Genomic DNA, 116,267 nt, shown 5'->3' with positions numbered 1-116,267 from the left:
ATTTAGATATCTAAATATTACATCGTTCATCTATCAACTACCAACATTTTCACTCTGATAGCAGGGTAGATACGAACATTTCATTATCATGAAGCAACCTCTCCTAAATGAGTTCGCCAACTTTGTAATATAAACGACAGATCTGTGAAATTGGAATTGTTTAGATAGGAAACATGCATGTCATAAAATACATGTACTGCAGCATGTGGATTATGAAAAATATACTGTAATGAATTGATTTTCAAATGTATATATTGAAAGCCTGCATGTTTGACTTGCTACTAATTCAATTTTTACGGGGAAAATATAACCGAATTTTGCATTCGAACTTTCGCACTATTATGCTCTGATGTAAAGGTACGGATTAAGTCATTGGGCTTTCATTATCGATATTTGTAATATGATTTTTTTTATTTTATAAACAAAGATTGCATTCGGTTGCAGACGTGCATTTAAAAATAACCCAGACCAAAGCCATAATAAAATTCTAACTTGATAACATACATATCATGTATCATAAGTGGGTTTTTTTTTCAGATGGACAATCATTAGATGTGTCTGACATATAGCTTAATACAATATTAAAATATCATTTTAAATTGAAAACTTTTATAATACAACTGTTTATATACACGAATTGTTTGTTTTGTAACCTGTTTATATATTTATAATTTTTATGTCCGTCGAATGGGACGTTAAAGGGTGTCCCGTGTCAAGGATCACAACCCCCTTGGCACGCAAAAGATCATTTCCCTGATGTTCGAAAAAGAGTAGGCTCACTGGGGGCTGTCAGGGAAACCAAAAAAACTCACAACCAAACATCATTCAATTAGTTAACCGCCGTAAAATGGCTGAAATATTGCCAAAACGGCGTAAACCTCAATCAATCAATAATTTTAAATTATATATGCAACATTCCCATTAAGTTAGCTTGCATGTACCTTAGAATATTATGACTGGCAAGGCGTATTTAGACATGTGTTTAGATACGCATTGTAGCCGCCACGGTATATGAACACCAGTTTAGAGGGATAGGTCATATCATAATCTATCGATGATAAAAAAGAATTTGTGATTGAACTTTGCCATGTGTTACATTAATTGCGTTGATACCATTGCGTATCCGTATCAAACATAAAACGAGTAAAATTGGAATCGGAAATAGCTGTGTCGAAGATGTTGTATATATGGATATTATTTATTCATTAAACTTGTATATTGAACAGCATCAACGTTGAAATTTGTATTACAGATGAACGCGGGAAACGGTTTACGTTAAATTTGATAGTCTGCGCGTTTATCAACCACGTCGAAATTTTGTTCATTACTGACTTTCAACATGATTAAAGTGCACACAAAACATCTTTATGGTTGATGCACGTGCTCTATTTTAAAAATGGGTATAAAGGCATAAAAAACCGCCAATTTCGATAATGCATTCTTGTCAATCGCAGATGACGAAAATGATGTCACAGAAGATATTACGTCACTAATTTCCACATGTATCATCAGGGCGAATGCCCTGGTGCATAATCATAATGATTAAACCAAGTGAAACCTCATTTTAGGTTTATTCTAATGTTGAGGCGAAAATTGGGGCTTAATGTGCCTTGCTCTTTCGAAACGAGTAATAATTTACTATTCTAATAATTACAGTAATATCATACCGGAATAGGACAATCTGCGACCGGTTCATTGTAAAGGTCAAACTGTAGTCATTAACAATTCCCAGTACAGATATAATGAATGTTAATTAATTTAACAATAGAGATGTATTGATTGTACATTAGTTCCAGGGTCATTGATGTGAATGGTATACATGTATAAAACGGACAGGACTGGACACTCGCGGTGCGATAGCTCTAACAGTAACATAATCAGCATAATGAAGTGTCTCTGCAGTCTATTCACTGTTGTAATGGTGGCGATGTTTAGAATTTCTCAAGGATCAGCAGAGGTATGAGTGATTTTAATTATAAGCCCGACTATCGTTAATCGAGATTAACTGAAATTTAGTTTTACATTCAGGCATGGTACATGTGTAAAAAAAAATTCTATTTACGTTTTGTATAAAGAATCTGATTGTGAATGCGTTACAAGACATATTGGGGTTTTTTTTTTTACAATATACATTTATTGCATGATAGTGAGGGAGATATGAAGATTTATTCACCCAAGAAAAATCATATTCCCCGAGGGCAACGCCCGAGGGGAATATGATTTTTCTTGGGTGAATAAATCTTCATATCTCCCTCACTATCATGCAATAAATTGTTTATTATACCGAAACAAAGCAAGACTACAAAAGTACGTTTGAAATTGGAGTCCGCTCATCTACATTGTATGTAGCTGGGATCGTCCTAACGGTAACACCGCGCCGTCAACGTATTATGACAGAAGGTACAAACAACGAAATACAATGATATGATAACCAGTTTTTGTATTTCCATTCTCCTTGAGTGCTGATTTACTTGCTTGTTTTTGTATCAACCAAAACCAAAACCATGCGATTCAACTGTGTATCAGAGACCCGCATATTTTGTGCCTTACGAACTATGAAAGTAGAATGACTCGGACTTATTGTGACGTCACAATAAACTTTGTCTACCTTGACGTTAAATTTATGGAAAATGCACGAGGCTGCCCAAGGGGTAAATATGATAGGGAAATATGATGTCTGAGAGGGAGATATGAAGTTTTGTCCTCCCTGGCACGTGACCGTCTAGACCAATCAGATTACGCGTTGCATGGCATTCTCATACTGAGGTATAATAATAGTTAATTACCCCTTATGATGAGTTATGATTGTTTACAATGATTTTTACATTACAAGCAATGCGTTCTTTGTAGACTATTCATCAATATTTGTGAGTATGTCTTAACTTAAGTAATGTTTTACTGAAAGGTCGCTCCTGCAGTATTGTCTCACTAAGTAATTTAGAGCCGTTCTCTGTAAGAATCAACATTTTCAATGTAGGGGTGGAAAGGTACCCTCACCGATTTTGCTGAAATTTGGCATGTACTGATTATTTGATACCCTCTCATAGAATGTGGTACCAAAATTCGTAATTGAGGTACCGTTGCGATGGTAACAAGAGCACCTTGAAAATAGCTCCCAAAATGCGTAGAAATGCTCGATATTGGCCTGTTTTTGATTAAACTTAAATAAATTAATTTTACTTGCGTACTAATTTCTTTATTGCTTGCTTAAAGATTCGGTTAAGCAGAACAAATACATAACACATCAACCAATCAATATTGGATTACCAATTGTTCCAAAGCTGAAAAATCAATGTTTTGGCAGTTTTACTATTTTGAAGGGGGAAATAAATTTTAAGCCATTTTATGACATCAACTACAGGTAAACACAACAACATACATCAATGAAAGTTATAAATGATTTAATTCATCCCATTATGTGTAAAATATTAAAAACCAATCCATGTCTTTTTTTGATAATTAAAATGATATAGCTTTAGAAATTGGTTGCCATGGTAATATGAAAACTCTCACGATCTAAATATATGAATCAAATTTCAATATTTTATTAATATAATATCCTTAATCCATTAAATTTGACATAAACAATAATACCTTTTATGTATTCTCATGTTATAAATTATTTAAATTGCCATAGCAACCATATTTTAGCATTTTTAACAAAGTTTTAATAAGTAAACTAGTATGATAATTTGTATCAGAAAGCATTACAGGTCTGCTTATTACCATGTGATAGTGTAAACTCATTGTCGTATCATATTTGAACATATAAATTGATGTACAAATGACTGTTTAAATTAGCAATACCAATGATTAATTATTTTGTTACTATATCAACCATTATATAAGATATATTATTCCATTTTAGCTCTGAAGAAAAATACTTACTATAGAACTGATTTGTGTCACGAAGCTGAAACATGTGTGCCTATTGTTTATGTGAAAGTGTTCTGTCATAGTCTTAATAATTGTTATAGAGTACAAATTTCATAATTTCCATGGATCAGTCATAAGTTGATGTAGCAAACATTTATGAAATCTTGAAATCAAAAGGCATTGGTAGAAGATCTAAATAACCAGTATCATGTTTCCATGGAAGTAGGTTTCTATAGCAACTAATCTACTAATTGAATTTTTAACTGAAAATGAAATTTTATGAATGTGTTTGAATTACTTTGCATCGAATGTAATTTTGACGTTTTACAAGATAAGATTAGATATTTATCTATAGGTACATCTATTTCGGAATCCTGCAAAAGCATTACATGTATATGACTCTGTTTAATGAACTAAATTAAATTATTACAAAGGGGAAAATATGAAGAAGAACAAACACGATAGGGCCAGCAACCACAACCATTGAAAACAAACAGTAGATTGATTCTATGATATCATGACTGAAGCTTTGTATTCATAGACTGGCTAAAATTTACTAATCAAGAAAGAATTCAATTTGAAGTTTAATTACTATAGAAACCTGGTTTAGATCTCTTTTCATTTACATTAACTACAGGTATTTTACCTACTTATACTTAGTTAAGTCAGTTTTGACAAGAGATAGTCCAAAAGTCCTTTCATAAATACGTTTGTAATCTGACTGTTTTGTCTCCATGGAAACATTAAATAGGAACTGTAGCAACTACATGTAACTTCAGTAGATTAATGGTAGGCTATGTATGCTTTTCCCAACATTTTCTTGACACTTCTTTTCATCACCTACCCACATTCTGAACAGTGCTACCTATGAAAGGTGAAGAAAACAAACAGTGATCAATCTCATCACCCCCATAAGCAATGCAAAATAGATAGTTGGGCAAACACCGACCCTGGACACACCAGGCGTGGGATCAGGTGCCTAGGAGGAGTAGACATCCCCTGTCCACTGGTCACATCTTGATCAGGTAAACGGAGTTATCCGTAGTCAAAATCAGTGTGCCACGAACAACCTAACAATCGGTATGAAACACGTCAGACAGCATCCACCAGTGGTTGTGTTTCTGCACAATATTGAAACAATTTTCACTTATTTTTCAGTGGAAGTTTTGGGTATTTGACGGCATACATTTCGTGTTAAGGCGTTCCAGCAAATAAATTTTATTTTTAAAAACTACACACAACATAACGGGAAGTTTAATGAAAAATGAACAGACACGTTTTTAGAAGGAAAATTCAACATTTAATGAGACTCACGTCTTTGCACAATATCGGAAGTCTTGTAGCCATGGAAACACGAGTCAAAGGACATTTATAAAGGTGTTATGATTAAAGAACTGAAGTATGTATACTTTGTAAAATTTCGTCAAAATCCGTGTCGTTTTCTACATGTTTTGATGCTTACAGAAAATGGTTCTTAAAAGCATTTGCAAGAATGGGAGTCACGCATCTATATACCCACTTCCGTCACACATGTCCTCGTTTTACACAGATGCTGGAAAACCAATTCTTGATGGTGGTTAACGGTACAAAGTGAAGGGAATCCGACAGTAATTTTCCGTGCAAACAAAATGCAAAAATATATCTGGTCAGAAATAGATTCATCTAAATATCTAAAAAAAAAAAAAAAAAAAAAAAAAAAAAAAAAAAAAATGATATAGAAATACCCAAAATCTTTAGACTTTGAAACTAATACTTTTTGGTTTAAAATGATTTTAATTTCTCGATTATAACAGTTGAATTTACAATACGACAAATAGTGTTGTTGTTTGTTTGGTGTTTATGAAATTTATCCAATACTGTACAATAAATACTTGTACATGTATAGTTGCGAGTGAAAATCCTTTGCAATTCTTTTTATTATAAACTCTTCATTGTCATTGGATTTTGAAATTGATCAATGAGGTATTAGATTTTAATATGCCAGACACTCGGTCATATAATATCTGATTATATTTAGATTAAGTGAACGAATTCTGTATTAGTGGCAAACAGCAAAGATAATCAGTAAATTAACAAAATACTCTTTTGACTTTTTCTGAAAAACAAAACACTTATCGATTTGAAAATCATGGGGTAAATACTCTTTGTCGTAATTGTTTTTTATCTGGAACTCTGTTGCAACCACAAGTTGTTCCCCATGCAAAATATCACAATGATTGGTGACATGTGCCTGTGGACTGTTTTTATCTGAGAAAAGCGCTTAAATGGGTTGAAATTAGGCATGTAGCGAGGTGAAGCTGTCCCGAGTAAAATAACAAGTAATAATAGCATATTCAAATTAAAGTAAAATCGCGTGTCAATACATAAACAGACATTGTATGACGTGGGGAAATCCCTCGTTTAATTGTCTCGTCGTCATACAAAGTAATATTTATCATATAAACATATACAGATTGAACACTGGACAACGGTAGTAAATAGCAAGGAAATATCATGACATTTTCCCCGCGACACAACTATTGACCTGTACCTCGTGACGTACTTTTATATTATATATCATGAGATTTTCCCCGCGACACAACTATTGACCTGTATGTCGTGACGTACATTTATATTGTGTCGTCATATAGTGTGAAGTACACTGAGGTACATTTTATGATTTTTTTTTAAAACTTTACTCGGGACGCCATTAAAATTAACCAGTTGTATGATATTTTCAAACAGGCCGAATGGGAAGTTGTGCGTCCGCTCGGCAAGAGCATTTTCCAAATAAACTCCGCGGGGAAATCCTCGATTGGAGAATGCTTCAGTTTTAACGCTACAATTGAAGCTCCCAGAAACACGACCAGGGTAAACAAAGACTCACAATGGACGCTTAGTAAGTAAATCAATGTTAAAAATGTAATCCTGGAAGTGGAACTTTTAAATTATGTAACGAAACCAGAAATATGTCTAGTAGTTATATCTCAAAGCAATTCTGCTGCAGGTGGGTTTTATTTTATTTTTTTGTTTTATCAAATATCAATTTATTTTCACAAATTATTTCAGTGGACATTTTATGTCATGTTTGTTATGTATCAAAGAAAGATGAAGGTGTGATGTGGCTATCACAAATTCCCCTGCAATATAATCATCACTATGCCCGATGACGTAGAAAGTTGAAATAATAAAAAAGGATTGCAACATAGCTGTTCATAAAGGGGAATCTGTAGAATGTTATACTGTCTAACACAATAACGTCGAATGCGTCAGATATACGTTCCGTGTATGGTCAGTTTTTAAAATCGATGCAAGCTACTCGTTTAAAGTCAGCATTTTGCAAATTATATGGTCGTTATAACGATCTAGTTTGTCAATACAACCTATCATTGGGTCAAATGCTGTCCAACTTGTTTCATACCGATTGTTAGACCGGTCTTGACACACTGATTTTGACTCCGGATAATTTCGTATACCTGATCAAGATATAGGGCTCACAGCGGGTGTGACCGGTCAACAGGGGATGCTTACTCCTCCTAGGCACATGATTCCACCTCTGCTATATCCAGGGGTCCGTGTTTGCCCAAACTCTCTATTTTGTATTTCTTACACGTGTTATGAGATTGTAGACTGTTCTTTATCTTCACCTTTCATATGGTCTTTTCATTTAATGCTATATGGTACAGTTTCAGGCGAAAGTACGCAAACTCCAACCTATGAACTCGTCATTGACAACACCTCTAGACACTGCCTAGCAGCACAAGACACATTAGCATCAGGCTCAGAATCCATCAACATGGTTTGGACTTACGCTATTGATGGGTTCTTACAAAAGGAAGAAAACTTACAAACTGTCTTTCCGTTCAATAATTGCAAAGTCAAAATCCTTAGACAAGAATCCGACACAGAGGTATCCTTTAAAGCTTTCATAAAGTCTTGTAGTGGCAATTATCTGTTTTGGCCCAGAATCGGCATCTTTAGCCGCCAGGAATGGTACATGGTTTTCGATCGAAAATATGTCACATATGAGAAAAGGGAGATTGTTTCAACCGCTGGGGAACTACACGGCACCACGTCGATGGCCATTCATTTTGATAAGGTGGCCCTACGTAGAGACAACATGAGCCTAAAAGCGTTCACATTCCGCCTTGAGCTGGATCAGGCTGGTTGGGAAGTCGTGGACGTGCTGTGGGTGATTGATCTTCTTCCTGTGTTTTGATTGTTCAGATCACACTCGTATGTCGTTGATTAAATTAAATACATGTGCAAACTTACATCTTTTTACAATATTTCTGCGGTAATTGCACCAATATTATTTCAAAATTACGTCCAGAAAATGTTGACATTGATGAGTAAAACAGTGAAAATTGTATAAAAATCGAACCTGAATTGACTCCAGTCGAATTTTTGTAAAATATATTTATGTTTTGTTACATATGTTTTGTTTGAATAATTATTTTATCTAACCTTAAGTCAAATATACGCAACTGTACATGTTTAATCTATTTTCACTCAATTTTTATTCCCATGAAAAATCCAAAGGGTCACGACATAACTGAATATGACAGTAAGTAGATGCTGCCATAAGACAGTATATTATACCCGAACGCATTTATTTACCTTTAAATAAACTCTCCGTCATACTTGTGTAAACTAAAGAAGTTACCGTGTCACATACTCTACACCAAATATATTCCTGCTGCATATGACAAGACATATTGAGTATTCTTTTTTGGCAAGTGCCCTGGGGCCTACCTCATACTTGTTGAAATATTTAAAACAACCGAGGTTCTGACCCCTAACTCCCTGCTGTACACACTAGGATGCAGTGAGTAGTATGATGAAGAAGAGTCCCAGAGTCATCCCAAACTCCATCATTGTTTGACTATTCAGATATATTTAAAATGGTTGAGTGTTAAAGCAAATAGGAACTGCACTTTAAATGAAATGGAAATATCACGTGTTCAGATATATTTAAAATGGTTGAGATTCCAAGTCTTGAAGCAAATAGGAACTGCACTTTACCAGTATCTGCAAATGAAATGAAAATATCACATGTTCTTCCTATATTATGTAGTAACGCGTCAGCGTGACAAATGCGCTAAAATTGCAATAAAATGCAAAAATAACCTAATTTTTTTTATTCCTCGTCAACTTCCTATGTTAATTAACTAAAACTGAAAGCATTTTCAAAACACATTCTCGCTTTCATTCTATCAGACACATTCCAAAGGCATGACGTTGTTACCTTCGTAACTTATTCTTCCGTTGTGATTGGTCAAAAGATAAGTGACGTAAAATTGAAGTTTGACAGCTGCGGAAAATGTAAACAGTGAACCAGCTGACCTAGAGGAATCATGAAAAGTGAATAGAACAATTTCTTACGTTTACGACGCGTTTGATTGGTGGCAAAATTGTGGACTTCTGGGAAATTTTAGCGGTATATGTGACACTTGCAATGGTTGAAATATTAAAGTAGTGGAGGACAATCTTACAGACTGTAAAATGTATGAGTTCTGAGAACCAGTTTTTTGTAACCCCATTTGCCCCCCCCCCCCCCCCCCCCCCCTCTGGAAGAAGATGATTAATTTATTACAGTTTTACGCCGTGTTGGCCATATCTGCTGAATATAAAAATTTACCTTAGATATTCAGAACTGGATTTTTGTGTAGTTGACATAGCCCTTGGAACAAGTGATACTTTTTACAACTACTAAGGTGACCAGTATGGTCTGTGGACCTATTGCTAATTTCTGCTGGCTGGATCCAGACACGGTTAGTAACTTTCTGTTTACCTTTCCTGTGTTTTCATATCTATTTGATAGCTTTCCACAAGGCAGTTTTTTCCTAGTTAAATCAATTATGTTTAAGGAAATTTGAAGATAACGAACAGTGATCAATCTCATAACTCCTATAAGAAATACAAAATAGATAGTTGGGCAAACACGGACCCATGGATGTACCAAGTCCCACTTCTGGTACATGTATATCCAAATGTCTGTGTCTGCCCAACTATCTATTTTGTATTGCTTATAGGAGTTACGAGATTGATCACTGTTCGTTATCTTCACTTTTCATCGGGATCGACAATCCAACCGGAACTTCCTTGTTGCGACTCATTCAACTGACCAAAATCATCTCCAGGTGATGGAATTGAAAGGTCATCATCTCAAATTTCCATTACTCAAAATGATCCAATGAATTCACGAGTCAGGTGAAAACTTTTTTTTTAAATGCAGTCTTCTTTTCCCGTTTTATGTGTGGGGGGGTATTTAGTTTTGTGTCCTTTCAAAAATCTTTAACTCGTTTTGAGTCATCATCACCAGCTGTAGATTAAGTGTCACATACTTTGACCTTTATATGACAAGCAGGACTGTGGTTGGTAAAAATAAATCATAAATTCCAATTCCATTCACAATATATTTTATTGAAATTTACGATATTTAAAATGAAATATATTTCCATATTTCAGTTTACATTTCATTGCAATAATGATTAAATAAAATCAAGATTAATGTCATTATAATACTGGCGATTTGCATGTGATAATGGTTATATAGTAAAACACAGTTACAGCGAACACAATTATATGAATGCACTCTTACATCGAAGTGAATTTAATTTGTAAATTTTAAAACATTATCAACCTTTATCCAATTGATATTGGATGAAACAAATTACGTTTATAACGAATTGAAATTGCTTATCTTCAGCACTTCGCTACAAGACTATATCCTACACACGTGTTTGTTATTTAATATGGTTATGATTGCCATGGTAGTAATTGTATGTATATATGTCAACCCGTGATCGTGAGTTTTTCTAATTGTGTTAAAAGTATTTGTAAAATCCCATTAATTAATCAGCACGATTAAGATACTACAATCGTGTACAGTATTTAAACCTTTATTATCCTTGGACGAATTTGGCTCCACTTTTTTGGCACGCTGTTTTTGGCTATATTTAGCTCCAAAACTTCATAGTTATTTTGGATTTCAAACATTTCGGTTGAGCATCACTGAAGAGACATTATTTGTCGAAATGCGCATCTGGTGCATCAAAATTGGTACCGTATAAGTTTTACATTAAAAGTATATAGTAAGCACATGCTTGTAATATATGGTAAACTTCAATGACACATGCCTCATATCGGTCATTAGCACAATGAAATGCTATGTGCGTACACATGTTGTCTTTATATCGTTAGTAATATACTATGTCTGTGTACGATTCAGAGTACACGTGTAAATGTACATTCTAATGCAATTGTTTTGTAATCTGCATTTTGATTCGTCAATGTCCTGATGTTTGATGAAGTTAAATGAGTACATGTGTATTAACAAGACGGAATGCTTTTATGGTGACGTAATAATAGTGGCGCAAAACATAACGTCGAGCGTATATATTGCGAGTATAATTCACGATAAAATGTTAAACAAAATATACAAAATATTGAACAAAGTCTTTGTTCCGTTGTATGCATCTAATAAATGTTTGATATTCAGAATAATAAAACAATATGGAGCACGCAGTTTAGGGTAATTGAAAAAAAATTCCCCTCTATAACCTTTCTCAACAGTTGGTGGCAAAACTTTTTTCCAGTGGTACATTGATAAATTCTAAATAAAGTTTCCATAAGGCCAAGTAAAGTTAATTAGTAGATTATCATTCAAACTTCACAAAAAAATGGGGCGGGTGGGAGGATTTTATTTTCTATTTTTCGCCATGGTATTCTTGACCTCGAAAATGCTTTCTCTCATTGAGAAAAGGCTTTATAAATCATAATTACATGTGTACATGTATTTGGGTTTCTAAAAGGCAAAGTGAAACAAAGTACGTTTACGATACCGGACCGGACATAAAAATATTCGGAAATCGTAATTTTGAAAAATAAAAAAAATCGGGGCGGGGCGATTTTCGAGGGGCGGGCGGGAATGATAATCTACTAATTAATCTACTACTTAATTTTACTTGGTCTAACAATGAATATATGAGTTTATTTTCATTGAAACGACCAATTATATAAATAATCTTTGGGATCTGAATGCATTAGATTCGTATTCGATTCACATTCATCTTCAGAAACAACTCTAATAGTGAGAAACGTGGTCACCATGTCACGCCCCTCCACTGACACGTGTTCACCGTGCCACACCCCCTCCACTGACACGTGGTCATCATGTCACATCCCTTCACTGATACGTGTTCATCGTGCCCCCCCCCCCCCCCCCCCACTGACACGCGGTCACCATCTCACGCCCCACCACCATCGTCTGGCCTCCCAAACTTGTTCCTGTCGTAACCGTGATTCTTTATTCCTAATAAACACACAACATTTATCAATTAGTCCAAACTCGAGCGAGGGTATTTCTCAAGTTACATTTGACTTTATCTATTTTGTATTTTCAAGATTAAGATGAGTATACTGAATAATTGATTAGTCAACATTTGTATCTCCCACACTTTGATGTATACTTACGATTTTCTACAAGATCTGACAACCGCCACTACAAGAAGCAAGACAGCCACAAGTCCAGTGAAAGAGACGGAGGCTGCGACAATAAAAGGGACATCTGAGGACTGCAAGTCTTTTTCCTTTGTCGCTATAGTTGATTGCTCAAACGTAGTGTATCCACAATCTGTACAGTAAAGGTGGTATGATGGGATATTGTTTTATAACCTTTTTTGAAAACAAGTATTCTGAGAGTATTGCATGACAATAAATATTCCCCTACCAGTCGCAAATATTACTATACCACAACAATATTGTAATAAAGTAATAATTGGCGAACCAGGATAGGAATTATTGGAAATCAACTACTATTCAGATACAAAGCCTAGACCAGGAAAAAAGACAGATTTATTATAAAGTTTAAGTCTTTAACCAAGTCAATGAACAGGGAAATGTTGGTGATCATGAATACTTTTCCTACATTGTTGTATTACTATGTTAGAAGGTTTAACAAGTGTATCATATATATCAACAGAGATAAGAAACTTGGATGTAAACTAATATGTCATGCTAATTTTCTAAGTTCAAGGACCATAACCTAGTGAAAATTCAATGAACCAAGACGAAATTCAAACTTGATCTGTAACTTGTTATGGCGAAGCAATGTTCCAAATATCAAATGAATACCTGCAAGTACAACAACAAAAATCCGGAAAACTGATAGCTCACGCTATTGTTTTTTAAGTTTAAGGGAAAACGTAGTGAAAAATCAACGAACCGAGACGAATGTCGAACTTGAATCTTTAACTTGTTACGGCAAAACAATGTTAAATATCAAATGAATATCTGCTAACACAACCAAAACAAAAGTCTGGGAAACTGATAATGCATGTTATTTTTCTAAGTCCAAGGGCCATAACTAAGTGAAAAATCAACGGACCGAAACGAAAATCGAATTTGATCTGTAACTTCTTAAAGAAAAGCATTATTCCAAACACCAAATGAATATCTGCAAGAACAAGAAAAAATGCGGAAAACTGATCTGACGGACAGACGGACTGAGCGCAAACCTAAATTCACCTTCGACGTCATCGGTAGGGGAGTAATAAAATCTGTTTTGTCTGTATTCTGATGCACATTTTCTAAAATACAAACTAAATACTCAGGAACATTAATGTATCTAATAGAAGGACATTTATGACATCAAGAAAGTAACATTTCATATACTTATCTCTATTTACTGATACAAATCACGACCCATTGCTGAACAAGTGAAGATAACGAAAAGTGATCAATCGCAAAACATTCTAATAAATCTGATCATTATTGAGGAAAATATTTGAGAAATAAGAGGCCCACAGGCCTTATCGGTCACCTGAGTACTAGTGAAAAAGTATCACTGCTGCCAAGGGCTATGAAATCTAGATAAAATATCCTGTTATCAATATCTAAGCTAAATTATAATGTTCAGCAACAGTATAAAACAAGATGCGTTCTTATAACTTCAATGTCTTCAAAAAAGGCATATACCGATGAAAGGCTTTACATAATATAATAGGTATATTAACATTGAAACATTAAAAGATATGACTAATCTCGACCCATCCTAGAATCAAAACACTGGGTTGTGAAACACACCATTTTTGTACATTCTTTTTCTACTATTTCAAAGTATGCATTTAAATTTTATGCAGTATCAGCAATCATTCACATGAATACTATATACTATGTTTGGTCCCACCCTAATACCAAAACCCCTATTCCTGGAATCATCAAATTTACAATTTTGATAAAGGACTTCCTACTCTTTCTAAATATCCATTTATTTCAATTTAATATCAATAGCACTAATGAAAATTTTCATTATTCGTTAATTAAGCGTTTAATACTATATAGAAAGTTTGGCCCCGCCCTTGAGTCAGAACCCATACCTCCGTGGTCGAGTGGTTAGAGCATCGCGCTCAATATCACACGGCCTCTCTCTTCTGTCGGCGCGGGTTCGAATCCTGCTCGCGCCGGTAAGTGAGAAAGTTTCCCAGTTTACTTTCGGAAGGTCGGTGGTCTTTTCCCAGGTACATTGTATCTGGATTATCTCTTCCACCAATAAAAACTGGGCGCCACCAGATAACTGAAAAATTGTTGAGTGTACCGGAAAACGTCAATAAATCAGAACCCATACCCGGGGATCATGAAATCTACAACTGTGATACAAGAGACTTTCCTGCTCTACAGCACTATGCATTTGTTTTTTCTTAAACGTACAGTTGTAGATAATAAGATGTTTGAAAATTGGTGCAGGAATCTTGAAATTTACAATTGATATCCTCCTTGTTCAAAAGATTTTTAATACCAATTTTGAATTGAATGATACTGTAGTTACCATTTGAATGATAGTTACCAAGAAGTTAAAAATGTATATCTAATAACTGACCATTTTGGCCCCACTCTAATACCAAACCCCTACCCCTGGGGTCATCAAATTTACAATTTCGGTAAAGGACTGCCTGCTCTTTTTGAATATCCATTTAGTTTCAATTTAGTATCAATATCACACAAAACAAATTATTTAAGTGTTTTAAAAATAAACACTATATAGTAAGTTTGGCGCATCCCTGGGGTCAGAACCCCTACCCCGATGATCATGAAATTTACAATTTCAGTAGAGGCTTTCCTGTTCTACATCACTATGCATTTGAAAAGTGGTCAAGTTTGGGCAGTTTTTACCCCGTTTCCAGGGCCCCAGGGATGTAGGAGTCCTGCAATTTACAATTGATGTCCCCCTTGTTCCAAAGAAGTGTCATGCCAATTTTGAAAAGAATTGGAATGATAGTTATCAAGAAGTTAAACATTTCTATTGTTCACATATTTAATAATTGATCATTTTGGACCCACCTTGATACCACAACCCTTACCCCTGGGATCATCAAATTTAAAATTTCGTAAAGGACTAATTGCTCTTTTTAAATATCCATTAAGTTTCAATAGCACTGAAGGATATGTTATGTAAGTGTTTTACACATATAAATTATATATTAAGTTTGGCTCCACCCAGGAGTCAGAACCCAATTTACAATTTTGGTAGAAGCGTCCTAGCTTATCATGACTATATACTCATTTTCTCTGCTAGATGCCCAGGAATAAAGAGGATTTTAAAAGAAATATTTCAATTTTACAGTTCCTACCAAATTAAGGCCCCTTAGGGTGGGGGTCAAGAAATTTAAAATTTCCGGTCTCCTTCAACTATAAATGCTACATACCAAATTTGGTCAAAATTGGCCCAGTAGTTTCTGGGAAGAAGTTGTTAACGGACGACGCACGACGCAGACCAATTGCAATAGGTCACCTGAGTATTGATATTATTTTAGTGTTGTGTTATGCTTACATTCATCTACTGTCCATTGGTATCTATCTGCTTTAGCGTTACAGATTAAACACTCGTTTTTGGGTCTACTTTCCATCGGACTAACGCATGCGCTGTCGATAAAGCAAAAGTCATTCTGCAAGTAAAATTGAGAAAGCCAAGGTTATACTCAATTTGCAATTTTGCAATACAAATTCTTATTGAATTAGTTAATTATATGATAACAAACGGAGAGAGAGAGAGAGAGAGAGAGAGAGAGAGAGAGAGAGAGAGAGAGAGAGAGAGAGAGAGAGAGAGAGTAGTGTTGGTGAATCATATTCAATTAAAAAAGCACATTTCGATATACATGAATCATATCTATGAAACTGAATCCCCAAGAAACTGTAAATGATGGACAATCGATAAAAGTACAACCCCCACGGAAATACATGTACTCATTAGTGGGTTGTTTCATCTTCGCTTACCACGGGTGAACATTCTCGGTATTTCTCTTTTCCGTTGGCAGATTTAGTCAATCGACCAAATATTGGTTAAAGAGACTTTTGTCAATTAACATTATTTAATTTTCATCCAATGAAAGACCGTCTTACTCTGGTACTCAATATTTAGCAAGACGATTTACATGGAAAGTCATCAACAATGAAGCTGAAATTTATAACCGGCTCCATCTAAATTATTTGACAGAAAACCAGAATAATAGTATACAATCACTCTGTCTAATTTTTGGGGTGGGGTGGGTGTAGATTGATTGTATATTGGTTAATGTCCCTCTCGAAAAATTTTTCACTCATACGGAGTCATTACCATTATCGATTAAGGGCTGTAAAATCTACTCCTATGCTCAGCGTCTACGACTTTTCGGTAGGGAGGGATCTTTATCGTACCACACCTGCTATGACATGGGACCTCGGTTTTTGCGGTCTCGTCCGAAGGACCGCCCCATTTAATCGCATTTTACGACAAGCAAGGAAGATACTGAGAATCTATTCTAACCCGGATCCCCGGGGTGGGGTACTGAGGACCTATTCTAACCGGATCTCCACGGGATAACTGTTGGTGTATGATGCTGTCACAAATACTTTATAGCAATTCAACCATGACGTCCATCATTGCTGTTTACACATTATCTGTAAGACACGAATTCATTGGATGCCCTGGGCTCGTTCTTTTGCAAACTATTAAATCTGCATATGGTGAATAGAGAAACGACCTTCGATTGTCATCCTTGCTTATCGAAGTTTGTTTTTGGGTTTTACGTCTCCTTTCAGAGATATTGAATGCATATGGAGACATCGTCAAGTTTATGTCAAGGACCACAATTTTCTACTTATATGTAGCGCATATACAGCAGTGAAGCGTTTTCGGTCCTTTTTATCATAGTATTAAAACTGAGGTATCCAGTCAAAGCAGGTGTGGAACGATAAAGATCCCTACCTGCTGAAAGGCCTAAATTTTACATGCCTTTCACCGGCAATAGTGACGTCTCCATAAAAGTGAAATATATTTTCGAGATGAATGTTAAACAGTATACAATCAACCAATCATTTTAATACCCACTTGATCTTGCCAAATGCTTCAATGAACATTCGCTATTTATTTTGCTACCATGGTGGTATTCCTAGTGCATCACACAGCACTGATTGTCCGAGACAATGTTATGATAAATATATTCATATATTCTAACTACAAGGCGAACAGAAGCCTAGGTCTACCATGGTAACGAATGTTTTATTTTTGCAAGACTTGTGCACAAGGGAAGATAAATAACAGTAATACCATAATGCATACATGATTCGGAGAAAGACAATCACTGATTTATGGAACATACTAGAGCCTAGGAGGAGTAAGCATCCCCTGTTGACCGGTCACACCCGCCGTGAGCCCTATATCTTTATCAGATAAATGGAATGGTCAGTAGACAAAAGTCAGTTTGCAAAGAATAAAGAACGGCGAAACAATATGTATGAAACTTTACCTTTAAGGTAAAAAACACCTTTCCAGACTCACTATGGTACTCCTGACATTTGGACTGGTAAATGAAGACGTTGTACGTGTCTGTGAAGCGAACTCCGTCGTTAGAGATGTTGAATTTGATCTCGGTGGTCCAGGTACCAGAAGTGTTGATATGAAGGGGACAGTAGCCTTCAAACAACGTCCTCTCCTCCAGATGAAGCTGCATTTGTTCTTCTTGTACCGTTGCTTGGTTTACATCAACCTAAAATTACATACAAGTTAAAGGACTTCAGATATTCTCTCGTGGTTGATTGATTGTTTGGCTGTTTCCACCACACTCAACACTTTTTCAGCTATCTGGTGGCGCCCAGTTTTTTATTAGTGAAAGAGAGAACCCATATACAATGTACCTGGGAACACACCACCGACTTCCCGCAAGTAAACTGGGACACTTTCGCACTTAACGACGCGAGCGTGATTCAAACCCGCGCCGACCAGAGGTGAGAGGCCGTGTGATGTTGAGCGCGATGCTCTAACCACTCGGCCACGGAGCAAGTGAATCAATCTCATAAATCATATAAAGAATACAAAAATAAGAAGACAAGCACGGAGGTGACATCGGGTGCCTTGGAAGACTAAGCATCCCCTGTCGATCGGTCACCCTGCAAACGGAATCAAAATCAGTACGTGGAGTAAAATTGGTATATATACGTCAGACATCATTCGGTACAGTGATAGCTTGTATTTGCAATGATTACAAAACCGTTTTAAAAACCTATCCCATACAACTCGATCCCTATTTTGTTGATCCCATTGGGATCCGGGTTAGAATAAATCCTTAGTATCCCTAGCTTGTCGTAAGATACGACAAAATAGGACGGTCCTTCGGGTGAACACAAAAACCAAGGCCCAGTGTCACAGCAGGTATGGCAAGATAATGATCCCTCCCTACTCGAAAGCCGTAAGCGCCGAGGAAAGGCCAAAAATTTGCATTCATCCACAGGCATATGGTCCCTATTGTGTTCCCATCCCATCCCTAGGTGCTATGATTTGAGGATAAACTCTCTTTGTCAGCAGGTATTCATGTAAATGTTAAAATGTTTGGACTAGTGATTCTTCAAAGATTTTCCCTACCTGTAAACTTCCATCCCATGTTGTGTTCTCTTACTACTTCTTAGGGTCATTATTTGAACAAACATGGATTTACTCTGTCACGAAACCTTCATGTACATTTCAACTTTTATAGTCCAGATTTTAAAAAAAATATTTCATATATATCTAAATGCATAACTTTGATCCCTTATTGTTGCCCCACCGTACCCCGGATACCATGATTTAAGCAATCCCCTATTGTTGCCCCACTTTACATCAGGGACCATGATTTGAGCAATCCCCTATTGTGGCCATACTTTACATCGGGGACCATGGTTTAAGCAACCCCCTATTGTGGCCCCACTTTACCCCGGGAACCATGATTTAAGCAATCCCCTATTGTGGCCCCACTTTACCCCGGATACCATGATTTAAGCAATCCCCTATTGTGGCCCCACTTTACCCCGGATACCATGATTTAAGCAATACCCTATTGTGGCCCCACTTTACCCTGGATACCATGATTTAAGCAACCCCCTATTGTGGCCCCACTTTACCCCGGGAACCATGATTTAAGCAATCCCCTATTGTGGCCCCACTTTACCCCGGATACCATGATTTAAGCAACCCCCTATTGTGGCCCCACTTTACCCCGGATACCATGATTTAAGCAATACCCTATTGTGGCCCCACTTTACCCCGGATACCATGATTTAAGCAACCCCCTATTGTGGCCCCACTTTACCCCGGATACCATGATTTAAGCAACCCCCTATTGTGGCCCCACTTTACCCCGGGAACCATGATTTGAACAATTCTCCATTGCGACTCTTTATTATGTAAACAAGGCTCGTGCCATGTTTTTGTTTACATATATATTGATTAATAGAACATAGCATGTCTAAAACAGAATGATATGTGATAAACACTAGAAACAATTTAATTTTGTTGCGAATTAACTAGAAAATTGATAAAAAGTGTTTGTGAAACATAAATTCCCCTGTTAATGGGCAATTCCAAAAAATGGCCACAATCACAAGGACAAATATCTTGTAATCTGTAGAAAGATCTTGTCACAAGAAATTCTCATATGCAAGATCAAATATCTAATATTTATCATTTAGAAGTTATGAACAATGTAATTTCTTTAAACAAGATGTGTTTGTGAAACACAAATGCCCCCAATAATGGCCAGTTCCGAAGCTGGCCAAGGTCACAAGGACAAATATCTTGGTACCAGTAGAATGATCTTGTCACAAGAAATGCTCGTGTACAATATGAAAGCTCTATTATTTACCATTTAAAAGTTATGACTAATGTCATTTTTTGAAAAGTAAGTCAAATGTCAAGGTCTAAAGGTTTAGTACCAACGGAAAGGTCTTGTCACAAGGAATACTCATGTGAAATATCAAAACTCTATCACTTACTGTTCAAAAGTTATTAGCAAGGATAAAGTTTCTAAGAGAATGGCAGAATTAGAATGGCAGACAAGACAAAAACAATACCCCCCCCCCCCCCGATCTTTGATCTCGGGGGCATAAAAAAAGTAAGTCAAATGCCAAGGTCAAACGGGTTAGTTCCCACGGAAAGGTCTTGTCATAAGGAATGCTCATGTAAAATATCAAAGCTCTAGCTCTTACTGTTCAAACGTTATTAACAAGGTTAAAAGTTTCAGACAGAATGGCAGACAGGACAAAAACAATATGCCCCCGATCTTCGATCTCGCGGGCATAAAAATCTGCTTCAAACGAAACTTTCTAGTATACCAATTAAACAAAAAACATGGCAGGAACCTTGTTTACATAACAAAGAATTGTGAGCTCTTAATCTCCTTTGCACCTCCACAAATGACATTCGAATTTTTTTCAGACTATTAGAAATACCTTAGTTAAGCATTCTAAACATTAAACATGAAAACGAATAGAATGTTTTCAGCTCAAATCGTGTCCATGCCCTTTTAAGGACTAGGATTTGGTCAGGATTTCAACTTTTCTGTCCCAATGGTTGTAGATCCTGAGAAGCCTTTAAATTGCCCGATTCTTCTTTTACCTTTTATAGATCATCTCCCCTTTTTAGGAGACATGGTCCTTTATTTGAACATACTACACTTCAATTAAGGGTGATTTATACCAAGTTTGACTGAAATTAGCCATGTGTCTGGAGGAAAAGATGAAACTGTGACAAGTTTACAACAATTACAGACACAATACAATTTTTTAACAGAAAAGCTTTCTGCTAAGATAAGTACAAATTATACTGTCACAATAGAGGATGTTGTCTTGGTTTAATTAAAATTGATAGATCTTCACAACTACATGATGAAATGTGAAGAATAGTGATCAATTTCATAACTCCTATAAGCAATATAAAATAGAGAGTTGGGAAAATACAGACCCATGGACACACGAGAGACCTTAGTAGTGATGTAGATGCCGATGTTTACAGGTATATTTCATAACAACCGGCAAATCCGGTCAAAGCTGTCGAGATTGTTTGAGACTGAGAATTTCTCAAATAGATTGTAAAACAACAAATAAAACTTAGTTACAAATGAGTATAGGTAAATTGGACTTTAGTCTTTACGTGTATATATTGCCTATTTAAGAGTCCTTAAAATATACCTGATTCACACTAAGGTAACAGTTGGAGTTCATGTTCTCAAAGAAATATTTTCCAATGATAGTGGCCTCACTACAGGATGCAGTGGACAGATCACAGAGGCGGGGTACGTCTGTTATTGTGGGGGGTCTCAGCAAATCGAATGAACAGTCACTTCCGCCGTACCCACTGTAACACGTGCAGTTTCCTTTAACAGTAAAGCGTTAAAGTAGGTTACGTGTATCTTATGTTTTTCTTCAGTATTATGGCGTATACAACGAGTATAGTGAAGATGAACATGTCCCAAAAATAAGTGTTCTTTTTCAAGGAATTATATTTCAGACTTTTAAAAACAAAATTAGCCAATTAACAAGAGCTGGTATGTACCGCCTTCACAAATCCCGAGACTGCTGCAGTTGTTGGGACAGAGGTTTTCTATGGTGTGGGTGACCTCGGGTTCGGCTTCCTGAAGCGTTGCGTTAAGAAGAACGAACGCTGAACACTGCTGGAGAACGGCCTCCACGTGGATCTGGGTAAGGTTATCATCGCCTGTCATCTGACAATATTATTGTTTGGCATATAACTATCTTAATGTATGTGCTCTTGAGCTTAGATATAGTAAAAGGGTGGCTTCAGAAATCGATGTAATCGGCAATACATGTACGTATACCTTGATATCTTCAATACAATTGGAGATGGTGACATTGCTGAGGTCTGTTACGTGCTGCTGACATAATTTGTACTCTACCGATTCCTGGAAAGCCTGCAGACACACCGATTCTGCGTACTCCGTCGTTTTAACGAAGGTTATGTCTCTTGTCTAAAATATAGGCAAATATATTTAACAAATGATGGTGTTTTCGTGTATGTTGCAGGATTGCCTCAAAGGTCAAGAAATGTTGTTCTGAAATATAAAAGCGAATGTTTCAAGACCAATGAGGATGCAACATGCATGAAAACACTTTATTTCTATTCTACTACGGCTTAGACATATAAAGGCGATCGTTTTCCTATATAGCTACGAATTAGGTCACCGTGACGTCATGGTAGTTTCTGATACGGCCTACAATGTTTTTGCTGACGAAAAAGGTGAGATGGTAGGGATACTTTAAATCTATTTTGAAAAAAAAATATTTCCAGTATTTCGTTTGATGTAAATGGGTTGTATCTATTCCTTTGAATACAGTTCAAGAAAAACTTGGCTGTATATGGTCATATCTACGCGTATGCTCTCAGAATGCAGACGGTTGAGTTTTACTAAATGACAAATGTTCTTCAGTCATTTATGATATTTTGTTTTCCAACATTTACTGATTGATTTTTATGATTATAAAATTCAACCATTAGTCATTAGTTATTGTTGCATTAGCAAAACCTGAAGTACAGGCGAGATGTGTATCAATTGTCTTATGACCGCGGCATTCCTTTGATGTTTGTAATATCCGTGGTATAACTATAATTACAGTATTGTAAAACCAAATTAAGGAAAGTGATTGTATGTAATAATCTCTACAGCCCAGTAGCTTAGTACCTGGATACTAGCTTGAAACTGTGGATGTTTTTTAATTGCTGTGATAAAATTTAGAAATTTATTTATCTCCCTCATGCATAACTCTGATCGGCACTCTGTTTTTTCTTTTTAGTTCTTACAAGTTTATTGTTATTTCGGATTTCCAATATTTCGGCTTGAGCATCACTGACGAGACATTAATATTCTATGTGCATCTGGTGCATTAAAATTGGTACCGCATAAGTTTTACATCTATACTGTTTCTATGATTATGGATGAGGATAGGTACCTCTGAAGGATCCGCTCCTGAAACGTCCCTTTTCCGCCTCCTGTTTTTCAAGAGTTGACTGTTACATGTGTACTGTTTTCCTCGGTTGGAGCTACATGGTGTAAATGTACTGTAAGAACACTCGGTTTTACCGTCGTCGGTACATGTACAATGAGGGACCAGAATGGTAGATACAGACTTCAAACTCCTGAAGACCGAACTGTCCCCTGTGAAGAGGTTCTCGCTGTCCTGTATCCTGTTCAAATAGTAAAAACGTCTCTAACTTGCATAGAATTGTATTTAATTAAACTGAATAGGAAAAACAAATTGCTCTTATTTCTTATAAGGGGGAAAAGTTGTCCAATTAGATTGGTCCTCACTTCACCACTTGATAGTCGGTGAAACCTGTCACAGGAGCCCGGCTTCACAGGACAGCAGTGTTCTTGACAGTGAGTATTTTATTTTTATGAAATTGTTACATATTTGAAGCTCACGAATGTTGTAAACTCGGTATTAAAAAGGAATCTACATATAAGATATATACACGCTCCAGTGATCACACCCGATATATACACGCCCCAATGATCACACCCGATAATCACCTCCTCTGATCGATTGCCTCACCCTTCACGAAGACTGCGTAAATTCCACGACATCACGATTAATACCCAGACGTGATAACCCACAGCGTAAATAAACACTTTTCATTGACGTCACTAGGGTGTCACTTGAAATGGCGTCTGTAATTATGGTATGAAAGGTGAAGATAACGAACAGTGATCAATCTCATAACTCCTATAAGCAATACAAAATAGAGCAAACATGGACTCCTGGATATACCAGAGGTGGGATCAGGTGCCTAGGAGGAGTAAACATCCCGTGTCCAAATGACCTCATGCATAGGATAGTCATGTTCTACATCAAATTCCAATATCTAATAAAGTTATATAGTGCAACAGACAGATGAAGGATAAACTATATAAATCCCAGTCAACATACTTTGACATTTATATTTGAAGATAAAACTAACCTCCACGATCTTGAGAAATCATTGGGATATCTTAATCGTATGCTGTCAGAGAAGGTGCTGTTTCTTCTTCTGAAGTCATTGTTCACTTCTCCGTCAAAATATCCACACAAACCCTCAGCATTTCCAACATCCGGGGCAGACGGGAGAATTTCTAGGTCGATATTGTAATACCCTCTCCAATCCAATATATATATTGACAGAGTTGTACCAGAGGGGAAGTATACCTTAAAAAGAAATTTCAGCAACCAATTGTCAAGTAAATTGGTTTCCGATATGCACGCTGGATTACCTTACGGAATTGTTTTACAGCTTCTGACGTCTGGATATGATGGGACTATTATACGAGGTTGGTTATACACATATATCGTTCAACATCCCGCTCGAGAATTTTTCACTCATACATGTATGCAGATGAAACCATTGCCGGTGAATGTCTGCAAAATTTAGGCTTATGCTTGACAACTTGCAACCAACTATATCAAATATATATGGTCCTTTACAAACGAACAGCTTTAAACATGTAATTGTAAGATATTTCGGACGATATCGATCTAAATAATCGCTTCCATATCATAGTAAGCGTTGTCGGGATAAAGCACGTCATCTACAACTAGCGATCATACTTTCTCGAAAGGGGGGGGGGGTGTAAAGCAAGAAACACACTTTAGACCAATGATCATCTGAGGAGTAGCTTTCCTATGCAAAACATACAATACCAATGATGGACAAACTCCGATTATGAGAGACATGTCTTGAACAAACATATAAGGAACCTTGTATTTTGATAATGCATAATGTGTACGCATTTAGTTGGCCTGCAAATATCCCAGGCCTCATGTATGTACTAACTATATGAGGATCTTTTTATATCATTTTAAGGCGTTATGGTGTGTAATTATAACTACATTTTGCACGATCATGCATTCATAGAGATTTGTCATCTAACTAGGTAGATAGAGCATTCGCATCCGGAAGCTCGTGAGTCTCACTCTGAACATCATAAGCCTAATAGGGAAACAATGTCTTTGTGAAATACTCTGCATCTAGATTTATGAGAGTCACTGGACTCTCAGATATGACCTGAAATTGGGGGTACAATCTCACAGTAGGAGAATGCCCTGTATATACAAAGTGTTTGTATTCCTTCTCAACGTGGGTAGGTTCTCACTAATTTCCATGGATCAAAAAGCATAAAATGGGACGTAAAACAATATACAGACAAAATATATTACGTTCACCGTGCGATAAACATTCACAAGACAACAAACAGTTTATTTAATCTAAAGAAATGCAAGTCCTAACAAGCTGGGTAACAAGGAAAACAACACAAAACATCGCTTTTCAAACAGAACGCAACCTCTACAGCTTGTTTACAGCCGCGGTGATCTAGAGGTTAGAGCGTTCGCCCAGCATGCGGAAGGTCGGGGTTCAAATCCCGGCCGCGACGGACCTAAGTCGTTAAAACAGGTAGTGACAGTTCCATCGCCAAATGCTCGGCATCAGGCGTGAATGTCGCGGGTCCTCGGAGATTACCTTAAAAACGGATGTCCCGTGTCACAGTAGGTGTGGCTCCTTAAAAAAACTCTCACTGTCCAATGGCTGTAAGCGCCGAGCATATGTTTGAAGCACTTCACCGGTCTTAGTGACGTCACCATAAGAGTGACAAATTCTTGAGAGGGACGTTAAACAAGCTAACATCAATTCATCAATCTACAGCTATTTTTTATGAGTATTGTTTGATCGGTTTTCTTATAGTTACATCATCCATGTTCTCTAAGGCAGTCTTTCATTTTGGCGTTGGGAAAAATTCAAAGTATTACCTTGTAGTGTTTATCATTGACTTTAGTCACTTTTAGAACGTTGTCCTCACAGAATTCAAAGTTGATGACGTCATTTCCTCCACACAGATCGATGACAAACACATCTCTGCCGGCTCTTGCCGCGACTGCGCAGACGCACCAGGGACCGGTTCTTGACGGGAAACATGGGTGATGTTTGGACTGAATCTATGGGAGAGGTACAATGTACCTTAGAGAATTCAGATAAATTTACATCATAATACAAAGGAACTGCTGTGAAGAAATATAACAGAAACTTTTTACATTGTTTCCACTAAGGTCAATATTTATCCATCGTGAATTCAATATAAATCTTAAAGTTATATGTATACTGATAAAGAAAAGAAGAAATAAAATAAGAAAGAAACGCATAATGCAGTTTCCTATTCTTTATCAGATGCGGCGAACATTTAATAATGAATTTTCTGAATCAATTTAAATGCAGGGTTTATAATCAAAGTATCACAACCACTGATAATGATAACGTTAAATGTAATAAGGAGTAACCAGGTGATTCGCCCTAGAGAAACTCTAGGGGGAATCATTAAAAAAAATATTCAGCAAAAAATTACTCATGGGTTTCTTTCTTTATTTTCTTTTTGAACTGTATAAGTATCGTGAAATGTATTTCTATCTAGTTTGAAGCCAATATTTATCCATTGCAAAATCAGCATGTATCCATCTCGAAGGCAATACTTATTAAGCAGGTATGCTAAATGGTGCGTATGCATCTCAGTGTGTATATAACTAGATGAAAGGCTAATATAACGAAAAGTGATCAATCTCATAACTCCCAGAAAGATCAACTTTCTTATACCCGACTTCAAATAACTACTGCTTACACGGTAAATATTACCAACATTTTAGTGTCGCCTATGTCATTATTATCTGCAATAAGACAATTGCAAACTGGACGAATATTAATAATTCACTAAATCCCTTTTTTTAATTAAAAACAAACCTAGTGAAAACCATTTTGTTTTTGGTCAAAATAAACGCGTGGCGCAATCTCCATGTATACAGTGTTTTGTATTAGAGCAGTAATTTACCCATTGTAATTGACGCTGATTTCTGTAGTTGATGAATTGACCTGGAATCTGGCATTCATACCGTCTGCAGAAAAATGTTACACATTACTTTTTATTTGATTGTTGTACCCATGATATATTTCAGCACTATATTGTGTCTTTCACACCCCCTCACTGAGTCGTCAAAAACGGAAATATAATTCAAAATATGGTACATCGTTGGCAGTTAAAGAGGTGTTTCAAAAATTGATCAGAAATTAATTGAAAACCATCTTTCGTAAGCAAAATGTAATCGAAATAAATCTGATTCATCGCAATGATACCAAAATGAACATTTTATAAATCAGGGGGGAAAGACACATTTCGTAAGAAACATATACTTAGAAGTAATAATAAAAAAACAGTTAGATCGATAAAACCACCACCATAAGGCACTTTTCACCTGAGCGATGAAGATAGCCAACAGTGATCAATCTCTTAAGTAACACACCGTTTAGAGCAAACATGGGACTCCTGGAAACAACAGAAAAGGAATCCTTTACATGTACCTAGGGGAAGTAATCATCCCTGTTGGCAGGTCAGTCCCGCCGAGAATCGACTGTGTTGAGGAGGTAAACGGAGCAATTCTTAATCAAAAGACATTAAATGAAACCATGACATTCTGGTCACAGGAGCTAAATACTATATCAGGTTGATTTAATACATCGACAGGTATAAAGGTCTAATTACTTTCGTGTTTATCATAAAGGCTATCTTACTCTTTTAAATATTTTTTTCATTAAATTCATGGGAAATATATTATTATGTGTTGTATGCCTTTGTTGAATAAGTAGACTAGCGCCACGAAAAAGCGGGGAAATTATACATTCCAGAATTACAAAAGAAGGACACCGCATTTTGAGGTTGCAGTGTGGATAAATGCTATTGAATCTGGAAAGAAGTCATTGGTGTATGGTCACCATACGTTTTCTTTAAAACATTTGTGTAGCTAGTTCATGAACAATAGTACGGTGACCAAAATTTAGCTTAGATTGATCTACCGTAGTAAATAATTTTCTGGAGATTAAAATTCAATAAGAAATTAGTCCTTGTTTGGATTGTTACTGTGCACATTGGAGCCTGTATACATACTACACGAGGTGATTAAGTAAATCAGATCGCGATCGGTCCGTGTAGTTTCCTTATATCCTCTGCCAATTTTGAAAGGCAATGTCTTCCTCATTCTCCAGGAAGGTTTTCATGAATTCTTATTCATTCTGATATTATCATACCAAATATCGTTAAAGTTGGTTAAATGGAAGTTGAATAGGAGTTGGGGATCAGAGAGACAGACCGACAAGCTTCAATCCCGAAGTTTTCTAACATTGGCTGTAGCTTGTTCCGTTTGCCCGATGAAGATATGGGGCTCACGTCGGGTGTAGCCGATTGAAAGATAACAATTGCTCTTCCTTGGGATCTGATCCCACTTATAATATGTCAAGAGGTTCGTGTTTTCCCTACATTTAATTTTGTATTCTTTATAAGAGTTATAAGATTGACCACTGTTCGCTATCTTTACATTTTGAAATGTTCTTACTTTCCATCAAATGTATACATGTGGGGATCAGTTCTAACACCACAGGACCTTCCTTTCCATACATTGTTTGTTTCTCGAACACGGATCTGAAATACGTACAGCTATCGTTAACAAATTCATGCAACTTTTTAGCAACACAACGAGATTCCAAAAAGCTTGATATCATATTCTGATGAATTTTGTATCTCGCATAATCATATCGACATCACATGGATTATCATGACTTACACCAGAAGTTTTGCACCATTTATCTGTTAGGCGTCTTCATCTAAAATATCCCTACATACCTTTAGATTTAAATAAAACAGCCTCCACTTATGCCACATCAAGGAAAATGTAATCGTTTTGTTTGATCATGTTTTCTTTAAATGAATATTACATATGAATGTTGATAACTGTGCTTCATATGCACATACGATGCACCGACAACAATATACATTCCTTAGTTTGAACATTAGTTTGATAACTTTTATTAATGCTTCTTGTCGGCTTGGATATTCGGGTGAAGGGGGTCATCATGGTAGGCTATACGGTGTTGTCCTCACAAACCAAATAAAATGTTGTCAAGTCTGTATCTTCACTCAGATCCTGTTCATAAAATTTAATCGGATTATATTAAAATAAAAGTCAATAGACAGAACTCACCGATATATCAGGGAGAGGAACGTGTTGAAATATTTCACTTCCGACTCCGTTAGTTCCTCCCGTCTTTAGTGCTAGAGTCATGTGACTATTGATGACGTAAGCGTCAGTATCCTGGCTGTACACCGGAAATGATATATTCTGCCTCCATTCATCATTCTGATATTTATGTCTGTCGCTGTAGCTGTACCCTTTCACTTTGACCTCACACTGGTTTGACGATCCTCCCCCACCACATTTAGACGAATCGTCCGTTTTGAAAGTCATTTCTATATTCAGGTCGCTAACTGGTTGTGAAACACCGTTGATATAAAGAGATTCAGAGGCGAACGGGATCGTCATCTCTAGCTCGACATTACTAGATCCCTTCCTTTCAAGCTCAACATTAGTGTTCGTTATCTGAAACAGACAAGTTATTGCCCATGTTATGTCTATGATTACTTTAAAGTACAAGTACACATTAACACAGAGCAGAATATGAGGGTTTAAATTGCGCATGCGTTTTTTTTTTCAAATTAAGGTCTACAAAACGCTTTTAGCAATATACTTTATCATTTCGGAGTAACAAGTACTACACATATCTAATTCCTTTACGTCATTGGGTGGCCTATTGCTATTGCTCGTCGTCCGTCAACAATTGCAACATTTTAACTTCTAGATAACTACCATTCCAATTTCTTTCCAAATTTGATATGAAGCATCTTTCAGACAAGAAGGTTCGTACATTGTGAACTCCTGCATCCCCAGGGTCTTAGGAACGGAGCAAAAACTGCCAAAATTGCCCAATCTTCAAACTATGAAAAAAATTAGTCATGAAGAGCAGAACGGTCAATACTTGAACAGTATAATTGCACGATCCCTGGGGGTTGTAACCGCGGGCCGGGATCAAACGTATCATACACCAGTAGTGTTTTTGCGTAACACATCTTGAATGCTGGTGATACTAAACTACAGCTACATGAATAGCCCTTTGCCTTTTTTTTCACTTCCTTTATATTGGTACCAGGGTGGGGCTAAATTGCCATGGTGATTAAGTATATATGTTAACAATCGAGCATTTTAATACTTTAATAACAGCCTTTCCAATTTCGTATGAAACATATATGGGGAAACGGGGGATTTATATTCTCAGTTTTAGAAAAAAATGTTTTTCTTTTCTTTCCTTTTTGCGTCGTCGGAAACCCACGGTCGGTTGCACTTCTTTTACCTCCCGTGGGACACAACACTGATAATTTCGCTGGAAGGTGTGTCTCGGGGTGTTTATGCGATTGTTCGCATTGCCATTCCTTATTGCGATATTCAATCAATCAAAAAGCCCCCTATTTCCAGTGTTCGGGAGCATAGACAAACTTAGCTTTTGGGGCGAAGATTTTGACAACGTTAAGTTAGACAAATTACAAAGCTTACAGCGGTATGCTTTACTATATCTTTGTCATTTTGTTTTGAAATTCATTTTAGTTATAATTTTTTTTTTATTTTATTCTATCTATAAACATACCTAACAACTGATCTCTTTCCTCTTGGCCTTTTTCGTGACCATTCTCTCGTTGAGTTTGCATTTTATTTGTACAAAGGCTGCATACAAATGATGCGTCTGTTGGGTAAATTTAAGGCACTCTAAAGCATAGATGTACTGTTCAAGTGAAGTCACTGACGTCAGAGCCCTGTAACCTCAATTTTTGATAGTGACACAACAATACACCCACATTTTCATGGGCGCCGCCATTACTACTGACGTGTAGAGTTCCGGAAATACTTACGACGATTCCCACTTGCCCTCGATAGGTCGCGTAAGGTCATGCATTTTGATGAATTATACAAAAATATCAGCATTGTGTCCCACGGGAGCTAAAAGAAGTGCGACTGACCGTGGGTTCCCGACGATGTCCTTTTTTCGAACATTTGATTAGCATCTTTAATCGTATTATTAATGCTAAATTCAAATTAAATGAATATTTAGAAAAGCAAGTAACTAGGCTATACTAAATTTTGGAATTTCGTGATCCTACGGATAGGGACGTAGGTACCAGGGTGTGCCAAAACGGCCAAATTGATTGAATGTCTTCATCACTTGCAAGACTTCTTTATTTTGCTGAGTCTTTATAAAACTAAAGGAGTGCCTGTATTAACGGGGTATGGTCATGATTTTAGGTGAAACTTTTTCAATTTTATTTTTAATGTATAAAATGCTTATCTAAAGTATGTGTAATGGTCAGCAATATTTGAATGTCGGTTTTCGAGCTACAAGAGATACACAGCTCACAATTTTTTTATTTAATTAAAGCACGTGTCATGTTTTTGTTTACGTAGGTTAGATATACTGGTAAAAGTTTCGTTTAAAGCAGATTTTCAAATTACGAGTTCATTCTGAATAATTAAACGGGCTCTAGTGTTTTATCATCATGTTTTAAACATGATCAAAACATGACGCTAGCTTTCTTTACGTAACGAAAAGTGTTTATTAACTGTATGTATATATGATTATAATTTTACGACAGTTAATGCCGTTAACTTTGAAAATTTATAATTATTTGCCGGTCAATGGGGGGGGGGGGGGGGGCTTACTCCTCCTAAGCATAATTTTATAGTGTGGAATAAACTCCGCGGGAGAGAGAGATTATTGCAACTTGTTTACGAATTGCCGGGATTCGCCTAAGTAACCATCATTGTATGGCGCAATCTGACTGGTTGAGATTCTCATGAATATTAAAAGCGAAAGGTCATGCGGACATGACCCTCCATGGAGCTATGTTAGATCCTCCTAGGCACCTGATCCCGCCTCTTGTGTGCCTAGGGAGTTTGATCACTGTTCGTTATCTTCACCTTTCATTGTAGTGATTGTGAACGTATCTTAGGATCTGGTTTAAATTAGATTGCACATTTAAAGCGACCTCGGTGTAGAAAATTGAAAGCGGATCATCCGAGCGCCAATATCATTACGAGAAAACTGTGTTCAATACCTTTATTCCGGCAAAAAATGGATCCGCCACTTTGATGAGACACGCAACATTCTCTTCCCTGCGCTTTGCTCCAACTTTACAATGTACCTTAAATGAACAAAATGGATTATTTCAGATAATGTATTATCTATTAATAGTGACTTTGTTAAGCCAGTTTAACGTAATGAGTAGATTATCATCCAGGATCACCAAAACCGTTAGGGTAGGTGTGAGGATTTTATCTTTTTGAATTTTTATTTTCTTAGAAAAATATTGTCACAAAGGAGTTTTTGTCAAAAGAGGTGCATTATTTAATGCGAGATGGATATCCTTCTATGCTTATTTCACAGACAAATTCCAGGTTAAGCTTTGATTTCAAATACAAAAAGATACACAACTTCTTCGAAATACGAAGAACAATAATTCTTTCCTTTCATTTACGCCCGTAAGTACGAAAGCCGGATAGGCTCATTTTTGAAAAGTAAAAAAAATAATCTAACTCGTTATAACGACTTAATTATCTCGTTATAACGAGTTATTATCTCGTTATAACGACTTAAATATCTCGCTATAACGAGTTAGTATCTCGTTATAACGAGTTAATTAACTCGTTATAAGGAGATAATGAACTTGCAATAACAAGATATATTATGGAATCTTTGTAGCTCCTTCTCAAGATTGTTCCTGAAATCTAAGATTAGTTTTTAAACAAGCCGTTGCAATAATACAATTACATGTACTTAAAGAAATAAAAAAGAACCATTAAAAGAATCTGAAATTGTGTTCTTAATCTAGATTTTTCAGAGTAAAAAACACATATCAACTTTGTAAATGTTGGTAAAAATGCGTGTATGCTGTAAAAGTAAATCACCACAGTACCCTGTATATTAATTTACCGATGTTTGTAAGTAAATATATTACTTATCGGTTATACCTTTTTTATGGTGATATAACATAAATAAATCCAAGCTGCTGTTGGCTTGGGTCTATTAAAAGCATGAATTTAAAGTACATGTAGTATTAATTTTCTTTGCAAGACAGATGCAGGTAGCATGTCCTGCTACCTATTCTATCTTCATGAAAAGGTGAAGATAGCGAACAGTGATCAATCTCATAACTCCTATAAGGAATACAAATTTTCAAAATGGGCAAACGGACCCTTGCATATACCAGAGTTGGGATCAGGTGCCTAGGAGGAGTAAGCACCCCCTGCCGACCGGTCACATCCGCCAAGAGCACTATATCTTGATCAGGTAAACGGAGTAATCCGTAGTCAGAATCCGCGCGTCAAGAATAACCTAACAATTGGTATGAAACACATCAGACAGCATTTGACCCATGAATGATTCTATTATTTATTGGTGGATTGATAATTCAAGCACGTAGAACTGTTTTCAAAGTGAGAAAAGTGGTAGGGGTAATCTTCTGAGAAGTTGACGTCACAATTGTCTATACATGTAATTCTTGACAAGCAAAATCAAATAAAAAAGAATGAAAATCCAAACTATAAAATCCGGGATGGGATGGGGGCAAGTGAAAGCACACCCCCAATATTGTAATCAGAGGGGGTGGGGACGGGGTTTAGCGAGTATTCGTCCTTTTCTACATGAGTTCAATTCATTATATCAAATGTTAGGACATTCTTTACAGAGTAATTTTAACGAATGTGCTACACGGGCAGATGAAAACAAGCGGTATTCTCGCGAGATTATACGTACTTGGGTGAAACGTCACCAATAGATAATATATTTCCGGAATAATTATTAACGTATTCGGATAAAAAAAAAAAAATAATAATAAAGTAATTTCTATTAAATCTAAAATACCTTTCATATCTAATTACACATGAATTAAAAAAATTAATAATGATAAAGTTAATTTGGTAGGCTATATTTTTTTCTTTAATCATAGATATATCAGAATATTTTTTTTGGTTGCACAATAGAATTACAAAGGGTATCAGGCACATAGCGGTTGGGGTGGGGGGTGGGGGGTGGGGGCAAAGGTGAATTCATGTAAAATTCTTGACAATCAAACCAAAAAAAAAAGGGAGGGGGGGGGCTTTAAAAAGGAAGGGGGGGGGTGCTTAGTCCTTTAATTCAGCCGGAAAAGGGGGGGGAGGCAATATTTATCTTAATTTGCATGTGAAAAAAAAAACTTTGAATGCAAAAATAACGGAAAATCAACCTCAAAATTCAGTGTTCCCTCTCTGGTTTATAATGCTTGAATAAAGATGGACAGAATGGGAGTGCTTACCCAGTAGAACAACTGGGATACCATCAACATATTCTTTTAGGTCCATGCAATATGTATGTAAAATATATGTACCAGTCTCTCACCAGAGCTTACAGAAAGCAGGGTCTTTGTGCATTGAAAAAAAATATTTTTATCTCCCACAAAATCTTTAAAGAGGAAAACTTTAACAGAGATGGGATATCCCTCATTATTCATGGAAACCAGTTTCTACCACAGCATTCTTTCAGCTGGCCCTGTGAAGTGCAGAACCACATGTCCTATATCCTTGCCCATTAATGACTCATTACATAGATTTTTTAAGAGTTGACCTTTGATATTCACTATAACAGCTAGCCTTTTTCAAGACACTGAGATTCTTTTTTCTACAGCATACAAGAAATGTAATAAACTGAGAAGATGTAATAGATTGATACACATAAAGAGTAATGTAAAGTGTATAAGGAACTCCTTGGCAGAAATAAATTTCAAAACATTTGTAATAGTTAACCAAGATTTTTCATTGCATTGAATTTTGTTATTCTTATATCATAATCAACTTGCTGTTAATGACAGCTATAACGGGAACCAGTGTGACTATGGCCTCATTTGAAGTGTACCAAGTGTGCCCAAAGTATGAATGAATGGTAAAATTACTTTAAACTTTATGAAGTAATACCAAGGAACAGACCCAGCTCACTAAATATGTAAATGTACAATGACTGGTCCTGTTTTATTCAACCCAGGTTCTGAGATTCCCAGGTAGGAATAAGAGGTATAAAAATAAGTTAATAATTGAATAAATAATAACAAGTAAATGATTTGATAACAAAAATATAAGGGAGCAAAATTGAGAGTGTGATAACCTATGCAAAATATATCAAAATAGATGGGAGTGAGCTTCCATATACAACCTATGAGATTCCATACAACACCTTAAAAATCATAGTGAACCTCTATGTCAGTAGACTGAAAATTTCCTAAAGCACCACCACACAGCCATAACTCATGAATTAGGTTTGCAGAGTCTAATACCCCAGTGCAGAATATTGCAATGTGAAATGTACACATGCACAGCCTTGAAATGTATTAAATATAACAATAATAAATTAATTACTTTTCTTAAAGACAACTTTCTTCTAAGGTCAAAAAGTTTATTATGATATGTTATGAAGTTCAATATTGATATACATGTACCACATTGCGAAATATCTCATTGAGTACCTTTCCCCTTGTGTCAAAAATAATATTGATAATTTTTTTTTTTTTTAAATCTAAAAAGATTAATATTTCCCATTCCATATATATACAATTCCCTTTATTACCAATATGCAATTTGCTGCAACACATTCAAGGAAGACAACTCTTGATGCTATGTTATAAAATATCCCATTTTGATGCATGAAAGAAATCAATCCTTGAAGTGGTTACTTCTTTATTAAGAAATACATTTAAGAGTAATCATCAGTCACAAATATAAAACAAAATAAATTTATCAACCCAAAATCACACTAGTGCACATAACAATGTATTCTTTTTAAATATTATACATGTATCAGTTTTTAATTAGTAAACTGCAGTATGAGTATATGTTCCACAGTGCAAAATCTTGTTCAAATATTTATAATAGTAGTGAGTTCCAAACATAGGATAGTCTCGATACAGTTTCTCTAATGCAGATTCCAGCACATCCATTTATGGGTCAAGTCCTATTTCCGTCAAAGGGCATGCAAATTTTCTGAAAAATCAATGCAATTGTAAGTAAACCCAGATCAAATGAAATTAAATGATACATGCATTTTACAGTGTAAATACTATTTCAAAGGAATAGCAAATTTCATACAAGTCAATACTAGAAAATTGAAAAAGATCAGTACCATGATACCACTTTAAGGACAATTTCTACAAATGCAAGAAATGATTTATGCCAAAACAATAAATATCATAATGTCATTAATTCAAACAATTCCCCAAGACCCGCATGACACGGCAGACATTGTTTTTTCTTTAAATATTTAATAAATGTAAAAGCTAGGTTTTTAATCAATGGTCAGTGCAGTACTTTTCATAATATAAGTTGAATTTCCTCATAGATCTAGTTTGTCATGAGAGTTTCTGCCCTTACTATTGGTATGATTGCACCAATATCCAAAAATGACAATATACAGATAAAGATTACAATATGAAATGTTAAAAGTTTTAAAGTACATGTATTATTTTGAAAACACATATACATAATTCCAGGTGCAATTATACCAATTTACATGTACATCAGGTAAGTCATGTTCCATGCATAATATTTTTATTACTACAGAAGATTTATTGTATTTGAAATGTTAATTGTTGTATTTACAGAGGAAGCAGTGTCAATACAAGGTTTCTAAGACTTATTGTCATTGGTACTGAGTATGCATGTGTTTTAGAGTTACCTAATGTATTTTGTTTACCCTGCATATTTGAATAAATTTTAAAATAAAAAGAGAAGTAATTTCCTTTTGGTAGTCCTGCAGGTTATACTGTGAAAAGCTGACTAAATGTGTAAAGGCTTTATTGACACCCCCCCCCCCAAATAATAATGTCAATATACTGAATATGTTATTAAAATTTAAAAGCTTCATACACTTTGACAACTAGTGACTTTAACTGTCCGGGCATCATCAGTTGGGAAACAGTTAAAGTCAAAAGATGCCCAATGGCCACAATGCTCACCTGATCAAATAATGATTCATGAAATTTCCAACTGATTCTACACCCACCCCATAAGAAAGTAATATGATGTATCATAGGAAATGAAGAAGACAAAATTTGATCAAAATCTTCATTTGAAATTTCTTGTAAACAAACCATATTTAGTCTCTTACCTCTACTTTTATGTCTTTATTTCAACATTATACCTTGCATGATGTGTTGTACCAAAATAATCCATCCAAAATCACCAAAAACAGTATGCAATTAGTAAGCTCCTAAACTTTGGTTTCATGGAAGAGGATAAATGAATCTAATGACACTGGCCTAAGGCTTGAATGTTAAAGCCTATATATGCCATTGTCTTGTCAGTCTAATACTGGACTGACATGATGTCAAAGCTCCAAAATCCATCTACCATTACTCAGGATCAGGATCTCCATTGCCATCTGTTCAATGAAATGTAAATATTCATGAAATATGTGATGACTGGGCCTAATACTCCATCTGGGATCATTGATATAGGGGCATATCTGAAATATTGTATACCTCAGGACCACAAAGACATGATTTTCAACATTGTTCATGTTTCATTGGAATAAAAGTTACTCAACACACTAAATCACTATTAGGAGGAGAAGAGATCACAAGATTTTGTGACAGATGGACAGAAAGTACATAAACAATATGTCTCCCCATAGAAGAGGAGAGACATAATTAAAATATTGATAACTTCGTTGAATGTTAAGTTAATGAATTTCAATAAAAATGAAAGGTGCTCAAATCATTATACATATGATATATAAAGAAAGTTTGAATCTGATGTGAACATTAGTTTTTAAGATATACTCTGGATGAATTATGTCTACTAACAGAAGGACATGGTGGTTTAAGTATATCCCTCTTGACTTTATTTTGGGGAGGGTGGTATAAAATATGAAATAATTACTTCCTGAAAACTGTTCACTGTATGTAATACAACAGAAAGAAACATACCACGTGCAGAAAATATAATTTGTTGTGGTTTTCCATTCTGGATAACTGTAATTCTTTTCCCCAGCATTGAAGGTGGAATCCTCATCCAAGATGGCTGACCCAGTCCACCCTGACCGACACTGATGTTAATTTTGTTTTTTAGATATTAGTTGTGTTTTGCAAATTTGTTCATTTTACAAAATATAAAAGAAAATCAGATTTCTATATTCTAAATAACTTTCATGTATATGGATATATATAAATCATAAAATCAGTATCATTAGATTATCGTGAACTACAGATTGGTGAACTATTAAGAATTACAAAATGCTTACGCAAACAAATTCTGTTCTTCATTGGTGGGCAGTTGTATTGGTTGTTGTTGCGGAGGGACTAATCGCAATGGTGGATATGGTGCCACAGAGCCATGAGATGTTTCAGCTGTGGCCACTTCCGCAGATGGTGGATTTGTGTGTCCCTCTTGTCTGCAATTTCCAAAGAAAATAAATAGTATATAATATATACAGGAAATCACAATGAATTAAAAAAAACTAGTTTACATTGTGGTTCTGAAAACATTACATACAGACAGCAGTGTTATGCAGATACAATTTAAAATGGTATATGAAGGTATGTTACATATATATACAGATGGCTATCTACATACATAAAATTGAAAACAAAAGAAATCTGAGTGCATTAAGAATAATTCTTAAAACTCGACAGAGATATCTCTTCCAACTGGAGAGATATCTTTGTTACACTTGGAAAGAGATATCATTTTTGGTTTAAGAGATATCTCTCATTCAAAATCTTATAAAAATATCTTTTAAAATGAAAGATATCTTATTAACTTTAAGAGAGATCTCTTTATCTTAAAGAGAGATCTCTCTAAGTGAAAGAGATCTCTCTCAAATTCAAAGAGATATCTTTCTAAGTGAAAGGGGCATCTATGGCAAGCACTTTTACTATTTATTTGAAAAATGAGATATCTCTTTGAATCAAAGAGATATCTCTTATTCTAAAGAGATATCTCTCTAAAATGAGATATCTCTTTCACTTAGAGATATATCTCTTTTACTTAGAAAGATATATCTTACTTTTAGAGATATCTCTTACACTTAGATATCTCTTTCACTTAGAGAGATACCTCATTCACTTTGAGAGATATCTATTTCACTTAATGATATATCTTATTTACTCTGAAAGATATCTCTTTTACTTTAAGAGATATCTCCTTCACTTAAAGATATATCTCTTTTACTCTGAAAGATATCTTTCTCTTTGAGAGATATCTCTCTAGCTTCAAAAGAGATATCTCTCAAAGAAAAAAAGATATCTCCCTAGCATAAAGAGATATATCTTTTCTTTAAAGAGATATATTTTTAGTTAAAGAGATATCTCTTTTGTTTAAAGAGGTATCTCTTTCAAGTAAGATATATCTCTTGAAATCAGAGAGATATCTCTCATAGTTATAGAGATATCTCTTCTTCAAATGAATCATTGCACATAAGTAACAATAAACTTCTGTCTTCTGCACATCATTTTTAAAATGACTATGAATATTTCTAACCCAAGACCTTTGAATATTCCAGATACATAAGAAGTGCTGAAGATTACCGCCATATACTGATTGTGCAGCATTCCATCCTGCATTGTCATCGTCAGTCATAATAACATTGACTTTGGTTTCAGGAGAGAGAGCCTTAACTGAAGACAAAAATAGATTCATTACTGTTTCATCCTCTCTATTTGATATACAAAATGCTACAGGATAACCTTTCCGAAATTCATCAGCTACCATAAGTGTCACAAGCTTAAAGGAATAGCTGTTTGTTTTGTGGGTGGAATCCATGCATAAAATTCTGCTTGCAAATTTCTTATACATTTCCAGTTGTTGCTTTGTCATGATGGCCAAAATGAAATCTTCTTTGTTGAGTCTTTTGGAAGGATCTTCATGTCCCTGTTGTTTAAATAATAAAACTGAATTAAATGATTCCTGACTCAAAGCCTCTACCTTTAAAGCTGTGGACAAAGCATCATTGCTGTCTTGAATAACAGTTGGATCAGCTAGTTTTCTTTTTAACCCATGGAGAGTTTTTCTGTCTATAAGATGATAATATTTTAAATCATCTAAATTATCCCTGCTATTCCTGTCACTAAAGTGTTCTCGAACTTTGTCCATGATATTTGTAATCGGAATTTTGAGCGCAAGCATATTAAGAATTTCTGACTTTAAACTATCAGGAATAGGTAAGTACTTACATTGTTCAAATGACAAGGAATGAGTATGGGATTTTACATACTTAGCTGTAACTTTCCCATCGCGTCTTTCACAGATAGATAGCCGTGCAGGACACAATCTGCTAATTTGGCAATGACCTTTTTTGTTTTTTCGTGATGTCTTGACCTGCACTCCCTTTGGTTGGTGAGATCTTACCGGTCCATTACGATGACATACTAATGAATACGTCTTTTCTCCTTTCTTGTTAACTTGGGGACGAGACCTCCGCACAAACCTTGTATTAGATGACAGTTCCTCCTTACTGCGAAAATCTGAAAACTGATCTAAATTGTCAAAACTATGATGATCTATTTTTATATCAGCATTATGTTCATTGATTGCATGTTCCAGAAGTTGGTCTACTGATTGGAACTTCATTTGACATGTAGATATCATGCATGCCTGAAGCTTATTCTTGGATTTGCTTGTATGAGAAACACACTTATCTGAATGGAATTTATTCATATGTTTCTTTAAATTAGCTCTTGATTTAAGAGATATTTTACATTTTGGGCACAGCAATGTATTGCTTCCCTCAGTCTGAATATTGATGTTGTCCTCAGACTTTACATATGAGTGCAGTGTAGATATTGCCGTAGGTGATTTCTTCATAAATTTTTCCATATCCACAGGCCTTGAAAAGTTTGTATGCAATGGCCTTGTATTACCACCATGACATTGACCTTCAATTCTTACAGAATCTGATCTGAGTAGGTCTACAGATCCTTTCTCTGTCACAGATTCATAATGACCTCCACCTGCTCGCCGCCACACAATATGGATGGTTTGTTAAGGTTGCTCACCATCAGAAAATGTATTTTCATAAGTAGTGACTGGGTTGTCAAGTGTGTCACTGCCAAACGTTACCAGTATATTTATATTCAAAGCCATTGACAAAGCTAAAATAGACTCCTGGCCTGCATAAGTATTAGGCTGACTTAACACATTAATTTGCTCCTCAGGGGTACCTCTGCCTTCAAGAAAATAATTTTGAAATAAACCTCTAAGTGTATCCACAGCCAGATTTCGGAGTTGAAGATGGTTATTTTGATGACTATAAAGGGAAACACTAATTGCCCGGAAAAGACAGTTACCATCTCCTATTGTGGGATTTCTCTGTACACCAAACGATGTAAAATACCTACTTTGTTGTTCAACTTCGAAGTCAACATTGATGCTTTCCTTTAACACTGCATTAAAATCATCAGCCTACATATAAAAAGATGAATGCCAGTAAAATAAAACAGATGCATTGTAATATATAATAGTTAAGACATGCAATAAATGGTTCGAATCATTAAAATTGCATGTGATACACAAGTTGCTATACCCACATCTCCGTTGGAAAGCAACTAAGTAAACTGCAATTATTAGAAAAAGAAGTGGGTCAATAGGCCACATTGCTCACATGAGTCAACTTGGCCTTGCTGTACGTTGTTCAGTTACTGTTATGAATGCATATATAAAATATGAGAGTCTGATCAATCAACAGTTATGAGCAAGGTTCAAGTTTCCATTACAGTTTTGAAATTTTGGTAAAACTCCAAAGTCAAGGTCACAAACATGCAGCTCATGTTAGCTAATGATATGGTTGACACATGATAATGTCTTTGAAATAACTTACCTCCTTCATGTTCAAGGAAACTTCTTCCAACACAATACTATCAAGCTGTAATTTTACAGATATTTATTTATAGAGCTTCATATAATCTTTATCGACAAAAGAAACATCCTGCAAATTTATTCTTTAGGTTTATATTTAGTAGGTATTAATTTTTATTTGGGTATCCCATCTTCTTAATAGAGGTTATTGATTTTTTCCAGAAATATCACATGTATTAAAACATTATCAACAGTAATACATGTACATTAATAAATGTTATTATTTTTAGATAATCCATAACGTAAACATTGCTTACATTAATTTCTTGTGTGACATTCGATTCTGTTGTCGTGAAGTTGTCATTTAAATGTAAAACCTCTTCACTACCAGGGATTGGAATTTGTGGCCTATTTTCCTGTGAATAGGAATACATCATTAATTTAATAATATTCAAGAATGATGGTGGTTAAATTGAATTCAAATAGTGTCTGTCAATATCAATGATATAATTCTAACATTACTGAAATCCCTTCCAAGTAATTATAATTACACTTACTGAAAAAATAAAGTAGTCATGATCTATCCCTGAATACATACTGCAACTCGGCATGGCCAAGCTCAGTATGTACACCTGAAAAATAAAACAAAACATACAGCTCCCAATATTTAATCCCATATAAGTGCATTATCATTATTAGCACTCGTTATCTACAATTATTTATTCATTTTTACATTTGTTACATAGATCGAATCATGTTTACATTCCTTTATACCCCAGGGTTTTATCCAGCATTTAGATGTTACTACCCATTTTATATTTATGGGGAATTTTTGAGAATGCAGTCATGATCTTCCATAGGATGGGGGACATCCATGGAATATAATATCCACAGATTATTACAGCCATATAAATTGATTGATTGTACTCATTTTATCTAAATTGTAAGAGTCTGACAATTACAGAAAATGACTTATAATATATAAAAATGATTTTTGTTGAAAATTCTCATACAATTATGTGAAGTTTTTATAAATGAAGGGGATTTTTTATCCGTGGAAGGGGAAATATCCATTTGTTGCCAAAGGGGAAAGGTACCTTTTACATGTAGTAAAAATAATCTAGATAAATTCCTGCACCCTGTCTGATAGAATATACAGAATATGATAGGATATAATAAATAATACAATAAATATATATAATTATATATACAACATATATTCAGTCACGCCTTGTTTGGTAAACTTTGCCAGCCATATTTTTTGGTCCTGAAAAAAGTAGAGACCTTTTTTTTATTATATACACTGTAGTATAGCTTTCAAAGTTTAATATGAAACAAGCACCTGTGAATAGAGTATCATAGAAGAGAGAGAGAGAGAGAGAGAGAGAGAGAGAGAGAGAGAGAGAGAGAGAGAGAGAGAGAGAGAGAGAGAGAGAGAGCATTACATATATATTACAGAATAGAATCAAATCGAGGTAGATTTTATTCCATATTACATTATTATATATTTTTTTCAACATACATGTATCTAATTCAACGGCGCATCCCTCCCACTTCCAACATAACACTACCCTACCCACCCCCTTCTGTATGTCTAACTACGTTGTACATGTCAAATGAATAAATATTATGTTGCTAAATAGTTTGGGGTTGGACAAGAAGGAGTAACACATACACTGCCCTGATTTATAGATTATAGAAAGCTTACTGGTATACTTACAAGGACCTTGAAAATAAGAGTGCAGCTCATCGCCATATTCATGTTTTGTAGCATTGACAATAACCCGATGACGTCATGAGTCAAACCCAAATATAACGATAATTTCAGTATAATGGGGTTGTGATACAAGTAAGAGATTAAATTTCGTATATTTTATTCTTTAAAGTAAATACAAATCTTTTTGATATAAAATTATGGAAGAAAAAATTCTTTTCATTCATCTGCTCCGTTTCGTTTGTTTTTGCCGCCATTGTGCACTTAGCATTCCGGATAAATGCTATTTACGGATACGTTTCTTTCATTTTCTCCACTTCCGCGCGAGATCATGGGTTGTTTTCATCTGCCCGTGTAGCACATTCAATTTTAACCACGGATTACTTGTTTACCTGATCATTAAAACATTGTTGTGACGTTAGTTCTTTGTGTAGCCAGTACTTTATTTTTCATACTGTACTGAACATAGTCCAGTATTATTAAGAGCAGGCCAATATTATGAGAAGTACTGTTTTAGACAGAACAATATTTTAAGTAAGATACAAGAATCCGATGGTCTATTATGTCAGATACGGGACTGATCACTCGCCGCTGCGCGGATCGTGCCAGTCCCGTATCTGACATGATAGACCATCGGAGTCTTGTATCTCTTACAGATATAGGGTTCACGGCTGTGTGACCGTCAACGTTCGTTACCTCTACTTGTTCAAGTCTACATCCTTAACACTCGATATACTTTGAAAAAAAAAGAAATAAAAGGGAGAATAACCCAAACTATCTTACTTTGGATTGCAAAGAAAGTTTTTAATGTAGTAAATAACGGTAAATCAACGCTGTTAAAAAGGGGAAAGGGGACTTTAGTTCCTGTACTAACAAACTTGCATAAGATGTATAAATATATCTATATTCTCAAAAGAATCATCAGCATCTAGGCTGGCTGATTTTTGCTCAAATATGAAATTAGCTCAAACATTTTGCCAAAGCATTGTTGTATTTACTCGACGTGTTATCAAAACGACACAATTTACATTTATTTTTGACAAGGGAAAGTAGGTATTTTTGTTGAGTAGAAAAAAAATGAATCATCACATGTTAATTTGTTTGAAGCAATAACTAACATTTTCTTGTCATCTTTACGACAAATAAAATCTTGCATAATAGTCATTATGAAATAATCATATGCAATTCAAATAATTTCTAATCAGTTTGTCGAAATTTTGGAAAGTACAGGCCCTCCATAAATACTAATTCGTTATAACGAGATACTTAACTCGTTATAACGAGATAACTAACTCGTTATAACGAAATAACTAACTCGTTATAACGAGATAATTAATTCGTTATAACGAGATACTAACTCGTTATAACGAGATAATTAACTCGTTATAACGAGATAATTAACTCGTTATTACGAGATACTAACTCGTCATAACGAGATACTTAACTCATTATAACGAGATATTAACTCGTTATAACGAGATATCTAACTCGTTATAACGAGATATCTAACTCGTTATAACGAGATAATTAACTGGTTATAACGAGATATTAAATCGTTATTACGAGATACTAACTCGTTATTACGAGTTAATTTTTTTTTTACTTTTTCAAATATGAGACTATCCGGCTTTCGTACGTAAGAACGTGATAAATTAAGAAAACTATATTTCCTTCACTTTGCTATACCGGAAATGTAAACAAGAAGTATAAATACCAGAGTCGGACAAGAAAAGTTTTCGGAAATCGCAAGTTTCGCAAAATAAATTTAAAAAATTCGGGGCGGGCCTATTTTTTTAGGGGCGAGTGGGGATGATAATTTATCAATTAAGTTGAATTGGTCTCATGATTTTAAACATATCAGATATCCATTTGAAACAACAGCAAAAAAAAACAACAACAAAAACGAACAGGAAACATACGATCACCTTAGTCGCCCTGCACATGCTGTTGTTCAGATGTGATATTTGATTTTTAATCGATTTTCTTTCTTTCAATGAAAGGTGAAGATAATGAACAGTGATCAGATAACAAACAGTGATCAATCTCATAACTCCTATAAGTAATACAAAATAGATAGTTGGGCAAACACGGACCCCTGGACACACCAGAGGTGGGATCTTGTGTCTTGACCTTGATTCCCATGAAAATGTTGACACATATTTTCAAAGGTTAAATTCTAAAGTTTAAAAACTTTGATACAAAAGAAAAAGTATTCGTGCAAGGAATGTGCATATGATATACGAGAGACATATCACTCACTATTGAAAAGTTATGAGGAAGTTTGAATTATCTGATAAAAAATACAAAACAATTTGTCTCGAATAGGCTATAGGCTTCCATAACCCTAACCCGGGGAGTGGGTAATTAGTATGAATCCAAATAATGTGGAAACAATTGCATTTCGATATAATTTAGTGTGATCCTAATACTTTTGAAATTAATTTGATCATATTTGAATTGTGCAGGCACGTAGGTGTTAAAGGGGAGTCAACATTCTCGTTTAAAATCAGCATTTCGTGAATTTTATGGACGTTAAACCGATCTAGTTTGCCATAACAACCTATCATTAGGTCAAATGCTGTCAGACGTATTACATACTTATTCTTAGGTCGTAAACTTTACACGCTAATATTTACGGTGCACTGCACGGTTTACCTGATCTATGTCTCACGGTGGGTGTGACCCGTCGACAAGGGATACTCACTCCTCCTAGTTCCACATCTTAATTGTGTATTCCGTATGTGAGTTATGAGATATATCACCGTTTCTTATCTTCGCCTTTTCATTTAAAATAATCCCCTGTATATTTCACCATAAATCTTCGATGCTCTATCGAAGCCTCAACCTCCAGCCCTTTGTTTGAATAAACTAGAATGATTTTAACAAGTCTTAAAAAGTTTATCCATATATCGAACATTGAAAATGATCACCTATTGTAGCTCCACTCCACCACTGGATGTTAACAAACCTGTATCAACTCTATCAGGAAGCTTTAATGTAAATTTCAACTTTTCTGGCCCAGTGGTTCTTGATAAGAAGAGTTGTAAATGACTTGACACTCGGTTTTGCTTTCATTATATTTCCCTTGAAAGAGCATTACCTTTTATTTGAACAAACTTTAATACCTTTCCCCCAAGCATAGTTTATATCAAATTTATTTTGATTGAATTTTATCCAGTGATTCTGGAGAAGATGGTGTATTACACAATGGGAACATTTTACATACAGATAAACAGACAGACGAAGGAATACACAGACGACACACAGGTGATCAGGAAATCCAAGATGTGTTAAAACTGAAGAGGCCCATGGGCCACATCGCTCACCTAAGTCACCTTGGCCCATATCTGAAGACTTTCCATATATATTTGCATGTAAAACTTAGTCCCTATTATGGCCCCAACCTACTACCCCTGGAGGCCATGTTTTTGCAACCTTGAATCTACACTATGTCAGAAAGCTTTCATGTAAATGTCAACTTCTTTGGGCTAATGGTTCTTGAGAAGAAAATTTTCAAAGATTTTCCCTATATATTTGTATGAAAAACGTTGATTCCCCCTTGTGACGCCATCTTACACCCGGAGGCCATGATTTGAACAAACTTAAATTTGCACTATGTCAGAAAGCATTCATGTCAATGTCAGTTTTTCTATCTCGGTGGTTCTTAAGGAGCTTTTTAAAACATTTCCCTTTATATTTGTATATAAAACTTTGATCCCCTGTTGTGGCCCCATCCTACCCCCGGGGGTCATGGCTTGAACAAACTTGAATCTGTACTACGTCAGAAAGCTTTCATGTAAATATTAGCGTTTCTGCCTCAGTGATTCTTAAGAAGATTTAAAAGAAAAAATTTCCTATATATTTGTATGTAAAACTTTGATCCCCTATTGTGGCCCCATCCTACTCCGGGGGGACCATGGTTTGAACAAACTTAAATTTGCACTATGTTAGGAAGCTTTCATGTAAATATCAGCTTTTCTGGCTCAGTGGTTTGTGAGAAGAAGATTTTTAAAGATGTTCCCTATATATTGATATGCAATACTTTGATCCCCCTTGTGGCCCCATCCTACCCCGAGGCCATGATTTGAACAAACTTGAATCTACATTGTCAGAAAGCTGTCATGTAAATATCAGCTTTTCTGCCTCAGTAGTTCTTAATATTTTTAAAGATTTTCCCTATATATCTGTATGTAAAACTTTGATCCTCTATTGTGGCCCCATCATACCCCCAGGGACCATAGTTTGTACAAACTTAAATTTGCACTATGTTAGGAGGCTTTCATGTAAATATCAGCTTTTCTGGCTCGGTGGTTTCTTTGTAAATACGATTTTTAAATGACCCCACCCTATTTTTGCATTTTTGTGATTATCTCCCCTTTGAAAGGGACATGGCCCTTCATTTGAACAAACTTGAAAGTCCTTCACCCAAGGATGCTTTTGGCCAAGTTTGGTTGAAATTAGCACTGTGGTTCTGGAGAATAAGTTGAAAATGTAAACGTTTACAGACAGACGACGGACAAAGCTCATTTGAGCTTTCAGCTCAGGTGAGCTAAAACAAAGCGTACACGTTTGCTGAATGTTAATATTGCATGACGTAATAAAAAGTACGATACATTTAAAGGCATAACACTTTACATTTGATCCCATTTTCTTTCGAGCTGTCAGGAAGTCATGCGCCGTTATCACAGCAGTGTAGTTGCTGGACGAGTCCACAGTCTGATTAAATACTTCCAGTCCATCAATGAACCAAGTGACGTCATATAACAAATCTTCGTCGGACTTCACGCTGAAGTTGCATACAAGGGTAACAGCAGGATCGTATCTGACCACAAACCCGACATCCTCTTCTCTCCATGTTATATTATGATAGTTTACGGACACATCCGGTGGCACCCAGTCAACGCCTGAGACCCACAAAGAAACCAGAACACATACATGACCATAAAACGTTCACATAATAGAGATTCAACTTACTACCGTTTTATTCTGAATGTATTCACTGCAGTCTCGTGATTTGGCCGTTTTATTTGTCGGCGATACTTCAAACGTGTACATATTCAAGTATTTATAGTATGATTTCTAAAACGTTAAATAAAAATCTGGAAAACTGTTTGACGTACTTCTATTCCTAAAGTAGGTCATAGTGCACCAATCCTGTTGAAATGCTATTTTCACTGGTATTCCTACGCGAGAAAGCCTTTCAATATATATCTGGGCAGTATCTGTATCCGTGACGAAAAAAGAAATACCTGGAAAACTGTTTGACTTATTTTTAGCCCAAAAGTAGGTAAATAATGGACCAATCCAGCTGAACTGCTATTCCTCTGAGAGGAAACCTTTGACTAAAAAGCAGGGCAATATATGTATCCGTAAGGAAAAAAGTGGAAAACTGTTTGAACTATTCTTAGCTCAAAAGTATGTCAAGGACGGATTCATCCAGCTGAAATACAGACTAAACCAGTATTCCAGCAAGAGGAAACCTGCGACTAAATTTCAAGGAAACATCTGTATCCGTTATGAAAAAAGCCTGGAAAACTTTCACGTATTTTTAGCCCAACAGTGGGTCAATGATGGGTCAATCCAGATGAAATGCAACCTGAACTTGTATTCCTCCAAGAGGAAGCCAGTGACTGAATTTCAGAGCAATATATGTACTTATAAAAAAAGCTCGGAAAACTATTTGACCTACATTTAACCCTATAAAAAGGCTCGGAAAACTATTTGACCTACATTTAACCCTAATGTAGGTCATGGATGGATGGACCAATCCAGCTTAAATGCAAACTGAATTTGTATTCCTCTTTGAGGAATTTTATGAGTAAATGTCAAGGCAATATCTGTATCTGTAACGAAAAAAGTTTGACTTACTTATAGCCCTAAAGTAGATCAAGGACGGACCAATTCAGCTGAAATGAAAACCCACTCTTACATTTTCTGAGGGAAAATTGTGACTAAATTTCAATGTCGTACATGCGTCTGTTACTGAAAAAAAATTAAAACACTTTACCTCGAACGGACGGACAGCCAAGCAGACGCACGGAGAGCGCCGAAACATAATACGTCCCAAATGACGGGCGTATAAAAAAAATCAGCTGACAAAGGATGGGATTTCCAACAGACGATTAATAGACCTGATCACCAAAGTATACATAGAGATGGTCAATGTGGATACCCAGTATCTTTTAATATCACTTCAGGGTACTAGTCATATAAAATCCGCTTTGGGAAATATTGTTTGAGTTCTGTTACATCTAAAGTGTCATGGAAATCTATCATGTCTTCGGATTTTTTATGTTTAGTATTACGTAGCAAAAACTGGAAATAATGCTTAAACATATCAAAAGGCGTGTAGTAAAACCCGTATCCCTTAGTAACTCGAAACTCTGCCATTAAAAAAATGGTTTCATCTTAAAAGTGGACATCATTTATACTCACAGTATTCCGTGTCTACTGTAAGAAAAAGTCAACAAAATCTTTACTCATCGAAATCAACGAAATACAAAACGCAAACGTTACGTATCGATAGAAAATGAATGAAGTGCAAAATAACTGTTAGATTCATATATCTTTTAAAACAACGTACACGAATCGCAAGTATCATTTATCCATCCTATGGCGCATCCTTCAAGACAGGTTCCGTTCACGTGATCACATAAGTGGGGTGTTAAACAGTGACTACTGCATCTCATTGCACATTTCTCTCCATACCAGCCACTGCTACACGCTAAATTAAGAAACAATCATTAAACGGGTATGGTTTATCTAAGCTATATGTCTTATACAAAAGAGTTGATTAGTTAGATACAGTAAAACTCGAATATAACGAACACGAATATAGCGAAATTACGGCTATAGCGAAGTGAAATCAATTTCCCCGGCAAATTCTTTATCTATTCTATATAAAAGTATGCGTCTATAACGAACATGGATATAACGAATTTATGGATACAACGAAGTAAATTCATATTCCCCTTGAATTAAAAATGAACGTATAAATCACGTTTTATAACGAATTTGGTTTTTTAATTTTTTTTCCTCCATTTTAAACTCCTTGTGATGTTTAACAATCGCTTTCTATTGTCATAAAGGATCCACACTTATTACGAAATTTCTGTTAGTATTTTTTTCAAAAGAGGTTGTTAACGCAAAACAATACCAACACACAAGTGTCGATATTGTTTACTATTCTCGTTAATTAAATTTAAAGTTTGATTTATTTTATCGTACACTCCTTTATTTAGGTAAAGGAACAAGTAAATGACAACTGTAATAGACTGTTTGCATGTACATGTATTACACATAATTTTGATGCAGTATTTCTTTCGACATGTTGTTGCGTAACTTAATAATCCATCAAGATAAATTATCATATATAAATCAGTGTGTAAATTTCTTGTATAAAATATTTCTTCTCGAAAATATACAGGCTTAATTTCTCTTAGAGAATGTATTATCAAGATGTTGCTTCTACTGACATAACTTGAATTATTTCATTATCGATAGAAAATAAATGAAATACAAGAAATAATCGTTAGCTATCAATAATAAACAAATAAAATGCACCAAATGCTAATAGATTAAGGTCCAACACAAACCAGAATCGCATGCATGACTTTTCCACCCGGCGGCGCATCCTCCGGTACAATATCCGGTCACGTGATCACACAAGTGGGGTGTTACACAGTGACTACTACATGTCCTTTCACAGTTCGGTCCATAAGAGCCGCTGATGCAAACTAGTTTCGAAAAATAAACATTACACAAGTATGGCCAATCAAACCTGTATGTATCTGTCTTAGATTTCAATATCTGAAAGGTAAATAACGAACAGTGATCAATCTCATAACTCCTATAAGCAATACAAAGTAGATAGTTGGGCAAACCCGGATCCCTGGACACACCAGAGGTGGGATCAGGTGCGTAGGAGGAGTAAGCATCCTCCGTCGACCAAACAAACCCGCCGTGAGTTCCATATCATGATCAGGTAAACGGAGTTATCCGTAGTCAAAATCAGTGTGTCAAGAACGGCTTAACGATCGGAATGCAACATGTCAGACAGCATTTGACACCATGATAGGTTGTATTGATGAACTAGATCGTTATAAAGAATATATAATTTGCGAAATGCTGACTTCAATCGAGACTGTTGAAACCCCTGTACCATCAACTTGTTTGTCAGTAGCTTGCCTCTATTTAAAAACTGACTATGCGCAGAACAAGCTCTTGTGGATCGAATCCGTTGGGATATATAAACACCATATGCAGGTGACAATGGAATATTGCTACAAAAATATGAAAAGGTGACGATGGAGAAGCTGAAATCATCCCGTTTGTCATACAGTTGAGTTGTCAGTTTGCCGTTAATGTCTACTTTCAATAAAATATCTAAGTATGAAGCAGAAGTGGACTACTCTGGTGTCTTTTATTTCGACCTCACAAATATATATTATATTAACACAGTATAACTATTTGGAACCCACCTTAGAGTTCGAACCCAGAGGTTTCGAAACTCACGAAATTGGTGAATTCCGTTCTGTTATTCATAAACATGTATTTTGCTTTAATACGGAATCAACAAAAATAAAGAACACAATGTTCCCTTAGAATATTTTGACCCCATTCCAAAACCCTGGAATCATGGAATTTACAATACCGGGAAAGGATTGACTACTTCTTATAATTATTTCTCTCAATTTAGTATATGTATTTAAATGTTTTACACATAAACACTTTACAACAAGCTTGCCCTTTCTGTGGAGTTAGAACTGCTACCTCAAAATTCACAAAATTTACAATTATGGTAGAGGCGTTATTGTTCTACATGACAGTGCATTTGACTTCTCTTATATATGTGCAGTTGTATAGAAATATTTTGCAAACTGGTCAAACTTTGGCAGTTTTTGTCCCTCCCCATAGATCCCGTGGAAGAAGGAATACTGAAATTTACAATTCATGGCCCCCACAAGATATTCCATACCGAATTTGAAAAGAATTGGAATGGTAGTTATCACGAAGTCATTTAAACAGTATGGCTTTTTTTTGTCCTACCCTGGTATGAAAGCTCCTATCCCTGGGATCATGAAATTTACTATTTTGGTAATTTAGTTTCAAGTATATAAAGTGATTTTATTCGAATTGTTTTATACATAAAACACAATATAACTTCACCCTGGATTTGAACTTCTATTATGGAGTTCCAGAAATTTACTATTTTGGCAGGGACCTTTCTGCTCTACATGACTTATATAGAGAGGATTTCTGAAAATCGGAATGGTGGTTATCAAGAAGGTACACCAATGTTTAGTTGTTAACGAACGATGTACACCAATTGTAATAGATCACAAGAGTGATTCAGGTGACTTAAAATACCCCAAAAATAATTATGATCAAACACAAACCAGAATTGCATGTATCATTTGTCCATCCGGCGGCGCATCCTCCATGACAAGTTCCGGTAACGTGATCACACTGGTAAGATGTCATACAGTGTCTGCTACATCTCATTCCACAGTTCTGTCCATACCAACCATTGTAACAAGCTAAATTCAACAAATGTATTAAATGTCTATGGTAAATGAAAAACATCTGTTTGACAATACAATTCATTTGTCTAGTTATATATTATCAAGGCGTTACTTCTAATGCGAAATTATACAATATGTCCTTATTGATAGGAAATAAGCATTCTGATGGGTATTACATGACAATACATAGTCCCCTACCGGTTGCAAAAATTACTGTACCACAACATTATTCAAAGTTCATTATGTAGATTATGGTAAAATGGAAAATTGGGGAACCACGATAGGAAATTAACTACTATTCGAATAGAGATTAGACCAGGGGAAAAAAGAGAAATTTACAATTAGGTTTAATTAGGTCTTTAACCAAGTCAACAAACTGTGAAATATAGGTGATCGTGAATAATTTAGCTATTTTGTTGTATTACTATGCTAGAAGTTATAATGAGTGTTCTATTTACAGAGATAAGAAACTTGGATGTAACCTAACAATTCATGCTATTTTTCTAAGTCCAAGGGTCATTACTTAATGAAAAATCAATGGACCGAGATGAATTTCGAACTTGATCGGTAACTTGTTATGCCAATGCAATGTACCAAATATCAATTGAATATCTGCAAGCACAACCAAAAAAAGTCTAGAAAACTTATAATCCATGCTATTTTTTAAGTCCAAGGGCCATAAATTAATGAAAAATCAACGAACCACGACGAAATTTGAACTGGTTCTATAACTTGTTATGACAAAGCAATGTACCAAATATCAAATGAATATCTGCAAGAACAACCAAAAAGTCTGGAAAACTGATAATTCACACTATTTTTCTAAGTCCAATTTAAGTTAAAAAAACAAGCAACGGACCGGGATCAAATTCGAACTTGATCAGTAACTTGTAATGGCAAAGCAATATACCAAATATAAAATAAATATCTGCAAGAACAGAGACAAAAGTGCGAAAAACTGGACTGACGGACAGACAGACAGACGGACGGAGCGCAAACCTAAAGTCCCCTTCGACTTCGTCGGTAGGGGACTAATAAATACAATGCAAAAAGGTTATGAATTAAGATTAAACACGAACGTTGATTGCATTCATTATTCATCCATCCGGCGGTGCATCCTCCATGACAAGTCCCGATCACATGATCACACACGTGAGGTGTTAAACAATGATCGCTACATATCATTGCACAGTTAGGTCCATACGTGCCAGTGAAACAAGCTAAATTCCAAAATAATACATTAAACGGGCATGGTAAATCAAAATCATCTATGCTGTATTTCAATGTAAATAGCAATAGTACAGTTGATTTTTCTAGATAAATATTAGCTTGAAATCTTGCATATTTTAATCTACGTTTTAATCATAACGGTGTTATTTTCGAGGAACCTTATTTACAATTACTTGCAGTTCAACCTATGTCACAACCGTATAAACAATCTCTAGTTAGGTGAATATTTTGGAAATATTTCCAAATAGGTAACATTTTATTGATTACCTTGTCGGCAGTTCCAGCCCATGTATCCAGCATAACATGAAAAACAGGACCCGTCAAAAGAATGACACTCCGCGCAATTCACATAGCATGGTGTGCATGGGCTACCATAATGATTACGAGGACATCCTGAGTGGAACACAAAAAATACACACGAAAGAATGAAAATTCTTGTTTATGGATATGCTGGATTACTCTTAGTTTTCATTTTATATTACATTGTTTTTCCCTATAATAGTTCTAAAACCTCATTGTTATTTCGGATTTCAAACATTTCGGTTGAGCATCACTGAAGAGACATTATTTGTCGAAATGCGCATCTAGTGCATCAAAATTGATACCGTATAAGTTTTACATACAGTAACATTTATTATATCCAATATGCACCTGGGTTTCGAACAGGTGCCAAGTACCTCTTGTTTGTCGTAAATGGTGGCTTACAAGGGTGGGCCTTCGGATGAGACCGCAAAAGGTGAGGTCCCTTATTAATCAAATATAGACCTGTAACGCTGTACATCGATATGACTGGAGGATGACAGAAGTCAAAACGCCGTAACTATACACAGCAAATAAACTAAAACCTTAATGTTAACGCGAGTGCCCTGGATCACTTTAATGTGTTGACATTTTCTGAATTTAAGGACGTCTCGTCCGCCGCCATTCTTACAAGAAATGTCTTATTCTGATTCACATAATGTATTACATAATGTTATTATATATATATGTGTTATTGTGTATAACATAATGTATAGAACAAAATGCCATTCTTGTCGTTTGTCCTGAAGAAGGGACAGGTCGTCCCGAAAAGTTGACAATCATGTTGTTCGTGTCGTTGGTCATTTTAGTGCTGTGTAAAGATAGACAGATACATATACAGGTCTTTTGAGTTATATATATATAGTGTTTTATATATATATATATATATATATATATATATATATATATATGGTTGCTTACCATTAACTTTCAGTTCACATAGCAAAACTGAGGTATTGCCCATTTCTTCGAGTTCGTCAACTGAAAGCTTGAAAGTAATATTGATGGAGTTTACAGGATATGGAAATGACATTTTTACTTCTGAGATATTCGGGGATATCTTCTCTACTCCAGTTTGATAGAACGGCACCCGAGATTGGTACCGATTTGAATTTGAAATCATCGTAAAATCGACTCGAATATCAGCAGCATCTGTCAAAATATGAAATGAAGATGTAGGAAAGTCAATGATAAAAAAGCAATTGGGATATAAATAAATGGTTGTCATAGAAATGGGCGAACATCATATAGAATTTCACTGTAGAGGACGTGGAAAATTATAAGAGGCATGGGGTCTGGGTACTAAATTTAAACCCCGAATAGATTCACCTATACTATATTTTGATTTTTTTTAAGCTGTCGCGGTAGTTTAGTTCACACCCTAATAAGTAGAAATTGCTGTGTTTTAAACTCATCTAGTGATATAGTCATATGTAGGGTTATATCGGAAACAAAGCATTATCGAATGCATGAAAGGTGAAGATAACGAACAGTGATCAATATCATAACTCATATAAGCAATACAAAATAGATAGTTGGGCAAACACGGACTCCCGGATACATCAGAGATGGCATAAGGTGTCTACGATGAGTAAGCATCCCCTGTCGACCGGTCACACCTGCTGTGAGCCCTATATCTTGATCAGGTAAAACGGGGTTATCCACAGTTAAGAACGGTATAACAATCGGTATGAAACACATCAGACAGCAATTGAGACCCAATGGTAGGTTGTGTTGAAAACTAGATCGTTATAAGGACCATAGAATTTGCGAAATGCTAACTTTAATCGAGACTGTTGAAACCCCTGCACCATCAACTTGTTTGTCAGTAGCTTGCCTTTATTTAAAAACTGACCCTATGCAGAACAAGCTCTTGCGTATCGAATGATTTGTGAGATATAAACACCGTATGCAGGTGATAATGGAATATTGCTACATACACATGGGAATTTCACGACGAAGAAGCTGTCATATAGTTGACTTGTTAGTTTGCTGTTAATGTGTACTTTCAATAAAATATCTAAGTATGAAGCAGAAGTGGACGACTCTGTGGTGTCACACCGGAGTATGCATCTTTATTAGATAATTACTTTCAGCCATATTCCTATAATGAATACAAAATTCATAAATCTCAATTTAACATGAAACTGTTGTAAACGGCATGGAAGAAACTTTATCGGTCATCATCAGTAATTTATCCCGTCATCAAATCATATACATTGTACCAAGATTTAATTCCTTCGTCATAACATAAATTCATAACATCAGTCGTCATGAAAATGTATCTAAGGTATTAAATAGCCATACGTCTTATTAGTTTCAAAGATTTACTAGCCTAATCTCATTATTTAGAAAATTACAAGTCCGTAAATAAAACAAACATTCAAGGCATTCCTCAGGAAAGTATTGAACACATCTTCTGTGTATGCTGTCAATGTATCCTGTCTCATTCGTATAATGAATTTTTAAATCAAACCAGGCTATTGACAAACAAGAGACTCACAGACCTTAACGGGCACCTGAGTATCATATCACGTACAGGGAGTCTCATATTTGCATTGAAGCCTCAATATGGAGTCCTTTGTGCCCACATTTATGATCTTTCATAATCTGCACACAAATTCCTATTCATTTACAGAAGAAAAAACAATGGAAGTTTGAAGCTTTATAAATCATTTTGACAATATTCGCCTTTCAACTCCCATCCCTGACCCAGGAATAGCACAATTGAAGAAGAGGACATTACAGACATTATAATCACTTAGATGTTCCCCGTGACTGTAAAAGTAGAATAAAAATATAAATTTGTTTATACATTTTTAATTGTGTGGCTATAAAGGTTTTTTTTTCCTCCCACATGTGAAGGAGAAGAGAAGAGTTTTGAAAATACTGCCACTTTTAGTATATTTTGTCCCATTCTTCAATCAGAGATGATGCATCCCGCTAATAATAATGATTGGTTTTATATAGCGCTTTTTCCAGCGTATGCTGCTCAAAGCCCTTTACAACACATTATTACCCCGGCTGACCTTTTATCAATCTAGAACTTCCTCAGCTTCCTGGGAAGCATACAGTGCAAGCTGCCGTTACAGGCGCTAGAACACTATCACTCTAACAATATCTTTCAATGTCTATAGCTAAGTACCCCTTTTACACTTGGGTGAAGTGAGGGAATTCATGTAAAGTGCCTTTCCCAAGGACACAACGCCAGTCCTGCCACGGCCAGGACTCGAACCCACGACCTTTCGGTCGAGAGTCCGACAGCCTAACCACTAGGCCATCGACGCCATAATGAATAGACATTTTAGCACACGCTTTTTTTGGCTCATCTGAATGAAAGAAAGGTGAAAATAACTAACAATGACCGTCTATAACAATATTTTCTACAACTGCACATCGGTTATGAAAATTGTGAATTTCATGATATCAAGGGTAAGGGGTTTGCTACCAGGGTGAGAACAATTTGTCATAGTGATTAAATGTCTTTATCAGTTGAACCACCTCTTTAATTTTGCTATTAAATATAATATTAAAACTAAATGCATATTTCGGAAATATGGAAAGGTATGCACCAACACGGTGTATTTCGTAACCCCAGTGTAGAGGGTTTAATTCAAGGGCGGATTATTATAAATTTTGTAGCGCTTGGAGCTAGTGATGCCTGTGATAAATAATCAGGTGACTGGTAAGACCTGTGGGCCTCTTGTTTCGATCTCTTTGGTTGAGGAGTTGAAAACGTAACACTGAACCTTTGTAATCAAAATAAAGCTGCACATCTTTGACGTTAGGCGTATTCATGACCTCTAATCTCATAGCACATGCTCTATTTAGGCAAGATCTGAGATCGATACAGCTTGGCTGTGTGGTGTCTCCATCTACCAGTAGATAGGAAGGCAGGTGAACATCAAAATTTCCATCGTTGTAATACAGGTGTGTGTCTGTCATCTGAACTTTATCATCGGTACCTGTACCTACAAAATGATAATTTCAAATACCGATGCATTTCTGTCCAATTTGAAATTTGAATTCAAAAATTTATAGATTACAAGGAATTCAGTTTTGTGTTATTTCAAACTTTACGATAGTTTATATACTTGTGCTACAGTTAGGCCCCTTGTAACCAGTGTTGCAGACGTAGCATTCTCCGTTGTTTACGTCACATACTTTACAGTTGTCGTCCTTGATACATGGCTGACAGTCACATCCAAAATAATCTGACTCACAACCTAAAAGGATTTACAAATCACATTTGTCTTTTTATGTGTGTTATTCTTCGTACCCAAAGCAAATCAAATGTTCAACATTCATTTTGGATATTTCAGTGTTATACGAGATAAGCTGTAAAAACAACAAGTTTCAAACCTATTACTATATAGAATTACCCGTTTAGGTATCGTGTATCATTTCTATAAAATTCACTTTAAATCAGAAACTTCTACGTGAGAAGAAAAATCTCTCGATGTGGCCTTCAATTCGACATTTCGATGACGTTTTGTCTATTAACAATAATAACTTTCATTCATATGTCGATTGTATATATTCCTGTGAGCTCGAAATAAAGAACACCACAGAGTCGTTCACTTCTGCTTCATACTTAGATATTTTATTGAAAGTAGACATTAACGGCAAACTGACAACTCAACTGTATGACAAACGGGATGATTTCAGCTTCTCCATCGTCAACTTCCCATATTTATATAGTAATATTCCATTATCACCTGCATATAGTGTTTATATATCTCAACTGATTTGATATGATAGAGCTTGTTCTGCATATAGTCAGTTTTTAAATCGAGGTAAGCTACTGACAAACAAGTTGATGGTACAGGGGTTTCAACAGTCTCGATTGAAGTCAGCATTTCGCAAATTCTATGGTCGTTATAACGATCTAGTTCGTCAATACAACCTATCATTGGGTCAAATGTTGTCTGACGTGTTTCATACCGATTGTTAAGACGTTATTGGCACACTGAATTTGACTACGGATATCTCCGTTTACCTGAACAGGATATAGGGCTCATGGCGGGTGTGACCAGTCGACAGGGGATGCTTACTCCTCCTAGGCACCTGATCCCACCTCTGGTGTGTCCAGGGGTCCGTGTTTGCCCAACTATCTATTTTGTATTGCTTGTAGGAGTTATGAGATTGATCACTGTTCGTTATTTTCGCCTTTCATATACCCTGATTGAAGACCAAGATTCCTGGAACATTGCTGGAAGACATTTTCCTCTGGTATAGGTTAATTAAAATGTGGTTTTATTCTTGCTGACGTAAAATTTAGATGTTGCCAACCAGCCTGGAAATTCTGTAAGTTACTTGTCATCTATTTACCCCATGCTAAAACTCACCAAACATTTCCAATCACATCTAACCGATGCTAAAACTCACCAAACATTTCCAATCACATCTAACCGATGCTAAAACTCACCAAACATTTCCAATCACATCTAACCGATGCTAAAACTCACCAAATATTTCCAATCACATCTAACCGATGCTAAAACTCACCAAACATTTCCAATCACATCTAACCGATGCTAAAACTCACCAAACATTTCCAATCACATCTAACCGATGCTAAAACTCATCAAACATTTCCAATCACATCTAACCGATGTTAAAACTCACCAAACATTTCCAATCACATCTAACCGATGCTAAAATTCACCAAACATTTCCAATCACATCTAACCGATGCTAAAACTCACCAAACATTTCCAATCACATCTAACCGATGCTAAAACTCACCAAACATTTCCAATCACATCTAACCGATGCTAAAACTCACCAAGCGTTTCCAATCACATCTAACCGATGCTAAAACTCACCAAACATTTCCAATCACATCTAACCGATGCTAAAACTCACCAAACATTTCCAATCACATCTAACCGATGCTAAAACTCACCAAACATTTCCAATCACATCTAACCGATGCTAAAACTCACCAAACATTTCCAATAACATCTAACCGATGCTAAATTTTACGAAACGTTTCCAATTACATCTAACTTATGCTAAAACTCGCCAAATATTTCACATCATTACTAACCCGTGTTCAAACTCACCAAGCCTTTCCAATAACATCTAACCGATGCTAAAACTCACCAAACGTTTCCAATCACATCTAACCCATACTAAAGCTTAACAAACATCATTTTCGCATCATATCTAACCCATGCTAATACTCGCCTAATATTTCCAATCATATGTATCCCATGATAAAACTTACCCAACATTTCCAATCACATCTAACTTATGCTAAAACTCGCCAAATATTTCACATCATTACTAACCCGTGTTAAAACTCACCAAGCGTTTCCAATCATATCTAATCCATGTTAAAAGTCACCAAACATTTCCTATTACATCTAACTAGTGCTTAAGCTCATTAAACGTTTCCAATCACATGTAACCCATGTTAAAATTCACCAAACATGTCACATAATATCTAACCCATGCTAAAGCTCACCAAACATTTCCAATCACATATAACCCAGGCTAAAACTCACCAAACAGTTCACATCCTATCTAATCCATGCTAAAACTCACCAAGCGTTTCCAATCACATCTAACCCATGCTAAAACTCACCAAACATGTCACATAATATCTAACCCATGCTAAAGCTCACCAAGCGTTTCCAATCACATATAACCCATGCTAAAACTCACGAAACATTTCACATCCTATCTAATCCATGCTAAAACTCACCAAGCGTTTCCAATCACATATAACCCATGTTAAAAGACACCTAACGTTTCCTCTGACATTTAACCCATTTAAAAACTCGCCAAACGTTTCCAATCACATCTAACTCGTGCTAAAACTCCCCAAATGTTTCCAAACATATCCACGTCGCAGTTGCACAACTCAATTCGAAAGTACATCAAGAGAATACACTTTAAATGTGTATGGTTTATCAAAAAATTATATAATCTCGTAGGGAACCGGGTTAGAATACTTCCTTGGTACACCTTGGTTGTCGTAAGAGGCGATAAAGTGTCGCGGGCCTTAGGATGATACCGCAAAACTCGAGGTCCCATGTCACAGCAGATGTGCCACAATAACGACCTATCCCTGCTCAAAGACCTTAAGTGCCGAGCACAGGTCTAAATTTTGCAGTCCTTCACCGGCAATGGAGACGTCTCCATATGAGTGTAATATTTTCGAGAGGGACGTTAAGCAAGATACAATCAGTCAATAAATTAATATTCAGTAGAAGTATTTCTTAAAATACGGATGTATATTTAATTGCTGTTATAAAATTTAGAAATTCATTTCAAAATTAAGGATTATCTCTCTCACGCATAGCTCTTATCCTTAGGCGAATTTGACTCCACTTTTTTGGCATACTGGTTTTTTTTTTTTTTTTTTTCTATAACAGCTCTAAAACTTCATTGTTCTTTTGGATTTCAAACATTTCGGTTGAGCATCACTGAAGAGACATTATTTATCAAAATGCGCATCTGGTGCATCAAAATTGGTACCGTATAAGTTTTACACTCAGTAGTAGCATCTAATTAATTAGAGGAAGAGGGTGTTACCTTATCAAGGGTAACCAAGTTCCTCAAATGCGATTGAAATCATTCTTTTATTTTTTCACATTTGCAGCGTGTTTTAATGCATTGATGAAAAGTCATGCAGATGGTCATTACATCCATGAAATAGTTTTCCTTTGGTTAATTAAAACTGTGTAGTAATTAAAGTTGAAATGGGTTTAAACTGCAAAAGTTTGCAGTAGACCACAACAGATTTTCATTTCAGCAATTCAAAACGAGAACTTGTTAGATATATAAATTCAGATGTAAGAACTCACCATATATTTCTATTTCGCACAACTCAAATTCAAAGTCGTTAGTGGTCCAGAAAGAAAGGTCGACTCGGCGTCCAGTCCGTTGAAGATGAAATTCTACTTTTTGAGTAATGTTCGAGACGTATGTTTCGTAAACACTAAATGGCCAAGTGTTTGAGTCGTCGCTATAACGGAATGTTGCCATCCCCGAAATATTTCCTACAGTAGAGGTGAAACAAAGACATTAAACTTGTGAATTTCTATACCAAAGCGGAAGTAATCTCTACTAAGTTATTAAAGCTGGCAACAATACCCATTTCTCAGATTACCCGCCATATTTATGTCAGTTTTACCCTCAACATAGCTAAACAACATGCGATTGTGATACCTCGATCTGACCATTTCTCTGGTGTGTCCAGTGTTTGCCGAGCTCTCTGTTTTGTATTGGTTATAGGAGTTATGCAATTGATCGCTGTTCGTTATCTTCAACTTGCATTAATGTGTAGAGAATGAGATCGTATATTAAAGCATTATACATTACTCAAAATTACAACAAACTTACCTTACATTACTAAAACCATTCTGAAACTTTTAAAAGAATTAGACGAAAATACGACAAAAAAGATTTACTTGTAAGTGTATACAGGTATTAGTAGTGTAAATAACATGCAAGTACCATGTAAGTAACATATAAGTATCATGTAAGTAACATATAAGTACCATGTAAGTAACATATAAGTATCATGTAAGTAACATGTGAGTAGCATGTAATTAATATTTAAGCAACCTGCTCTAAAAAGAATGTTTTCACAAGGGAGTCTTGACATTAGGATCCGCATATTTGTTTAATAATTATTTACTGGAATAAGCAAAGGACACAAAATCTATATCATTCACATCTTGCAAAATACAGTGCATTGGCATAAAAGAAAAATGAAGATAACATACAATGATCTATCTTATAGATCACATACATGTCGATAATACAAAATTGAGAATATTACAAGAATAGATCCCTGGATACACTAGAGGTGGTATTAGATACCTAAGAGGACTAAGCATCCCCTGTTGACCGGTCACACCGGCTGGGAGCCTTATATCGTGTTATAGAGATGTTTCTGAACATGAATCGAATATGAAGATTAACATAAATATGAAAATGATGCATCCCGATCCTGATTGGAAAGAAAATTCCGAATATGACCATGAAACACAGTAAATTGGAGATAGTTAATTCATATGGCGGCCGCCACTTAATTCAACTTGCAACCACCACTTATTATCTGTCACAGTCTGGAGGACGCCACCTAATTTGTTTGGCAATGGCCACTTCATTTATCTGGCGGCCGCCACTTCATTTATGTGATAGTCGCTTAGTCCCCTCAGCAGTACGAAGTAAATTGTTTTTGAAATATACAGCTGTCATGAATATAAATATAAATTTTTCAACACAAGTTATTTGATCATTTATAAAGTAATTTGTAAACGGCGGAAAATGTACAGTTAACGTTACTACAATATTTTTACATACCCGGAGTCTGAATTTACTGGGTCAGGGAATTTCATGGTTTTATATGATAAAAACTAAATTTGTTTAAATATTATATTTTACTAATAGATTTAAATATTTGTGAGATACAAAATATGCTTAACACTGCATGGATATTGGGAGGGGTCCCCCCACATCATCCTTTTTAAAAAAAAAATGCGTACATAACTGAAAGTTGTTTAAAACCAGTAAGTCTTTTAGTGTGACATTCAGGATGAGAATTCCATGTTTATATACATTCAGTTGTGTAATAATGGAGTTTGGAGAAGAACGGAGAAAGTGTGTTCGATTCTCCAAACCAGAAGTTTTACCCCAATATCTCACCACGCACCCATGCTCTGTTTCTTTCTCTACGCACACATCCTCTCTCCTTCACAGACACGCACATCATCTCTCTCTCACACACAACACCAACACAACCTTTCTCTCTCACACAAATAAATCCTCTGTCACACACATCCATTATCTCACACTCCTCTCTCTCACATACACACAAACACATCCTCTTTCATACACACAAACACATCCTCTCTCACACACACAAACACATCCTCTCTCATACACACAAACATATCCTCTCTCATACACACAAACACATCCTCTCTCTCACACACAAACACATCATCTCTCACACACAAACACATCCTCTCTCATACACATAAACACATCCTCTCTCATACACACAAACACATCCTCTCTCATACACACAAACACATCATCTCTCATACACACAAACACTTAATATCTCACACACAAACATCCTCTCTCACACACACAAACACATCCTCTCTCATACACACAAACACTTCCTCTCTCACACACACAAACACATCCTCTCTCATACACACAAACACATCCTCTCTCATACACACAAACACATCCTATCTCATACACACAAACATATCCTCTCTCATACACACAAACACATCCTCTCTCTCACACACAAACACATCCTCTCTCACACACAAACACATCCTCTCTCATACACATAAACACATCCTCTCTCATACACACAAACACATCCTCTCTCATACACACAAACACTTAATCTCTCACACACAAACATCCTCTCTCACACACACAAACACATCCTCTCTCATACACACAAACACATCTTCTCTCATACACACAAACACTTCCTCTCTCACACACACAAACACATCCTCTCTCACACACACAAGCACATCCTCTCTCACATACACAAACACATCCTCTCTCACACACACAAACACATCCTCTCACATACACACAAACACATCCTTTCTCACACACACACAAACACATCCTCTCTCTCACACACAAACACATCCTCTCTCATACACACAAACACTTCCTCTCTCACACACACAAACACATCCTCTCTCACACACACAAGCACATCCTCTCTCACACACACAAACACATCATCTCTCACACACACAAACACATCCTCTCTCATACACACAAACACATCCTCTCACACACACACACAAACACATTCTCTCTCATACACACAAACACATCCTCTCTCATACACACAAACACATCCTCTCTCATACACACAAACACATCCTCTCTCATACACACAAACACATCCTCTCACACACACACAAACACATCCTTTCTCATACACACAAACACTTCCTCTCTCACATACACAAACACTTCCTCTCTCACACACACAAACACATCCTCTCTCATACACACAAACACATCCTCTCACACACACACAAACACATCCTCTCTCACACACACAAACACATCCTTTCTCATACACACAAACACTTCCTCTCACACACAAACACATCCTCTCTCACACATACAAACACATCCTCTCACATACACACAAACACATCCTCTCTCACACACACAAACACATCCTCTCTCATACACACAAACACATCCTCTCTCATACACACAAACACATCCTCTCACACACACACAAACACATCCTCTCACACACACACAAACATATCCTCTCACATACACACAAACACATCCTTTCTCATACACACAAACACTTTCTCTCTCATACACACAAACACTTCCTCTCTCATATACACAAACACATCCTCTCACACACACACAAACACATCCTCTCTCATACACACAAACACATCCTCTCACACACACACAAACACATCCTCTCATACACACAAACACATCCTCTCACACACATAAACACATCCTCTCTCACACACACAAACACATCCTCTCTCACACACACAAACACATCCTCTCATACACACAAACACATCCTCTCTCACACACACAAACACATCCTCTCTCATACACACAAACACATCCTCTCTCACACACACACAAACACATCCTCTCTCACACACACACAAACACATCCTCTCATACACACAAACACATCCTCTCTCATACACATAAACACATCCTCTCTCATACACATAAACACATCCTCTCTCACACACATAAACACATCCTCTCTCACACACAAACACATCCTCTCTCATACACACAAACACATCCTCTCACACACATAAACACATCCTCTCTCACACACACAAACACATCCTCTCTCACACACATAAACACATCCTCTCTCACACATAAACACTTCCTCTCTCATACACACAAACGCATCCTCTCTCTCACACACACCCATTCTCTCACACTCCCCCTCTCTCTCTCACACACACACACACACCACATATATTTATACCCACTCTTATACAACACGTACACATCCTCTCTCTCTCTCTCTCTCTCAGACACCACGCACACATCCTCTCTTCCACACACCACGCACACATCCTCTCTCTCTCGAACACCACGCACCCATTCTCCTTTCACCACACACACATATATATTTCTCCTTTTCATATCGTCTGTTGATGATTTTAAATATTTTCATACAATGCCTTGAAGAAACACGGGTCATGAAGACACGACATGTTTTTTCAAGAGCGTCTGTCCCATGTAGCACTAGGTCAAGGTCGACTGAAAATCCTTACCCTGTCTAATCATGTCTGCCTTTGTGCAGTTCGAAGAACAAAGTTATTTTTGAATAGCGTTCCAGTGGCGGATTTAGAGGGTAGGATTTGGAACCCCCTTTCCGCTCTTTTTTTAACACAGCCGAACCTATAAAGGAGGTGGTGAGTATTAATGAAAGGAAGAAGGAACAAAAATTTCAGTCGAAAATGCACCAATTTGAATCAATCTTTTTAAAAGTTTCAAGTGGGGGGGGGGGGGGCGTTCATTTAGGACAACGATCATTCATAAGACTTATATCAGTGATTTAGATACTACTCTATTAGCTAACAAAATCTAAAAGGCAGATCACTAAATAAGGAAATGGAATAAAATTCATCTATTTGCGATTTTAAGGAATTAAACAATTTTATGTTTTAAGCATCGAGATCGGGATGCATTATTGTAGTTTTATATTCGTTTCAGATTCATGTTCATCTTCATATTCGATTCATGTTCAGAGACATTTCTAATTCAGATGAAATGTTCACCAAAATAATGCATCGAATGCTGACAACCATTTGCTTTGACCTGTGATGATCAATTTCTAAATGCCGAGCGTTTGGCGATGGAGCGATCACTACCCATGTTTACGTCTTAGGTTTGACGCGGCCATGGCATGAGTGGGTTCGAAACCATGGTTAATTATGCTATTGTGATGTTACGTTTTGATAATAAATGTGTCTACCCACCTTTAAATGTTATCACTGAAGACCGTATGTTGCAAGTCTTTCCAAGATCGGTCGTGAATCTAAAGTTTCTCCCTTTAAAAGTATGACATGTATCCTTTTTTCCATCATTTATCCTCCACGTGTAAATTTGTCTAGCACCTTGTTCATTGTATTTGTAGGCAGTGAAGCTCTTTCCGCGTGCTACATTGTCTTTAGTAATAGAATTAAAAATACATGCATTAACATTCTTCTAAAGAATTGAAAAAGTGGCAGTTTGTATGTTCTTTTACTCCCCATTCCAAAATCATTTGGCCCCTACTCGTTTGTTAAAGCGAAGGAGACTATAGGTTTATATTATCTCCATCCGTCCCTCTGTCCCATTAGTGTTCTAGAACTGTTCCCGTTACGCTTGTGAGAATTCATTACAAACGTGCAGTGTAGCTTCAGAGTGGCTAACTACAGATCATCGTAAAAATCAATCGACAGGTGTCAAAAATGAAATTTTGATATCGTTACGGTTTTTTTTTTATATTCCTCTGGATTGTGTTGCGATGGAAAGACTGTAAAAGTAGGGCATCTGAATAGATGCTGACTAAAGAAATAATCTCGTCATTAATTTCCCATTTCAAAACATTAGTTTGAAAAGGAACATACCAATGAAAATATATATTTTTGTTAATTAATAACGCGGGTATTTTTCTGCAGTCGGTGAGCGAAGTCTGCACATGTTCGTTATCTATACAAGGCAATGAAATAGAGATATGAATGTTATATCGATGTGTATTTTCTGCAGAACCAGTCACCCATATTTAATGCTTATTGATCTGCATCGAAACTATGGAAACGGTACGTCGTACGATGACGGAGTGCTGGGTTTTCTTGATTACATTTACAATCATGGTTATCAAATGTACTACGTGGCATGCAGGATATTACATGTTTATGAATTGAATTAAAGAATTAACTAAGACTATTTCAACTCCGATAAGAACTACGAGGCAACTGTATGAACAACAAAACATCGAACCAACTCAATGCTGATAAACATGGTGAATTAGTACTAATATTTATAGCTCACAGTTCAAGGTCAAACAAGACAAAATTTAAATTCTCTCGAGTTGCACCCATCAATGCCGAATGGATAGGGGCATCGGAGGCGTATTACTTATTCTCAGAATATTTGTTCATGTTAAAACGTCATCATTTTCAGGGGAAACATCACTTAAAGGTGCTTAAAGGGACATGATTCTGACGTTTTGGAAGTCATTGCGCGACTCGAACTAACGCACGTAAAGGACACACTTTTCAAGATTTATTGTAGTGATTTTAATGTGAGTTATTGGTAGTGAGTTTCATGCGTGTTTACAAAAAGTGTGATTATGTGATTGTTATGACATACATCGATTATGACTTTGACTAAAGCTATAGTTTTCGACCTTATTAACATTAAATATTTTGTGCAAATGCCGTTAGGACGTGTTTTTTAGCGTACATGAGGTGTAACAACTAAGCACGTGATTTCCAACGCGCTTTGTGCGTTGACAGTAGACAGATACATGGATTTCATTCGGAGAAAATGTTATACGTTTGTTGACCTGTTTAAGGACGAACGACGGAGATTGTGATCGCTGATCAGATTTTCTCCGCATTTCTAAATGTAGCCAAATTGCACAAAAGTTAGTTAATTTTAACTGACAATTAACGTCTAGTTAAAACCTATATAAATGTAAGAGTTAATGACAAGTTAACTGTGTAAATGTTAATTAACCTTCGTGCAACTGGGTCCAGGATATTAAGAGCTAAACCTTTCCTGCACAATGTTGACCATGTTAGAGTATCAATAAAAACTGTGTAGTATATTCCAAGATTACGTAAACAATTATCATGACTGAAATTGAAAGGTCAGGAGAGAGAGAGAGAGAGAGAGAGAGAGAGAGAGAGAGAGAGAGAGAGAGAGAGAGAGAGAGAACACTGTGGGTATATACGTGTAGCTAGTTCCGTTCACATATAAACCGCTATATAGTTACTGTCTGCGTCTTGTAAGTTACTGCAACGCAGTGGTTCATATATGAGAAAACAATACATGTAATCTCAATTATTATGATAACTGGAGAAATACTGTGGCAGGCTACAATTGATCTAGCAATGTTCACTGAGAATATATCTGTATATGCAAGGGATTTATCAAAATGCAGTTGAGATATTTCCATGTATTGTTTCGCTAAAATAATTAAAAATGTAAGTTTAAATGCTTATTTAAATCATAATTCTGTGTTGTGAAATGTTTAGATTTGAAATAAGATATGCCAATGGTATCAAAACATCTATATCATAGAGTGGATAAAATGCGGAATAAGCAAAATAATATTTGTATGAATGCAGCTCTTGATTTGTATGTCACTGAACATAGATATATTCAACAGGTTACTATGCAATGTACCCCCTCCCCAGATTGCATAGAAAGAAAACCAAACAATTGATTATAATTAATATGTAAATCAACCAACAAATCTAAATTGGTAAAAAGTGAGCGTAAATAATATCATATTTCGATTTAAAGTTCATCTATTTAGTTGTATTACTGATAAAATCTGTAACAATAACGCAGTATTAAGTCTTCCCCGGAAGACATGTGTCGCCTGCTAGTTCATTCTATATGTAATATATCACGTATAATGTTGAAAAAGTAAATTATTGAAATGGTTTTTGTCACTAAACAGGAAGTTGATAAGCGACAGATTCGAAAATGTCTTACACAATACAGTTGGCCACAGTGATGCTCTGTGCCAAATATCAGGAAGTTGCCCCATGTGGTTCTTGAGAAAACTGTGACAGAAATTTTTTTTTGCTGTAAAAAATTCTAAGTCCCGGCAAACAGGAAGTTGATAAGCGACAGATTCGAAAATGTCTTACACAATACAGTTGGCCACACTGATGCTCTGTGCCAAATATCAGGGAGTTGCCCCATGTGGTTCTTGAGAAAACTGTGACAGAAATTTTTTTGCTGTAAAAAATTCTAAGTCCCGGCAAATAGGAAGTTGATAAGCGACAGATTCGAAAATGTCTTACACAATACAGTTGGCCACACTGATGCTCTGTGCCAAATATCAGGGAGTTGCCCCATGTGGTTCTTGAGAAAACTGTGACAGAAATTTTTTTGCTGTAAAAAATTCTAAGTCCCGGCAAATAGGAAGTTGATAAGCGACAGATTCGAAAATGTCTTACACAATACAGTTGGCCACACTGATGCTCTGTGCCAAATATCAGGGAGTTGCCCCATGTGGTTCTTGAGAAAACTGTGACAGAAATGTTTTTGCTGTAAAAAATTCTAAGTCCCGGCAAACAGGAAGTTGATAAGCGACAGATTCGAAAATGTCTTACACAATACAGTTGGCCACACTGATGCTCTGTGCCAAATATCAGGGAGTTGCCCCATGTGGTTCTTGAGAAAACTGTGACAAAAAATTTTTTGCTGTAAAAAATTCTAAGTCCCGGCAAATAGGAAGTTGATAAGCGACAGATTCGAAAATGTCTTACACAATACAGTTGGCCACACTGATGCTCTGTGCCAAATATCAGGGAGTTGCCCCATGTGGTTCTTGAGAAAACTGTGACAGAAATGTTTTTGCTGTAAAAAATTCTAAGTCCCGGCAAACAGGAAGTTGATAAGCGACAGATTCGAAAATGTCTTACACAATACAGTTGGCCACACTGATGCTCTGTGCCAAATATCAGGGAGTTGCCCCATGTGGTTCTTGAGAAAACTGTGACAAAAAATTTTTTGCTGTAAAAAATTCTAAGTCCCGGCAAATAGGAAGTTGATAAGCGACAGATTCGAAAATGTCTTGCACAATACAGTTGGCCACACTGATGCTCTGTGCCAAATATCAGGGAGTTGCCCCATGTGGTTCTTGAGAAAACTGTGACAGAATTTTTTTTTTGCTGTAAAAAATTCTAAGTCCCGGCAAACAGGAAGTTGATAAGCGACAGATTCGAAAATGTCTTACACAATACAGTTGGCCACACTGATGCTCTGTGCCAAATATCAGGGAGTTGCCCCATGTGGTTCTTGAGAAAACTGTGACAGAAATTTTTTTGTTGTAAAAAATTCTAAGTCCCGGCAAATAGGAAGTTGATAAGCGACAGATTCGAAAATGTCTTACACAATACAGTTGGCCACACTGATGCTCTGTGCCAAATATCAGGGAGTTGCCCCATGTGGTTCTTGAGAAAACTGTGACAGAAATGTTTTTGCTGTAAAAAATTCTAAGTCCCGGCAAACAGGAAGTTGATAAGCGACAGATTCGAAAATGTCTTACACAATACAGTTGGCCACACTGATGCTCTGTGCCAAATATCAGGGAGTTGCCCCATGTGGTTCTTGAGAAAATTGTGACAGAAATGTTTTGTGACGACGACGACGCCAGACGACGACGCAGGACGACGGATAGTGATCCCTATATGTCGCCACTGCGTAACGCAGGCGACACAATAATCATACCTTCATCTTTCACCTGTGGACAAGTGCAAATTAATTATTTTTTATATCAATTTCCAACTTTGTCAGAACGTGATTGTCTTGATATTTTTCGGATGTAGTTAATAGTGCAGACGAGGGCAGACGTCATTCTTACCTCACGCTGCAGCATAGACCACACCGCTACTCTGCCTTTTTCTTTATACTATTAAGAACCTTTGCTGTTATACAGGTGTGTATATTATGTACATTTGCTACGTGTTACTTTGTCTGCAATAATGTAAATTATATTAATTGTGCATTTAATTGAATTCCATGATTGCTTCCCGAGTTGTGTATTCGGTGAACTAATTTCCCGCCATATGCAGCATGTGCGTTGTTCTGTTAGATTATTTAGGTTGACGGAATTGATAGGACAATGAAGTAGGCAATTATATAATTTACCTTTCAACTATAGTTATGCATAACGGTATGAATGTCAATGTCCCAACTTTATTTTGAGTTGTAATGTACTCGTGGAATTCATATGTAGTATTCCGAAACTATTGTTTCCTCAGTTCGGAACTTGGTCGAGGTTCTGATTTTAGTGGGCGATATCAGTTACCTGTTTCTTTCTTTGTTTACCGATTAGTTGTTTTTATTTGAACACCATAAAAGGTAATTGAACGCATAAAATGCATGAATAAGACTTCACAATATGTAAATACTTATGATCTTCTTTACATTTTTATGCCCCCGAGATCGAAGATCGGGGGACATATTGTTTTTGTCCTGTCTGTCATTTTGTCTGAAACTTTAACCTTGCTAACAACTTTTGAACAGTAATTGATAGAGCTTTGATATTTCACATGAGTATTCCTTGTGATAAGACCTTTCCATGGGTACCAACATGTTTTACCCGTGACCTTGGAGTTTGACCTACTTTTTGAAAACTTTAACCTTGCTAATAACTTTTGAACAATAAGTGATAGAGCTTTGATGTTTCACATGAGTATTCCTTGTGACAAGACCTTTCCGTGGGTACCAACATTTTTGACCCCGTGACCTTGGAGTTTGACCTACTTTTTGAAAACTTTAACCTTGCTAATAACTTTTGAACAATAAGTGATAGAGCTTTGATGTTTCACATGAGTATTCCTTGTGACAAGACCTTTCCGTGGGTACCAACATTTTTGACCCCGTGACCTTGGAGTTTGACCTACTTTTTGAAAACTTTAACCTTGCTAATAACTTTTGAACAATAAGAGATAGAGCTTTGATATTTCACATGAGTATTCCTTGTTACAAGACCTTTCCGTTGCCTTTTGACCTTCACATTTGACCTACTTTTATTTATTTATTTTTTTACATTGGTCATAACTTCTAAATGGTAAATATTAGAGCTTTAATATTGTTCATGATCATTTCTTTTGACAAGATCTTTCTACTGGTACCAAGATATTTGCCCTTGTGACATTGGCCATCTTCGGAATTGGCCATTATCGGGGGCATTTGTGTTTCACAAACACATCTTGTTCATGTAATCTTTGTTCTTAATAATAAGGGAGTAGCTTGTCTTGTAAACTTTGACTTGTGACCCCCATATGGTATATCAGTTTGATGATGATTGTGTTGATGGATAAGTATATTACTTTTCTTGGCTGTATACATGTAGATGTCTGCTTGTTGGTAGCGACTATGTATATTATTGATTTGAAGTTAGGTCTTAGGACGATTGTATATCATAAGAGTCAGTATCTATGTCATGTTAAGTTGACTAGTTTGAGTGTATTAGTGTTTACACTTTATCATGAGTACATAATAGTATCATGTGTTATATTTAGTGTTACTCTCACACTATATATACTTGCATATGACTTTAGTGTTGAGTGGTTTGACCAAAGGTTGTGTGCACACATTACATAAATAAACTACATGTATTAGGTTACTTTATGACATCACCAACCATCATTCGATATACCTTTGTACATAATTCATAAATGTTGTTTACTGATTTGTACTTTGTTCTTTTTAGATCACTGCTGCCCTTTGGCATAATAAATTAAAGAAACGGACAAAAGTCTTGTCACTTGACTACACACCATTCATAAAAAAAATTAGTTTTTCAATTACAAACTGCACGTCAGAGTCTTGCACTTTTGGAATTCAAAATAAAAAAAAAAATGGCAGCGCCCATTTGGATCACAACAATTTCAGTGAAATTATGTAGATAGTATCTGTATTCTTTGCCGGATTTTGTCATTATTTTTTCTTTGTATTCACACAAGTGTTAGCTTTAAAGCTTTGCTTCCGAGGGTGGACCAAAGGTCCCGTCTGAGCTTCTCTCGGTACAAGAGACAGAAAAATAAGACTTGTATTGCAAAAACAAAAGGGGCCCGCCATTTGGAACGGTACCAAAAGTATTAGCAAGCTAAAATCGTTACGTAGTTATTCTATATTTCGTTGCTTTATTCACCTTTTTATAAATTAAAACAATCATTGTTTTGCAATATCTAATTTTTGAAATACATGTATTACATAAGTAACATAACCAACTTACAGAAAGCTGTAACTTCAGAGGCGAGGAACAACAAAAGGCAGCAATATACCGCAGACTTCATAGCTAAAGAACTGGGTATGTGCGACCAGGAACAAGAAATGACAAGTTGGTTTACTAAATCGACAGAGGCTAAGCAGGAAGAAAGAACTAGAATCCACCAATCAGGATTAAGATATTAGAATTTAAATTGCAAGATGTTTCGCATTACGGTGTGATTATGCTTGGTACTTAAATGTAACTTTACCCCTGAGATGTGTGATGATACGGGAAAATGAAACAACCCTCCGGATCAACACATCAGTTTCAAAAACGTTGAAACCTTACAGTGACCCGACATTAAAAAAGACATCAATATGTCGTGTAGCATATCCACGGTATGTAAATTATGATATACTCGTAGTTTTGTAATTGTCAGTGTGCAGGGACTGTATACTGCGATTCCTAATGGTTACTGCAGTGCAAAACGTAAATTAAAATGAACTTATGTTCAGTGTGTTTAAAAGAGAAGGATATGGTTGGGGAAGTTGCGAGTGGGTGAAAAAATATATTTAAGTGAGAAAACAATGTTAATTACAGTACTTTCATATTATAAAAATGGTGAAGCAAAGAGACGATGAAAGACTGTATTTTTCAGGTGGCGTCCACGCGTACGAAGCGTGAGTGCCAGGGATTTCCAGGAGAGGGCTAGAATACCCGTATGTTCCAGAAATTCCTTTCTTATTTTCATTAATAAAGTTGGTTTTACGATTTTATCTATTTTTTACAAAGAAACACTATTGTCGGGATATCCCTAATTGAAAGGCATGATTTTACACCACTATTAAATTCATCAGTATGTATTACGCAGAAAAAGAAACAGTTTTCAGCTTTCTGTATTTTTTTTTACAGCACTGAAAGGAGTTTACGAAGGATACAAACTATATATATATATTCTGTTTGATTCCTATGCTGTTAGGGAAGAATTGGTGCATTGAAGGTGAACAAGAAAAGCAATATGTAGCAGGTGGAAAGGTGACGATAACAAACATAGATAAAAGGAAATGTGAGGATAAGGAACAGTAATGAATCTCATAACTTTAATAATGAATACAAAATAGAGAGTTGGGCAAACACGGACCACTAACTACTCCAGAGGTGAGATCAGGCGCCTAAGAGGAGCAAGCATTTCCTGTCGACCGGTCATATCCGCCGTTAATCCTATATCTCGGTCGGGTAAACGGAGTAATCTGTAGTCGATGTCAGTGTGTAAAAACCGACCGCAATTAGTACGATGCCTTAAAGTATTTTATACAATGACAGGTTGTGATAGCATATTAGATCGTTGTAACGACGATTAAAATGTTTGACAAATCTCCTTCTTGGAGCAAAAAGTCCACGCTCTTAATAATTTTTCATAAATCCACTTATGAGCTACATAACGCTAATGAACAGGCTACATATTTTCTCCATCTCCTTCCTTCAGTGAAACAATATGGGATCCCCTGTGAGCATATACATATCATTTGTTCTTATTCTCCTCTAGGATTATTGTTGTCCTTTTGACCCGATTATTTTTAGCACAATAAAATTATCCTTTCACACCATTCTGAGAGCTTTCTCGTAAAGACTTCCATACACATGTACCACGTGAACTGTCATAGCCAACAGAAAACTGGAGCTCGCATCACCACCATATTCAGTTTAGAATATAAAGATTCTGAAGGCATTAAATGCGTTCGTAATTGAATTTGTCTGTACTCATCAGGGCTTTTAGGTGGGATTTTAAAATTTCCTGTGATTTTGTGTGAAATGTTGTCCATGCATGTTCTAAAAAAATAATTATATCGCATCATCTAAAATATCTCAAAAATTAAATGTATAATCTTTTTAAAGCGTTGTACTGTTGCAACCCAATGAACTGTCATTTCGTGGATTATTCATCCGTTAATTGTAAATCAGAGACGGATTGAACTCGTGCATTGAGTTTTCATCTCTTGCAAATCATTAAATATATCAATTCTTAAATTATCCATCTTCTGCAAATCATGTTAATTACTATTTCATACCTTGAATTGTTCATCTCTGGCAACTGGTATCAACGTTTCGTCAACTTTTGCGAATAATATGACATTTCTTTCTTTATTTAATTCACATATTTTCTGGACACTTGATACAAACAATAAAATATGGATTCATGGGTTGGTATACATTTTTGGCTTAGTTAAGTAGTAATAAGTAGAAATATATTGATTGATCGTATATTGTTTGGTGACCTCTCCATATGAGTGAAATATTCTCGAGCGGGACGCTCGAGAATATTTCACTCATATGGAGAGGTCACCAAACATTATGGTCTATGCTTGGCGCGTAAGGCCTTTTAGCAGGGATGGATCTTTATCGTGCTATCATAATGAAAATTGCAATGTATTAAAGAAAACAATATTATCTCAAAGGGGGATCACACTTTACCTGACACCTATCTACATGTTTCAGCAGGTATTGTTTATTCAGGTGATCCCCCTTAATGGTTTGCTATACATTTTACTTAACAATTTACCTTATGTCATTCAATAAATGAGATATTCGACAAAACTGCATTACAGTGTTGGGTTATTTTGTTACTGCTTGGACGGTTTCTTCTCATAGGAGGCATAAAATAGAATTCTGAAATATGGGAGAAGGATAATGAATGAATGAACATTGGCAAAATAATGAGAAACTAAAATAACAGTAAGATGGTGAACAAGAGCGAATGAACCTTTTACTGTGAGGTTCTTTATAGCTTGTCTACAGGATCATGATGGTGGAATCGATTTCGGTCAGAGGATTGATTGATGTTTTTCCGCCACACTCAATAATGTTTCAGTTATCCGGTAACGCCCAGTTTTTATTGGTTTCCGGAAGAGAGAACCCAGATACGATGTACCTGGGAAGAGACCACCGACCTTCCGAAAGTAAACTGGGAAACTTTCTCACTTACCGGTGCGAGCGGGATTCACTCGCGCTGACAGAGGTGAAAGGCTGTGTGATTTTGAGCGCGATAGTCTAACCACCCGGCCACGGAGGCCCGCAAGGTTCACTGATACTTATTGAGTATATGCATATCACGTTTTGTGTCAACTGATATAACAAGCGGTACAGTGAACAATGCTCAGTAAGAATACCCTCCGCTTACTCCAATCTCACAAAGGGTGTTGTTCATAGATACAAATTACCTCTTTCCTGAGTGTAAAAAAAGAAAGGGCATAACAAAACCCTGGGTAAACTTTCCTCTACGAGTGTGTCTGACCTTTGACCTTTTGTCCCCAAAATCGATGAGGAACATCTTCGTCCCATGGGTAGTCCATATGTATGATATGGTGACTGTAGGTGGAAAGAATAACGGTTTAGAGCCCGGAAACTATATTGCTACTTCGATGTCCAGTGCGTTTGACCTATTGACCCCAAATTCGATAGAGAACATCTTCGTCCTATGGGTAGTCTATATGTATGATATTGTTCTTATTAGAAAAACAATATTGCACCATTATTCTTTCACTTTTTATTTTCTCTCAATAGCCTTCTTGAGCACAATAATGTCGCTGAGAGCAATCCACAGCGAGTAATAAAAACAGACACGTGTATATAGAACTGAAATGGTGTAGATTGATTGAAATGAAAACTATACAGACGTGACCTTCCCGTACTTAACATTCCTCGATACAACAATTTGCAGGTCATGCATATGACCTCGATAAATAGCCTAGTTTTCATTGCCCCCTTCCCAAACTATCAAGGGAGTAATTGAATGTGTAGTTAAAATGACCATAACTTTGAAAATTTTGAACTATAATCGATGACGTGGATTATGGTTGTGACTATTGCAGTGATGTGAACGTGTAGTGACGTATCATGCAGTAGGCAAGATTCATATTATCTCACCAAATATTTCCCGTAATACTTCCCTACCAAACTTCTAAACTGTGATTGATTTACACTGCAACGTACTCGCTGTAGATTTACACCACAATGTACTCAAGGACAAAAAAGAATTGAAATGGAATGTTTTGTTTTATTTTCCTGGCAGAAGCGTGGGAAAAACGTCCCCCCCCCCCCCGAATATTATATCATATTTAAAACAATAAACAAATACCCGTGTAGTTTCTAGTTAACGGATGAATACCTTTAATGCGTACATCATGTAATAAAGCCATAATTATGGGGATGTCTATTTGAGATGCACTTGGTACCACCTACATCTGCATTTTCCACAAGAAAACAATGTCTGATTTAAATATTAAATTACGTGCATTTTTTGTGCTATAAACTTTTTATTTTATAGTAGCACTTGACTTCTTTAATAATCCATAACAGCGTACACCGAAAACATTCAAAATGTAACATGAAGAGATAAAAATATATTTCTTATTATAAATCACCATAAATAATTTCATCGGGGAAAATACAGAATATGGGGCATCACACGTGAAAACTACAGCTGTAATATATCTGTTAAATATCATCACCTGTCCATCGTGTTGTCTCTATATCAAAAGACACCTGCAATCAACATACCTGGTGAAAACCATAACTTAATATGAACTTTACTTTCGTTAAAACAGATAAATCACAGGTGAAGTGACTGCTAAATTGCATGTTTATATCGAGACTGGTTCCAAAACTTCCGGGTCACTGTGTATCGTATTTCGTCTCGTGGGGTTATACCCGGAGGCATGGCCACCCAAACACAGGACGCTATTTTCGTAACACCACAAAACATTGAAACTTTTATGGTGTGTTTACGGCTTCAATAAAGGGGAGACGGTAATTCTATCTTTCATGAATGAATGAACGCAGGTATTTCAGTCAATGCGCTAATCTGACACTTGCAATCTTAATATTTAAAAATAATAATTTTGAGCGTTCCGACACTGCGATTCAGAGCTTCATTTATTATTTGAAACTAATTTAAAACAAATAACATTGTATTTGGTCGATCACTCATAAACAACCTTGTGACAAGTATGCTTTTAATGTTGCGTATTGTGAGGTGCATGTTGTTGTTGTTTTTTTCGGTTTTTTTCCCTTCCCAACCAAGGTTTTTTGATATACAAAGAGACGCCACTTATAGTCGATATAATACCATGCATTTTTATCCTTGTATGTGGCTCAATGCCGTGGCGGAGAGGGCATTTGAAAACTTTTTTAAAAAAATTATTTATCAAAGCAAGTATATCACTTCATGAAACATCAACGAAAATGGAAGATTATGATCGGACGAAGAGTAAACATTTAAAATAAGGTAACATTGTCCACGACAATGATTCCATGACATTTCTGAAAGTCCTGTATTTCTAAATAAATACACGGCAGTTTGTTTTACAGTTTATTGACAAATTATCAATTTCCTGTTAACAAAGCACACATTTAAAGTAGGATACATTTTAAAAATATGACAATAATCCACATGATATCGAATATCGAGATTTGAATGTCTCTACGTATCAATGTACAGTGTATCTCCCCTAATGTAGCTCCATCTCTCTCTCTCCATCTCTCTCTCTCTCTCTCTCTCTCTCTCTCTCTCTATATATATATATATATACACATGTACCCATTTTACAAGCAATGTTATGTAAACAAGTCTCGATCAGTTTTCAATCAAATACACAAACAAATGTACATCTAAACCTGTACATAGCTGATGGCGTAATTTTCTGAAATCAAGATTACACCATTAAATAAACAAACAACAACAAAAAAGAACCAATTGCACAGAATTGTTAGATCATGTGTAAATCTACATTGATAAAAATAAAATTGTACGCAGGGACTGATGGCTAGATAGGGTGGTATCCAGGGAATGTCAGCTCGTACGTGTAAAACGATGTGTTTATAGGAATCGACAATGTATCGTTAACGATTGACAAGAGAATGAAACAAAAATCTGTTCTCTATTATGTATCATACAATTTTAATGTTCCCAATCAAAATCAATATTCCCGTGGGGACCCGGATTAGAACAGGTCATCCGTACCCCATGCTTGTCGTAAGAGGCGACTAAATGGGGCGGTCCTTTGGACGAGACCGCAAAAACTGAGGTTCCGTGTCACAGAGGGTGTGGCACGATAAAATTCCCTCCCTGCTCAAATGCCGGAAGCGCCGAGCATAGGCCTAAATTTTCCAGCCCTTCACCGGCAGTGGTGACGTCTCCATATGAGTGAAATATTCTCGAGAGAGACGTTAAACAATATTCAATCAAAACCAATAATGTGTGGAATTTATCTATTTATACATACATTGCAACAGATTCACCTCAGGGATTTTACGTCCATGTGGAATATACTTTTTGGTAATGTGCAATTAATGCAAGGACTTTTTAAAAACATTGACAATCATTATATTATACAATATTTACAAGAATTACAGGAAAAAATTGAACACCTTTATGATACAACAGTTTTTATGCACGGTCTTTTCTCCGTGACCGAGTGGTTAGAGCATCGCGCTCAAAATCACACGGCCTCTCACCTCTGTCGGTGCGGGTTCGAATCCCGGTACCTCGAATCCCGCTCGCGTCGGTAAGTGAGAAAGTTTCCCAGTTTACTTTCGGAAGGTCGGTGGTCTCTTCCCAGGTACAATGTATCTGGGTTCTCTCTTCCACCAACAAAAACTGGGCTCCACCAGATAACTGAAAAATTGTTGAGTGTGGCGGAAAACATCAATCAATCAATCAATCTCTTTACCTGTTTATGTATTTCTAACGTTGATAAAAGATGTCCAACCCCCTTCGCATGCTCAATAAAAGAGACGATGCTCAATAAAAGAGGCGATATATTGTTCACATCTTTAAATTGACAAACGTTGCACTGGGTTAATGAAACGCAAAACGACATTCAAGCTTATGTGCATCAGTATTATTCTTCCCAAATTTATTTTATTGGGTTAGGGTATTTTGTTGCAAGGTTTCTGTCATTAGAGTAAAGTATGAAACTCGGAACAATATCTAGAGAAGATTGTATCACCTGTGGAATATGAACTTTAAATTCCAGACTTCGATTTTTCAAATAAAATCTCAAACTTGACTTTGAGTTTTCATTCATTTGAGCTGTCAAAATTTGTGCTCCATTCATCTGAGCAGTCAGAATTTGTACAAAATCTTAAAAGGCCAAGTTCCTATATCAGTTTTTGTTTTCTTTCGTGAAATCCAGGTCACGTCAAATATAAGGATATAACCCTTAATTCTGAGGCTAATGATCAAAGGTACAAATATTTCATATATATTACACAACGTAATGACTCTAGCCATGACTTACTATAATGATATATTTGCATATTTCAAGATTTTAATAAAACATGTTTAAAAACACATTTTCATTTTAACCCAGATTATAAAATTTCCGTCGGAAACAGACACCTATGATCCACGTACCATAGCCCTTTTTTGTAAATATACAACAACTTCTACCGGTGACAAGTGATTTAAAAGCTATAACTTCACAGTAACAACACAAGGGTAGTTGTAATGCAGATTTTATCTCTACAGAAACGGGCCTGTACGACAACGGAAAAGAAATGTCACATTGATGTACTGCACTGACAGCGACGAAAGAAGAAAACCCACCAATCAGGAATAAGATGTTAGATTTCAGATCGAGAGATGTTTTGCATTACGATGTGCAATTATGCTTGTTATGTATTTGTAACTATGTAGTACGATATGCGATGAAAATGAATGAACTGAGGGATCAACACATATATTTAAAAAAACGTTGAAACCTTTGAGTGACCCTTCCTAAAGAACACAGTAATGTGATATCCGCGGTGTGTAAACGTTCATATAGTGTCGGTAATTTTCAATATGTGTAGGGACTGTAAACTGCAATTTCTAATGGTTTCTGTAAAACGGAAAGTTAACTACTTTTTAAAAAAAAAATGCGGAAGGGGGTCTTAAATCAGAATAATTATTGGCTTTGAACAGTCTTTTAAGTTATTTTATAAGATGACAAAAATGAACGAATTCATTTAAATGAATTGTTAATTCTTTGTTTAGACATTATAACTAGTGATCTGTCTTTGCTATCGCCACGAAACAATTTGTGCGACATTAAAGATATGTGGGGTTATTTTAAGAACTCAAGACCTGAACCCCCCCCCCCCCAACCCCCCAACCCCCCCCCCCCCCCCCCCCGGATGAAGAGTCTTATTTCATAGTGATGAGGAGGAGGAGGACGATAATTGGATGGATTTTGAAAACGTAACACAGAAAACGGGTTCCTGCTAACCAGAGGTGAGGTTGTTTTTTTTATGTCTTTGTTTTTTCTTCTTCCTCAAAATGAATAATCATGTTTTCTTTTGTCAAACATTGTAGTTTTAGAAGGGGAAATGTTATTGGCTCTTGAGGAATAACTACTGAGGAAAAGGGATATAATACATGGACATCATGTCTCGTATAGATGAACTAGAAGGGGTAAAACTCACCTCAAAGTAATATTAGCTCTCAATCTAAAAAATTATTTTGTTGTAAAAATGTGGTATTATGATAGTTTTCTATGTAACTTTAACAATAGTCATTGATAAAATTAAAATTAAGGTTAAGATTTTATCAAAATAAGGATTTCGGTTCTATTGAATATATAGCATAATATAGATATCAATTTTGTAGGGGAAGACAATAATATAATTTTCCTTCATTCGGAGCCTATGGGTAGGTTTTTTAATACAAATATTAATAACAAAAGCTTATAAATCTTATTTTTTCTGTCATTTAGTAAATCTCAATTTTGCAACAAAACCAATTCGACAGTAATATGAAAGCTAGTATTGCTTTAAATCTTCTGTTGGAGTGATTATATGAAAGCTAGTATTACTGTAAATCTCCTGTTGGAGTGATTATATGACAGCTAGTATTGCTTTAAATCTCCTGTTGGAGTGATTATATGAAAGCTAGTATTGCTTTAAATCTCCTGTTGGAGTGATTATATGACAGCTAGTATTGCTTTAAATCTCCTGTTGGAGTGATTATATGAAAGCTAGTATTGCTTTAAATCTCCTGTTGGAGTGATTATATGTGTACCCTGTCTGATCTGAAGAAGGGTCATGGTATGTGCTTGTGTGTGACTGAAAGGTTTATAAGATTCATTTTTCTAGTTGCATGAGATTTGAGACTTTTACTCAGTAGTTTTACATATTTTTTTTTAATTGACAGTTAATATTTGTCTATCTGAAAATGCCAAAAGAACATCTTATAAACATACAATTGAAAGAACCAATCAAAACTGAAGGAAAGATTCACTATACTAGACCTTTTGACGTGCTGAAAGCAGAAGATAGAGCAGAGGTTTGTGAATTTATGCATTGGCTTGGTTGTGTCCAAAACCATGAAGGACTATTCAAGATGGGCGTATGATCAGGTGCATATCTCAAGGAAGAAGTAAGTATAGTTAATGTGTTTGATGCTATTTTAGTCTACCAAAAAAAATTATTATAATAAACTGCAAAAAATGATTGAACTGATTGTTGCATCTAAAGGCAAATATTTGCAGCCCCAAAAAGTTGTTTTTAATATGTACATGTATACTACAGTTAAACCTTGATATCTCGAACACCAATATCTCAAATACCATGTATATGTCGAAGTGATTTGGAAGTGCCAACTTATTATTCAAGTATTTTACCTTGATATCTTGAATCCTCCGATATCTCAAAGTGTTTTAGGTCACCTGACTTGAATTGAACATTTTTAATGCTCTTGATAACTACCATTCCAATCCTTTTCAAATTTGGTATGAAACATCTTTGGGACAAGGGGGACCTATAATAAATTTTGGGACACCTGCACTTCTTGGGCCTTTGGAGTGGGGCAAAAACTGCCATAAATTGACCAATTTTCAAATATCTTCAACTCTACAATTTCTTTTCTGTATGAAAAACTAAATGCATATAGTAAAGTTGGGCAGAAAGGCCTATACAAAAATTATAAATGTCATGTTCCCTGGAGTAGAGATTCTGACTGCAGGGTAGGGCTAAACTTAGTATTATATGGTGTATATATGTGTAAAACATTTAAATGATATCTTCTGTAGTGCAATTGATATTAAATGAAATTAAATAAATATTTAGATGGAGTAGTTCGTCCTTTACTATATTTGTTAATTTCATGAAACCATTGCCCAGGGGGTAACAGTTTTTATTTCAGGGTGGAGCCAAAATTATGACAGTGATTTATTGTATTTATCATTTGAAAGAATCCTGTAAGTTTGCTGATATGGTATAAAAATTAAGTGCAAATTTAGGAAAAACAGGAAGGGATGTATAAAAAAAAAATTGTTTTTTATATTTTTATTCTCAATCTATGCACAGAGAACATTCATATTAATTTTCAAATTGCTTATACATACAAATACACATACATATATACCTTTACATACAAACTATAACATTTATAAGATTTTTGAGATGATCTGCAAGCTCTCTTTAATCTCATTTTCTTTTCGTAATCCTAATGAGTGGGAGGAGTAGATGTCAATACACCTAAAATATTTTATATATTCAAACAGGGATTTCACATTTGGTAATGTATATTGACATCTATGGATATATATAAACCTTTTAGCTAACAGTATCAGTAGATTAATTGCTCTGGAATGTACCAAAATTGTGAATTTTGCAACCTTGGGTTTTGAGTCTAGGATAGATCCAAATTTGTCATATCATGTGAATCTTACATAATTTTATTTATCAAAAAAGCAGGAAGGGATGTACCAAAATTGTGAATAATTTTATAAAGTCTTAAATCAATACAATCTGATTAAAACCAGATCCTGAAATCCGCTCACTTAGATCGCTACACTAGGATCTGACGTAACCCCATAGGGGGTCATGTCCGCATGACCTTTCGCTTGGAATATTCATGAGAACTATCAGCCAGTCAGATTGCGCCATACAGGCAATGATGGCTATTTAGGCGGTTCCTGACAATTCGTAAACAAATTGCTGTAATCTCTCTCCCACGAAGTTTATTCCACACTGTAAATTTGTATATTCTCGCATAACGAATTTTAAACTTTCGCAATAATGCCTAATCTATTCCGTTCATTCAAACAACAAAACGTACAATATGAAATATACCCAAATTAAATTAATTGTGAATTCAGATTTATGTATGAATAGGGACGGGTACGAATTGAATAGTTTTCAAGATGGTTTACTTAAATAACGCGAGGAATATAACGCCAGTCGACGTAAACGGTGCATTGTGACGTCGCATCTAGCTGCGATATGTTTTCTTTCAAACTCCATCGGGATTTTTTAACGTTTGAATGAAAGAAAACCCACAGAGAAAACAGACGTTGTTTAAATCACATGTTTTGAAAGGTGTGCAGTCGTCTGTCAAATGCGCAGCCATTTTTTTTTTTTTTTTTTTTGGCATCTCTAACGTAAATAATGACGCAAAGGTTCATGGGAGAAAAATTATCGTTGGTATAAATCGACAGGGTCAATTTGATTGGCTTAACGAAAGGTCATGCGGACGTGACCCTATATGGGGTTACGTCAGATCCTAGTGTAGCGATCTAAGTGAGCGGATCTCAGGATCTGGTTTCAATCAGATTGAAATCAATATAGGCACTTTTTTATCAAAATGTTTCTTCTTTGTTTTAATGTCCCCTTCTCAATGGTATAATTGCCTTTATCGGTATTGGTATTTGAAGACGGTCTCTCGTTGTTTTGTTTTTTTCCAGTATTTTTCTTCTTCACTTTCTGTTCTATATATGTCCTTGGACTTCCGAAGCTTAAACGCTAAAGAATAAGCATGTAAGAAGAGGTGATGAGACGTGGTGTAAGAGGAGATAGTTTATTGGTTATCTATTTTGATTTGTACGTATCGATTCAGTGTATCAGAATACATATAGGAATGAAAAATGAAAGTACAAAAAATAAGTCCTACCCAATTCACTTCTAGAGAAAAAAACGTAAGTTATAATCGATAATGAATGCACACTTTGGCGCATGAATTAAATAATTTAATGCGCCAATTTTCACCTGAATGGGACTAGGGCGCATGGCCTTCCCAATCACTGTTGGTGTAAGACTAGAATGATCCAGATGTTCCCCAATATCTGAAGATTTTACAGGATCTTGACTGGAATAATCCAGATGTCCCTCAGTATCAATTTGGAATTGTTTTGTAACCTACATTATACATAAATAAGCCTTTATGTTTTGTAAACTGCACAAATTATTTATTGTAGAAATCTGACCAGTCTTGTAGACATATATATACATATATAATCTGTAAAGGGTTACACATTTGCAGAAATGTTTGGAACTTTCTCTCTATGTTAGGTCGTACCTGTTAACAGTTGTGTTAAGTTTTGAAATCATAAAATAAGCACCTGCCTCACCATGTGACATATTGTAATCCATTGTCATGTGTAACTACTAATAATCTCTAAAACATTTTCAACTTTTTTTCAGAGCCTTGACCATACAGTGGAAATGTATAAATTCTTAAAGAATACACGTCTCTAGTCTTGGGCATCTAGGAGGCAAGATAGAGTGCATAATTAAGATGAGCAAGGCTACATGTAGTGTGCTTAGATCATTCCCTTCCTCAGAACAACAAAAATATTCTTCTATCTTGAGATCTCCATCTGATAACAATATATTGTTAAGCCACACCAGTGATAGGGATGTAACAGCATTGTACTCGTGTGACTGTTACAGCCCATGGGCCTCTTGTTTTTCATTGATTGATTCCTTTTTTAGGTGACCTATTGCAATTGGTTGTTGTCTGTCATCGTGCGTCGTGTGTTAACTACTCTTGATAACTACTAATCAGTTCTTTTCAAATTTGATATGAAGCATCTTGGGGACAAAGGGGAAATAAATTGTAAATTTCAGGACACCTGTCCCACTGGGGCCTTAGGGTGGGATAAAAACTGCCAAAAGTGACTTATTTTCAGAAATCTTCTTCTATACAAATGCATTTCTCTAAGAAAAACTGAATGCATTGTGATGTAGAGCATTGGGGCCTCTACCAAAATTGTAAATTTCATGATCCCCAGGGTAGAGGTTTTGACCCCTGAGCATGGCCAAACTTGGTATATAGTATTTATGTGTAAAATGTTTAAATAACATTTTCTTTAGTGTTATTCATACTAAATTGAAACTAAATGGATATTTAGAATGAGCAAGTAGTCCTGTGCCCAAATTGTAAATTTCATGATTCCAGTGGTAGGGGTTTTGGTATCAGGGTGGGGCAAAATGGTCAGTGGTTAAATGTGTGAACAATAAGACATTTATAACTTCTTGATAACTTCCATTCCAATTCTTTTCAAATTTGGTATGGAGCATCTTTTGGGCAAATGTGACATAAATTGTACAAATTTTATTCCAGGGTGGGCCAAAATTATTAAAGTGATTATTGTCTTTATCATTAGAAAGACTTCTTTAAGTTTGCTGATATGTTATAAAAACTAAATGCATATTTATGGAAGGGATGTACCAAAATTGTGAATTTTGCAACCTTGGGTTTTGACTCTAGGACAGGTCCAAATTTGTCATATCATGTCAATGTTGCATAATTATATTTTATCATATTTCATCGGTATAGGCACTTTCATTGACATTTAAGTTTTAATAACACATCTTGTGCTAAATTTTAGAATTTAGCGTACATGTAGATATGCAGACCTGTAAACTTATTTTCCGAAATTTCATGTCCCTTTCAACTAATACTCAGGTGACAGATAAGGCCTGTGAGTTTCTTGTTTATTTTTTTATATTCGCTCAAATTTCATTTCAAGAAGGTTCAGTGAATGGTCAAGAATGACAAAATGTGAAAAAAGTTATTCGAGTTAATCCACATTACAATCGAAATCTTTATTATGTATTGATGATCGAATATTCGCTATTGTTATGTTTCTGTTATGAATATATATCATTTTCTGTTATATACTGACTTGAATAATTTTCTGTTAGAATATAAACATAATTGTTATAATTTTTACATATGTTAAATTATTTTATTTATAATATATCTATTTTTTCCAAATTAATGAGATTTTCATGAATGCTTAAATATTTGTATTTGCTTTTAGGCCATGCCAATTTGTAATCTAGTTCGTCGGATTTGCTGCTTCTGTTTATAATGAATCCAAGTTTTAATATTATCAAATAATATCAGCCCACGTGTCCAAAACTATCTGCGTAAAATATTTTCGACTTAACAACAAGCGCACAAACGACCTTGATGCATGTGGCTGACAAATGACAGAAGCACTGGCTCTCGAGAAATTTTTTAACAGTGTAATGTGGTCTTTTAAGTTAAATACATGATGTCTATCTTAATATGTATGATACTTCGTAACACTGGATGGGGCCACAATTGGGAATCAAAGTTTTACATGTGAAAATATATGGATAAAATCTTTAAATATCTTCACTTAAGATATTTTTTCTTCTAGAACCATTCAACAAATTTAATCAAACTTGGTACAAGTCATCCTTGGGTAAAGGGGATTCAACTTTATTAAAATGGAGGGCCAAATTCTCTTTAAAGGGAGATAATCACAAAAATAGGTTGAGGTCATTTAAAAATCTTCTCACGAACCACTGGGCCTGAAAAGTTCAAATTTACATGGCAGCTTCCTGACATAGTGCAGATATATAAGTATGTTAAAGTAATGGCCCCAGGGGGTGGGATGGGGCCACAATGGGGGATTAAAAAGTTGCATGTTATAGAGGGAAAATCTTTAAATTTGGGCCATGATGACTCAAGTGAAAGGTGTGGCCCATGGGCCTCTTGGTTTCATGTGTTTTACATTGTGACGTAGCAAGTTTGTTTATTCAAATGTATTACATATTGTTTTGCCAAATAAATTGCTTAATACAATTAAGATATGCTGTACTGTTTCATTACTAAATATTAGCATTTCAGTATTGTTGCAAATTTAGTGACATATTCGTCCCTCTATATTGTAAACTTTCACATTTTCGACTTCTCCAGAACGACTGGGCCAACTTTAACCAAACTTGGCATCAATCATCCTTTGATCATGTTCAAATGAAGGGCAACACCTTTCGTCAAGGGGAGATCATAGCAAAAAAGCAAAAATACATTGGCAAATTGTAAAACTCTTCATCTCCAGAACCAGCTGGCCAATTTCAGCTTAGTGCAAATCATATCCTTGGGTGAAAGGAATTCAGGTTTGTTCAAATGAAGGATCATATCCTCTTCGAAGGGATAATCAAGAACCACTGGATCAGAAAATTCAAAGTTAAATTTGTTAAATTCATGGTCCCCAGGGGTATGGTGGGGTCACAGTATGGGATCAAAGTTTTAATGCGAAGATATAGGAAGAAATCTTGAAAAAAAATTCTAAGAACCACCAGGCCAGAAAAGTTCAAATTGACCTGGCAGCTTCCTGACATAGTGCAGATTCAAGTCCCCCTCGGGATTAGTGTGGGGCCACAATAGAGGATCAAAGTTTTGCATTCAAATATGTAGGGAAAATCTTTAAAAATGTTCTTCTTAACAACCACTGGGGTCACTGAAAGTTCAAATTTACATGACATCTTCCTGATATAGTGCAGATTCAAGTTTGTTAAAAGCATGGCCTCAGGTGGTGGGATGGGGCCACAATAAGGGATCAAAGAGTTACATTTGAATATTAAAGGGAAAATCTATAAATATGGACCAAGGTGACTCAGGTGAGCAATGTGGCTCATAGGCCTTTTATGAATTTATCACAGATATGATCTCGTCTCATCTTTTTTTTAATTGTCCCATGTAAAGAAGTGGTACAGTTACTATATGCATACCAGATATTCTTTGTTACAAGGAAGTTATATCCATACCCCATCCCTAATTATTGTGACACCAGTTAATGTGGATAGAGTTTGTCAGTTGGAAGACCTATTATTGTCTTATGCAGTAGGTTTATGGTGCACAATGGCTCGATATAATGAACTTGGATATAAGAAAATTGTAGGTATAAAGAAGTTATGTGTTTTCCCATCCCTCATATTTTAACATTTTTTTGTATAGATGGATCATTGATCATTCATTTTCCCGAGACTTGTAAGCTTTACTGTGTACTTGTACTATTCATTTCAGTATTGCAATAGGGCATAATGGTGTTTATATTCACCTTTTGATATTTATTTTATCAGATCTCATTTTGAATATTTTTAAGGTGACTGTTGATTTCAATAATTAATAGTGTTAGTGGTGTACATTGTGTGTGTGTAGTATGAGTGATGTACAGTGTGTGTATAGTATGAGTGATGTACAGTGTGTGTATAGTATCAGTGATGTACAGTGTGTGTTTGGGTTTGATGTACAGAATGTGTGTGTATAGTACGAGTGATGTACAGTGTGTATAGAGTGAGTGATGTATAGTGTGTGTGTATAGTATGAGTGATGTACAGTGTGTTGAAAGTGTGAATGATATACAATGTGTGTATAGTATGAGTGATGTACAGTATGTGTATAGTATGAGTGATGTACAGTGTGTGTATAGTATGAGTGATGTACAGTGTGTGTGTATAGTGTGGGTGATGTACAGTGTCTATATAGTGTGAGTGATGTACAGAGTGTGTGTGTATAATATCAGTGATGTAAAGTGTAGGTGATGTACAGTGTATGTATAGTATCAGTGATGTACAGAGTGTGTGAATTATGAGTGATGTACAGAGTGTGTGTATAGTATGAGTGATCTACATAGTGTGTGTATATTGTGAGTGATGTACGTGTGTGTTTGGGTTTGATGTACAGAGTGTGTGTGTATAGTATGAGTGATGTACAGAGTGTGAGTGATGCACAGTGTGTGTGTATAGTGTGAGTGGTGTACAGTGTGTGTGTATAGTGTGAGTGATGTACAGTGTATGTATAGAATGAGTGATGTACAGTGTGTGTATAGTGTTAGTGATATACAGAGTGTGTATAATGTGAGTGATGTAGATAGTATGTGTGTGTGTGTAGTATGAGTGATGTACAGTGTGTGTATAGTATGAGTGATATACAGTGTGTGTGTATAGTGTGAGTGATTTAAAGTGTGTGTGTATAGTGAGAGTGGTGTACAGTGTGTGTGTATAGTATGAGTTATGTACAGTGTGTGTTTTGTGTGAGTGATGTACAGAGTGTGAGTGGTGTACAGTGTGTGTGTAAAGTGTGAGTGATGTACAATGTGTGCATACTGGGAGTGATGTACAGAGTGTGTGTGTGTGAGTGTGTATTGAGTGATGTATAGTGTGTGTAAAGTGTGAGTGATGTACAGAGTCTGTGTGTATAGTTTGAGTGATATACCGTTTGTGTATAGTATGAGTGATCTACAGTGTGTGTATGTAGTATGAGTGATGTACAGAGTGTGTGTATAGTATGAGTGATGAACAGTGTGTGTATTGTGTGAGTGATGCACAGAGTGTGTGTGTATAGTATGAATGATGTACAGTGTGTGTATTGTGTGAGTGATGTACAGAGTGTGTGTATAGTATGAGTGATGTACAGTGTGTGTATAAAGTTAGTGATGTACAGAGTGTGTGTATAGTATGTGTGATTTACAGTGTGTGCAAAGTGGGAACGATGTACAGAGTGTCTGTATAGTATCAGTGATGTATAGTGTGAGTGATGTACAGATTGTGCGTATAGTGTGAGTGCTGTACAGTCTGTGTATAATGTGTGTGATGTACAGTGTGTGTATAGTGTGAGTGATATACAGAGTGTGTTTATAGTATCAGTGATGTACACTGTGTGTATAGTGTGAATAATGTACAGTGTGTTTGTATAGTATCAGTGATGTACAGAGTGTTTGTATAGTATCAGTGATGTGCAGTGTGTGTAAAGTGTGAGTGATGTACAGTGTGTGTGTGTAGTATGAGTGATGTACAGTGTGTGTAAAGTGTGAATAATGTACTGTGTGTGTGTATAGTATGAGTGATGTACAATGTGTGTATAGTGTGAGTGATGTACAGTGTGTAAATTGTGAGTTATGTAGAGAGTGTGTATAGTATGAGTGATGTACAGAGTGTGTGTATTATGAGTGATGTACAGAGTGTGTGTATAGTATGAGTGATCTACATAGTGTGTGTATATTGTGAGTTATGTACAGTGTGTGTTTGGGTTTGATGTACAGAGTGTGTGTGTAGAGTATAAGAGATGCATAGTGTGTGTATTGTGTGAGTGATGTACAGTGTGTGTATATAGTGTTTGTGGTGTACAGTGTGTGTGTATTGGGAATGATGTACAGTGTGTGTATAATATGAGTGATGTACAGTGTGTGTATAGAGTGAGTGAAGTGTGAATGATGTACAATGTGTGTATAGTGTGAGTGATGTACAGTGTATCATGTGAGTGATGTAGATATTGTGTGTGTATAGTTTGAGTGATGTATAGTGTGAGTGATGCACAGTGTGTGTGTATGGTATGTGTGATGTAAAGTGTGTGTGTAGTGTTAGTGATGTACAGATTGTGTCTATAGTGTGAGTGATGTACAGTGTGTGTAAAGTGTGAGTGATATACAGTGTGTGTGTATAGTGTGAGTGGTGTACAGTGTGTGTGTATTGTGAGTGATGTACAGTGTGTGTGTATTGTGAGTGATGTACAGAGTCTGTGTATAATATGAGTGATGTACAGTGTGTGTAAAGTGTGAATGATGTATAGAGTGTGTGTATAGTATCAGTGATGTATTGTGTGAGTGATGTACAGATTGTGTGTATGGTGTGAGTGGTGTACAGTGTATTGTGAGTGATTTACAGTGTGTGTGTATAGTGTGAGTGATATACAGTGTGTGTATAGTATGAGTGATGTACACTGTGTATATAGTGTGACTAATGTACAATGTGTGTGTGCATAGTAGGAGTGATGTACAATGTGTGTATAGTATGAGTGATGTACAGAGTGTGTATAGTGTGTGTAAAGTGTGAGGTATGTACATAGTGTTTGTATAGTATGAGTGATCTACATAGTGTGTGTATATTGTGAGTTATGTACAATGTGTGTTTAGTGTGAGTGATGTACAGTGTGTGTTTAGTGTGAGTGATGTATAGTGTGTGTGTATAGTGTGAGTGATGTACAGAGTGCGTGTATAGTGTGAGTTATGTACAGTGTGTGTTTGGGTTTGATGTACAGAGTGTGTGTGTAGAGTATGAGTGCTGTACAGTGTTTGTATTGTGTGAGTGATGTACAGTGTGTGTATATAATATGAGTGATGTACAGTGTGTGTATAGAGTGAGTGATGTACAGAGTGAGTAAAGTGTGAATGGTGTACAATGTGTGTATAGTGTGAGTGATGTAGAGTGTATCATGTGAGTGATGTAGATAGTGTGTGTAAAGTGTGAGTGATGTACAGAGTGTTTGTATAGTATGAGTGATGTACAGTGTGTGTATAGTGTGAGTGATGTACAGTGTGTGTATAGTATGAGTGATGTACAGTGTGTGTATAGTGTGAGTGATGTACAGTGTGTGTATAGTATGAGTGATGTACAGTGTGTGTGTATAGTGTGAGTGATGTACAGTGTGTTTGTATAGTATGAGTGATGTACAGTGTGTGTATAGTGTGAGTGATGTACAGTGTGTGTATAGTATGAGTGATGTACAGTGTATGTGTATAGTGTGAGTGATGTACAGTGTGTGTATAGTATGAGTGATGTACAGTGTGTGTGTAAAGTGTGAGTGATGTACAGTGTGTTTGTATAGTATGAGTGATGTACAGTGTATGTATAGTGTGAGTGATGTACAGTGTGTGTATAGTATGAGTGATGTACAGTGTGTGTGTATAGTGTGAGTGATGTACAGTGTGTGTGTATAGTATGAGTGATGTACAGTGTGTGTATAGTGTGTGTGATGTACAGTGTGTGTGTAGTATGACTGATGTACAGTGTGTGTGTATAATGTGAGTGATGTAGATAGTGTGTGTGTGTAGTACGAGTGATGTACAGTGTGTGTATAGTATGAGTTATGTACAGTGTGTTTGTATAGTATGAGTGATGTAAAGTATGTGTGTATAATGTGAGTGGTGTACAGTGTGTGAGTGATGTACAGTGTGTGTGTATAGAGTGAGTGATGTACAGTGTGTGTAAATTGTGAGTGATGTACAGAGTGTTTGTATAGTATGAGTGATGTACAGTGTATGTAAAGTGTGAGGTATGTACAGAGTGTTTGTATAGTATGAGTGATGTACAGTGTGAGTGATGTACAGATTGTGTGTATAGTGTGAGTGATGTACAGAGTGTTTGTACAGTATGTGTGTATAGTGTGACTGAAGTACAGTGTGTGTATAATGTGAGTGATGTAGAGTGTGTGCGTGTGTATAGTATGAGTAATGTACAGTGTGTGTAAAGTGTGAATGATGTACAGAGTGTGTGTATAGTGTGAGTGATGTACAGTGTGTGTATAGTATGAGTGATGTAAAGTGTGTGTGTGTGTATAGTGTGAGTGGTGTACAGTGTGTGAGTGATGTACAGTATGTGTAAAGTGTGAATGATGGACAGTGTGTGTATAGTATCAGTGATGTATAGTGTGAGAGATGCACAGTGTGTGTATAGTGTGAGTGATATACAGTGTATGTGTATAGTGTGAGTGGTATACAGTGTATTGTGAGTGATATACAGTGTGGGTATAGTATGAGTGATGTACACTGTGTATATAGTGTGACTAATGTACAGTGTGTGTGTGCATAGTATGAGTGATGTACAATGTGTGTATAGTGTGAGTGATATACAGTGTGTAAAGTGTGAGTGATGTACAGAGTGTGTGTATAGTATGAGTCATGTACAGATTGTGTGTATAGTGTGAGTGATGTACAGTGTGTGTGTGTGTGTGTGTGTAATGTGACTGATGTACAATGTTTGTATAGTGTGAGTGGTGTACAGTGTGTGTGTGAAGTATGACTGATGTACAATGTGTGTATAGTGTGAGTTATGTACAATATTTATATCGTGTGAGTGATGTACAGAGTGTGTGTATAGTGTGAGTGATGTACAGTGTGTGTATAGTATGAGTGATGTACAGTGTTTGTGTAAAGTGTGAGTGATGTACAGTGTGTTTGTATAGTATGAGTGATGTACAGTGTGTGTAAAGTGTGAGTGATGTACAGAGTGTTTGTATAGTATGAGTGATGTACAGTGTGTGTGTAAAGTGTGAGTGATGTACAGTGTGTTTGTATAGTATGAGTGATGTACAGTGTGTGTAAAGTGTGAGTGATGTACAGAGTGTTTGTATAGTATGAGTGATGTACAGTGTGTGTATAGTGTGAGTGATGTACAGTGTGTGTATAGTATGAGTGATGTACAGTGTGTGTATAGTGTGAGTGATGTACAGTGTGTGTATATAGTGTGAGTGATGTACAGTGTGTGTATAGTATGATTGATGTACAGAGTGTGTTTATAGTGTGAGTGATGTACAAAGTGTGTGTGTGTATAGTATGAGTAATGTACAGTGTGTGTAAAGTGTGAATGATGTACAGAGTGTGTATATAGTGTGAGTGATGTACAGTGTGTGTATAGTATGATTGATGTACAGAGTGTGTTTATAGTGTGAGTGATGTACAGTGTGTGTATACTATGAGTGATGTTCAGAGTGTGTGTGTATAGTGTGAGTGATGTACAGAGTGTGTGTGTGTATAGTATGAGTAATGTACAGTGTGTGTAAAGTGTGAATGATGTACAGAGTGTGTATATAGTGTGAGTGATGTACAGTGTGTGTATAGTATGATTGATGTACAGAGTGTGTGTATAGTGTGAGTGATGTACAGTGTGTGTATAGTATGAGTGATGTTCAGTGTGTGTATAGTGTGAGTGATGTACACAGTGTGTATAGTGTGAGTGGTGCACAGTGTGTGTGTATAATGTGAGTGTTGTACAGACTGTTTATAGTGTGAACAAGAGGTACTGTGAGCAATGCTCACTAAGAATACCCCCCGCTTACCCCAATCTCCCAAAGGGTGTTGGTAATGGGTATAAACTACCTCTTTTCTGAGTGTAAAAAACAAATGGCATGACAAACCGAACCATATTGCTACTTCGATGTCCAGTGCGCGTGACCTTTGACCTTTTGACCCCAAAATCGATAGGGAACCTCTTCATCCCATGGGTAGTCCATATGTATGATATGGTGACTGTAGGTGGAAAGGATAATGCTTTAGAGCCCGGAAACCATATTGCTACTTCGATGTCCAGTGCGCTTGACCTTTGATCTTTTTACCCCAAAATCAATAGGAAACATCTTCATCCCATGGGTAGTCCATATGTATGATATGGTGACTGTAGGTGGAAAGGATAACGCTTTAGAGCCCGTAAACCATATTGCTACTTCGATGTCCAGTGTGCTTGACCTTTGATCTTTTTACCCCAAAATCGATAGGGAACATCTTCATCCCATGGGTAGTCCATATGTATGATATGGTGACTGTAAGTGGAAAGGATAATGCTTTAGAGCCCGGAAACCATATTGCTACTTCGATGTCCAGTGCACGTGACCTTTGACCTTTTGACCCCAAAATCGATAAGGAAGATCTTCATCCCATGGGTAGTCCATATGTATGATATGGTGACTGTAGGTGGAAAGGATAATGCTTTAGAGCCCGGAAACCATATTGCTACTTCGATGTCCAATGCGCGTGACCTTTGACCTTTTGACCCCAAAATCGATAGGGAACATATTCATCCCATGGGTAGTCCATATGTATGATATGGTGACTGTAGGTGGAAAGGATAACGCTTTAGAGCCCGGAAACCATATTGCTACTTCGATGTCCAGTGTGCTTGACCTTTGGACCCCAAAATCGATAGGGAACATCTTCATCCCATGGGTAGTCCATATGTATGATATGGTGACGGTAGGTGGAAAGGATAATGCTTTAGAGTCCGGAAACCATTGCGTCTACAGACGGACGGACGGACGGACAGACAGACGGACAACCCGATTCCAGTATACCCCCCCACAACTTGTTGCGAGGGGTATAATGATGTACAGTGTGTGTGTAGTGTGAGTGAGGTACAGAGTGTCTGCATAGTATGAGTGATGTACAGAGTATGTGTATAGTGTGTGATGTACAGAGTGTATGTATAGTGCGAGTGGTGTACAGTGCGTGTGTATAGTGTGAGTGATGTATAGTGTGTGTATATACTGTGAGTGTTGTACAGAGTGTGTGTGTATAGTGTGACTGATGTACAGTGTGTTTATAGTGTCCGTGGTGTATAGTGTGCGTAATGTACAGTGTGTGTGTGTAGTATGAGTGGTGTACAGTTCGTGTATAGTGTGACTGTTGTACAGTGTGTGTATAGTTTGAGTGATGTACAGTGTGTGTGTATAGTATGAGTGATGTACAGTGTGTGTGTGTATAGTATGAGTGATGTACAGTGTGTGTGTATAGTATGAGTGATGTACAGTGTGTGTGTGTATAGTGTGAGTGGTGTACAGTGTGTGAGTGATGTACAGTGTGTGTGTATAGTATGAGTGATGTACAGTGTGTGTATAGTGTGAGTGATGTACAGTGTGTGTGTATAGTATGAGTGATGTACAGAGTGTGTGTATAGTGTGAGTTTTGTACAGAGTGTGTGTATAGTATGAGTGATGTAACTCACTTGAGTGTTTACACTACGTTTATCAACACAATGACCCCTCAACGTGTAAGGCGTCGCCTGACGACAGAACAACTGGGCAGATGTATTGGAATGGTTGACGCTGGCTATTCACAACGTGGCGTTGCAAATGCACCAAACGCCTACAGCAAACTTTTGGTACAACGGCACACCGACATGGGGGTGGTCGTCAGAGGTCGACAACACAACGCCAAGACCATTTTATGGCTCTTCAGGCACGATGCCATCGCTTCTGGACAGCAACCAGCCTACGTAACGACCTCCTGAACGCCTTGGGGGTGAATGTCTCCACTCAGACGATACGGAATCTGCTTTACAATGCAGGTCTCAACTCGAGAAGGGCATGTGTTTGAGTCCCTCCGACTGTTCGACACCGGCGGGAGCGATTGGACTGGGCTGAAGATCATGACACAGAACGATTGGGTTCAAGTTCTGTTTACCGATGAGTCCAGGTATTGTTTGGACTTTACAGACAGGAGGCACTGAGTGTGGCGACGACAACGTGAACGTTTCCATGATGCCAACATCACGGTGGTGGTTCTATCATGGTCTGGGGTGGAATCAGCAGGGATGGAAGAACAGATCTTCATGTCCTAGAGAGAGGAACAATGACGGGTGTGCGGTACCGGGATGTGATCCCCGATGTTTACGTCAGACCCTACGCTGTTGCTGTTGACCCTGAGTTCATCCTGATGGACGATAACGCCCGTCCTCATCGCGCCAGGGGTGGTGGAGCAGTACCTTCAGCAGGAGACAATTGTCCGTATGGAATGGCCAGCGCGCTCGCCGGACTTGAACTCGATTGAGCATGTATGGAACATGCTGCAGGTTGCCCATTCACGCCGTAGAGCACAACCCACGACTTTGGCAGAGCTCGGAAACACCCTCGTGGAAGAGTGGAACAACCTTCCCACTGTAAACATCCGGGTGCTTATTGACAGCATGGCTCCACGTTGTCAAGCCGTCATTGTTGCAAGGGGAGGTCATATCCGGTATGAACACTTTATCGACTAAGTGTAATGATGGACTATCCCCAAAAACTGTTTAATTCTTTCTCTGGTTTGCTGTTAACTTTTTGTAATGAAATGCCTTTTGGTGTTGTTATCAGATTTCAAGCATTCCGTATTGATAAAAGTTCATGCCGTTCATGAATTGTCATTCATAACCTGAGTAAACACGTTTCTGAGTCAAATTTATGTCTTTTGTTATGTTAGTGGTAAATTACACACATATAACCTAGTGATCCTTATCAAATTTTGAGTAGTATATAATAGTTAGGGCTATATGGACCGTGCTTTGATAGCTCAGTGGTTAGATTACCTTACTGGTAATGCAGGGGTCCCGGGTTCGATTCCCGGTCCAACCATAGATTTTCTCCTCTCCTGTACTATAATACAAATTTTATCATTTATCAGAAAAAAAATTAAGGTCACCTCTCCATATCTGCCTGGCTATAGGATCATTTCAAATGAAAACACCTCTCCATGGCATATCGGTGTGAGGATTTCCTTTCAAGTATCTTGGTTGCGATTTGTTAGTATCCCTCAACAAAAACCTCCCATTAATTTCTTTGACTGGTATCCAGTGTTTTTGGTGAGAGGATTTAATATTATCTTCCTGAGAAGAATTTAGCAAAGTATTTTCAACCGTGTTTCCAACATCGGTGGATGCGAGTCCAAGAATACTCTGTGGGCGCAGGTCGATCATTTCAAAACCATGATTACTTCGCAGAGCTGAACGAACAACTTCCAACACTGTAGAAGCCTTCTCTGTCACGCATAGCTTCTCCTCTTTGACTAACGCCGTAAGAGGGGTTGATCAACATGTTTACCCAGGGTGCATCAGTAATTCTGTTCAATGGCGAAAGATGCAGAGAAATCTCGTATGACATTGTTCACTGCACAAAAACCGCAAACATTTGAAAATCTTTGTGTTTCAAAAGGATCATATTTGGTGTCAACTATTCGAACTTGTACTTTCGTGCCTTCTTAGTTGGTTCCTCAAATAAAGGCGCCGAGTGGTTAGAGCATCGCGCTCAAAATCACACGGCCTCTCACCTTTGGTCGGCGCGGGTTGGAATCCCGGTCGCGCCGGTGAGAAATTTTTCCAGTTTACTTTCGGAAGGTCGGTGGTCTCCTTCAAGGTAGACTGTAACTGGGTGCTCTCTTCCACCAAAAAAAGAAAGAGAAAAAAAAAACAACTGGGCGCCACCACTTAACTGAAAAATTGTTGAGTTTGGCGGAAAACATCAATCAATCAATAATTCCATAACACAATACAAACATGGCTTCCCTACCATCTTGACCACCCCTCCCAGATTCTTGCATGAACTCCTCAATAGACATTAGTTCTCCCCATTTGATAACCAGATCTATATCAGGCACATTAACCCCTATTTAAAGCCAAAAGTAGATGTATTTGTCAAATAAAAACCCTCATCTTGCTCCCAATATTTTGGGAATTCACTCATAAGTATTATTTTTGTACTTATTTGAAGTTGAATGGTGATAAATGGCGAATAATATGCATCGTCTTTTACACCGTGATCAAAAAGTTTGAATAACACTAACATGTAAACACGACTTGATACTGCGACAATAAATGAGTCTTTGGATAACACTAAACACGACTTTTTTGCACTGAAAATTTATATTATCCAAATATTGGCTAGTAACAGATTGAATAGTTTCTTTGACCTTCATAACATATTTTTTGTCTGTTAATAAATTTATATTAAATTTCCAAAGGCCACACCCTCTTGTAAAAGGATTAAATTTTAATTCAAGAATAACAACAGAATGATCAGATCTATATCCTGGCTTTATGGTGCAAGGTGAAGATAACGAACAGTGATCAATCTCATAACTCCTACAAGCAATACAAAATAGACAGTTGGGCAAACACGGACCCCTGGACACACCAGGCTAGGAGGTTATAAAAGTTGACTCGGGCTCCAGCTCCAACTCTAGCTCGAATTCAAAATCATACTCCTAGGAGTACGTGGTCAGATTCTAAGGTTATAAAACATTCCGAGTATGTACTCCTAGGAGTACTTACTCCAGTTTTCGAGCTCGTACTCAAAACTATTTTTAATTGCACAAGCGGCCTTTTTTAGACTTCTTCCGTAATGGCGGCGCCCATGTGTTTATTTTGACGGCAGTTCACAGCAATATTCCAATCCTTATAAGAGTTATTTAGTGCCAGTACTTTGCTAAAACGTTCTAAATGTTTTTTAAAAAGAAATATTCGTTGAATTAGATGTAATTTCTGTAAATATAAAGGGCTATATATATATATATATATGCATGTTTATTACCATTTTTACTGTGTATCATGTATATATCATAGACATTTACAACATAAAATTTCGCTATCGTCTGCAGAGCTGTATAGCCAGTGGCGGATTTACAATCCCTGAAACATTAGGTTACAGGCTACTAATTTTACCCCTATTTCATTGTAGTGCCCGTTTATAAATAGAGTTTTTTTCTTAAAAATTCCTGGGATTTGTATGTGGGGTGGATTTGTGTTTATTATAGGGCATAGATGGAAAGAAGAGGGTCTGGAAAATTTTTTTTTGATAATAATGGGAAATTCTGCTCTTAAGTGTGTAGTAGGAAGGGTGTAAATAGGCCATTGTTTATCTGCTTCTCAAAGGGAAAGGGAAATATGCAGGATAGGGGTTACTTGCGGTGTCATAACAGGACTTGTGTGCGGTGGATTTTCCTGAAATTCACCAATATTTTTGGACCTGAATTGCTCTAAGTCTGTGTCAAATTTCAGGTAAGTTGAGGCGGTGGAATTTTTTATATTAATTTTTATGTTATAAAGGAATGTATAGCAAAATAATTGGTAGTCTGTGTCCATTAGATACTTTACCATTTTCCCGTTCGCTCTCCGTTTACAGTTTTGCGTTCACCGTTCACAAATCGCCGTTACACCAAAGTGAAAGGATCGATCTTCATAGCAAGGCAAAAATGAAAAAGGAACGTGTGCGTAAGTAAACTTTAATTTTCTTATATCAAAAATTGAATTTATAGAGTTCAAATGTCAGGATTATCAACTGAAAATTCAAGGAAAATTGCAAATCACTCACCAAAATAGAATAAATCATTTTCATTATATTACAAAACATAATTATTGTTTGGTTTAAAAGTGGGGGGGGGGGGGGTGTTAGTTCTGAATGAGAGAAGAATGTAAGAACCTGCAGTTATGAATTCAACCCTTATACATGCACACGTTACACAGGATGAGTGCTGGTACATGTACAAAAATTAGGCAGTTTATGACAATCAATAAATACCTCACATCCCCCAACAATCCTCCCCCCCCCCCCCCCCCAAATTATCATTTTTGCATTTACAAGGTTGGGTAAAAGCACAATTTACTATTATTATTATTTTGTCTCACTTCACAAGAATTTTACACAAGTCATCGTTTTTCCTTAAGTCCCCCCCCCCCCCCCCCCCCCCTGCTATCTTAAAAAAGTAACTTGATGCTACATTTCAATGCACAATCGTGCCAAAATGTCAAACTGATTTGACAAGTATTTCATGATTATTTTACGCCTATGTTTAACTTTATGAAAGACATTGTCAATAAATGTATTTACTCCTTTCCCCAACTTTTGAAACAGAGAGGTTGGAGCGTTTGCCCCGCATGCGGAAGGCCGGGGTTCGAATCCCGGCCGCGACAGACCTAAGTCGTTAAAAACAGGTAGTGACAGTTCCATCGCCAAACGCTCGGCATAAGATGTGAATGTCACGGGTCCTCGGAGATTACCTTAAAAACGGATGACTCGTGTCACAGTAGGTGTGGCACGCTAAAGAACCCTCACTGCTCAATGGCCGTAAGCGCCGAGCATAGGCTTAAATTTGAAGCCCTTCACCGGTCTTGGTGACGTCTCCATATGGGTGAAATATTCTCGAGCGAGACGTTAAGCAAGATACAATCAATCAATCAATCTCTAATATAAAGATGTAATTTTTTCTCGTACATTTCTGTCCTACATATAATATACGTGTAGTTCAGTATACAATAAACAGTTTTATCCGCATCAAATATATATTGCACAATCTAAATGTAATTCATGGTGACACTATTTCGTACATACATTAATTCTGAGATTATTTCCTCAGGTCGATATACTGTACATGTAGTTGCAATATAGTGAATTACACAAAATGTAACGTGGGAATGAACCTTTTATACTATTTAGAAGCGTTCAGGCATCAACACGAGGTACCTATACCACCCTTTTTACGATCATTTCATGAGAAATAGACATACAGATGTATTCAGAACTGTAGAACATTCAGTTCCCGAATCGATTATATATACTGTATATATATATAGAGAGAGAGAGAGAGAGAGAGAGAGAGAGAGAGAGAGAGAGAGAGAGAGAGAGAGAGAAAACTAAACACTGTTGAAATATTTCGACCGTGTTACCGGTCTTCTTCAGCCGTGTTTCGACTGAAGAAGACCGGTAACACGGTCGAAATATTTCAACAAAGTGTTTAGAGTTTTTTCTGTATTTTACTTCCAAAAAAGAGACTTTGAAAATATATATATATATATATGTGTGTGTGTGTGTGTGTGTGTGTGTGTGTGTGTGTGTGTGTGTGTGTGTGTGTGTGTGTGTGAAATATTTCGATGCAATGTGTATCATGTATGATCCTCTTAAATGTACATTAAATAACTGTATCCCATTTCCATTCTCAGTGACCGTGTAGCGTGTGACAGCGTGGCGAGAATTCCAGCGTCGTCGAAAGTAAGTTTTTTGACTTGCCTAGATGGTCGAGCGGTCTAGCGCGCTGGTTACATGCTGCTAGGAGATTTGGTTCTGCAGGTCGTGAGTTCAACCCCGGGTAGGGGCGGAAGTGGGTATCCAAATAAAGTGAAATTTTCTGTGCTTTATAAAAGCACTGAAAAGGCCACGACACTGTTGGTTATTTAAAACCCTCGTCTTTATCAAGAGACGTATATTACATAAACAAATAACACACATCACGAAAACGACAAGTATCAATAAACTACATTGGTAACAAGAATGATACACTGTTGATTAACTGCCTTTTCGGTGCTTTTATAAATTTCTTTACTGGTCTTGTATCTTCTCAGATCCGACACTTTATGAAAGTAGGGTGTTGTTAGGTTTTCGTGCTTATATATATATATATATATATATATATATATATAAATATATATTCCCTACCTTTGTTATAAAATAAGTACAATCAAGGGTAAAATCCGAAATATTCCGCTTTGCGTTCACCGTTTAAGTGGGGAAGTAGAACGTTTCAGGGATAGTACCCTCCCCCCTAAACTTATAGAATTTAAGGTAAATCATGGTATCTTGTTTAGAAAAATGTAAACGATAAAAGAAAGCAAGAATTTCTTTTACTCTCAGAGAATTAATGACAAAATTTTGATTTATCTAATAACTTTTTTGGGGAGAACTTACTTTTTTCCAAAAACCCTTAAAATTTGCGTTATTTCATCAATTTCACATTAAAAATGACAGAAAATAGTAAAAATGACTACATAGGACATATTTCAAGCCCTATAAAAGCTGTAAAATCCAACCTAGAAATCTCAGCGTTACTAGTACTTGAAAGACGGGTGGAATTGGAAGGTTCCACTGAGTTGGAGATGATATGTCTGGCAGCTGACGCAAGAGATCCATAATGGTGTGTGGTAGGAAAATATATCTTGCAAAAACATCATCTGCAAATAATTCTTCTAAAGGGTTGCATGATCTGTCTCTGATATTGTGTGGAGCACGTTTCCTAATTGGCATTTGTCGGCATGCAGCCATTTTTATAAAAGCAAACGACACTTTGAGTACATACTTTAAATCTCAAGTAAGCTATTGAGCTTACTCGAGATTTAAGTATGGCATACTCCATTTGGAGTATGATTTCCTTACTCAAAAGTTTTATAACCCACATTTCGAGTATGTGCTCCGGCTCAAAATTTCAAGACAACTTTCGAGCCTGATTTGGAGCCAGAGCTTGAGCCAGTTTTTATAACCTAAAATTATTTGGAGCCATACTCCAAATCTTGTTTTCGAGCTAGAGTTGGAGCTGGAGCCCGAGCCAACTTTTATAACCTCCTAGCCAGAGGTGGGGTCAGGTGCCTAGGAGGAGTAAGCATCCCCTGTTGACCGGTCACACCCGCCGTGAGCCCCATATCCTGATCAGGTAAACGGAGTTATCCGCAGTCAAAATCAGTGTGCCAAGAACGGCTTAACAATCGGTATGAAACACGTCAGACAGCATTTGACCCAATGCGAGGTTGTATTGACGAACTAGATCGTTATAACGACCATAGAATTTGCGAAATGCTGACTTCATTCGAGACTGTTGAAATCCCTGTACCATCAACTTGTTTGTCAGTAGCTTACCTCGATTTAAAAACTGACTATACCCAGAACAAGGTCTTGCATATCGAATTAGTTGAGATATATAAACACCATATGCAGGTGACAATGGAATATTGCTACATAATGGTACAGTTTTCAACCAAATTTGACAAACTATCAGATACAAGAAAGTAGTCAAGGCGATTTTGTTTTAAGGGATTTTTTTCCCGCCATGTATAAGCTTTTTTTTATCTGGATTTAGCACTCTGTAGTAATCTAAAAGTTGTAGATCGTCCATGATTTCTAGAACTTTAGCACGTGCTTTGTGATTATTAATTCCACAATAGTTATAAGTATCCATTGAAGGGTTTAATGTGAGGTTAAATAATAATAGAATAAAATATTCATTGTCAAATTCCAAAATAATATTTCGTACATTTTCGTAAAATTGAGGGTTATCAGTATTAGGCCCGTATATATTAATGAATATGAGTTACTGGATTCCTAAACTACATTAAAAAAAACCCTTACAAACAATGATACATTGCTGGATCCAGTAAGTGCTCTACCAAGCCCCTATCTTTGCTCCTCACGAAAATGTTCACAGCTGTGAAGAAGAAACTTCAAACTTACTGTGCGACTATATATGCCAGGAGTGTGTTAATCAAATGTGGATTTTAAAAAATTCTAAAGAACTTTTAGTAAACTTGAAATCACAGAATTTTCCCCAAATCAATAACATTAAAACCTATGACTTTTCAACACTATACACGACCATTCCTCACGATAAATTAAAGACTAGACTTGTTGAGAGTGTTGATATTGATGATCAAGACATAGAGATTAAATTTATGGAGAAAACGAAGGAACAATACCGTTGGCCTCGTAACGAAGATAACATTTGGGTGCCTTTCTCCAACGTTCTCTGTATAATAAAGCCCCCAACACCATATGGCAAATCACAGAGAAATTACAGAATTGATGAAAATGACATTAGAAAGATAAAGACAGCATTCCGAAAGAAATAGACAGTCTATTTGAACAATTGTGACCTTCATTAATCTGAACAATACATACATTACAAAACCTTTCCTATACATTTTACTAAAAATGTTTACATTATAGGATACAAAATGTATGTAATTATCAACCTTATCCTTAACTTGTTTGCTTGTTGAATTGCAGATCTTAAATTGCTTTCCAATTTTTTTGTAAAAGTAGAATAATGCATTATTTTCTTAGAATCATCCAACAGATGATCATATATATCTACATGAAGAAACAGCCTTTCATGATTTGATGTGTTAAAGACCCAACTTTAAGTTAACGGCCCCAAATTTTACCTGTGTCGCGATCAATGATAAGCCGCTGGTCAATCAAACTTTTAACAATAGAGCTTAGGTTGATTGACGTTTGCAGAGACCGTGGTCTACAGCTACCTGAAAAAGATGTTTTGATAACAATCATGGCTAATGATGACCGGTAGCCCCAGTATACCTGAGTTTTGATAGCATTGACTCGCACCTAGAATATTTTAATTTCTAACGTCCCCTATACAATGCAATTTATCATCGTATTTTCTCTCTCCATCTTTATACATGTATTATAGATTAAACAATCAGAAATCAAACAATAATAATAAAAAAAACAAAACCAAACAAACATAAGTTATTGGAATATTTTCTATCAATGATTTATTGTGGCTTTATATTTACAAAAACATGAACAATTCTTTATTGGCGCAGCACATCAACATGTATAATGGTTATATTACCCATGCGTAAAACTGTTACAGTAGTTTTAAAAAATGCTTCTGTTTGAGATACCACATGGATTATAAATTACACAATCAGAAATCAAACAATAGTAAAAAAAAAAATCAAAGTACTGAAAGTACTGAAAAGCGCTAAGCTGACTTCATGAATTCATGGATTGGAAGCAATGTCCTGAAACTTTTCAACACGTTGAAATATAAATTTTATATGATGTTGTTAAAACAATGGTCACTATGATAATTTTGATCCCACACTAAACTAAAACCCTGTCCTTGGATCATGAAATTTACAATTTTGGTAAAAGACACCTGTTCTTATTAAATATCTATTATCAGAATTTAGTATCAATAGCATTATCACCGCTGCGGTGGTCCAGAGGTAAAGTGTTCGCTCTGTATACGGACGGTCGGGGTTCGAATCCCGGCCGCGACTGACTTAGTTCGTTAAACAGGTAGTGACAGTTCCATCACCAAACTCTCGGCATCAGGTGTGAATGTCACGGGTCCTCGGAGATGGCCTTTAAAATGGATGTCCCGTGTCACAGTAGGTGTGGCACGCTAAAGAACCTTCACTGCTCAATGGCCGTAAGCGCCGAGCATAGGCCTAAATTTGAAGCCCTTCACCGGTCTTGGTGACGTCTCCATATGAATTAAAAATTATTGAGAAGAACGTTAAACAAGATACAATCAATCAATAGCATTTAAGGCTATGTTATTCAAATATTTGACAAATGAAAACTGTATACCCTGTTTAGCTCCCACCCATCTTCCCAAGGCAAAGGTTTCTGTTCCGCTCTGCTCCGGTCCCTGGATCATTAAATGCTCTATATGACTACGCATTTTTTTCTCTTACAGATGTGATGTTATAGAGAAGAACATTTTTGATAGAAAATGTGAAAACAGTTGTAATGGTAGTTTTCGGTATAAAGTGTTCAATTGTTATTATGCAACTAACCTACTGTTGTGTTCCAGTTAAATAGTGTATGAAATATCTTTAGAATACAACTGAAATGAAACAAATCAATAGTTTGATACATATATGTAAGTCACTTATAATAGAAAGGAACAAAACAAACTGGACAAAAAAGACAAGAGGCCCAGGGGCCTTATAGGTCACCTGAGTATCATGTAACAACCTTCCAATGTTTGAATTAGGTTTGTGTTTAAATATAAGAATTTTACTTTTGGATGGAAGAAACATTGAATAGCTATGTGGTCAGCCCCGCCTTTGCACCAGAACCCCTGACCCAGGGGCCATAAATTTCAGTTTTGAAAGAAGCATCCTTGATCATCATTATCATACTATTAGTTTGTCTACTTAATACCCAGCAGCAGAGAAGATTTTCAAAGAAATAAAATGCATTTTCACTATATCATCAATAGGGCCCCACCCTAATACCAGAACCTCTGACCCAGGGGCCATAAATTTCACAATTTTGAAAGAGGCATCCTTGCTCATCATAATCATGCTATTGGTTTGTCTACTTAATACCCAAGGACAGAGAAGAAGATTTTCAAAGAAATAATGCATTTTCACTATATGACTTATAGAGCCCCACCCTAGCACCAGAACCCCTGATCCAAGGGCCATGAATTTCACAATTTTTAACAAGAGGTACTGTGAGCAATGCTCACTAAGAATACCCCCCGCTTACCCCAATCTCCCAAAGGGTGTTGGTAATAGGTATAAACTACCTCTTTTCTGAGTGTTGCTACTTCGATGTCCAGTGCGCATGACCTTTGACCTTTTGACCCCAAAGTCGATAGGGAACATCTTCATCCCATGGGTAGTCCATATGTATGATATGGTGACTGTAGGTGGAAAGGATAACGCTTTAGAGCCCGGAAACCACATTACTACTTCAATGTCCAGTGCGCGTGACCTTTGACATTTTGACCCCAAAATCGATAGGGATCATCTTCATCCCATTAGTAGTCCATATATATGATATGGTGACTGTAGGTGGAAAGGATAACGCTTTAGAGCCCGGAAACCATATTACTACTTCAATGTCCAGTGCGCGTGACCTTTGACATTTTGACCCCAAAATCGATAGGGATCATCTTCATCCCATTAGTAGTCCATATATATGATATGGTGACTGTAGGTGGAAAGGATAACGCTTTAGAGCCCGGAAACCATATTGCTACTTCAATGTCCAGTGCGCTTGACCTTTGACCTTTTGACCCCAAAATCGATAGGGATCATCTTCATCCCATTAGTAGTCCATATATATGATATGGTGACTAGGTGGAAAGGATAACGCTTTAAAGCCCGGAAACCATATTGCTACTTCAATGTCCAGTGCACTTGACCTTTGACCCCAAAATCGATAGGGAACATCTTCATCCCATGGGTAGTCCATATGTTTGATATGGTGACTGTAGGTGGAAAGGATAACGCTTTAGAGCCCGGAAACCATATTGCTACTTCAATGTCCAGTGCGCTTGACCTTTGGACCCTAAAATCGATAGGGAACATCTTCATCCTATGGGTAGTCCATATATATGATATGGTGACTGTAGGTGGAAAGGATAATGCTTTAGAGCCCGGAAACCATTGCATCTACAGACGGACAACTCGATTCCAGTATACCCCCCCCCCCCCCACAACTTGTTGCGGAGGGTATAAAGAGGTATCCTTGCTCATCATTACCATGCTATTAGTTTGTCTACTTAATACCCAGAGACAGAGAAGATTTTCAAAGAATTTCTACATTTTCACTATATGACCAATAGAGCCCCACCCTAACCCAAGAACCGCTGCCCAGGGGCCATGAATTTCACAATTTTGGTAGAGGGCTCAATGCTCATTATAATTATGCCCACAGTTTGGCTTCTTGATGTCCAGGAGTAAAGAAGAAGATTTTTTAAAATTACACTCATTTTGATGGTTTTTGCCATTTTCACTACATGACCAATAGAGCCCCCCCCCCCCCCCCTCTAACACAAGAACCCCTGCCCCAGGGGCCATGAATTTCACAATTTTGGTAGAGGGCTCAATGCTCATTATAATTATGCCCACAGTTTGGCTTCTTGATGTCCAGGAGTAAAGAAGAAGATTTTTTAAAATTACACTCATTTTGATGGTTTTTGCCCCACCCCTCAGGCCCCAGGGGGGCAGGGACCACGAATTTCACAATTTTTGTTCCCCTTCACCCACAGATGCTATATGCCAAAATTGGTTCAGGGGTTTCAGAGAAGAAGCTGAAAATGTTCAAATGTTAACGCACGACGCACGACGAACGACGACGGACAAAAACAGATAGCAACAGGTCACCTGAATGAATTCAGGTGACCTAAAAATTACACATGCACATACACTAACAAATGCCACATGTCAAAACACACCAATAATACAGGATTATGAAACGCTTTACATCCATTTCATTACCTTACCAGAAATCATTTAAATACACAGATAAACATGCATCTGTATGACTTGTACTACAGAATCCAGTGCATAATTATCTGTAAATAGCAATCAAACCATGAAAGTGGAATTTTTTTTGGTAATCAATAATGAAGTTATTTTCAATTCAAAATCAGGTTGGAGAGAATCTGATTCCAAATAAGTCCGATAAATACATGTATAACTGAAAACAAAATTTTGGAAGTTATTTAGAAAAGATGTTCATCATACATGTGCAATATTACTTTGAAACTGAATGCTGCGTCATCAACAAGAGTGGAGATAGCTCATTTTTAACATGAAAGTTAGTGCAAGGGGATATACTAATTCAAATATGATGATGAATTAGACTAACATATAAGCATGGATTTACATTTAGCAATTGTAGTGATTGTTTGTTATACGTAAATCTAAAAAAAAAAAAAAAAAAAAACAACGAAAAAAAACCCCAAGAGTTTGTACACAGGTACATTAAACGCTGTACTCATCAATTTGTGTGTATTACACTTCTTGTGTAAAAGCTCATATTCATATTGCAAAGGAGACTCATCCGTTTGTCTGAATGAGACATAATACACATTGCTATTGTTTTAATTTTATAAAACAGTTCTTTATATGAAAATGCTAATAACCTTAGCAAAACACTACAAGATTCAAAGCTTGTGTAGGAGTTCTAATATGAAAAAAAAAACGTAACAGAAGTGACTCGCAATAAAAATGCAAAATTTACAACATGTAAATGCAGCTAAATGAGAATCCCAAACTAGGCACTGAAAAGTTACAAAAGTAATTTTCAAACGGTAATGTTCAAACCGCTGTTAGAAATAATGAAGAGGCATCTCACCAAAAAACTAAATGCATCTTTTTTATATGAAAAGATCGTTCAGCGAAAACAAAACATGGGGACAGGGAAAAACGACAGTACATCCATGCCCCTCCCCCTTCTTCATCATTTTTACGTTCGGAAATACATGTAGCATATGCATGTCATTGTCAATTGTTTGTTTGAAGTACAAAGAAATTGAAAACACGATTACTTTTCGTTGTATGTAGCGTGCTGTGGACCGCAAACGATTTCACATTCATGCTTGACACAATGGCAATGTTTATCTAACACTTGTTCTAAACATATGTATTTCAGTATACAGCCCTCGTAAAATTCCACGCGGTGTTTTGAATACTTGAAACCGGGGTATTGTCTTCCATAATATAATATAATATAATGTTGTACCTTTTATCTTTTCCTTGTCCCAAGACTATTATTTTTGTCTCATTTTTGAAACTAAATTCACGAAATCAAATTTGATTGTGTTGACGATGATTCTGAAGAATATCTTGGTCGTTTAGGAATTATAAAGTAAGCTTAAGTTACACCGTTGCATCCTCTAAATTTCTGCATGACTGACTTATATATATGATCGGGGAAGGTGTACGCAGTTACGCAATATCATCCTTCTGAGACACCGATCTCTGTCCTTCGCTGCCAAAGCATAATCGTGCACAAATTCTTTCTCGTTCACAATGGACGAGGATCAGTTAATTTTTTTACTGTGTTGCACACATTTTTGCAGCGTCGGACAAAAATTTTACTGAGTCGGAACAGCAGCCAAAACACACGTGGAAAACCCTACTGATTCGTGTATAGCTTAATGACGTGGTTTCTAATTATAGATTGCACCATGCAAATTGATTTTCCTGGCCTCTAAGCGCCATGCAAAGGTAACAATGCAAAGGCACCCTAGCTAAAACGGTTTCATATACATATTCTTATTCAATTTTAGATTTTGAATCACTTTAATTATTACAGACGCAGATTCAAATGGGAATTTTAACTGAAGAATGACCTGCATCTGTGTCTGACTTTCCCAAAAAATGAGGACAAAAATATTACCCTTTTTGTTCATATTTTATTCACTGTTCAACAAACTGTATTTCCGGGGGGGGGGGGGGGGGGGGGGGGAGGGGGGGGGGCGGGATGCAACTGCAGATATGAATGTTATCCCCGTGCTAGATCGGTTGCAAAATTACGACTACTTTAAACACGACTTGACTACAGCGATGCATAAATTCGCCTATAGGAGGCGATAAACCGGAAACATGATGACGAAAGCAAAATCCAACTGGCGGCAATAAGCGCTCAAGCTACGCTTGGCGCATAAAAAAGCATAAATAAGTTATTGAGATATTTCTATTTATAATTCATCACGGCTTTATATTGAGAGAGAGAGAGAGAGAGAGAGAGAGAGAGAGAGAGAGAGAGAGTTACTGAGATATTTCTATTTAAAATTTATCACGGCTTTATATTTATAGAGAGAGTTATTGAGATATTTCTATTTATAATTTATTACGGTTTTATATTTATAAAGAGAGAGAGAGAAATGTGTAAAACTGTAGCAATAATATAGATGAAATAATATGACATGGCAATAGTGTTGCATACGTATGACAATAATTACTCATTTAGTCAATGATTGAGAGTAAGGGAGAGAGAGAAATGGGGGTGTAGACTAGCTATGTGTCAGCTTCTGTTTGGGATACCATCGTTACACATACACTACGTCCACAGAAACCCTAAAGAGAGAGAGAGGAGGGGGTGTAGACTTCGTGTCAGCTTCTGTTTGGGATGCCATCGTTACACAAACACCACGTCCACAGAAACCCTAAAGAGAGAGAGAGAGAGAGAGAGAGAGAGAGAGAGAGAGAGAGAGAGAGAGAGAGAGAGAGAGAGAGAGAGAGGAGGGGGGGTAGACTTCGTGTCAGCTTCTGTTTGGGATACCACCATTACGCAAACACTGCAGCTACAGAAACCCTACAGACGGCCCATATTGAGGGGTATCTTGATCATTCTTCATTTGGTTGTACATGTACACAGATCTACTTGGGATTTATTCATTCTCTCGAAACATGGATATTTTACCTACTACACCCACGACACAGCGAACTCCCAGGACACCAGGAAGTGCCCGGAAACGCCGGGTAATATTATATTTAGGAAATTATTTATATACGATATATAATAACAATTTAATTAGAAGTTATAAAAAGCAAAGGTTTAGAAATGGGCTAAACCTGTCATTTGCAATACATAAATATGACCAAGTTTGAAGGTTTACGGGAAATAGAAATGCGGTATGCATGTAGGTAGAAATTTTAAAATTTTTTTGCACAAATCAAGACACTAAGCATAATTTGTAATAACCTGAGAAATTCCCTGTGTATATCATAAAAATATACACAACAACCGATCTCTTGGCCAGGTAAATAACATTGACCATGGATAAGCTCCGCCCACATTCAGTGATCCGTGGAGCAACCCTACGGTGTTTTTTTGGGTCTTTAATCATATGCAAAAACAACTATATCTGCGCGAATGCCAAATTTAACTAATAAGAAACATTTAATGTTAAATAAATGGCATTGTATTTCATGAGTATGTAATGATGACAATAAGATACATACGTTACTATTTGGGGTGCAGGACTTTTCGGCACCAAGACGTTTCGGCACTTTATTATTAAGACGTTTCGGCACCTACTTTAAGATGTTTCGGCACCAACAATTCTTTCTTTCTTTTTTTTATATCATATTAATTTAGTTTTATATTAATTAGATTTATAATTGATTTGATAACATATTATTTTATTTTAATCTGCATTTTATATTATACATTAATTTGCTATTATATACTAACTTCGGATAATTGAAAATCTTTTGGGGAGTGTATAACAAAGCAATTGAAATGGGCCCTCCATTGAATGTGTAAATTGTAAAAACAACAACACCCATATCCTTCTCCCTATTCTGTGACTATGTGCTAATTAGGAGGAGATAATGAAGAGCCCCTGGTACACAATGAGGGCTTCACACTTCATTTCTGAAAAGAGTCTTGAAGAACTAACGATGTCAGGTTAGTATGAATTGAATTGAATTATATATATATATATTAAATTAAACAAAAAGGATATAGTTGGATTGTTATACATTATACTAGCTTTGTTTTAAGCACAAAACTAACGAACATTGACAAAAAATATGATGGGTAACTCATCATCAATTTCAGATAAATTTTGTTGTACAGTGTATATTTAGTTGTATGCCACATGTGTACATAGATGCAACACCTTGTTCCTTATTGTTAAAATATTCTAAAATATTTTTGTAGATCTTTGAGTGTTTTTTTTTTAATTGTGTTAGTTTTTGGTAAAAAAAAAAAAAAACCCAGAACATTTTCTCTGATCTATAGACATCGTTCCATAACTTAATTGTTGATGGTAAAAAGATATAGCCTGCAACTGTTCTAGTGATTTATATATGAAACACACCCATTCTCTGTCACCGATAATAAGTGCATTTCATGTTTCTATTTGCTGAAAGAATATAGTAGTCTAATATTACCCTTCTTTCATATAGGTAAATAATCGTAAACAAGAGGTACTGTGAGCAATGCTCACTAAGAATACCCCCCGCTTACCCCAATCTCCCAAAGGGTGTTGGTAATAGGTATAAACTACCTCTTTTCTGAGTGTAAAAAACAAATGGCATGACAAACCGAACCATATTGCTACTTCGATGTCCAGTGCGCGTGACCTTTGACCTTTTGACCCCAAAATCGATAGGGAACATCTTCATCCCATGGGTAGTCCATATGTAAGATATGGTGACTGTAGGTGGAAAGGATAACGCTTTAGAGCCCGGAAACCATATTGCTACTTCGATATCCAGTGCGCGTGACCTTTGACCTTTTGACCCCAAAATCGATAGGGAACATCTTCATCCCATGGGTAGTCCATATGTATGATATGGTGACTGTAGGTGGAAAGGATAACGCTTTAGAGCCCGGAAACCATATTGCTACTTCGATATCCAGTGCGCGTGACCTTTGACCTTTTGACCCCAAAATCGATAGGGAACATCTTCATCCCATGGGTAGTCCATATGTATGATATGGTGACTGTAGGTGGAAAGGATAACGCTTTAGAGCCCGGAAACCATATTGCTACTTCGATGTCCAGTGCGCTTGACCTTTGACCTTAAAATCGATAGGGAACATCTTCATCCCATGGGTAGTCCATATATATGATATGGTGACGGTAGGTGGAAAGGATAATGCTTTAGAGTCCGGAAACCATTGCGTCTACAGACGGACGGACGGACGGACGGACAGACAGACGGACAACCTGATTCCAGTATACACCCCCCCCCCCCCCACAACTTGTTGCGGGGGGTATAATAAGAGAAAAATAGAGGTGACATAGTTACTATAGCAAAAGGCATTTCAAAACGAAAATTCATATGCCACAATTGAAGAACTTTGAAAACATGAATGGAAACAGTGTCTTGGAGTATATATTCCCTGTAGCTGGAAAACTACTCCTTGGACGGAGAAAAAATATTTTTGGCATGGTATTCTATTGTTACGCTTAAATATCATATATCAAATATTAATATTAATTACGTTTTC

General features: G+C 36.4%; 2 protein-coding genes across 3 annotated transcripts; both read right to left on the bottom strand.

Moving 5' to 3' along the window:
* Positions 1-12,083: 12,083 nt before the first annotated feature.
* On the bottom strand, positions 12,084-74,788 carry LOC125662024 (uncharacterized). Of its 2 annotated transcripts, XM_048894199.2 has the most exons (27): positions 74,696-74,788; positions 67,701-67,889; positions 62,505-62,699; positions 58,782-58,913; positions 58,437-58,658; positions 55,609-55,839; positions 54,655-54,780; positions 54,237-54,377; positions 53,032-53,172; positions 51,229-51,369; positions 50,217-50,357; positions 50,069-50,083; positions 48,269-48,537; positions 32,163-32,249; positions 29,206-29,601; positions 28,561-28,646; positions 27,006-27,069; positions 25,939-26,124; positions 24,119-24,342; positions 23,110-23,344; positions 21,981-22,130; positions 21,698-21,866; positions 21,334-21,518; positions 17,643-17,882; positions 15,689-15,803; positions 12,334-12,493; positions 12,084-12,172 (listed from the first exon to the last, which is right to left on the bottom strand). In XM_048894199.2, the coding sequence occupies exons 1-27, from the start codon at positions 74,754-74,756 to the stop codon at positions 12,100-12,102; spliced, it is 4,374 nt and encodes a 1,457-aa protein (XP_048750156.2). In that variant the 5' UTR covers positions 74,757-74,788; the 3' UTR covers positions 12,084-12,099. The 2 variants fall into 2 exon arrangements, 1 of the variants encoding a protein (XP_048750156.2); XR_007365227.2 differs by lacking the exon at positions 12,084-12,172 and having other exon boundaries at positions 12,333-12,493; positions 15,689-15,780.
* On the bottom strand, positions 37,678-39,687 carry LOC125662031 (uncharacterized). The gene is made up of 3 exons (XM_056147288.1): positions 39,654-39,687; positions 38,369-38,518; positions 37,678-38,173 (listed from the first exon to the last, which is right to left on the bottom strand). The coding sequence occupies exons 1-3, from the start codon at positions 39,680-39,682 to the stop codon at positions 37,969-37,971; spliced, it is 384 nt and encodes a 127-aa protein (XP_056003263.1). The 5' UTR covers positions 39,683-39,687; the 3' UTR covers positions 37,678-37,968.
* Positions 74,789-116,267: the final 41,479 nt, after the last annotated feature.

The sequence above is a fragment of the Ostrea edulis genome, chromosome 8, assembly GCF_947568905.1.
Source record: "Ostrea edulis chromosome 8, xbOstEdul1.1, whole genome shotgun sequence".
NCBI classification, from domain to species: Eukaryota; Metazoa; Mollusca; class Bivalvia; order Ostreida; family Ostreidae; genus Ostrea; species Ostrea edulis.
The sequence above is the reverse complement of the archived record's forward strand: the minus strand, read 5'-3'. Positions and strand labels throughout refer to the sequence as shown.

Bases quoted from the DNA above. Each gene is read 5' to 3' on its own strand.
- LOC125662031 (XM_056147288.1), bottom strand. From the start codon at position 39,682: ATGGAATGCTGCACAATCAGTATATGGCG. The intron at 38,519-39,653 runs GTAATCTTCAGC...TGGAAATTGCAG, and splicing joins TGCACAATCAGTATATGGCG to ACAAGAGGGACACACAAATC. The intron at 38,174-38,368 runs GTAAGCATTTTG...AATTAACATCAG, and splicing joins GAAGAACAGAATTTGTTTGC to TGTCGGTCAGGGTGGACTGG.
- LOC125662024 (XM_048894199.2), bottom strand. From the start codon at position 74,756: ATGAAGTCTGCGGTATATTGCTGCCTTTTGTTGTTCCTCGCCTCTGAA. The intron at 62,700-67,700 runs GTGGGTAGACAC...CCTCTACTGTAG, and splicing joins TTCAGTGATAACATTTAAAG to GAAATATTTCGGGGATGGCA. The intron at 53,173-54,236 runs GTTCGTGTTTAA...TGTTGAATTTAG, and splicing joins GAATAATGAATGCAATCAAC to CTTGTTACAATGGTTGGTAT.